This window comes from Dromiciops gliroides, chromosome 6, assembly GCF_019393635.1.
Source record: "Dromiciops gliroides isolate mDroGli1 chromosome 6, mDroGli1.pri, whole genome shotgun sequence".
Taxonomy (NCBI): domain Eukaryota; kingdom Metazoa; phylum Chordata; class Mammalia; order Microbiotheria; family Microbiotheriidae; genus Dromiciops; species Dromiciops gliroides.
In genome coordinates this window covers 278,267,077-278,410,896 of record NC_057866.1, presented here as the reverse complement: position 1 = coordinate 278,410,896, position 143,820 = coordinate 278,267,077, and the positions used below count along the sequence as shown (strand labels likewise).

Sequence of the window (143,820 nt, the reverse complement as noted above, 5' to 3'; positions counted from 1 at the left end):
CAGTAAGGAGGACAGGAAAGTTAGAAGCAGGGGGATTTACAAAGTGAAAGGGGCTCGGAGTTAGAATAAAGGACCTGAGTGCCCTCAGGCAAGCAGCAGCTAAGGCCCTTATTGTATTCAAGAAGTTCCAAAGAGACTCAGTGGAAAGAGAAGTGCCACAAAGCAATCAGGTTGTACATTTTATTTCCCTGTATTCTTAATTTTCAATAGTATCTCATAAATAAACTCTGCTTTGATTATTTGGTTAAGAGGCTTCTTAATATTTTGCTTATCAATTTGAGAGTGGAGCAGTGTGGTGGAACTTTATAAATGGCCCACATTAAATTAATAGCAGTCAGATACCAGTTAGTCAACAGTCCCAGATCAGTCCTCCAGTCAGCTTAGCCCCCAAATTAGCCCCAGTCATTTAAAATCTTTCTACAGATGGATGTTGTACCTAGAATTATGCTAGGGGCTTTAGAGGTACAACAGAAGAGACTGAGCCCCAGCTCTGATTTGGCGCTATGATTTCTATTTCTTTTACTAGCATTAATATAATACTTTCAGATTTACAATGTGCTTAACCAATATTATCTTATTTGATCCTCACAATCCTGAGAGGTAGGTACTATTATTATCCCCATTTTATAAATGATGAAACTAAGGCACGTGGAGGTCAAGTGGCTTGCCCAGAACCACATAGCTAGTAAGTGTCTGAGGCAAGATTCGAACTCAGGTTCTCCTGACCCCAGGTCTATCCATTGTACCATTTAGCTATTGGAGTTAATATAGAGCAGTATGAAAAATGTTAGACTGGGTGCCAGGAGACCAATCTAGCCCTGGCTCTGCCACCATGGATCTCAGTGACCTTGGCCAAGTCCTTTCCAATTAACTTAAGCATCCAACTCTATGTAGGGCCCTGTCCCAGAGGCTAAGGATACACTTTGATAAAGGCCTTTTGTTGCCTGATTCCTTGAAAAAACTCCCCCTCACAATGTTTTGGTTCCCTTTGAGGAAGCTCCAAGCTGCTCTCTCACCTGTCTCCCAAGCACTCAATGTGAGGGCTTTCCCATTCACCACCAGCTCTTCTTCCTAGGCAAGTTAGGATCAAAGTGTTTCCTCTTTCCACATGTTCTTGGTCTGATTCTCTCACTACTGAGGAATATATATAGAATATATATTATATTTTATTATATAGAATTATTTAGAATAGGCTTCTATAGAGGAAAGAAATGAAAGGATGAGAACAGTTCATTCAAAGATTCCTCTAAGAGTGTTGAGAAAAATAGAAAGAGAAGATCACTATTCATTTGGAATATTAGACTCAATATAGTCAAAGACTGAGTAGAACCAGGGAGATGTTGGAGCCTCTCAAGAGCTGTTCATCACATTTTCAGTGTGAGCAATAAATGCCTTGGAAATCAGCATACACTACAAATTGTGATTTAATTTTTGATTGATCATCTAAATATAAGTGATGGAGAAAATTCTAATAATGCAGATTAAATTTTTTTCATTTTTCATTTTTTTTTTTTTGGTGAGGCAATTGGGGTTAAGTGACTTGCCCAGGGTCACACAGCCAGTAAGTGTCAAGTGACTGAGGCCAAATTTGAACTCAGGTCCTCCTGACTCCAGGGCCAGTGCTCTAATCTACTGCGCCACCTAGCTGTCCCTAGAGATTAAATTTAAAAGTGTGTTATATGCACATTGTTTTTTTTTTAAAAAGAGCCAGATGCTAAACATTTCCCAGAACACTAATTGTAGGGCCCCAAAAGAAGATAAGGAGAGAAGACAGAATTAAGTCAAATGAGGTTGGGAGAGGAATTACAGCAGGATGGTGTAGACAAACTAGAGAAAACAGTTCCCATTACTTAATTGAATTCAGCATTTATAAAGCATCTTTAGGCATCTTCATAGCTTCAATGTCACATAGCCTTCTGTGCAGGGCATCTCCCATCCACAATAGTCTTCCCTGGTTCAAATGCTAAACTCATCATTAATTAGAGCTATTACGTATCTCTGGAAAACTGTGTAAATTAGCACCGTTCAGAATATGTCAGTAGTTTGTGTTACAGGATCACACTTGGAGCATTGATAAATAAACAATAGTCCTAACAACCCACCCCAGTGCAAGGACCTCCAGCTTTTGGATAGCATAGCTAGTCTCATTGTTGCTATTGGAAAATGCAATTGCTTTAATGTGATCATAATTATTTTAGCAAGGAATGACTGTAAAACCCCAAGGTAGGCCTCTCTACTCAGTCTGAAAGACTTTTTGAGAATGCATAGGCCAACACTAGTTCATGTGGGAGGAAGCAGTTGACCAGTCTTCAAAAGTTTCTTCTCATCTGTCTATCCATTTGGTCTCCCAAGGACTTTGCTGATTTTAAGAAAAAGTTCTGTTTCTTGTCTTTCTATGTCTCTCCAAATATAGGTAGGCTTCAGTGAGGTCATTTGGTGGCTTAATAATAGTATCAGCACATCTTAATACAAATTTACAGTAAGAACCACCAAATTCTGTAAAAGTTTATTGGGTCTTGGGGCAGCTGGATGGCACAGTGGATAGAGCACTGGCCCTGGAGTCAGAAGGACCTGAATTCAAATCCGGCCTCAGACACTTGGCACTTACTAACTGTGTGACACTAGGCAAGTCACTTAACCCCAATTGCCTCACAAAAGAAAAAAAAAAGAAAAATGTTTATTGGGGCCTGTGTGGATGAGGCCAAATTATGCGTATTTCTATCTTCTCTGGATCAGTGCTCAAAGATATATTTGTAATATACTATGACCCATATACTTTCCTAGGGATCTATAAGACTTGTCTATGGAAAGTTTTAGGCCATTGCCCCCCCCCAATCAATTCAATATTTTCATCAATCTTTCTTCATTTTCTTCCAAGGTCCTCACAAAGACAATGATGTCATCCAGATGTCCCAACATTTGTGAGAAATTCATATATCCAATGTGGGGACCAATTTTTAGTTGGGGAGTGTTAACTAAGCGGCTTGCCACAATATTGGGGCAAAGAAGGAGACTGGAAGCCTCCCTCAAAACAGAACAGGATTTATTTTAACAAGAACGAACTTAAAAAAAACCACACAAACAGGATCAGTAGTAGCAAGGGAAAGGAAATAAAATGGAGAAAGGGAAATTATACAACCTGAAAAATACTACTGCCCAGGAATCAGCTAAGAATACACAGCAGAGCTCCTGTCACTTTCCAGCATCCAGCTAGAATGCCAGAAAGAGAAAAAACTTCCCTCCTCCCCACACACTCCACACAGCCCCCAGCCAATTGGATGGCCGCTCTGACAGTCACATGACTGCCCTCACTAGGCTTCCAATCATTATAATTTTGCCAGACCCATGTAGGCATCAGTGAGTGGTGATGACGTGAGGTGCCAGCGCCATGGCAATGGCTACAACCAGTGGGTGGAGCACCGTGCGGTTTGCGGAGACCCAGGCCAGTGAGCGTCGAGGCATAAAAACCTCAAATAACAATTAATTCTTTACACCAACTACTTTTTCCTTCAGTTTTTGGAAATTGGAAGGTCTCTCTAAGGTCTTTAGTCATGAGTCCAAAATGGTAAAAATCCAACTAGACAAATGAAAGGAGTCTTCTTGTCTTCCTCTGCCCTCTAAGAGGCAGATAGGTGGTACAATCGTAGAGCACTGAACCTGAAATCAGGAAGGTCTCTAAGTTTCTGGTCTGACATACTTACTAGCTGTGTGATTTAATAGGTCATTTAATCTGTTTGCCTCCATTTCCTCAACTATAAAATGAATATAACAATAACACCCACCTTCCCAAGGTGGTTATGAGGACCAAAGAGATAGCATTCATATCCTTCCATTATTCTTCAATACCACCATTATGGGTGATGTATATGAATTATTAGACCCTGTGGTGATGCCACTCAACAACAGGTTCTGAAGATATTCTGTGAGGTCACTCAAGGCAAACAAAAGGAATTGTTCTAGTGCTTTCCAAGAGTCAGCAAGAAGTGGTAAGCTGGGTCTCATGTCCCACTCATGCCATGAGGGGTTGAGAGAATGGAAGGGAATAAGCATTCATTAGGTGTCTACTATATTTCAGGCTCTCTTGTGGGTTTCTGACTTGGGCTTTGTATCCCTTCTGTGATTGCTTTGCCCCATTTCCTTCACTTCTATTTTTATAGGATCATAAGATCACAGATTTAAGTCTATCTCTAAGAATCTCCATAACTGGTGTTCATATGAATCACAAAGTAAGCTTGACTTCTCTCTCTGCTAAAATGTAGATGCCTCAAATGAAGAATATGCTGTCTTGGTGTCTAAGCACCCCCAAAATGCTTTTCAGGTTTTTTAATCAGGTTCACCAAATAGATATAAGCTAACATTTATGAATTCCCCAAAAGTCTATAAGCATTTCTCCTGAAGTTTTCCATCAGACTGTCCATCTTCACTGAGTCAAAAGCCTTTTAATTCCATAATCCCATGATATTGGTGAAACCCAGACTTCCTGTGTCTGTTCCCAGTAAGGTGTGAGTCCCCTCTTAAGAAAGTTCCTTGGGGCCAGTGCTTTATTCACTGGCCCTGGATTCAGGAGGACCTGAGTTTAAATCCAGCCTCAAGAACTTGACACTAGCTGTGTGACCCTGGGCAAGTCATTTAACCCTCATTGCCCTGCCCCCCCCAAAAGTTCCTTTTCCAGAAAGGCTGGATCAATTCTCAGTTTTTCCTCAGTTTTCCTACAGTGAATCTGTTTGTGCCTGTTTCCTCACATCCACTCCAACATTATAATTTTATTTTTTGGTCAATTTTGCCAAACTAATGGGTATGAGGTGGAATCTTAAAATTCCTTTAATTTTCATTTCTTCAATTATTAATGAATCTGGAGTATTTTACATATGGCTATAGATGACTTGGGTTTTTCTCTTTTGTGAACTACCCATTCATATTCTTTGACCATTTATCAATTGGTACATGGCTCTTATAAAGTTGAATGATTTCTTTATGTATCATAGAAATGAGACCTTTATAAGATGAATTTAGAGTCCTTTTCAATAGGATCTGGGGTGAAGTAAAGATACCAGCTCTCACAGCATATTTTTTCAAATGGTGCTAAAAATGCTAGCTAGCAATGGCAAGAAAATTAAACTAAAACCAAAATTATTATTTTTGCAGATTATATGATAGTATACTTAGAAAATAGAGCAGAGAGGAAAAAACTATCACTATTTGATGACAATATCATTTGATCTTACAGAATCAACAAAGAAACTGAGATACTTATTAATTTCAGTAAAGCAGTGACAGATAAATGCACAATCAATAGCATTTCTAAATATCAATGACAAAATGCAGATAAAAAATAGAAATAACTACAAAGTGCATAAGCTATCTTGGAGTCAGTATACCAAGGAACACTCAAGATATATATAGATATAATTACAAAATGTTACCTAATACAATAAAGACAAATTTAAATAAAAAACACCAAAATTTTTAAAAATTTTTTTAAAAAAGTTCCTGGGGGTGGCTAAGTGGTTCAGTAGATAAAGCACTGGCCCTGGATTCAGGAGTACCTGAGTTCAAATCCAGCCTCAGACACTTGACACTTACTAGCTGTGTGACCCTGGGCAAGTCACTTAACTCCCATTGCCCCACAAAAAACAAAAACAAAAACAAAAAAAGTTCCTGGGGCAGCTAGGTGGCACAGTGAATAGAGCACCTGCCCTGGAGTCAGGAGTACCTGCGTTCAAATCCGGCCTCAGACACTTAACACTTACTGGCTGTGTGATCCTGGGCAAGTCACTTAACCCCAATTGCCTCACTAAAAAAAAAAAAGTTCCTAATTTTGACCAGTGGTATTTCTCTGCCATGATATGTATGTATAATACAGCCAGGCTTTTCTAGATGATCCAGTGAACGTCTACCCCTCAGGGAAGTTCTCTATCACTGAGGGAGTGGGGTGGCCCCACTTCCTGACCATCTCCTCTATGACGAACTGGTGACCTGTTCCCTGGTTATGGAAGGCATATGTTGTGACCACAGCATTTATGCTACCTGACTGATAGGGAAGATATCACTCCATAGATGTTCAGGCATAGGTAGAGGCAACTAGTCTAGCCAAGGATACATGATTTCAGTCACTCCTATTAGAACAGACTTTTTTTTTTAGAGGCAATTGGGGTTAAGTGACTTGCCCAGGGTCACACAGCTAGTAAGTGTTAAGTGCTGAAGGCCAGATTTGAACTCAGGTACTCCTAAATCCAGGGCTGGTGCTTTATCCACTGCACCATCTAGCTGCCCCTAGAATAGACTTTTTAAACTGACCATTGCCGTGGCTAACACTGTGTAGGTGACCATCTGCAGAGATTTTCAAAGTTAAACTGCACTTGCTAGTTTTATCCATTACCTCCCATCATGAATGTTGCAAGTTTCTTACATAACTTCTGCTCAGATTGAAAATTGGAGACCAATGTCTAGATGCTTTCCTCATTTGGATTTTTTCAAGGTATTTATTTGCAAATGGTCAAATGAGTTTAGTAGCTCACAGAGGAGATCCTTCATGGATTTCCCTCCTCCCTATATTTAAGGTCTATTCTACTTACCAGTAATTCCTTATCAATAGTAACCTGCATAAATTGACAGTATTTTCTTAGTACCACAATCATATTTTCACAGTTAATCTATAATTCTAGTATTTTCCCAGTCACTAAAGAGTAATATATCAATTAATCAGACAGTTTGGTTGATTCTCAATACTAATTAATAATATCAGCAACGTAACATATAGACAAACAGCTATAATAGAAGAGTAACCATAAACCAGTTGGTATTAGATATCATCAAATAGCCAGCATTCAAATTAGTATGTTACTAAATAGTCCAAAGGGTTTGGTTCAATGGAATAATCCACATGAAAACTTTGAAAAGAACTTAGATTACCCAAAGAGATCAAAGAAAAGGGAAAAGGACTTATTTGTACAAAAATATTTCTGGAAGCTCTTTTTGTGGTAACAAAGAATTGGAAATTGAGCAGATGCCCATCAATTGGGAAATGCCTTACCAAGTTATAGCATATGATTGTATTGGAATACTCATATGCTATAAGAAGTGATGATCAAGATGATTCTTTAAAAAAAAAAACTAGGAAGATGTAGGTGAACCGATAGAAAGTGAAGTGAACAGAACCAGAAGAATATTGTGCACAGTAACGGAAATGTTATAATGAAGATCAATTGTGAAAGACTTAGCTATTTTGATCAAGACAATGATCCAAGACAATTCCAAAGGACCCATGGTGAAAAACATTATCCACCTCCAGAGAGGTAACTGATGAACTCTGAGTGCAGATAGAAGCATACTCTTCACTTTATTTTTCTTGCTTGTGTGTGTGTATGTGTGTGTGTTGGGGTTTGTTGGGGTTTTTTAATAGTATGGCTAATATAGAACTTTGTTTTGCATGACTTCATGTGTATAATTGATAATGTATCACTTGTCTTCTCAATGGGTGGGGGAAGGGTGGGAGAGAATTTGGAACTCAAAATTTTACAAAATGAATGTTTAAAATGTTAAAGCAATTAGTAAATATTTAATGAAATAAATAAAAATACAATCAAATGGGAAAATAAATTATATCTAAAAATGTCAGAAACTAAACAATAGAGTGAGAACAAAAGAACAAAATAAGGTAGCATTAAAATTAAATACATTAAAATTAATATACAGGGTGGTGCAGTGGAAGAGCACCAGCCCTGGATTTAGGAGAACATGAATTCAAATCTGGCCTCAGACCCTTGACACTTACTAGCTGTGTGACCCTGAGCAAGTCACTTAACCCCCATTGCCTCACCCAAAAAAAAAATTAATATGCAACAGTCTTTCTCTAAAGCATCCAGTACTGGGCTAAATTTAATTTTAGGCTTAAGCAGTAAAAAAAGAAGAAGAAATAAAAATATTAAAAGGAAAATGCAAGATCATAATTAATCTTCTTATTACTAATATGATAAATGCTTGAGCAACACTGGAAAAAAAGTTTTGCCTACTAGATATTTAAAAAAAAAAAATTGAAAGAATTCCCAAGGGAAAAACTCTCAAGAAAAAAAAATGAAAGCCTCATAGAACAAGTTCCCACTTGTGTGTCCCACTAGGTGTCACTGTGGATCACCAAGAGTCTGTGCTCTCTTCACTCCTACCAACCAGTCAAAATGCTTAGACCAGTTCTATCTCTGCCTACTGAGTTGGATGCAAGGTGGGACCTTCTTTTGAGTTCCTTTGCTCTTCCCCTCCCTTGGTCTCACCTGATTCTCTTGGGTCAGAAGCAGAGCCTGAGTTAGTCATAGCCCCAAGTGTGAGCTGACATTCTCAGTCTTAAGACCGGTTATTCTTCTGGCAGCAATCAAAGTGAATGCCCGAATTCAAGTTTAGGGTTCTTCCAGCTTGTTTTTCCTTTCTTTGTTTCTTATTATTTAGAGGTAGCTAGGTGGCTCAATGGAGAGAACACTGGGCCTAGAGTCAGGAAGATGAGTTCAAATCCAGCTTCAGACTAACTGTGTAACCCTGGGCAAGTCACTTCACCTCTATCCTGTCTTGATTTTCTTCATCATAAAATGGAGAAGATAATAGCACTTACCCTTTTGGGGGGGGGGGGGCAATGAGGGTTAAGTGACTTGCTCAAGGTCACACAGCTGGTGTCAAGTGTCTGAGTCCAGATTTGAACTCAGGTCCTCCTGAATCTAGGGCCAGTTCTTTACCCACTGCGCCACCTAACTGCCCCCAAGATATTTTATAACACTTAACCCAGTGCTTAGCACATAATATGTGCCTAATAAATGCTTATTTTCTTCTCTTCCCTTCTATTCCTTTCCCTTCCCTTCCCACCAATAGGCAAAAGGAACTTCCAGCTGTGCCATTTAGTGAGTTACTCAACCAAGCAAGACCCTCTCAACTCCTCTGCCACATGCAAATGAACATCATGATTTTTTGTTTTATTTTTATTTTTTTTAGTGAGGCAATTGGGGTTAAGTGACTTGCCCAGGGTCACACAGCTAGTAAGTGTTAAGTGTCTGAGGCCGGATTTGAACTCAGGTACTCCTGACTCCAGGGCTGGTGCTCTATCCACTGCGCCACATAGCCGCCCCATGAACATCATGATTAACCAAACTCTTATAGAAAGAAAAGGTCAGGATAAAGGAGAAGCTTAGCTCACAACCAGAGAAGAAATCGTGAACTATTGATGCACTAGCAAGTGGAGAGAGAAGGAGAGCAGGGCAGCGACAGTTCACTGATGCCCCATTCTCTGTCAATCATCTTTCCATTAGTCTGCATGTGATAGCAATCTCTATACCTCTCTGATAACCATTTCTGTCTTCCTGTCTGCTTTCTTAGTGCAACACAGCCCCCCACCATGACTCCGAAGAACAAAACTCCCTCCACTGGTCACCAGTCCTTTCTACCATTATCTCCCCCATCCCAGTGTAAGCTCCTTAAGGAAAGGGACTACCTTACATTTGCATTTCTATTGCCAATGCTTAGCACAGTGCCCGGAATGTGGCAAATACTTAATAAAGGCTTATTCCTTCATCCCTTCCAAATCAAAACCTTTCTCCAGTCCTCTGATAACTTGCTGGCTTTTCACGACCTTTCCAAAATCTTTCCTAGGAATGTAATGATCACATCTTCCACTTCTTTCCAGGGATGGGGCCATGGTCTGTCTACTCTTTGTGGCTTGAATTCACTGGGGACAGCTACTCATTGTCTTGTTATCTCTTCTCTTTTCTTGGGTTTTAACTCCCCATTAAGTATTTTGTTCTAGTCTTCCCAATCAAAGTCTATTTATTGAACAAAAGGTTCTCTTTAATACATGCATTTCAGTCTTGAAATACCACAGTCTTAAGTTAATTTCCTCATTCAGTGACATGCTAAACTTCTAAAAAATTATTTTATAGAGCTAGAAAAAATAACAACAAAATTCATCTGGAGGAACAAAAGGTCAAGAATTTCATGGGAGATGGGCCCAGATGTAAAAAAGCAATTGTGGTTAAGTGACTTGCCCAGGGTCACACAGCTAGCAAGTGTCTGAGATGAGATTTTAACTTGGATCCTCCCAATTTCAGGGACAGTGCTTTATCCACTGTGCCACCTAGCTGCCCCTTGGTACTGGATAAGAAATAGAGTGGATGATGAATGGAATAGATTAGTTACACAATATAACAGAAGTAAAAAAAAAAAACACAGCAACCTAGTGTTTGATAAACTCAAAAATTCCAGTCATTGAGGTTAGAATTCATAGTCTGACAAAAACTGCTGGGAAAACTCGAAAGTAGTCTGGCAGAAACTAGGCACAGATCAATATCTCACAACATATACCAAAATGAATTCAAAATGGAAACGTGTTTTAGAAATAAAGTATGATATCATTAGCAAATTAGGGGGCAAAGGAAAAAAATTACCTGTCAGATCTATGATTTTAAAAAGAGTTCAAGAGAGAGATCAGATAATTAAAACTGATAATTTGATTACTTTAAATTAAACAAACAAAATGAATGCAGTCAAAATTAGAAGGAAAGCAAGAAACTTGGGGTGGGAGGATTTAAGGGTCTCAGTTCTCAAATATATGGGGAGGTGAGTCAAATTTACAAAAATAAGAGCCATTTCCCAATTGATAGCTATCAAAATTCATATGAAAAAATGTTACAAATCACTAATCATGAGAGAAATTCAAATTAAAACAGCTCTGAAGTATTACCTCATACCCATTATATTGGCTATGATAACAGAAAATGACAAATGCTAGAGGAGATGTGGAAAAAATACACTAATGCACTACTTACTAGTGGTGTTATGAATTGGTCCAACCATTCTGGAGCACAATTTTGAACTATGTTCAAAGGGCTATAAAATTGTGCATACCTTTTGACCCAGCTATACCACTACCAGGCCTATACTCCCAAAAAGGTCAAAGAAAGAGGAAACCCCCATATGTAAAACAATATTTATAGCAGCTATTTTTGTGGTAGCAAAAAATTGGAAACTGAGGAGATGCCTAGCAATTAGGGAATGCCTGGATAAGTATATGATTGTGATGTACTACTATTGTGCTGTAAGAAATCATAAGGGAGATGGTTTCAGAAAAACATAGGAAAACCTATATGAACCAATGCAAAGTGAGGTGAATAGACCTAAGAGAACAATGTATATAGTAGCAGCAATATTGTAAGAATGATCAACTGTGGAAGACTTAGCTACTCTAATTAATACAGTGAACCATGACAATTCTCAAGGACTCATGATGGACAATGCTATCTACCTCCAGAGAGAAAACTGAAGACCCTTGAATGCAGATTGAAACTTTTTGCTTTATTTTTCCTTCTTCTTCTTCTTCTTCTTCTTCTTCTTCTTCTTCTTCTTCTTCTTCTTCTTCTTCTTCTTCTTCTTCTTCTTCTTCTTCTTCTTCTTCTCCTTCTTCTTTTTTGTGAGGCAATTGGGATTAAGTGACTTGCCCAGGGTCACACAGTACGTGTCAAATGTCTGAGGCCGGATTTTAACTCAGGTCCTCCTGAATCCAGGGTCGGTGCTCTATCCACTGTGCCACCTAGCTGCCCTTCTTTCTTTTTGCAACGTGTCTAATGTGAAAATATGTTTTGCATGACTTCATTTGTATAATGGGTATTGTATTTCTTGCCTTCTCAATGGATGGGGAAGGGGTGGAGAGAGGGAGAGAATTTGGGACTGAAAATAAACATTTTTTTAAAACACCATGTATGTGTGTGCACATATAAAAATTCTATCAGGCACATACATTTATTTAAGTGCATTTTGTTTTATAAAGATTTGACATGGATTCCTACACATTTTCTGCCCCTTTCAATAGCCAAACTGTTTGAATAAGAAAGGGACAGACCTTATTTATACATGCTATAATGGAGAGAACACACCAGCTTTGAAGGGCAGGAGACTCAACTCTATCTTCTTGCCTGTGTGCACCTGGGCAGTCTGGACACGAGTTCTCTGCGAAAGGTCTTAGTGGGACTAACTGACCCCCAAGGTCCTTTGCAGTGCAACCCCAGGATCCTTCTCACAGCCACCCTAGAGGGAGGGCTACAATCCATTCAGACTGTCTCAATAAGATATGACTTGGACAATGGCAAATTAAATTAAATAAGCATTATCATCTGCTTTACTGCGGTAGCACCCCCAGACCCGGGGCTTCTCTCCATCAGCCCTGCTAAATGGGCCTCCTCTCATTAGAACGCAAGCTTCTTAACACAAGGACCCTATCGCTTTGCTGCTTATGTCACCAGAACGAAGCATGATACTTACACATGACCAGTGCTTACAAACGCCTTTTCATTCATTCATCCAGCTAATATCTGCACTGTGGCACTGAGCTGTGTGCTTTCCCCTGGTTTCATCCATGTTCATCAGCTGACCTTTGCTGAATGCTCAATGGGGAAAAACAGGGGAAAATGCTTCCCTTCAGATCTCAAATAGGAAATCCCCCTGGTATCCATAAATTCTCTATCTGTGGCAGGGAATTGGCAGGCTCCCTTTCTCGGGATGCATCCTGGCTGACAATCACACAAAAGGGAGACCACAAAGCATATCTTAAATGTTTCAGCACATGGATTTTCCTAACTACTTCTTTCAAGTCTCAGATGAGCACCTTGTGCCAAGATCAAACCTCACTAATTTCATGGTGGCTGGCCAGCATCCTCAGGGAGCCTTATGAAAGCATGGGGATGAATGCACTCACCCTTCTCCTCCAAAAACAGAATGCTTCATGGACAGCTGGAAATCTGTCAAACAGATCAAAGGGTCTCCCTACCTATGACAGGTGGGGGTTGGCCTAGGTGAGCTGAGAGTACCCTGCCTTTCAGTGCTAAACTAGCTTTGAGCAGAACAAAGTCTGACTGTGGAAACTGACTACTTTCTCTTCTCCCAGGATTCTGGTGGAAACTTCTTCTACTTAGCCTTTCACTCATATTTTCCATTAAAATTCAAAATATTTGCTGAAGCCAGAGGGACAAGCGTGTGCTGCCCTAACACGCCAGGAAACCCAGGGTCTGAACTCAGTCTTTCTTTCTCCAGGAAATGGAAATACCAGAGAGATAGCATTTGACTATTTCCTGTCTCAAAAAAAATCAACATCTGATATTGCTTCCTCATGTCTGCCACCTCTTAGGAACCAGGTTCTTTGGAAATAATGCCCGTTGTGGCATCAGACAGACCAGGATCAAATGCCAGTTTTGCTATTCCTAGCTTCATAGGTTGGTTGATTCTTCTCTCTGGGGCTCAGTTTCCCCTTCTATTTTGTTTTGCGGGAGTTGTTTTGTTTTTTGTTGTTACTGTTTTTTGGTTTTGGGGGGAGTGGGGTTTGTTTTTTGCAGGACAATGAGGGTTAAGTGATTTGCCCAGGGTCATACAGCTAGTAAGTGTCAAGTGTCTGAGGCTGAATTTGAACTCAGATCCTCCTGAATCCAGGGCCAGTGCTTTAACCACTGCTCCACCTAGCTGTCCTACCAGTTTCCCCTTCTGTAAAAGGAGACTCCAACTAGAAGATCTTTTGGGTACCTTCTACCATAAAATTCCATGATCCTAAGATCACTAGCTTTGTGACTTTGGGCTAATCCTTTGGCCTCTCTGGGCCTCAGTTTCTCCCATCTGTAAAATTAGAAATGTAGAATAAATCATTTCTTAGTCCTTTCCTACTTTGTGTGGCACAAGAAGAAGGATTTAGGAGTTGGAAAATCAGAGGACCTGGATTTTAATTCCATTTCTGTTGTTTCCCACTTATGTGACCTTAGGTCAATCACAGACTGCTTCTCTGGGCCTGTTACCTCATCTAAAAAGTTAGGGGAGGGAGCTGAGGTACCTTCCAGCTCTAATCCAAAATCCTATGATTCTATGCCCTTAGCCTGTCATGGCAGGTAACTGATCTGGTTGGACCCTTCCGTGTACACCTGAGGCAACACCCACTCCACAGAGCCTCAGAGAAGACCGGACCCTGATGCCCAAGTCTCTGCTGTCTGGAATCTAGACCTTCCCTCACTCTCACCCTTTTCTATGGTGTGGCATTGGCAGCAGAGAAGAGCAGAAACAAGAAGTCACAGCTGCTAGGTGAGAAAAAATGGCCAAGAATGCCCATGGCCATTCTGATGCTGATGGCCACCCCTCACTGAGCTTCCCTGATCCACTGGGCATGGGATGGGAAGGAAAATATGGGAAGTGTCTTGCCTGGTACCTAGAAAAAGGGGCCCCTTTATTCCCAGGAGAAATGAGTGGGGGAAGCTGAAATCACAGAGGCGAGCATTTTCACTCAGAGGTGAGGTGAGGCAGGATTCCACAACCACGACTGACCCCCTGATCCCTCCACACAGCACTGGAAAACCCAGTTCACAGCTTCCTCTTCAAAGGCCATTTATCCCCTAGTTCCAGCTTCCCTTTTCAAAATGGGCTTCATCTTTGTTTCCCAGCATTTCCCACAGTGGTTTCTATGCAGTAGGCATTTAATAGTTGCCTAAATTTAGATCTGGAAGGGGTCTCAGAAACTGGCCAGTCTGAGTAGGGAACTGAGGCCTAGAGAGGCAAGGGTTAAACGACTTGTCTAAGGCTGGCCGGGGAGTCAATATGACAACTGGGCCTAGAAGAAAAGAGAAGAGGTCCAAGGAGGAGAAAGGCCTATGAGCTAGGAGGAGAATCTGGTACAAATGACCAGGTTCCAGAAGCCTGGAAGGAGCCCAGCACCATTGCATATATTTGTGTCTTTCTTAGCAGTATGATTATTTGTCTGGTGCAATTGACTGCCACAGTAAAACTGGTGAATTTCAAAGAAAAATGTGATAAAAAAAATGTCCAGCAAACTATGCCCAAAGGGCTATAAAGCTGTTCATACCCTTTAACTCAGCAATACCACTATTAGGTCTTTTTTCCAAAGAGATCATAAAAAAGGGAAAAGAACCCTTATGTACAAAAATATTTATGGCTATTCTTTTTGTGATGGCAAGGAATTGGAAATTGAGGGGATGCCCATTAATTGGGGAATGGCTGAATAAGTTATGGTATATGAATGTAATGGAATACTATTATGCTGTAAGAAATGATGAGCAGGAGGAGTTCAGAGAAACCTGGAAGAAATTACATGAACTGATGCTGAGTGCAATGATAAGAAGCAGGAGAACATTGTACACAGTATCAACAACATTGGGTGTTGATCAACTGTGATAGACTTGACTCTTTTCAGCAATACAATGGTCCAAGAAAGTTCCAAAGGACTCATAATGGAAAATGCTCTCCAAATCCAGAAAAAAGAACTATTGAACCATACTATTTCTACTTTTTTTGTTTTTCTTTTGTGAGGTTCTTCCCTTTTCCTCTGATTCTTCTTTCACACCATGACTTAATGCAGAAATGTTTAATGTTGTTGTACATATATAACCTATATCAGATTGCTTGCTGTCTTGGGGAGGGCGGGAGAAAAATTTGAAACTAGAAATCTTATAAAAACAAATTTTGAAAACTATCTCTACATGTAACTAGAAAATAATAAAATACTTTTATGATAAAATTTCCTAGAGTTATCCAGTGTAGATGCTGATCAAGCAAAGAGCTGCTGATTACATAGCAAGAACAAAACATAGTTATGTTATAATGTAATTGGGAACCATGAATGTACACATATGTATGCATGTATATGTATATATGTACCCATACATATGTATATACATGATTCTGGCCTATGTACTGACTTACCTGACATGCTTTTTGATACCTAGAATTATTATGCTGGGGCCACATCCCTTTCCACTTCTTTACTGATTCTTTCCTGAAGGTTCTTTTCCACCCCACACCAAACACCCCCACCTAGGTAAGACATGGCAGCAAGAACTGCATCCCTTCTCATTTTTTTATCTCCACCAGTTCTCAGCAGCTTAGAAGAGTCAGTAAGGGCTTCAGAAATGAATGTCACTTGTTCCAGGCAAGAGTTTCTAACCTGGGTACCATGACCATGTTTAAAAATATTTAGATACCTGCATTTCAATATGTCTAATTCATTTCCCTTTTAATCCTCTGTGTCCCCAGAGGAGTCTAGGACACCAAAAAATTAAAGGACCCCTGCTCTAGAGAAGTCATGCTTTATTCCTCATGTTCATCCATTGACAGAGGTAGTGGGTGGTTAAGGAACACAGAATGGCTTTGGTAGAGATTGGCTTCAGAGAGCCAAGCCTAAGTGCTCCTTAGGATTATCAAATCAAAATGTCAAAAGTGCTAGCAAAGCATAAGTTGGATTTATAACATGAATAGAAGGATTGATCAACATAAGGAAATCAACATAATCATCTGAGATGGAGCATTTATTGCATGCTTGCTATGTGCCAGGCACTATATAAATACAAGCACATGAGTCTATTCCTACCCTCAGGAAGCTCATTTATGTTCTAATGGGTGAAGACAATATATAAAGGGGAGGTAGAAAGCAGAGGTGGGGGACAGAGGGAGGAGCCAATACCCAATGGGAAAAAACTGCTGGCAAGGAAGTGGAGAAGTCCAAAGACCTGAGTCAAGCTGAAAATGAAGGGAGCACATCTGGGGTTCTTTATTAAATGGCAATCTAGGCTAGGGACTTACCAATCCTGAGCATGGGTCTGACAGTGCAGGTATCTTTAGGATAAGAAGACTGAATGAATGAAATAACAAAATTGGAGATACTTTCGACCCATACTTCTCAAATTGTCAAGGATGACAGCAAAAGAAGACCCTTGAAATTAATGGGTAGACATGTAAGGCTGAATGAAACATACTTATGGAATGAAGCCAAGTGTGCAGGTTAAGAGAATTGTTCATTTGTTTCTCTGACTGAATGTGCTTTATCATTCAACCTAGCTCCCAACATGAAGAACCAATCTAACCAAGACTGTGCAGGAGAACACTTGGGGTAAGGAACAATGAGTAGCTCCCAGGCCAAACCCAAAGTCAAGTAAAGAAAGGAATACAAAGAATTAAGAAAAACATGGAAGATTTGTGTAAGAAGATACAGAGTGAAGAAAGAACAAAAGAACTATGATTATAATTACATAAATGAAAATAACACTAAAAGTACATGGAACATATCTAAAAGTAGAAAGAGGAGGAGGAGGAAAAAAGGAAGAGGAGAGGAGGAGAAAAAGGGGGGAGAAGGAGGAAGAAGTGAAAGAGGAAAAGGAGAGAAGGGGAGGAGGAGGAGGAGGAAGGAGAGGAGCACAAAAGAAGAGAAGAGGAAAGGAGAGGAGGCAGTTTGCACTTAATTATTATATAAATACATCAATATATAATTAATATAAATATAATATGTAATTTATAATAATTACAATCTTAATACATAAATATAATTAATCATAATTTAGCTATCATTCTCAACCTTAGAGAATTGGAGACCTCAGACATATACAGACCCTCAGCTGGCCTTTGACCTCTATGATGACAATCCTTATCATCTCAAACCCAACCCCCAGAAAGCTGACCTCCCAGACTTTGAGATGTGGATCAGGGGAAGTACAGACTTAAGACACTGTTTCCCCAGCCACCAGTCTGACAGTCAGCATGCCTGAAGGAGCTAGGAAGGGATGGCATCCAAGGAGTTGAAAGAATAGAGAAGGAAAATGGCAGGATGTGCCTGAGGGATAATAATGAGTAGTGCATTTGGCCTAGAGCATGGGGCACACAGAGGAGGGAGGGGAAGAGAAGAGGTCGAAGGACAGGATGGGTTCAAATTGTATAAAATGGAGTGTTGGAGGGTCTGAGTTTGAGTCTTGGAGTTGCCAATATGAGTCACCTCACTTCTTGGAGTTCACCTCTCTTTACCTATACAGTGGGGATGAAATTTGAACTTCCTTTAGCACTGAGCAGTTGTGAAGAAAGCTTTGTGCACCTTGAAGAACTCTGGGAATGTGAGTTTTCTTGGTCATTGTCACCTTTATTAGTTCCATGGGCAATGGGGAGCTATGCATGATTGTCAACAAGGTGTGTCCTAATCTAAGTGATACTTTAGAGAAATTAATCTGGCCAGAGGATGAACTCAGAAGAAGAAAGCCTGAAGAGAGAGACCAGCTAGAAGGAGGCCTCCATAGTCCATGGGACAGTGATAATAAGAATGGAAAGGAGGGGACACATGTGAGTAACACTGGGATTCAGGGATGGAAAAGTCCTTTTATCTGATCCTATGCTATCTCAAATAATCTTGCTAATGATTACAGATTACAGGAATGCAGAGAAGTGCAAAGAAGACTGAATTTGGAATTGAGAAACTGAGAGTCAAATCTTGCCTCTGATTATTACTAACTGTGTCACCTCACCTCTGTCTGCCTCCGTTTCTTCTTCTGTAAAATGGGGATAATAATAGCACCTCCCTCCCATGGTTATTGTGAAGATCAAATGAGATCATATTTGTAAAGCACTTAGCCCAGTACCTGGATCATAATAGGTACTCAATAAATGTTTGTTCCTTTCCTTCCTTCCTACTCAATACTCATGGCTATCTGGGATCTCATCAGGCTGGATGTTCCCTCCAGCTCACCTAAGCCTTCCCAGCTTGTGTTCTCTGCCCTCTTAGAATGTGAGTTTCCTGAGGGCAAGGACAGTCTTGTTTTTCTATTTGTATCTGCCAAGAGTGGTACATAGTAAATACTTAATAAATGCATTTTTCATTCATTCATTCTTGTCCATGTTGTCCCATAAATTCATCAAAGAGAGTCTCTCCAATGTGAGGAAGGGTTTTCTTTCTCCTGACATGCCAAGGATACCCACCATTAAGTGTTGTGGACATGCACCTCTCACAGAACACAACCCACTCAAATTCTCTCTCTGGACATTTCAATGGATATTCATTCTCAAGTGAAGTACTCCAGCCATGCAACCATAATACCTTGCCCTACCACATGGACAGGTCCAGTCTCTCTTCCTCACCTACAGTTCCTCAGTGACATCTTCACACCTGCCCTGCAGAGTGCATAAAGGGCTCTATGACTGCTGGTGATGAGGGTGACAGTGGTGACCTGGACATCACTACAGACCGGAGGAAGGTGAAAGCTATGTTTTCTACTGTGCTTGAAAATACTGAGCATGCACTCTGACCTAGAGCACTGGGGCAGCTAATTGGCACAGTGGACAGGGCACCAGGTCTGGAATCAGGAAGACCCAAGTTCAAATCTGGCCTTAGAAACTCACTAGCTGTGTGACTCCAGGCAAGTCACTTCACCTCCATTTGTTTCAGTTTCTTCATATGTAAAATGGAAATCAGAATAGCATCTACTTCCCAGGGTTGTTGTGTGGATTCGATGAGATAATGTAAATTCTTAGCATAGTGCCTAGTACATAGTAGGTACTATGTAAATGTTAGTCATTATTATTATATTATAAATCCCCCCTTAAGATCAGGGTACTTTCCTCACCCACAAAATGAAGACAGTAATGCCTATCTCCCAGGGCCATTGTGAGAATCAATCAACTTATGGTGTGGCTGGTACTATGCTGCTAGGTATTCAAAGTCAAAAATGAAATCCTTTCCTGCCCTCAAGGAGCTTACAATCTATCAAGGGAAATAGCACATATACATCAATCAACAGACATTATATACAAAGAAAATAAAATGTTCTATTGGAAAATTTTTTTAAATAATTTTTTTTAAAGTTCTATAGGGGTGGCACTAGGATGAGGACAGGAGAGAAGAAAAAGGGAGCATATGAGCCAAACTTTGAACAAAACAAGGTACACTTCACAAGTCAAGGAGAATCAATATTCCTTAGGCAACAGTTCATATAAATATAATCTGGGACTTTGGGTGAACCCCTCTTCGAGGGCAGGGGCTGTCTTTTGCCTCTTTTTGTAGTTCTAGTGCTTTGGAAATGCCTGGCACAAAGTAGATGCTCTAGTCAATGGACATCTGGTTTCTGCATTTTTTTTTGCATTGTCTTCATATCCCAGTAAAAAATAAATCTTTAATAAATAAATATATAAAATTAATATACGTAATTTGAAAATGTATAAATAGTCTATCCAAAACTAAAAAACAAAACCCTCTTCTGGGATGGTGGCTTGGCTGGAGATCCACTTCCATCCTCAACTCTCATGGGTCCAAGACTTCAAGAAGAAAAATTAGTCAACAGTGACATCGCAGCCACCCAAAGTTAGCTTTCTTAATTCATGTCTAAATGGCCCATTTGTAAATGCTTTGTCTAAAGGGGACAGGAGGAAACAACAGGGCATTCCACCAGCTCTAGAGACTGGGTTTCCTGAGCAAGCCACAGTACTATGAAGTAAGATCATAGATTTAGAAGGGACTCAGACTTGGAAGGGACTTGAGATCACCTAGTCCAACTCCCTCAGAGGGGGCAGTTACTTAAAGTCACACAGGTGTTCAGTGGCAAAACCTAGATCTTTCAACTCTGAAATGTATACTAAGTGTCATGGGGCCCAGAGTTCCCCAGAAGTTCTCTGGGGCACATCAAGGAATCTTCTCCTTGAGAAACTAAACCAGAGGACAGATATGCCTAGAGAGATAAGCTGAACCAGATTGGACTGAGCTAGCTTTGGGACTCCCACCCTCATTCTGATCTCCCTTACCCCTGGGGAGATAAATTTGGGTGTGGCTGTGGCCTTTGTGTCCTGAAGAGAGAGATGGCTTGAGAGATCGGTAGCCACCTCTCACCCAATTCCTCTGGTCACTACCAGTGGGGGATGGTCCTCCATTCCTCCCCCAATTCCTCTAGCCACCACCAGTGGGAGATGGTCCTCCCTCACTAAAGGAAGTTTCCACAGTCAAATAGTCACCCCTCCCCCCCCATCAGTCCTCTATAAAAGTACCTACCAGCCTCCTGCTCGAGGAGATTGGTACCTCAGAGCCACATGCTTTGTTCCATACCTCTCTCCCCATGTGAAGTCCAAGGATTTCTTTCATGGTTTCCCTTCCCACCCCCCTTCCCTTTCCTTGCCCCTAAATAAACTGCCATCTTATTCTAACTGCTTTTGTGTGCAAGAGGGTGTAATTCTTTAAAGAGGAATTCCTAAGAACCCCAACCCTTAACCAAACCATTACCCCCATTTTCCCCATAACACTAAGTATCTTAATTCCCTTGGTCCAGGCAGCCATGAAGAGACCTTAAAAGAAAGTAAGACAGTAGAAGATTGGAAGTGATGGCATCCACTTAGGGCATCTGGGGTCTAGCGCCACCTAGCTGCCCAGTAGGGAGAATACTAATTTTAGAATGCAAAGAATTCTGTTAACCCTCAGCTTACTAGTGAAGTAGGTGGTGGCAGTCAAGCCACCCCAGCTCTCTGGATCTACTTCTGCTCATGGAAAATAGGGATATTGCATTGTCCACCTCACAGCAATATTGGAGGGAAAGTGCATGTACTATATAAACATGGGAATGGCCACTATCATGAACTGCCTAAACTGAAATGTTTGACAACCTCAGAAGTTAATTGTTGCCCAGATTCATAGTGTTCCATACTCTTATGAACACACTCTATATGTAAAATAAAGCTTTGCTAATAAAAATAATGGAAAGAGAAAAAATAAAAATAAAAATAATGGAAAGAGGTAAGAGATAAAATGGAAAACCATTTTAATTCCCTTTCAAATGTGCACCAAGTTCAATACAAATTGGTAAGGCATTCTGGGCCCCAGGAAGCCAAAATTTTCAAAACAATACAGCAATAAGGCAACTGCATGTACATAAAATAGAACCTAATCTATATTTTTATTTTTTTAATGAAATTCAAGACATGATGCTATTTTTGATGGGTTGTACAGGGCACCAGCATGACAACCCAAGATTCTACAACATGGTGTCCCAGTCAATGGACATCTGATTTCTGCATTTTTTTTGCATTGTCTTCATATCCCAGTAAAAAATAAATCTTTAATAAATAAATATATAAAATAAATATACGCAATTTGAAAATGTATAAATAGTCCATCCAAAACTAAAAAACAAAACCCTCTTCTGGGATGGTGGCTTGGCTGGAGATCCAGTTCCATCCTCGACTCTCATGGGTCCAAGTCCCATGCCATACTTGGAGGTCAAAGAATAACATTTGTGGCAAATAATTTCCACCTATTTTCCAATGTTCTCTTCTGGCATATCTAAAGTCATGACTTCTCATCCCACTTTCAAGGTAAACATGATCCAGGGAGATTAGGCACCCACAGGAAGCAGAGTCAGTCAGGTTTCAACCTTGGTCAATAGTCAAATAACTAACATTTAACAGTCTAGAATGGAGCCTAAAACCACAGCTGCAGAGGAGGCTTCATCTGCCTGAGCCCAAATGTGGGCAAAGGAAAAATCAAAACAAACAAACAAAAAAAAAAAACAAGAGATCTTCCCTCGACCATTGTTCCCAATCCACACTCTCCAAGCCGGGGTTGCCAGGGGGCTTCTAGGCTATGAAGACAGCAGTGCTGAAGAGAAGAATGTCTCATGAGGCCATGGCCCTCATTCAGCTGTACAGAAGCACGTCCCTATAGAGCTCGGGTACCCTCTCTGGGTCCACTGGCCTGGGCAGGAAATGTGTGAACTTCTGGTGGCGCCTGGACCGTGACCCATCACGCGGGGTGCCATCTTTGTTAAGGGCCACAAAGAACCTGCGGCCTGAGTCCCCATGTTTGTGTATGTTGGATGAATATGTGTTGTACCAGTTCTCTTCAAACTGCTCCCTAAAGACACATTCAGAAGTCAGTTTCTCCTGGAAGAAGGAAATCAAGAGTCAGCTGGGAGAAGTTTTGGGAAGATTTATTACAATTTCTTGTTTATGGTTTTCTATTGCCTACCAAGGCCAAAAATCTTTTTGAGACCCTTGGTCCACAATCTGGCTTCCATTGACCTCTGGAAGAATGAGCATACCTTTAGTGTCTACTCTGAATTCCCTGGGCCCATGCCATGCATCTTCATCTCCAACAATGGTGCAGACATTTTCTACCCTGCTGCTCTTCCACCCTCCAAACTAGAGCACACCAGGAAAGAAAGAATCCACTCAGCTCTGCAATCCCTTCGACTGTTAAGTCCTCATTCCCCACCCCACCCCAGTCCTTGTCATCCTGCCTCCCTTATCCTTTCAGTCTCTTGCTATGAACACTGAAATCAGAAGCACCGTTGCTTCTGCAAAGGGTGTGTCACTGCTCTGCCCTGGTGGTCCACTCACCATCCTTTTGAGTCATCCCAAAAAAACTCCCTTCCATGGCTACCATTCCCCCCACACCTGCTACATTCTAATAGGGGGAGTCAAGGTCCTTGAGGGCAGAAACAGTCCCACTTCCTTAACACAGTACCAGGCATATAGTAAGAGCACATAAGTATTTTCTAGTTTTGGTTTTGTTTTTTGGGTTTTTTTTGGTTTGGGGTTTTGCAGGGGGGGGGGGTTGTGGGGCAATGAGGGTTAAGTGACTTGCCCAGGGTCACACAGCTAGTGTCAAGTATCTGAGGCCGGATTTGAACTCAGGTCCTCCTGAATATAGGGCTGGTGTTTTATCCACTGTGCCACCTACCTGCTCCCATGTAAGTATTTTCTCATTCATTTGTCCACCTTTCCTAGCTGTTCCCTAATCACATCTTGTGTCGAGGCTCCAGCCTCCAGCCTCCATGCCTTTGTTCATGCTGTGCCCTATGGCTGGACCATCTTCCCTCTTCATTTTTGCTTCTTGTGCTACTAAAAAGCCTTGATGGTAGATGTTCTTAACCTTTTTGTGTCATGGACCCCTTTTGGCCAGCTAGTGAAGCCAGCTGACTCTTCAAAATGTTTTTAATACAAAAAATTTAAAAACATAGAACATAGTTATCAAAACATACTTTTTAAAATGTACATGGGGCAGCTGGGTGGTGCAGTGGATAAAGCACCAGCCCTGGACTCAGAAGGACCTGAGTTCGAATAAAGCCTCAGACACTCTACACTTACTAGCTGTGTGACCCTGGGCAAGTCACTTAACCCTCACTGGCCCACAAAAAGAGAGAGAGACAGACAAGTCACACTTACAGATCCATAGAGTTCTCCTTTGTCATTCATTCCGAGGTAGAGGCCAGTGTCCACACCTCTGATGCTGACCAGTCCTACAGCCACACTGATGAACTCCAGGATACCTGAATTTACAGCAAAGCAGAGATGTCCATTTATTTATTGTGTCATTGCTAAGGTGCATTTTCTGGCATGAGTTAATAGGAAGAGCCCCACCACAACCACCCCCTCCTCCCGTGCCATCCCAGCCATGCTTTATCCCTGTCATCTCTTCTCTTCCCTCCTTCCACAAGCCAGGCACATTTTACTCATCTCAGTAGTCTAGTAAACATGTCTTAGCACTTTGCTGGTCAAGGAAGCATGGGTTTACATCAAGTCATTGCAAGAAGACTCCAGGGGTGAGCTTCTTTACCTGATTTCCATGAACTTTTCTTCTTCTTTGTATTTCATTGTATAATGGGTTTCTTTGTAATCCTATGTATTTTCTTTATGACTTTTAAAGTAGGGTTTTGAAGGAGGGGTCCAGGGCAGACAGCCAAGGTGGTTCATGTACAAAAGAAGATCAAGAACCTCTGATCTAGTCTAACCTCCTCATTTCACAGCTGAGGAAAGTGAGGTGAAGAGATGTTAAAAGACTTGCCCAAGGTTATGTAGGCAAGTAAGGAAAGCTGGAATTTTAACCCAGGTCCCTTGGCTCCAAATCCCTCGATTTTGCTCCACCTCTTACTATGCTTGGAAAAGTTGCTCCCCTTTTCAGGGCTTCAATTTACTCAACTTTAAAATGAAAAATGGACAAGATGACTTCGAAGGTACCTTAGTACTTCATCTCCTATGATCCATACGGGGGTACACGCAGTAATGGAAGTGGTCACTACAGTGAACAACAGCAGATTTTGTAAGATCCCCCTTGCCTTCACCCCCATATCCTTGGGCCACTACCTGTATTTCTATTGGGACCCAGCGAGCACTGCCATAGCCCATGTTTAAACTCTCAATGCCTGGGGCTGTCCCCTCCCCTCCAACCCTGCCCAGGACATAATGGGGGAAGGTTTGTGCTTCAGTCTAGTTCGTGTTCAAAACTCATTTCTTTGTTCACCATACAGACTTCCAATTCACAGAGGTGCAAACCATTTCTCAGCCACTGGCTTTCAGAGCCCAGAGACCCATACAGAGACAATTGGCATAGATGCTTAATGAGCTTTATCTTTTCCAGCATCCAGGGCACTCTCTGGTAAGGACTTTTGATGCTCCAGGTAGACACAGAAATCCTTTCAAGCCATCCAGGGGTCAGGCCATGAGATGCCCATAAACTAACTGACCTTCTAGCAGCTGGGAAGAATCAATGCTCTTGCCTGGAGGAGGCAAAGACAGACCAAAGTAATGCCTAATTAAGGAGGACAAGGGTGGGGGGGAAAGGGATGGACAAATAAAAAATTACTTGCATCAAACTCGTGTTAGAAATACACACACTTGGAATATTCCATCCCAGGCAGCTGTAAAACTGTAAAAAGTCCTGGGGTGAAATGAATGTCATCTCTAATACAATGGTGCCATACCAGATAGCTAACAATTCTCTGAATTGTCATCTTTAAAACTCTCCTGCCTTATAAAGTCCGGGAGCTGTCTGAAAGACATTTAGTATAATCAGTTTCCTAGGATTTTAAATCTATATTTCATAGGCAGCTAGATGACACAGTAAATAGAGGACTGGACCTGAAGCCAGGAAGACCAGAGTTCAAATACCATCTCAGACACTTAGTAGGTGCCAGACCCTAAGCAAGTCACTCAACAGTTGCCTGCCTTTGTTTCCTCATCTGTAAAATGGAATAATAACACCTCCCTCCCAGGGGAGTTGGAAGATTCAAATGTGATTCATAAACCACTTTGAAGTATCATATAAATGCTGGAAGAATGAGCATTATTTCCAAAGAAAGTGACTAAATAAACTCTTCCCAGAGTGGAAGGGGAAAGATACAAAAGCCTTCTGATCTCAAAGTGGGCCTGACAGGAGGCACTTACAAGTGTTAGATATGAAATGGGGATTGACCTTTTCTTCCCCCACCCTCTCAACCTTCCACTGTCCCAATGAACATAAATGCCTAGGGAATTCTGGGAAATTTAAATAACCCTGACTGATCAAAGAGATAGTTGTAAAGCAGTTAGCATAGTGCCTGGCACATAGTAGGCACTTAACAAATGGTTGTACTCTTCTTCCCTATTTCAACCAGGGAGAAATTACCCTTAATTACTTCCTAACACACATTTGATCTGGGGAAAGCTCTGAATGGTAAGAAACCAATCTCAGGTGTTGGGAGGAAGGGAGCCCCACCCACCTAGCCGGGAGGCCATCAGACTTTGGGATCTGACAGCTCAATCAGCAAGCATTTACTAAGCACCTACTGAGTGCCTTGGAGAGGTTCCTCCATCAAAGCAATCCTCCTGAATCCCAGGTGAATGTGGCAGAGGCCAGACCAAGCTTCACTGACAGAGAGCCGCCTTCACCTACCATTGTGTTTGGGCTGTAACTCACGGAGGACCTGTGCCTCCTTCCCAGGTACCAAAACTCTGAAGTATTCCCTAGTGCCTTCTAGAGTCTGGGCCCAGGTTTCTAGGACTTTTGTCTCACAAAAGGTTCCCTTCTAGAAGCTGCATAGGGTGAGAGAAGGAGCCATGGTAGGAGCCTAGAATGACAGCTACAGGAGAAGCCTCAGGCTCAAAAACAAGGACTCCAGGGGGTCCTTCTATTATGGGATTGGAAACAACTGAGGCTCTATGAGCTCCTAAGGAGGGATGCTCACTTGGCAGGTGTATTTTTTTTTTCAGGGCAATGAGGGTTAAGTGACTTCCCGAGGGTCACACACCTAGTAAGTGTCAAGTGTCTGAGGTTGGATTTGAACTCAGGTCCTCCTGAATTTAGGGCCAGTGCTCTATCCACTGAGACACCTAACTGCCCCCCTGTACTTTTTTTTTTTTAACATCAGCTCCGTTTGTCTTTGGGTTCCTGTAAATAAATCTGTTTTGCCAATTCAGTGGGTATAATGACTAAAGACCTGGGTTCAATCCCACACCGGAGACACAGAAGAGATGTGATTGTGGGCAGCTCATTCGCCCTCGGTGCCCCCAGGTAACTTTGAGGGTTGATGTGGCAAAGAAGGTTCCAAACTCTATGGGTGGAGTCCTCCCCTAGAAGATAGCCACACCAGCCAACTCCTCAGTCCCTGTCACAATCCCAGCTTTTGTGTTTTGTAAACTGGATGTTTGCAAGATCAATTGATAACTGAACTGCTGGGGCAGGGGTGGGAGACTCCAATTAACCTAGATCTTGCCAAACTGAAGAAGGTGAGCCATCCCCTAAAGCGTAGGGAAAGGGCCTTTCTGCACACGTGACAGCCTACGGTACCCCGACTAGGACTCACAAATCCAGGCAGTGAAAGAGAAGATGATCAAGTGTGTCCAGATTGAAGCTGGCGAATGCCAGTTCCTATCCCCTGCACTCCAGCAAAGCGCAGTAAAGACAAAACGTTGGACGGGATCAGGAGGAAGTCGGTTCCCCTTTGTTCTGGGGGGCGGGCAGCTGTGGATGGGTGCTTTATACGCCGGTACACTCCCTCTCAGGATTCAAGCTCCACTGTTTGCAAGCTGCTCCCTTTTCCTCCCCGAAGAAAGAGGACACCCCACAGAGATTTGTAATCATTTGATTTCTAAATGAGATTTGACAAGGCTTTTTAAAATTCATAATGTAAGGCGGCAACTCAGCTAAGTCCTTTACACAAAGAAGCGGTGAAAAACCTCCAAGAGGCAAGCACAGATTCCGCGTAGTGGGATGTTCTGATGCCCACTGTCCCATGAACCAAGGCGGCAGGATTTTGTCATTCTGGTATCATTTTCAAAGCTGGCCTTCTTTAAACTCATCAAAAAACAAATGAGTCAAGCCCTGGGGCACAAAGCAGCCCAAGTGAATGGGAACCCGGAAAAGGTAGAAGGAGCAGAAGAGGCCTCAGTTTGATCTCCGGCGCTGCTTTTCTCCAAAGAATGATTCCATGGTGACATCGTCTAGGAAATCCAACACTGCGCAGAGCAGATCTAGCTCAGGGTTGAAGCTTGAAAGAAAGCTAGCTACCTTTCTCAAGTCTGCAAACGGTTTACCTGCGGGGCATCCGAGGGACTTTGCTGCCTGTGTTTGGAGGGCTGTTTGGGAAATGAAGTCATACTCGACTCCAAAAGCATTTTTCCCTTAAAGTGGTGCCGAATTGCCACCAAAGGTAACAATGAACAATCCCCGTTAGTGCCTCCCAAACTGCACAAATTGTGATTTTACAAGCTCGGGAGCTCCTGGAACGTTTAGGAAATGTGTTCTGGATGACACGAGTGGCTAAAGCAAGTGAGGGTCTGGCTAATGGGACACGTCCGGCATGAAAGCCTCCCTCCCCGCCCCCACCAGCTCAGGCATGCCCTTATGTCCAGGTAGGATACAGTCACCAGGCCACTTATAAGCTCCCAGGGCAACGGGGGGGGGGGGGCGGGGGCGGGGAGGGAAGAAGAGAGAAGCACTCGACTTCTTCCAATAGCTAGAGTACATTCCCCTACTAGCCCAGTGTTGAGCTCTGGGCCTAGAAGTAACCAGGTCAAATCAGTTAAGCACCAATTAACACCTAAGCGTGAAGGTTTTCCAGCAGAGGCATAAAGAAGACTGATGTTGTAGAAAGCTTGCAATCCCACTTAGCAGCACCCATTCTCAAGGGAAATGATCATCAATCCTTGCTCAGGAATTTAAGCATTTACTGAGTGTTTACTATGAGTAAGGTACAAGGTGGATTGTACTCAAGTAAGTGACAGTCCCTGGAGCCTGCCAAACAGAATTAGAGCTAGCCCACATGCTTTTCTATCCCACCATATATGTGGCACCAGAATAAGACAATTGGGCTTTTTTTAAGACAATGGACTTTTACCAGACCCTGAAATAGGATGACTTCACTGGAACAGAAAGCTTGGGCCCATTAACCCCATTCACCTGGAACATTTGCCTTAACTGGAGTCAGTCAATGGTCCTCAATCTTCCTAGGCTCCCAACAGAGCCCAGAAGTCCTGGGGGCTCTGTTAGAGCCAGAGGTACCCAGATCATCCGCCCTCACTCAGCTCCTCTACCTCTATCGCAGAGGCATATTCCAAATGGGCACAAGCTGGCCAGGACCTCAGGCCCTGAAGGAATACAAGATGAAGGGACATAATGGGGGATCGTAGCCAAAATGGAGAGCACCGGTTTCTTCTCAGCCTCTGGGATTAGAGTGCCCAGCTCGACAGTTAGCAAAAGTGCAGTAATATGGGATACTTAGCATAGGAAAAGATCACACCAAATGTTAGCTCCATAGAGGACTCGAAAGGCCCCAGCCCAGTCAGCATTGATACCACAACCAGCCAAAGAGAAATCGAAGCCGGTTTGCCCGAGGCGCTGCCCATCAAACCCTCCTCATTCCTGGGCAGTTAGGAGAATGTTAGAGCCAGAACTCCGACTCATCCCTTGTTTGGTTGACGGGAAACTGGCAGGCGAGGAAATTAAGGGGTTAACCCAAAGTTACACGAGCAGTTTCTGGGGCGGGGGTGTGGGGTGGGGAGGTGATAACAGCTAGCATTTATATGGACGTCGCAAATATTACCGAGTTTAGGGCCAGTTTACACCCCCGGGAGGAAGGTGCTGCTATCATCCCAAAGGTCCAGATGAGGAAACAGGCAAACGGGTTAAGTGACTGGGGCAAGATTTGAACTCCGGACTTCCCAACTCCAGGTTCAGTGCTCTGTACCTTAGATTAGGGATCCAGAGCTTCGGTTTTGAATCCGGATTGAGACGCCCTCTAGGTGTGTGAGCCCCGGGCAGGAGGCTGCATCCCTGAACCTCAAGCTTCTGCACTTTACCGGAGGTCTGCACTTCCTACCTCATAGGAAGGTGCTTTGCTCTCTCTCCTTCCAATGGAGCACAAGGGTGGGATGCTTGTATTGGAACCTGGGTCAGCTCCCTACTTCCCCGCCCCCAGCAGGCTCCCCCTCCCGCGGAGCTTTTCTCCGCTAGGTTCTGCTCGCTCTCTGCTTGTCTTCCTCACAGCTCCTCCTATCTCCTGGCATCTCTCCAGCCAGCGTCAAGTCCCGTCCTGAACAAGGGAACCGAGCACTGGCCAAACCACCTACATCTCGTCCTCACGTTGCCCTGTAACTGCAAACTTCAGCCGGGAAGCCTACGAAGTCAGGAGGCTGGGGGTTTGAATCCCAGCTGTGGGGTCTAGTGGACAAGTCACTTAGTTTCTCCGCACTAGGGGTCTGGGAAGTGGCTTTTAGTATTTCGATTTCAACATAATTGGTTTACTTTTGTAATCTTGTGTATTTTATGCATTAAGAACATGAGTTGGAGAAGGGGTTTTATAGGCTTCGCCAGGCTGCCCAAGGAACGGAGAATGAGAACTCTTGCTTTAGGCTGGGGGGTGATTACTCCCTACTTACTACCCGTTCCCCAAAGCCGTTTATGTGGTAAGCAAAGACCTTGTAAAGTGGCATGAGGGGATGGAGACTGGGGAGGAGAGAAGGAAAGGGGGACGGGAGGAACGGGGTAGATGTAAGATAGAGGTCCACAGGTCCACACAAACACACACATTCTCCCTCTCTCCTCCCTGCCAATTCCCTCAAATGCCTATTTACAGATACCACGAGTACTAAAGGCATTGTGTCATTCTACTGGAGATGCTTGGGAGGAAAGCTCCAGAATGCTGCGACGTGGTTTCCAGCTACTTGCTCTCCGAGCCTCGGTTTCCCCACCTGTAAAGTCCTTCCAAGTCTGAAATCCTGGGAATCTCGCCTAGGTAGGCGCCCCTAGGGCTTGGCTTCCTACGAGAAAGTCCGGAAAGCGGCCGCTCCCCGCCCTCCCAAGCCTTCTGCTACTGGAAGCGGCTCCGACCTTCCAGAGCTTTCTTTCCCCTACCCCTGCTGGTCCCCGCCGCAGCCAGGAGAAAGGATTGGCGGTGGGAAAGCTAGAGTAGAAGACAGAGGGAAGGCGTCCTACGGCTGCCTGGCTAGTCAGAGATTCCCGACACCCATCACCGCCCCCGGGTCGTCCCAGCCGGTGGCCAGTTAGTGCCTGAATGGACGGCTGGGATAGACCCAGGGCTACACACTCTAGATCCCGGCTTTCCTCTCTCTTTTTACATTTTACAGCTGGAGAAAGTAGGGCCCAGAGAGGGCAAGTGGCTTGCCCGAGGTCACACAGCTGGTGAGCAGTTAGGCGGGACAGGCGCGCCTCGGGCCTGGACTGGCCTAGGCTTGGGGGCTGCGGTCACTCACCGAAGAGGCTGTGGTCCCGCCGGGTGCCCCGCACGCGGCCGTCTGGCAGTATCTGCAGGTGGAAGCCGGTCCGGCAGTACAGCTGCCTCCTCCGCAAGACGCCCTGCAGGTGAGCGAAGTCAGCGGGCGCTCCTGGGCCAAGGCCAGGTCCAGGGCCGCCCCGGGGGCCCAGCAGGGGCGCCCGCGGTCTGGGGCCCTGTCCGGCCGGGGGCAGCAAGAAAGGAGCGCCCAGCGGCGGCTGGGCCAAACCTTCCCAAGAGCCCAGGAAACCCCCGACGGCGGCGTGGACGCCGGCCACGGGAGCCATGAACCGACCGCGGCCGCCGACTGCAGCCCTGTAACAGCCCCCAAGGAGGATGCAGGGCGAGAAGGTGCGGAGTGGGAGAGCGGAGACGGCCCAGTCCACGGCACCTGGGCCAAGCCCCCAGGGAGCCGAGGGGGCCGGGTGTCCAGCAGCCGCTTAGGTGCCCAGCTCGGAGGCGGGAGACCAAGAAGGGCACTGGGGGCAGAGCAGGACCATCGGGGAGGGTCCTGCCCAGGCACCGCAGGTGCTTGCCCCAGCCCTCTGGCTCCGCCGCTGTCCTTGCTGGGGAGCACACCGACGGCACTCGTGCACTAGGTCCTTACAGCCGCGTCCCCCCACTGACTCTGGCAAGCTTGTCTTGCCGCCCGCCGAGGTATTTATGCCGGTTCTCTTGACATATGCTAATGAGGCCCTTTGGTGGGAGCGGTCCCGCCGCCCCGGCCGCCTCAGCTGGGGGGGGGGGGTGTTTGAAATTGTAAACCGGCCCTTCCCCCACCTTTTCCCTGTGCCAGGGGCCCCAGGGGAGCAAGCGCCTCCCTGCTCTTGGCCCTGCAGTTACGAAGTATCCCTCCTCATCGGTGCAGGGCCCCGTGGGCCAACCTCTCCCCTACAACCCCAACAAAGGGATGCTTTGCTCTCGCCCCCTCTCCCTCCGTGCCTCTGCTGCCCCCTTGGGGTTCAGCAACTCCTCCGTAGCGGGGACCCCCCCCCCCGGAAGGCGTAGGGACCCAACTGGGCGAGGAGCACAGAAAGGCAAAGTAGAGGCTTCGGGGAGAGGGAGAGGAGGAGGAGGTGGAACGTCGGACCCGGTCTGAGCATTTCGAGGACAGGTGCAGAGAGGTGGGAGGGGAAAGAAGGAGGGCGGGTCCTCAGGGTGGGACCTGCCCAGACACACTTGAGCGAAAAAATCAAAGCGGACCGACTTCCTTTCTAATTTAAAGCCCTAATTCAGTGTGCGTGCAGCGAGCCGCCTTCTCTTTTATCGTTTAGATACGGGGGAATTTTTCTTTTGCATAATCAAAAAGACGACTTCTGTCTGGCCACAAAGTACCCTTTAATGCGGATCTGGTCGTTCGGAGCCCCAGCTCTCACCTGGGTAGATGGAGGCCTTGCATGTCTCCAGGGCTTTTTGAATTTGGGGGCCGGGGTCAGGGCTTTCTAATTAACACCATGCTAGCACTGCAGTAAACACAGAGGCGACTGGGGGGGAAAGGAAGTCTTTCAATACTCATTCGTCCGATCTAAGATGAGAAAGCAGCCACGGGGCGCAGAGCCTTGAAAGTAGGCTCGGGAATGGGACGCTTCTTTACTGCGAGGGTTAAACTAGAGGCGATAGAATTGCTTATTTTAAGTCTTGATGCCTACTTCCTTTATAATCCTAAATATTCTATTTGTGCATTTCAAGTCTGACAAAGCACCTGCGATTTCACCAGGGGCGATGACACAAAAAAAGGCTTTAACACGGGACCTGTAATCAGGAACACCTGGGTTGGCTCCTCCCTCGGATGCTTTGAGCTGTGTGACCGTGGGCAAGTGACTCGGCCTCTCTGTGCCTTAGCTTCTTTATCTATAAAAGGACGTTAAACTTCATTTCTCTATGCTTTCCAATTTATCTTGTCTACAGCATGCTTGTACATAGTTGTTTGTATGTTGTATCACCTTAGATCTCCTCCTCCTCCCTTAGATTGTGGCCTCCTTGAGAGCAGGGTCTTTTTTTTTTATGGTGCTTACTTATCAGAGTGCCTGGCACATAGTAGGATCTTACCAAATATTTATTTACTGACTGAACCAGTTATAAATCTAGGCTCCTCTGTTAGGTTTAGCTAAGTCTCCTCCCTACCCTGCAGAAAGCCATCTAAGACACAAAAAAGGGACAATGGGCTACCCACCTTCATGGGAGTAAGGACTTCAGAGAAGTCCAGAGCAATCATTCAGACCCTCTTTACAAAACTACCTCTCATTTCTTTTCATCTTTCTATAACGGGACATAGTCCACGTTGGGGGCTCAGGCTTGGGTGCTTCTTCTCCAGCTCCGAGAATGTCTGGTGCAGAGAGGCAAACAGCTCCAGGGCCTGAACCCCACTGATTCCTCAGAGCAGGAGGAGACAGGAATGTGGGCCCCTGCTAAGTTAAGAGCAGTAGTTTGAGCCATCTCAGGAAAATCAGGTCGTTCACTGATTGAGATCTGTGAGAATCCCTGGCCCGGGAAAGGAGGGAAGATCCGCAGTTTCAATCTGGCCTCCCTTTCTTTTCAGTCCCTGCCTAACCCTGGAAGATCAAACGGGTTGGCTGGTCTGCTCAGTTTTCTTTGCAGGGAGGAGGGGGTACAGCCTTAATTAATTGGCAGGTGCTTGGCAGCCGGTAAGGCTACACCTTTTCATCAGGGCGGCCCTAAGCCCTGCCCCCTGTGCAGCCGAGTTGTAAAAAGAGCCCCTAAGGCAAGTGATTTACGGTGGAGAGATGGAAAACACCACACCAACCTGGCTAAACCCAGGACCCAGAGACATAACTCACCTTGGGAAAGGATTCTGGGAGCCTGTTTTGGGAGGTCAAAGCAGAGATGCTAGCAGGGCGTTGCTTGTGGTGGGACCCCCAAATCCACCAGAATCACCGTTTCAAAGCACATCTGTGTAAGCAGTATCACATCAGGGTAAAACATTGAGGGGGGCAGGGGGAGCTGGTCTTTGAACCAAATCTTCTTAATTGCAGTGTTAAATCAAAGAAAGTTAGATCAAAGTTGACTAATCCTTAAAGCAGGCTACCTGAAGTAGCCAGGGCTTGGATCCCTGAAGGGAGAGACCCTGAAAGCTGCAGAACTTGGAGGCCCCCCTGCAGAGGAGGAATCAGTCCAGGGTCAAACTAGGGCCTCAAGGTAACGGTCCCATGATCATCCTCCGGGTCACAGGTAGGGGAACTGGGCCAGGGCAAATGACTCATCTGCAACCCTAACTAAGTAGGAAACTTTGGGCCCAGGCCTGGGATGGTCTCCCTTCCAACCTTGAGACCTTGGGTTTCCTGGCTTCCTTCAAGACTCAGTTCTCCTTCCCTAGGAGGCCTTTCCAAGTCCCCCTGCTGCTCTCAGATGACCTTCCACCTCCTCTATATCTTTTTTTTTTTTTTGGTGAGGCAATTGGGGTTAAGTGACTTGCCCAGGGTCACACAGCTAGTAAGTGTTAAGTGTCTGAGGCCGGATATGAACTCAGGTACTCCTGAATCCAGGGCCGGTGCTTTGTCCACTGCACCACCTAGCTGCCCCCTGCCTCCTCTATATCTTAAATGTTCTGATTTCTATAGGTCCTCTCCCGCCTTAGACTGCAAACTCCCTGAGGGCAGGGACAAGTTTTGTATTGGGTACAGTGCCTGGCACTGCTTTTAATAAATGCTTCTTGATTGATTGCTGTCTTTCCAGCAAAGCCTCTGGGGGTGTCCCCAAACTCTGTGCAAATGCAGCTCCCTCCCCATATGCTCAGCTTTGTCATGGGCCCTGCTCTTTGTTTTAGCCATCCAAAACTATTTGTTCAGCTCTTCCTCTGTACTAGGCTCTGAGGATTGAAAGATACCAATGACAATGATCCTTACTCTAGAGTAGCTGGCAGTCGAAGGGAGAAGGGAGTCTGTGGGCAAGGATATTCATGAAACTGGGGAGGCACTAGTGTATGCACACATGCAGGCTCCCCAGAACCCCGGCTGAAATCATCATGAGCCAGGAGTTAGGAAACAACCCTACCCTAAGGGAGATTGCTCTGGGATCTAGCTGTGGACCCTTTGAAGCAAGAAAGATGGAGAGTCAGCTCTAAGACCATAGGAGAGGGGGCAGCTAGGTGGCCCAGTGGATAAAGCACCAGCCCTGGATTCAGGAGGACCTGAGTTCAAATCTGGCCTCAGACGCTTGACATTTAATAGCTGTGTGACCCTGGTCAAGTCACTTAACCCTCATTGACCCCCAAAAATAAACTAACTAAGACCATGGGACAGCTCCCAGGACACACATACCCCAACTTCCTTGCTTGGGGCTTCTCCCTTCCTCAACTACATCCCCAACTGCATCAGAATGTATGTATATATTCTTATAAAATGGATTGTCTATTTAAATCCTGAGGTTCTGAATGACCTACACCACCAAGTGCAGAACTGAGATGTGCTCAGGGGAAGATATATAGTGATGGGGATAAGGAGGGAGGAGGAGTGGTATAAATGGCCTCCTCTGGAAGGTGGTGCTCGAACTGAGCCTTAAAAGGTTGCTGAGAGGTGGAAGTGAAAAGGAAGGGCATCCTAGGAATGAGGCAATCCAATCCAAAGGCACAAAGACAAGACATGAATTTGGTGCATGTGAGGGATGAAAGGTGAGCAGTGTGAGTGTTTGGCAGTGTGTGATAAGGTTGGAAAGAGAGGAAGGGGACATATTGTGAAGGATTTTAAATGGCAGAGAATTTTTTTTATTTGATCCTAGAGGTAATAGGGAGCCACAGGGGTTTATTGAATGAGGGAGTGACCTGACCAAATTGGTGCTCTAGGAAAATCAGTTAGGCTGCTCTATGAAGGATAGATTGGAAAGGGGTGAAGCAGAGAGATCAGTGAAGAGGTGCCTGGGATAGTCCTGGTGAGAGCAGTTAAGGGCCTCCCTCAACCACAGAGGTGGTCGTGTGACTGGAGAAAAGAGGATGGATATGAGGTTTCATAGAAGTAAAAATGACAAAATTTGGTCACTGAGTAAATGTGCATGTGGAGGGAGCCTGAGGAGTCCAGGATGGTGGAAAGGTTGGAACTTGAAGGATTGTAGTGACCTTGACAGAAACAGAGAAGTTTGGAGAAGGAAGGAGTTTGGTAAGGGGGGGGGTGAATTCCTTATTCTATACAATGAATCTGAGCTGTCTAGGGGGTGTCCAGTGGCAGCTGGGGATGAATGTGAGGTTAGTCTTGAGGAGAGAGACCAGCCCTGGGTAGAAAGCTCTGAGAGCCGTTTGCATAGAGATGATCACTGAAGCCCAGTGACCAGAGGATGACACTTCAGGAGAGTCTAGGGAAAGAAGGCCCAGGGAAAAATCTGGGGGACATTCCCCCTCAGGGCTTGTGCTGCAGAGGAGGATTTAGCAAAGGGGACAGAGGAAGAGGGATCGGACAGGAAAGATGAGAGCAGAGAGATCGAGCATCCGGGAGGGGCTCGGGCCAAGCACCAGAACATCCAGGGAGGCAGGCAGAGGCGCTGTGGGCCATCTGGAACAGAGGCAGGAAGGTTGCTTCACAGCATTTTCAAGACCCAAAGGTGGACGGGTGATACAGTGTAACCATACACAAGACCATTGTAACTCCCCACAACCCTGACATGTGGCCAGAAGCATGATTATTCCCATCTTATAGAGGATGAAGAAAGATGCCTTACCCTAGTAGTAAGAGTGCCGGGTTTGAGTCACCTACTGGCTATGGTACCATGGGCCTTTCTACTAAATTATAGGTTCTTTGCTGTTGGTGTGGCTCCAGAGGGCCCATACCAGCCAGATCAGATAGAGTAATTGCCCAGGGTCACTTACAGAGGTGTGATAGTGTTTATAACCAGCTTTCCCAAAAAATGGGGGGGGGGAGGGGGTAGAACATACTTTTAAGTAAAATAAGCATTATTGACATTTTTCCCATCACTTCCTTAAAACCAAGTTAAGATAATCAAAAAAACAAAAAATCGAGCCCTGATTTATGAGGTGTAAATGCTCACATTTAAGAGCTGAACATTTAACAATCAGCTCCACCATTTGAGCTGGATCCAGAGCACCCCTAGCTACAGGCCAGAAAAGAGCAAGTGTTGGGGCCAGGTCTTCTGACCACTTTGGGGACAGCATTGGATTCAAAGCCAGAGGAGCCGGGTTCCTATTGTGGCTCCTAGAATTTCTGGCCATGAACTGTGTGGGTAAGTCTCTCTTCCCCTCTCCTCTGAGCCTATTTCCTACTCAGAGAAGGGGAATAGAAAAATGGAGGTTGAGGTCAGCCCAAAGGACAATGAAAACAATGGCATGTGGTGGCCAAGAGCAGGCTGCCACTCATCATAACCAAGGGGTTACCTGGTAGAGGCTGTATCTAGATTGTCAGTAGAGTGCAGGTTCAAAATGGCAGCCAGGCTAGGTCCATGGAGCAAGACTGAGGGGGTAGCCATTGGGCCATCCATGCCATGGAAGAGAATGGGAGGAAGGCCCCCAGCATCAACAGGGCTCCCAGTCTGCCACCTATCGAAGGTCATGAACAGGAGAGGCACGTCAACAGAAGCAGACCCTGATGGCTCACCACCACAGAGAAGGCCCAGATCAATGGTCAGAGTAAGCTGCTAGAAACACCCGGTGCCTGGCCCTCCTCTCACCTCTGATCCTGGGGTAAGCTTTGAACGCCAGCCCTGAAACAAGTGTTGTGAGGAGAGTTCTGCTTTCCCAATCGACCGGTAGACAGTAGTTCAAAATGTAAAATAACCTTTTTCCGGCCCCACTGGTGCTCCATCCCCTTTCAGGGAAGCCCAGAATAGAAACCCACAGATAAGGGTTCCCTTGTTTGCCCTAGTCATGTGACAGGAAAAGATAACACCAAAGCTTTAGGGTATATTTTTTTTTTTGCACATTCTGTGATGATATCATGGGAAGTTAAATAATTTTGAAGAGGGTTTTACAAAAGTGCATTATTCAGTTGTTGAGCACACACTGCAATCTAATCAACTTCAGCTGGACTTCCTAGAGACCAGGCCAGGCCGGGGTGTTGTACAAATACTGAGGACAATTTCCATTTCCACAAAAAGTCCTTCACAGCATTTGGAGACAACCTCTGGGCTCAGAGGTCTTTGGGGATCAGCCCATTGGGGAGGGGCCATTGAAAGAACTGACTGCACATGCTGTTGGGCACCAGGGCTTCCCTGGATGGATGCCCCAAAGGCAGGCACTGAGAGAGCCAGACCAAACACCTTAATTTCGTTCAAAATAAACACCAATAGAACACTCACAGCAAGTCAGTGAGGCAAAATAAATTCTCAAGGCCTGTCAACTTCAGGTGATGCTACTGTAAAGGTTTCTGAAGTCTTACAAACAGCTAGCTATACATACACACAGCACATGTGCAACATTTTCTATGGATGCCTGAGAAAAGAGATCTGATAGGAAGAAAAGGCTTCCACAGCCATAATAATGACTTCTTCTTCTTCTTTTTTTTTTAGTGAGGCAATTGGGGTTAAGTGACTCGCCCAGGGTCACACAGCTAGTAAGTGTTAAGTGTCTGAGGCCGGATTTGAACTCAGGTACTCCTGACTCCAGGTCCGGTGCTCTATCCACTTCGCCACCTAGCTGCCCTGCAATGACTTCTTAAGGTCAACAAAGTGCCTGACATCATTTCATCAGATATTCCTCACAACCCTAGGAGGTAGATGTTAAAGGTATCATTCTCCCCATTTCACAGATGGAAGAACTGAAGTTCAGGTGGCTTAAGTGACTTGGCAATGATCACACAGCTAAGTAAAGAACTGCCCCGCTTTGAACCCAGGTCTTCTTGACTGTGGGTTCAGCACTGCAGCCACTCTCCTCCCTGAACGGCTCTCAGTGCCCCTTATGTCACTGAATACAGGGGACAGATGCTGGCCATTACAGGTGGGAGAAGAGGAGCTAGTGGGATGTGTCGGGTCTGGGGTCGGGCAGTCAGCCCAGTCCTAATGTCTTCTTTGTCTTGCTCTCCAAGTCAGCACATTTGGACAGTGGAGTATGGAAAATGACTGCAGGTGGGGCTTATTAATTACACTCATTATTGTCTTGTCATATGACCTAAGACCACAGATAAGGCACTCGTGTATCCTTCTGTTCTCAATTTTGAGAGTGACAGCCTGTGGTCTGAGCCCTTTGGTGAGATGCTATTGAGGTGGCCCTATTTTTGCCACCATAACCAGAAGAGTCCATAATTAATCTTCAGAAACTAGGAATAGAGCGTCATCCTTAAAAGCCTGATCTCTTGAATTGTCCTCCACTATAAATGCTACTCTACTGAATGAGAAAGAGCTGGGCACCATGTTTAGGGGGAGTCAAGGAGGGCTATGGGGAGAGAAGGAACAAACAGTGAATTTGGCTTTCGGGGGCTTGGGTTCCATCCTGGCTCTGTTACTTTACAGGTATGAGCCAAAGCAGATCGCTTCCCCTCCATGGGCCCTAGTTTAAAGTAACTAACTAAATCAACTTTAAAATAATAGGGTTGGATAAATGTCAGTTCCCTTCCAACTGTGATCTTCCTAAGGAAATGTCCCCAAAAGTGGTAAAGCAATTGAGATCAGACCGTCATAGGAAAAGAGCTTTAAGCCCATTTTCCTTTTACAGGTAATTCAATGGAACAGAAGTCTTTCTTGGAAGCCAAAGTCAAGAGAGCATCTACAATCCAACTTGCCCATTTCTCTCCCATGGCTACTGGCCTGTGATTAATGTGCATTTTGATAAGGGGTGTAAGGGTGGCCCTCACATACAGTCCCCCAGAAGGAAGGTGGCCTAGAGACAAAGGGTGGCAAAGGACCATTTAACAAACTAGGAAACTGAGGCTCAGGGACATTCAATGGATTCCCATGGTCACACAGCTAGTTGTTAGCAGAGTTGGGAGAACTCAGCTCTCCAAGTCCCCAAGTCCATCATTCTTTCCCCTGTGTCACCCTGACATCCCTGTTCCCACAAGAAAGAAGAGCAGGGTGGCCCATGAGCCAGACTGACTGAGGCTCCTCTGTCATCTTGACTCTGACTTTCATGGGAGTAGAAAGGGAGACCTGCCTAAAAGGGGCCACCTTCCCTGTACCACATGATCCTCTAGGATTCAGGCCTTTTGTTTGTGAAGACTCAGTGGGGAAGGAAAGGGCTGCTGCCGGGGGGCTGGGCCCTTGAAGAATCCATCTTGGCTCTTTCCCTCCCCTCCCCAGATACCATGCTGTACCATCTTTTGTGCTGAGCCTGAACGCTGGGATGTGTCCAAGGACACAGAAGCAGTGAGATGGAGGAAGCAGGGAATTGACCAGATGGGATAGGTTTCCTGATGAATTTCTATTTATAGGCATTTTTTATATCACTTTCATTTCTAAATATATCTTTCCCCACCCCAGAGCCACTTTTTGTAATGAGTTAAAGAGGAAAGAGGAAGAAAAGGCAGTCCAGTAAGACCAGCCAATGCATCCAATGGGTCTCCAGAGCCAGGGTCCTCAACCTGTCCAGGGAAGGGAGAAGGGGAATCCATTTCCTCCTCCCTTCTTCAGGGCTACCCTTGGTCATGAGCATTATACAGCTTTCATTTCCTTTTTTTTCTTTTCATTTACATTGTGTTCATCTTGTACCATTTTATTTCACCCAATATCAGTTCCTAGGTCATGCCATCCATCTCAGAATACTTCCTATTTTTGGTTTCTTACAGCACAGTGACATTCTATATCATTTTCACAGATCATGTCTCTATTCACAGTCATTCTGTATTCCAAAAGGGCTGCTACCAATATTGGGGGGGGGTTGGAGGTGGAGGTATCTTTGTTGTGGACCTCCTTGGAGGGGTCAGGCTCTTGTGTTCTCTGCCTGCTTGTGCCCCTCCCAGTGACTTAAAGCCAGGTTTGGCTTGTCTAGGGTTTCCTTACAAGAGAGATTGTCAAGGTCTCTTCTCAAAATGGACCTAGTGTACAAAGCAGATCACATTTGGGATTAGTAGTCACTTACTGCACCTCAAAGGCATGCTTTAAACTTTACAGAGGCATCAGTGCAAAGACAAAGAATTGGTTTTCGCTTTCACTCTGCACTGAAAAAGCAAACAAAATAAAACAATAACCCCCCCCCCCAAAAAAAAACTCAGTGTCCCTATCCCATGGAAAATTGGGGCTTTCCTACTGCTGGTGGCCATCTGCTCCTTCCAGAAGCATTATCTGGCTACCAATTAGCACTGAGGTCCTTAAGAATTGAAGGAAGGAAGGAAGGAAGGAAGAAAGAAAGAAATAAGCATGACATTTACATTTAAAAACCCAGAAAGTACATGGAGAAACTCTACCTGGGGAACAAAGACCAGGTTGTGGTACAGGTACAGAGGTACAGAGCAGAGAGGTGTTCCCCAGCCTTCAAATAAGGGTAGGGCTTTGTATCCACTGGCCCAGGTGTCCACTAGCCTTGAGAAATCACCCTCTTAGAGTCTCAATTTGGCCACCTGTGTTCAGGGAAAGAGGCAGCTAAGATACCGGGCTCCAGTCTCAGGTTCACCTGGGTTGGCATAGGTACTGTAGGCAAGCAGTTGCCTTAGCTTCACCTTCCCCTCTTACCCCATGGAAAGTCCAAAAGAGAGCTTTCAAAGTTCCAATAAAGATGTTCAGAAGAAAAGAAGACAATGAGAATGGAAGTTTTCTCTCCCATTAAAGTCTTCTGAATGGGAGGCTCTGGCAGCTCACTGGTCAATTATCCTCAATGTAGGAGGCTATCATCACCACCCCATTGCAGGAGGGAGGGGGCATGCATATAAGGGCCTACCAGAAGCCTTTGGTTGATCTTGCTTTTTATTAACTCCACACTCCTCAAAAGGTCAGAGTAAAGTCCTATACCCAGGCATGTTTGAAGGGTACATTAGCATAACTGCCAAACATCTTCCAGAATGCTTGGATGAATTCACAGCTTTATCAATAGCTTCTTAGTTGCCTATCTTATCCCAGTCCCTCCAACACTGGCTACTCAGAGGAGATGATGCTTATCTCTGTGCCTGATGAAGGTTTACTGTCACCTGTCTAGATAGAAAGGACAAAAGAATACATGGGAACATCTTTGGTGAAATATTTTCATGGGCACACCAATGCACTCTGAGTAATTTTTTTTTTAAATCAAGTGAATCCCAGAAAAACCTGGAAAGACTCATGAACATCGATGTATGGTGAAGTGAGCCAAGCTGAGAGGACATTGTGCCTAGTGACAGCACCATTGTTCAATGAGTAATTGTGAATGACTTAGCTACTCTCAGCAGTGCAATGATCCAAGACAATCCCAAGGGACTAATGAGGAAGCTCACTATGCACCCCTATAGAAAGAACTGATAAAAAGAACACTTGTGGATTGTACATATATAACCTGGTTGTGATCTTGTGGAGGGGGGAGGAAGGGGGGGAGGGGGGGAGAAAAATTTGGAACTCTAAATCTTGTGAAAATGAATGTTGAAAACCACCCTTACATGTAAATGGAAAAAATAAAATAAATGTTTGTTGCTAAAAAAAATCAAGTGAAGATGCAACAAAAACAGAACGAAATCTTCCCTCCCAGCAAAGAATTAGATGACTACTAGGGCTGAATTGGGAGAGATTTCTATAACAAATTAGTTTTGCTTGTGTTTGTCTTGGTCCCAAGGGATAGCGCCATCTGGAGGAAGGCTGGGAAGTGACAAAGTAATGACCAAAGACATCAGGAAAATGCAGTTTAAAAAAATGTTATGTGAGATTTTATATTATCACCAGATCTAGAACTTGGTGGGAATTAGAGGCCATTGAGGCCAGCTGCTTTATTTTACAGATGAAAAGACTGAGGGTCAGAGAGTGAATGGAATTTGCTCAAAGTTTTACAGCTGGTAAGGGACAAAGCTGGGATTTGAACTCCAGTACTCTCCTCTAATTTTCAACTCGTTCTTTCCATGCCGCATTTTCATGTAGCATCAGCAAACTTCAGAGCTGAAAGGGGAATTGGAGTTCATCTAGTCTTCTGGTTCTCACTTTTTTTGTTGTTCACAGCACAGCATTACTTTTGTATGCTGACAATTCAGTTGGCAGCACTACCAGGAGAGTCCCTAGAATTATATATGCACAAAAGTAAGTTTTATAGAATGTGAAGAAACTTGAAATTGTAATTTTCATTTGACTTTCAGCTCATCTGGACAACTTGGGGCATCCTAGTGTACCAAAATATATCCTTTGGAGACCACTGGTAGAGCCCAATGCTCTCCCCTTGCAAAGGAGGGAAACTGAGAAAGGGAGATCTTATGTCCAAGATCTCACAGCTATTAAGAGTCAACCCCAGGGGGCAGCTAGGTGGCGCAGTGGATAAAGCACCGGCCCTGGATTCAGGAGTACCTGAGTTCAAATCCGGCCTCAGACACTTGACACTTAGTAGCTGTGTGACCCTGGGCAAGTCACTTAACCCCCATTGCCCCGCAAAAAAAAAAAAAAAGAGTCAACCCCAGATGTGATGCCAAATCCAGGGCTCTTGGCAATTTTTTCAGTTTCTAGTCTTTCATTTGTCATTTCTCAGTTTTCATCATAGCCTATTTCTCATTTTTCTATTTTGGGTCAGATTCATTCAGATTAAGATATTTTGAAGTCCTGGGGGGGGGGGCTCATTTTTTGAAGTTATAGAAGCATTTGTCCTTGTAGACAACAGAGGCTGCTACGCCCTTGCAGGAGTGAGCCAAGGTCCTTCCCTGGGTACCGGCAAGTGGATGGATGAATATTCTGCCTCCATAGTTCAGAACAGCAGTGGGGCTGATATTCTCTCATCCTGTCAACCACTAGAGGACACCATCATTCATCATATATGCTGTTCAGTGTAGAAAGAATAGAATGGAGAGGAGGGGGAGGGGGTATATTACTCAGCAGGGTGTATGCTTAGAAAGACTGCTTTTGCATGCAAACACACACATATCCACATGCACACACAAACATACACACACTCCACATGCAAAAAAAGGAAATCAGAAAGATAAGAATGTTCATGAGCTTAATGTTAAAATATGACTTAGAATCTGAGCTCCTTGAGGACAAAGACGATGTTTTTGCCTTTGTATCTTTGTATCTTCAACTCTTGGCACATAATGTAATTCATATACATATTATATATTATGTATCATAATTCAATTGCTTCAGTTGTGTTTTCTCTTCATGCTTCAGTTGTGTTTTCCCATTTGTAGTTTTCTTGGCAAAGATACTGCAGTGGTTTGCCGTTTCCTTCTCCAACTCATTTTACAGATTCGAAAACAGTCTTAGACTAGGTTTGAACTCAAGAAGATGAGTCTTCCTGACTCTAAACCCAATGTTCTGGCCACTGCACCACCTAGCTGCCCAAGTGGCAGATAACAAGTGCTCAATAAGTACTTGGGGATTGACTAATAAGCAGGTAGCAGAAGGCTGTGGAAATGTGGGTGCTGGTGTTCAGAGATATCATCCTTATCTCCCTGTCCACAACCTGTCCAGTCCTCTCTGGCAATGGAATGATGCATACATTTTCTTTTCTTTTTTCTCATTTAATGCTTTTTTTTTGGTCTTTGCAACTTCATTATCTACAATCTTATTAAGAACTCCAGCTGTATCTTCTTCCAAGGAAGAACTAAAGATGTATACATTTTCAAGGTAAGTTACTCTGTTTAAGCAGAGGAAGGCTGAGGAGCAGGGCTTTCCAGGAAACCGTGCATCATCAGTGGGGCACTCCACTGAATCTCCATCAGAGGGCCCTTCTTGGGAGAATCATATCATTTCTAGATCCTTGGCTTCAAAATATCTCCTCAGTGATTGGATCATGAGCAGCAACCAAGTTGGAGAGGCAGGACAAAGGGCCCTGAATCTGTAGTTGTAAAATCTGGGTTCAAATCCTACTTATGGTCACTACCTATGTCACCCTGGGCCTCAGTTTCCCTACCTGTAAAATGAGGAATTTAGAATACATGACCCTAGAGGGACAAGTGATTTGTCCAGGTTCACGATAGCTGTGTATAAGCATCTCAGGCAAGATTTGAACTCAGATCTTCCTAACTCTAAGACCATTGCCCTATATACCACACCACCTAGCTGCTTCTCATCTAGGTTTGCATCTCAGATCCACCACTTACTTATATGAGACCCTGAGCCAGTCAGTTCCTGATCTGAGCCTAAGCTGCCTCATCTGTAAAGTGAGCACAGGTACACTGGATCTTCCTAACTCAGTAGGCAATTGTGAGGATGACAAAGGAGGCAATGTACCTAACTTCCACAACAACCCTCTTTCAAGAAGGCACGCTGGCATGAGGAGGGTTGGACCCTTGGGTTTGGAAGTCTGTACTCATTGCACAAGTACCTGCAAAATTGGGAAAGTTTCCAATTCTGGCTGGCAACACGTTTTATTGTCTGGGGTCCAAGGACCAGCCTAGCTGTGTAGTGCATGAGGCTCAGCACCACCTAGTGGCTCTTCTGGGAAGGACCCATAAATCGATCTTTGGGCAAGGTGTGTGGAACTTCCTTTGTAGATGGAGAAATCAGACATCTGAAATAACAACTGAGGTGTGCCCAGCACTTGACAAGGCTTGCAAAGTGCTTTATCTGCATGACGTCATTTGAAATACAGCTCAACCCTCTGATGTAGTTGCCATTAGTATTCCCATCAATCAACTGAAAAGAATTTCATTTAAATTTGAAGGATCCCAGGATCATAGTTAGGGCAAGGAGGGACCTGAGACCAGCCTCCTTTCGCCTGGTTCTTAGAATGCCAGAGACTCTTCAGGAGTCTGAGCTCTGGGGCCAGCCTAGAAAAGCCCACGAAGTCTTCAAACAGCAGACCATGGATAGGGCCAGTTCAAGGAGAGACTGAGAGCCCAGAGTTCCTGTCACGGCAAGAAAACTTGTTTTAGTCCAATTCAGTACACAAGTCAGAAGGAGGAACCACTGGGGCTGGAGGGAAGGGGGGTCAGAAAAGGGGAAGGACTCATGATTGAGATATGAACAAACTACAGAGAGCCTTGATCACCAGCCTCATCATCAAGCATTTATTCCACACCTGCTGTGTACTGGCCACCATGCTAAGTAATGAGGATACTAAAAAGGGGCAGAAACACCATTCCTGTCCTCAAGGAGTACATAGTCTAATGGCAGAGACAGCACAAAAACAACTATATGGTATGGTTGGAGAATGGAGCATTTGGGGCAACATTTGCAACCTTGGATAATCTCATGCCCTCCCAGCATTTTACAGCTGATGGTGACTTATCCAATGAGCTCATGCAATGACAGAAGCACAGTAAACTAGAGTGCCATTAGCATCATCCCTGAAAACCCAGACTGAGGAACACCATGAAGGGGTCGGGCCATGCCACTGGACACACCATCTCAGAGCTCAAAGAATTCTCAGAGATCATCCAGTCAAACTGCATCTGAACAAACTTCCTCCACAGTCCACAGGTGGCATCTTAAATGTCCCATTTCCATTTTTGCTTGAAAACCCCCAAGGAGGATAAAGCACCGGCCCTGGATTCAGGAGGACCTGAGTTCAAATCTGCCCTCAGACACTTGACACTTACTAGCTGTGTAACCCTGGGAAAGTCACTTAACCCCCATTGCCCCACCAAAAAAAAAAAAAAAAGAAAAAGAAACTAAAGCCCACAGGGCAAAATGAATGACCCAAAGTCACACAGAGAATTAGTAGTATAGTTGGGATTAGACCCTATGTCGCCTTATTTGTAGTTTATTCATTTTCTTCACTGAATGGATGCTTCTCTACTTAAAAAAAGTAAAATATAGTAAATATGCATGCTTTTTCTTCAAATATTTGAGTACTCGCCATATTTAAATTCATTTCACCAATATCTAAAACCCCTATTATCAGGAAGAACATGGTAAGGACTTTAGCAAAAGCAAAAATGTAATCCCATTCTTTTTTTCTTTTCTTTTTTCTTTTCCTTTCTTTCTTCTTTTTTTTTTGGGGGGGGTTGGTTTTGTTTTCTTTTAATCCCATTCTTTCTATCAAGGAGTTTACAATCCAGGAGAAGAATTAACCCAAGATGTTCTCTTTACTCCCCCGGGGAGCTGTCCTTGGTCTTAAGGATTGACTTTTTTTTTTTTAATCAATCATTTTAGGGCCTGGAATCCAGTAGAAAGAGATTATACTGGACTGCTTTTGAGAAATTGGATAGTACTTCCATATGGCATATTTATAGCATCTCCAACAGAAAGGAAACCACTGATTATAACAATTTTCACCCAAAAAGTTTGATCAATGTAAATACAAAACAAAGGGACCAAAAGATCCCAGAAAGTGCCTTAGTCAGCAAATACCTGGTTTGCCAAATGGGGAGAGGTGACCGCTGAAAGCAACAGCAGGCTACAATATAAACTTATTTGAAAACTCTGAAGGCTGATAGATGGCTGTAAGCAATATAAGCACACAAAGCAAAGAGAAGCAGTGAAGGATAAAACTAGTTTAAAGAAAACATGGAAAAACATTCCACAGAACTATGGATGACAACCAACAGGAAAAAAATGGGAAGGACATGCAGAAGCCATTATTTATAACAAACTCTTTTCTTCATCGAGGACAGTGGAATCACAACACATTGACGCTAACATTACAGTCCCAGGTGTGCTTGTGGGGACAGTAGACAGGGCACTAAAGAGAAGAAAGATGAGAAAAGGAGCCAGATTGATTGGACCAAGTGACACGGAGGTGATCCATGCTGAAGGTGGCACAATAGAGAGGGCATTGAGAGACTGATAGACAAGGGATCTTAAGGGGAGGAAGACACTAAAGGCATGGGGTGAGGAGGGGGAATCTCAGACTCTGTTAATGATTTTTTAAAGGTCATCAAGAGAATATTGGCAACCACTAGCCCATATGTGTGTTCTATTTATACAAAACCTTGATGGGAGTAATGCATATACAAAATGAAGGCTTTCTCCCCAAGGAGGGAATCAGTAGGCTTTCCTAAGTAATATTCACCAATGGATCCCCCCTTTATTATTTCACAATTAGCCGAAAGGATGGAATATGAGTCCATTATGCTTATTGCCTGTAGATCACCAAAAAAGCTTTTGATTTTTTTTTGCGGGGGGAGAAAAAACAAACACTGATCAAGCACATGGTCTAGGAGAATCCACATGGGTCTCAAAACCCGGCTGCCTCCCTGTCTTTGTGCCTCTTTCCCTGAGCGCGGGCGGCCAAACAACCTTGAGAGAATTGTTTGGACAGTGCAGACTGGAGGTGACAGTGAGATAGGATGTTAGTACTTCTGGGAAAGTCTTTTATTTTTCATTTCGTATTTTAAGTATTGATCTTCTAGGAAAGAATAATCAGCGTTCCGGGCTATAGTGTCTTCGTGAATAGCACTGATGGTTCTTTGTTGTTCTCAGCATCTTTGCGTATAGGAAACAAAGAGCTGCCCTATCCCTGGTCTACACTGCATACAGCAGGCGGCTTTCTACTGCTCCCCTCCGGAGAGACCCTGGACCGAGCCGAATCTGAGTTTTAAGGAAAAGGGAAGGCGGCAGAGCCGGGGTCAAAGGCTTGGACAACGAATCCCAGGAGTTACTGCTCCATCCTGGGGGACTGGGGAGCCCCTGAAGCCTGTGGAGTGGAGGAGTCTCGGGCTGGGACCCACTCGTGACCACCTTCCTTCGGTTTCCCCGGCGCTCCCCCGCCAACTTCCCCAAGCCCACGCGCAGAATCTCAGGGCCCCTCCCACGAGCAGGGGCATCCAGGGAGAGGAGGGCTGGAGTGAGTGGCAGCCGGGTGCGTAGCCCAGCAGCAGCGAGAGGCCACTTCTCCCTCCCAGCCTTCTCCGGCTATCCAGAGCCACGCCTCTAGCACAGGGCCACGCCCCGATAACCACGCCGCTCTTAGCCCCGCCCCCGGCTAGCCTGGCCCCTCTCCTCCCTGTCCTTCCTATCCCCGCTCTCTCCTCCTTCGCCCCGCCTCTGGCCCGCCCCTTTGCTCCCGCTCCTCTCGCTCCCCCCGCCCCTGCGCCCGTTATCGCGAGATCCCGGCTTCTGCTCCGGGTCCGCGGGCGCTGACAGCTGCCGCGGTGACAGCGGCGCTGCCGGGCCGGGCGATGGCGGCCCTCCGGCGGCTGCTGTGGGCGGCGCCGCGGTGCCTGGGCCCCGCCTTGCCCGGGCCGGGGCCGGGGCGGTCGCTGCGGGGGCGGCCGGGCGCCGAGGCCGGAGCGACGGCGGAGCCGGAGGAGCGGGAGGAGGACGAGGAGGCCTGGCAGCGGCGGCGGCGGCGGCGCTGGGGGGAGCTGGGCGCGGCGGCCGCGGCCGGGGGCGGGCTGGTGGGCGCCGTGTGCCACCGGCTGTACGGTCCGCAGCAGCAGCCCCCGGCCGACGAGCCGAGCCCTGAGCCCGCCCCCCAGGCCCCCGCGCCCCTCGCGCCCCCCGCCGCGCGCCTGCCCCTCGCCGTGGCCGCCGCCGCCAGAGACAGCACGGTACGTGGCCAGCCCCTCCGCGGAGCCCCGCGTCCCGGGGAAACTGAGGCACTGCAGCCGGGGGGGGGCCGCCAGGGCCAGCCTGCAAAGGGCTTTCTTTGCACCCGGGGGCCTGAGAGCAGCCCGGCGATCTCCGGAGGGGAGGGCGAACAGAGGGAGGTTGGGGGCTCGCGAGGCCCGGGGCCCAAGGCTGGTGGTCGATCATGGGCATTGAGTGCACTGTCTCGGAGCCGGCCCTCAGCCTGAGCAGGGTCAGGCGTGGCCTCCTCCGGCCTGTAAAAAGTCAGGAAAGTGGCCTTGGAGAAAGGGGGGGGGGGGTGCGCAACCTCCTAAGTGCCCGGAGGCCGATGTCCCAGGCTCATCCAGCGGTCCCGACCGCCCCAAGGAGGCCAGAGGGCTCAGCCAGACGGGGCTGGCTGCTGAAGGCAGCACAGGGTTAGCCTCAAAGCCCCCGTGAGGTCTCACAAAGAAAGGGGGGGCTCCTCCCAAAACAGAATCAGTAGAGCGTAAAAAATGCTCGACAAGATAGCTGATTAGGCAATCATCCCGGCGGCTTGCGAGGATGAAAACAGACGTGGGCCTACAAACAAAGCCAAAAGAGTAAAGTTTTGCTAAAACTATTTTTAAATGGTTTTCTCCATTAAAACGTGTGGACTCACTGCACTTCAGCCATTAGTATCTTGGTGGCAATGGCAATAATAGAAAAGATGGAGAAAGCAACCGGATTGGATCGAGTACCCATAGGGGAGAGCATGCTGGTGGTGGTACATTTGAGAGCATTGTGAGATTAGACACAAAGTATCTGAAGATGGGAAGTTACCAAAGGGGTGGAAAAAGTCTTGGATTTTATTAACAAAAGTGGTTGAGAGAATATCATCCATTAAGAGCCCCTATGCCTACTTTCCCATCCCCATAGATTCTTTTTTACATGTCTGTATCAGGGTTACATTCATCCTCACTTGGACTAGTGGGGTGCAAGCAGGCATTCACAAGTGATGTGACCCTTACTTTTCCATGTCAGAATTAGCAAAAGTGTGGAGAATATGAAACGCTGTTGTGGAATGTTACTGTTTGGAGATGATGGAGATTAAGCATTTGATTGGAAAAAGAAAGAGAATGTTGTCTTTGAGGCTCTTCTCCATCAAGGTGTCTCCTATCCAGACCTCAGCATCATTTGGGATCCTACAACCTTATTCAGTGTCGCTTTGTTAATGAACTGGGCATGCGCCTCTCCGAGATCTTCATCTCTGGGATGATGGAGCTCCTCCTCTGAGTTGAAGCTGAGGAGGATTCCCTCCCAGGGGATGGGAGAGTCCTCCAGTGTGCCTGCTTCTCTGTGAGGTGCTACTGTTGTGGGCAGCCTCAAAGCATGGCAGAGCCATGGGCCTAGATATTGACAGGTCATCTCCCCCAGCAGATAGTGAAGATCCTTGAGGGCACCAACTTACTGGCTTTTGCCTTTCTTTGTATCCCTAGTGCTTAGCACAGTGCCTGCCATATAGTAAATGCTTGATAAATGATGAACTGAGCCTTCTGAGAAAGATCTGTAATTACTGAAAGGGGGTCAGCTTTCCCATCCACACGGGAAAGACCAAGTGCATGGAGAATGCCAATTGTCCAGGTTTCTTCTTGGATGGACAGTATAGATCCACAGTGAGGCCAGCCAAAGTTGGGAGGAAGTGAACACAGGCACATTGCTTTCAACAAATTGAAATCTCTTTTATTGACCCCAAGTATCCCATGAAGGCAAAGGCTCATCTTTTCAATAGTAGCATTGCTATCTGGCAGCAAGATATCACTTCCCAAAGAACTAAAGAACTCACAGAAGGGAATGGAAGTATGTAGTGGGTTTGAGCAGGCACAGAACACACAGTAGGAGTCATGGGTATCATAGAGTGCTTGTATGGCAACAAGAGAAGATAGTCTGGTCATATAGCAAGGGGGAGGGGTGGCTGAGGGCCAGCCAGGACACCCCACTGCTACCCTTATGACATCACAATAAAGCAAAAGGAACTTTGGGGAGAGCATTAACAGGGGGTCACACAGATCAGACAGGCAGGGATGGGTCATGATCTTCCTTGTTGGAAGAACTCCCAAATCTGTGAAATCATAGACCTATTGGAGTATTTTTGGTCTTCCAGATGGCAGACTTATGCCACTCAGCCAATGCTTGAACCTGTTCCTTTCTGGTAGGTAGGACCTGCTAGAACTGGTACTCATTACTGCTCAGACCAGAATGAGGGAGGACTCATTCTGCCATACAGTCATCTTTCTGAGGAATTAACTTGCAAGCAATGCCCATTTGTCCAGGTGCAAAGGTGAATGAAAAATGATGGATATATTAAGACATAGGACCAATATTCTAAACTTTTTAAGAAAGAGAAAGTTTAACACCAAATTTTGTGGATTCCCTCGTGATAGGAGATGATTCAGAAAATACCAAATAACAAAAAGCTCCTGTGAATTCAGTCACTCCTTTAATTACACTTATACTAAATAAAATAGCATCTTTGTAAATTCAAAAATGGTCATGTGTGTGTAATTTATGTGTGTATACACATTAAATAAACGAGGTATTTATTCAGTTTACAACGAGGAATGTTATTATAGAACTTATTTGTGAAAGTGTAACTGACATTTGACCTTATCAATCAACTGAAACTGCCCTTCCAAATTACCGGGGATCTGTCAATTCCTGAACCCAGTGATCTTTTCTCCTTCCCCTATCTTCTTAGCTGACTTCTCTGCAGCCCTTGGTGCTTCGGATCATACTTGACCCAGGGTACTGTCTCCTGTCTGGATGTTTGTGACACAGCCTTCATTTGGTTCTCCTATATGAATGACCACTCTTCAATCTCCTTTGCTGAATCATTAGCTCATGCCCCCTGAATGTGGGGTATCATCCAGGGATCTATCCTTGGCATCTCCTTTTTACTTTTGTATTCTTGCTTGGTAACCTCTTCAGCTGCCATGACTTTAATTATTATCTATGTAGATGTATCACCCATCTATATAGCCAGCCCTAGTCTCTCTCTTAATTTTCTTTCTTTCTTTCTTTCTTTCTTTCTTTCTTTCTTTCTTTCTTTCTTTCTTTCTTTCTTTCTTTCTTTCTTTCTTTCTTTCTTTCTTTCTTTCTTTCTTTCTTTCTTTCTTTCTTTCTTTCTTTCTTCCTTCCTTCCTTCCTTCCTTCCTTTCTTTTTTGGTGAGGCAATTGGGGTTAAGTGACTTGCCCAGGGTCACACAGCTAGTAAGTGTCAAGTGTCTGAGGCCAGATTTGAACTCAGGTACTCCTGAATCCAGGGCCGGTGCTCTATGCACTGTGCCACCTAGTTGCCCCCCCCCCCAGTCTCTCTCTTGAACTCTACTTACGCATCTCTCCAACTGATGTACATCTCCTAGGCATCTCAAACTCAATGTGGCTGAAACAGAACTCATTAACTTTTTTTTTTTGGCAAGGCAACAGGGTTAAGTGACTTGCCCAAGGTCACACAGCTAGTAAGAGTCAAGTGTCTGAGGCCGGATTTGAACTCAGGTACTCCTGAATCCAGGGCCGGTGCTTTATCCACTGAGCCACCTAGCTGCCCAGAACTTATTAACTTTTACCCAAGACCTGAACTTGTTGCAAAGTTTCCATCCTGCAGCTCACCTAGATCCACAGCTCACTCACTCCACTCCAACTCTGCCCTCAGGCTACTCACCCAGCCTAAGCCTGTTCAGTTTCTTTTTCTCACCCTTCACTTACTCAGTAAGTGCCTGTGGCTCCCTATTGCCTTTAAGGTCAATCAGACAATCCTCTGTTTTGCTTTTAAAGCCTCCCTCCAGCCTTTGCCATCCTCTGAGGTCCAGCCAGACTGGCCTTTGCATTCACTATCCTCCGTGCCTGCCATACTGTCCTTTCTTATTGCAGTCTCATAAAATCCCTGTTTCCCATAAAACTCATTTATTTTCCAAAATATATGTAAAAACAACATTTTAACATCAATTTTTAAAAAACTTTGTGTTCCAACTTCTCTTCCCCCCTCCATTCCCACCCCCCACCCACAAGAACTCAAGCAATTCAAAATAAGTTATACATGAGTAGTCATGGAAAAATTCTCATATTAGCTAGTTGTGAGAGAAAACAGTCAAAAAACCCAAAACTTCAGATTAAGGAATTGTCAAAAAGGAAAAGAAAAAAAAACATTTTAAAATGTGTTTCCATCTGTTTTCAGATACTATCAGTTCTTTCTCTGCAGGTGGGCTGCAATCTTCATAAGTCCTTCAGGGTTATATTGGATCATTGCCTTGCTGAAAATAACCACATGCTTCCCAGCAGATCATCCCCCACTATTGCTGTTATTTTATATACAGTACATTTCACTCTGTTTCAGTTCATGTAGGTCTTTCCAGGTTTTTCTGATAGTATCCTGTTCATCATAACCTGTATATAGTACCTTAAGCTTGACAGAGAATTTTCTTCATAAAAGCCCAGCAAAGTAGGTACCATATGTCAAAACTCATTTAAATGAGTACATTCGGCATGGACTTTTTTTTCCTTCTCCCACCTGCTTATCCTATCTCCTCCCCTCCCCTAATTCATATAGATCTGTGTATATGCATGGCTCTACTGGCTAAACTGTAAGTTCCCTGAGGGCAAGTATTATTTGATTTTTGTCTTTGTGTCCCCAAAGTCCAGAACAGTGCCTAATACATAGTTGATACTTAATAAATGCTTGTTGATTGGCTGGTCAAACACTAAAATCATTGATTCTGTAGTTGCAGTTACATTCTTTGTTCAGATCGCCAGGACATGAAGTTTTCAACTTCCCGGTCTGCCATTGTTGTTCATCCTTCTTTTTGAAGAGGGCCAGCGATATCAAGGGGTGATGTCTTGACTTTCTTTTTTGTTTTGTTTTGGTTTGGTTTTTTTGCGGGGCAATGGGGGTTAAGTGACTTGCCCAGGGTCACACAGCTAGCAAGTGTCAAGTGTCTGAGTCTGGATTTGAACTCAGGTACTCCTGAATCCAGGGCTGGTGCTTTATCCACTGCACCACCTAGCTGCCCTAGTGTCTTGACTTTCTTGTGAATTGTATTCAAGTGAGGCAGAGTTGGGCAGTGATCAGCTTCACTCTCTCTCTTCCAGAGTCATTTAAGTCCAGTAGCAAGACCGAAGTCAGGAGGACAGGTGGATGCACCCTTGATGTCTGACCAAGCTCTAAGCACTCCCTAGCACCTGCTTCAGCTGCCTCCATGCCTGGTGGAACGAGTTTTCTCTTCCACTCACTGCCAGGGGAAGTTTTCCCCTGCTCAAAGTAGACACCCCCCTGATTCACTGAAGGGTTTGAGACCCCTCCGTTACCCTCAACCTGGTTAGCCCTCTACTGAAATGGTTTACCTGGATGTGGCAGCGGTGAGAGTTGAGTGAGTCATAGACAACAAAGGTGGATAAGCAGCCCTCCCACCACAGGTGCTAGTCCTCCCTGAATACACCCTGGTCTGCCATTATGGCAATATGTTAGATCAGTCTTTCTATGGGCAAATATCAGAAAGCATCCCACACCAAAACTGATACAGAATCAATCGCAATCTTCTCAGTACCTTAAAGAATTATGTTCTTAATATGGTGAAGTTGTGAAATATATTTTTAAAATCTTACATGATGGGGGCAGCTAGGTGGCATAGTGGATAAAGCACTGGCCCTGGAGTCAGGAGTACTTGAGTTCAAATCCGGCCTCAGACACTTGACACTTACTAGCCGTGTCACCCTGGGCAAGTTACTTAACCCCAATTGCCCCACTTTAAAAAAAATCTTACATAATGTCCAATTTATTTTAGATCTAACCTGATTTCCTCCCAGCGCTGGCCCTTGAAGTCCTTACTAATGTGCATGAAACACCACACATCAGAAAATTTTGCATTTTGTGAGAATTGCAGTTTAGATTGTGTTCATCCAAGTTAGCTATTTTTAGTACTGTACTTAGGGAAATGTCACTCAAGTTCAAAATTCCAGTCTTTATTGCAGTACCAAATCATATGACACAGTATTTATTTTAGCTAAGCAAGTTTTGCCAAAATTTTTGTCAGCAAATAATGATGCTGAACTTTATTCTACAGAAAGACGTGTTGATAAGGTCTTATGGAGGTGCTTAATCTAGCCTTAGAAAGTCAGGGCATTTTTCATGGTAGATAAACTTTGAATGATGCTTTTTCATCCCTCAAACGTTTTTTAGTTTTAGAATTCAAAGAATTGTTTAATATGTTTCATCTAATATTTAACCTCCAATATCCAATTAATCAATAGGCATGTATATAATAATTATTAGGTTTTAAGGCTTGCAAAGTGATTTTTATATGGTAACTCATTTGCTTAAGGGCCTCCAATGTGCTGGGTACTTTGCTAGGCTTTGGGGATAGAAATGCAAAGAATAAAACAATCTTTAATTGGGGGGGGAACAAGCTACATATGTATAATTATGTATGTATCTGCACATGTAAATATACATGTGTCTAAATGTATTGTATATAGGGGTAGCTAGGTGGCACAGTGGATAGAATACTTGCCCTGGATTTAGAAGGACCTGAGTTCAAATCCAGCCTCAGACACTTGACACTTATTAGCTGTGTGACCCTGGGCAAGTCACTTAACCCCAATTGCCTCACAAAAAAACCCTAAGTGTATTGTATATAAAGAATAAATATAAAAAGAACAAATGCATGGTGGTCAGAGGGGACTCTAGAATGTGGGGAACTAAAGAAAGGTTTCATGTAAATGGAAGCCCTTGAGCTGTGCTTGGAAGGAAGAAAGGGATTCTATAAATTCTCTAAACTGGAGGTGAAGAGGGAACTCATTCCAGGCACGGCCAGAGTACAGAGGGCCAGAGATGAGAGGTGGTGTGCTGTGTGTTAGTTACAGAAAAGACTGGCTGGGCCTGACACATGTCAAGAGGGAGCAAGCACTGTACAGTGAGACTAGAAAAGTTGGTTGGGGCCAGATTGCAAAGGATGTAAAAACTAAACACGGGAATGTGTATTTTGTCCGAAAGGCTTTAAAGAGCCAAGATAGCCTGGTGAACAGTGGAGCCATAGTCAGATCTGCACTTGAGGAAAATCACTTTGACAGCTGTGACCAGAGACAGCAAAAACTTGAGGCAAGAAGGTGAATGAGAGGGCTGGGACAATGGTCTGGGTGAGAGGTGAGGAGGGCCTTGACTAGGATGGTCTGTGTGAGGAGAGAAAAAGCTTCCATAGTAGTGGAGGTGGAAAGAATTTGGGAACTAGATATACAGGAAGAGGGAGCATGAGTGCTGAAGTCATACACCCAGAAGACTGGAATAAAGAAGGGGGATTCCTTTGCTAGAAATGGGAAAGTTTGGAGGAAGGGAGTAGGTTTGGAGGGAAATAGAATCATTTCTACCTCGGGCAAGGTGAGACATCTCTGGCACATCAAGTTTGGAATGCCCAAAAGGCAGCAGGTGATGCAAGACTGAAGCTCAGGAGAATGACAGTTACCAGGTGTATATGGGAACTGACGAGATCACAGAGTGTCTGGAGAAAGAAGAGGAGGGAGCCCAGGACAGAGCCTTGGGGAACATTCATGTTGGGTAGCTTGATCTGGGTGAAGAACCAGCAAAGCAGACTGACAAGTCTTGTGGACAGCCAAGCAGGAGGAGGACTAGGAGGGAGAAATGCCCAGAGATGAGAGTGTGCCCAGGAGAGGGGGTCAGTGGTGCCAAATGAAGTAGACTAGGTAAAGAGGAAAAGTACTGAGAAAAGGTCATTGGACTGGACAATTGACAGCCCACAGTCTCTTTAGAAAGCATTTTTAATTGTGTAGAGGCCAAATTTAATTGAGTGTAGGTGTCCAAAGCCAGATTGAATATCATTTGAGGAGTGAGTGAAAGGAAGTAAAGGTGACAAGTAGAGAAAGCTTTTTCTAGGAATTTGCCTGAGAAAGAGTAGAAAGATAAAGGATTATAGTTTGATTTGATGGTAATGTCTGGTGGTTTTTCAAAGATGGGGATGGCAGTGGAGAAGACAAGAGTAGATAGATAGTCTAAAGATTAGCCAGACCCGGAGACTACCAGCCCAGCTTCCACCCAACCCCCAAAGATATTCAGGAGTGCAACCTTTGTGAACTAGGGGCCTGCCATCCCTGCCACCACCAGCAGCTCACCATCTGCTACTTCCATGGCAGGCAGGCTTGCCTAACTGGGTCAAACCACCCCACTCTGAGTCCCAGTGGAGATCGCCTAAGACCAGGGACCTCCCTACTCACCAGCCCTACTTCTTGCCCCCTCTCCCCTTGTTGAGCATCAACCCCAGTGGAAACTCAGCCTGGTGTCTGATTCTACAGATGCCAAAGCCCCCTACCTCCTTAGCAGCCACAGTTTCTGTAGATCTACAAGAGATAGTTGTGACCTCCAAAGTCTTTGGCATCCTCAAATGGCTCAGCGTCAGAAATTATACTAAAGAAGACCCATTTCTGTTGGCATTGCCTTCTTACCTAAGGAATCCTGGGAATTTCCACTGAACTTGTAGCTGAACCCTCCTATATGTACTTTCTCTCCCCACTAGAACATGACATTGAGAGGAGATACTGGATGGAGAGAGAGCAGACAGACAGAATAGACAGCACATGAGTGAGCACTTGTTAGGTGCTCACTATGTTCACTAGGCTGGGAATCCAAGTTTAAAATAGTTACTATCTGGAAGAGTTTACATTCTCCTGGGGAAAGAGAACTCATGAAGGAGGGTTATAAAAGCGGGGGGGGGGGGGCTTGGATGACTAGGGAGAAAATGGAAAAGACTGGAGAGTGAGCGCGGGAGATAGGAGGGAAGCGAGCCTTGAGGATCCAGGCCAGAGACTCAGGGAGAGCGCTAGGCATCTCTGCAGGACAGAGGCACCTCTAGGCTGAAAATACAGTTGTCCCTCCCACATCTTGGGGGTCAGAGGCGCAATGCCCCAGGATCTGGAAAATCTGATAAAACTTTTGGGCCCTCCCTTGATGCCAGAGAAGAAGCCTGAATCATGATGGTATTAAAAGATAAAAGGTGTTGGTATTTTACAATACTGTGCATATATTTTATGCATTTCTGACATTCTAAATTTTTTTCTATGTCATTTGCTGGCCTTCCCACATCATCTGTGGCTTCCTCAAAACTCCAAAATTCACATTTGACTTCCTATGCTAACCTGCAATATAAACAGCAACTGTTGCTTTTTTATGCCTGGTGTTTTTTAATGTGTAATACATGTTTTTTTCATTTCCTTAATACACTGAAATAACAATAAGTATTTTTCAGAAATCAAGCCTTGGGGGAGAGAGAGAGAGAGAGAGAGAGAGAGAGAGAAATTGTTCTGTAATTCAGTAATTGCATTCTGTGAAGAGGGTTGTATTTGTGTCTAGCATCATCCAGCTACACACTCTACTTACCTCAGCAGTGCACCCTTTTTGAGGTTTTCATGCAAATGACAACTAAAACTTGGGGATTCTCTCTGTATTCTCAAACTTAGCATCTTTGGCATTGGCAAGGACTCATGATGCAATTGGAGAGGAGGGGTTTTCCTTATAAGATAGCAATATACAATTGCTTGGATGAGATTGGAAGGCTGTTCTTTCTTTTAAGTGACTCTGGACTTCGAAGTCGAGATGAAAGCCTCTCATGGCCATTGGTAGAGACCTTTTGTTCTGTGCCCATTTGTCAAGGGACTTGGACTCTCATAACTCAGGCTCTAAACAAGAGAGTCTCATTTCTTTTCAGGTAGGCTTGATGATGGTGGCAGCCCTGCACAGTGACAGACTGTTGTTTAGCAAGTTGACCTACAAGTTAATATGAGAACATCAAGTTGGGGCCTGAAGGGAATGGTTGGGTTGTCAGTATAGGTGTGGGTCCCTGTGCCCTCCTTGTTGGCTTGTTTTATCTCTGCTGATCTTAAGTAAAACATGTTGCAGAGGGGGCAGCTAGGTGGTCCAGTGGATAGAGCACTGACCTGGGGTCAGGAGGACCTGAGTTCAAATATGACCTCAGACACTTGACACTTACTGTCCTTGTGACCCTGGGCAAGTCACTTAACCCTAATTGCCTCACCAAAAAAAAATGTTGCAGATTCAGTGTGTTAGAATGGATAGAAAGCCAGCCTAAGAACCAAGAAGACCTGAGTTAAGTCCTGCCTCACCTCTGGGGCCTGCTAGCTGTACAGCCATAGGAAAATCACCTCACTCTCAATACTCAGGGTAACTTGCTTGCTATAGAGCATAGTAGTGAAGTTACCCCCTGCATTGGGACAGGGAGTTTCCTCTTCTAGGGGTTCCCTGTGAAGTCACAGGTCCAGCCCTCATCACTACAGTCAGCTGATAAGTGGCAGATACCACAGTGAGAGGCCATCAGGAATGGAGTCACTCTTCCTCTCATCCAAAGATGAAATATTTGGGGTCATTAAAAAAATCTGGGGTCAGTAATATAGGTAAGTGATAGGATTCCTGGCCATCAATTCTGATTTTACCACAGAGAATACTCCCACCCTCCAAGGGGCAATGAGGGTTAAGTGACTTGTCCAGGGTCACACAGCTAGTACGTATCAAGTGTCTGAGGTTGAATTTGAACTCAGGTCCTCCTGAATCAGGGCTGGTGCTTTATCCACTGTGTCACCTAGCTGCCCCTGCAGAGAACACTTCTTGAGCAACCTTGCCTTTAGCATTACCTTAGTCATGGGACATTTGGTTTTGACTTTAGATGGCTATAAAACAGTTAGAATATCTACTCTGGGAATGCAAGGAGAGGATTCTTTGTCTCATTTACTGGTTCATCCATATTTCACTACCCCTAGAACTCTGTGTCTCTGTCCAGAGCAAGCCTTCAGTCCCTCTCTCTGTTTCTTTGTCTCCTCTATTTGTCACTCTCCTTCTCTCCCTCTCCTCCTCCCTCTCCTCCTCCCTCTCCCTCTTAGACATCTCCACCTGGATTTTTCATCAGCATATCAAAGTCAGCTGATCAAAAACAGAACTGTTGGGGCAGCTAGGTGGCGCAGTGGTTAAAGCACCGGACTTGGATTCAGGAATACCTGAGTTCAGATCCGGCCTCAGACACTTGACACTTACTAGCTGTGTGACCCTGGGCAAGTCACTTAACCCCCATTGCCCTGCAAAAAAAAAAAAAAAACCAACAACAACAAAACCAGAACTGTTTATTTTCCCCCCTAAATCTAGGAGTTCTTTTTCAAAATTAATATCTTTTGGTTTTTGCATCACCAGAATGTCTCCCAGTAATAGATAATAATAGCTAGCATTTCTATTGGATTTTAAGGTTTGCAAAGCACTTTATAAATATGATCTTATTTTGGTCCTCACAGTAACTCTGGAAGGCAGGTAATCTAATTAACCCCAGTTCATAGATGAGGAAACAGGATGACAGAGGTGAAATGACTTGTCCAGGGTCACACAGCTAAGAAATGCCTGAAATCAGGATTTGAATTCAGAACTTCCTGACTCCAAGTTGAACTCTATCTCCAGAGTTATCCTCAGAGAGAGTTGCAGTCTCCCTCCCTCTCCCCCATCCTATATATCAAATGATAATTTTAAAGGAAAAAATAAAAGGATGAGAAAAAATCAGCAAAACTGATGAATACATTGAGGAAATCTGAAAATCCGTGCAGTATAGCACCCCATGGCCCTCCCACTTCCTAGTGTCTTCTCAGATCCATCCACCTTCGGTTTCTTTGTGGTGGCTCTTCTTTCAATTTACTTTATTGTATTCCTTGTGTCCATTGTTTTCTGGGCGCTGGTGGTAACTGCTAGAGAGTACTCCAGTCAGGCACCCTTCTGAATTGTTTTACATAAGAGCTTAATAACCTTTCTTAGTGAAGTTGGTTTCTTCTGTGGTCCTAGATACTTTATGAATTTGAAAATGTGATTCTGAAAAGGGCCCCTTTGTGGCCTACCCCAACTGCTGCCCAAGAGGTCCATGATCCCAGTGAGGTCGGCACCCCCCCACCAGCCTTCTTTCTAACTTCCTTGGCCATCGAAGGCATCGCCTTCCCTCCTTTCTTCCTTTCTTCCTTCCCTCCTTCCTTCCTTCCTTCCTTCCTTCCTTCCTTCCCTCCTTTCTTCCTTCCCTTCTTCCCTCCTTCCTTTCTTTCTCCCTTTCTTCCTTCCCTCCTTCCTTCCTCCCTTTCTTCCTCTCTTCTTTCCTTTTCTTCCTCCCTCCTACTTCCTTCCTCCCATGTTTCCTTTCCTTCCTCCCTCCCGCTCTTCCTTCTTTTTTTCCTTCCCTTCTTCCCCTGGTTCACCTCCCTGACTTGAATCTCCTCCTCCCCACATGTCTAGTTAATGGGCAGGTCCTGCTGCTCTTGCCTCAGCAGCACCTCTCAGTTCTTTTCCCTTCCCCACTCTTGTAGCCACCACCTCATCCCACAGCCTTCTCAGTGGTTCCCCCAAATCAAAGACTGCCAAAGGCAGCCACACCACAAACTAGCCTTTACGTCAGGCTTTAAGATTTTCAGAGCACTGGACAAATATCTCCCCTCATGCTCCCAACAGCTCGGCCCATAAGGATTAAGAGACTTGAGCTAGAGTGTGAAGCAAGATTTGAACTCTGGTCCTCAAGACTCCGGGCTTAGCTCTCTATCCACTGAACCATCCAACTTCCCTAACAAAGGTTTCATATGAATTAGTAATTATACAAAGCAAACACATAAATAGCAGAAGCAGCAGAAAAAAAAATCTTGTGATTAAAGCTTTTAAAGAGTTTTTGCTTTTAATGGTGACAAGTGAATTTCTGATGTGGGGGGGGGAGGGGAATTATTTTATCATCTTTTCTAAAGGTGTATTATTTGACCTTACTAGAAATCTGACCTAAGCACTTCTTTAACCTATGATGTAATATTTAGCTTACATAGGAAGCACATCAAACATTCAATACAATACCAATTTTATTCTTTGTGTTTAAACGTGTTGGGCTGGTTTACATTTGAGAACATTAGCTCTCAGTGGTTTCCTGTAACTGTTGTGTCCCAATAAAGAATTAAGTCATTTTATTTCCTGAAATTTAAACTAACTTGTAATAAAGCAAGATATATACAAACTAACTTATAAAAACTGCATTTAGAGTATTTGCCCTATAAAATGAAAAACAAGACTAATTAAAGATGATTCATAGCTGGGCAAGTCACTTAACCCTCATTGCCCCACAAAAACCAAAACAAAGATGATTCATATACTACACAGGATTTCCAGACATAGTGTCTCTCCCTTTATACTTTTTTTCTAGCTTTTAAAAAAAACTCCATTGTATTATTGTATATTAGTTACTACTATGTAAATGATGCAAAATAAGCTTAGCACTTTAATGCTTTATATTTTGTGGGAAAAGTAAATGCCAAATACACCAAGCTCTCTCTACAACAGCTCTATTCTGATCCCTCATGGAGGTGTGGACAAGAATGACCTTTGGTTCTCAGGAGCTTTCCTAACTGAGGTCAAGCTCCCTTGGTCTCTATCCAGTGGAAAACACCCAATAAAAGCCTGCTGAAAGGAGGTGTGTCTCTCATCAAAGGACCAGCCTGGCTGCTGAATTGGCCATGGCAAGTCATAAAGATCATGTAATGCATGGAGACACTAATGTGTTCATAGGTGGACTAGGCACACTTATGAAATCAAGTCTTTTGAAGTAACAAGCTCTTGGGTTTTATCAGATATTGATTATCTATTTATTGCTCATTCAGGTGTTGATAGAGATCAATATGCATCACTTCTCCACTCTACTTGGCTTTTTTTTTTCTTTTTTTTAGGCAATGGGGGTTAAGTGACTTGCCCACGGTCACACAGCTAGTGTCAAGTGTCTGAGGCCGGATTTGAACTCAGGTACTCCTAAATCCAGGGCCGGTGCTTTAACCACTGCGCCAGCTAGCTGCCCTCTACTTGGCTTTTGAGAATTTCATTAGTCATTTGTATTTCCAAAAAACAACGGAGAAAGGAAATGAAATTCCAGTTAACCTGTTTTGCTTGCAGCCTTTACTTAAAAGACTTTCCAGAAATGGCAGACCAGGGCTGCTGACCACATGAAGCTATGTAATAAGTTTGAGGTGCTTCCTGTATAAGATAGACCTGAGCCCTCCTTCCTCTGAGGAGGAAAGAAGCACCTTCTCATGCTCTGTAAAATAATGATGAAGCTCAGTAGGTGCTAGTGAAAGAGAGAATACCCCAGCCTGGTCCCAAAATGATGAGAGGATGCCATGGTTTTAGCTTACCAGGAGCAGTCAGGTAGCATGCTTCCTTCTTGGAGCAGGTACCTGAGACATGATGGAGACCTTCCCAAGATCCATCAGACCTGACAATGGCTTTCTACTTCCCCTGGAGGGAACCAAGGATGTTTTTCTAGGAATTACAAAACTGGAGGCCTTGGTGTCATGGATGCTATTTTGTTCCCTCCTGACAAATGAAGGTTTCAAAAATAAGAAACTTATGGTGCAGGAAATGGTGTAAGAGAGTGACCCAGGCCAAGACTGGATCACATGTAATGAGAGTCAAGAAGAATCCCTTTGACTCGGTTCTGAGATCCAATCCAAAGAGAACCTTGGCCAAAGAGGGCAAATGCCTTACTCGAGGTCCCACAGGTACTAAGTGTGTCAGACTCAGTAGTCTGTACAGCCTGCTCGAGCTGCTTAGTGTGCTGGCTCCCCTATGGGACAGGTAGCTTCCAGCACTTACTCCAGGTAGAGGCACTTAATAAATGCTTCTTGACTGCTGTTGATATTGGCAACAATGGGAGGCACCTATGCTTTGAACTGAATCAAATTGTGATTCCTAAGTCATGAAGTCTTGTAGAGGAGAGCTGCTGCTGCTGTTCCAATGTCACACAGGTGCCAAGCTCAACCCTGAGCTTCTAAAGCAGCCATAGGTGGCCCAGAGAAGACAAAGTCCTGGCTCAAGGTCACCCACAGGGTGAAGTAGACTCACCTCTTCCGGCTTCTTTTCTGGCATTCTGCCCCTAGTTATTACAGTGCATCCATCAAGCCTAGGGAGTGGGAGGAGCTGCCAAAGGAAGCAAAAAGCAAAAACAAAAACCAAAAAAGCCAAAGACAGGGCTGCCCAACTCTCTGTGAACTCCTTGTGAGAAGTGTGGGACTTCAAAGATCTAAATGTGCTTTGAATGTAAAAAGAGCTAGACTTGCTGGAGAGAAGAAGCCATCTACCAGGATTGTTCTGGAAAACCTGCTCTTGCCAAGGGCTTCGGAGCCCAGTGCAAATTGGTTTTCAATGGGCAGTCTGATCTAAAACATTTTTGTAACTCTTATCTGATATCATCTCTCTCATTACTAAGGTTCCATCATGTTTGGGCAATCAGTTCAAATGTGTTTAAAGCATCTGTTCCCATAAATATTTAAATCGTTTTCATATTGTGCTTCACTCCTTTCTATTTTATTGCTACAACAACATGCAGTGTTGCTGGCAACATAAGGTGTTAGGGTGCTGAACTAGCAGTTAAAGATCATCTAGGCTCTAATGCTATCTCACTAGCTGTGTGACTATGGGCAAGGTATTTAAACTCTCTGGCCCTCACGTTCCTCATCTCTATAATGGGAATTATTTTATAATGGAGTGGTACTATATACATGGATTTCATTTGTATGAATTCACCTATCTTCCCTGGGGCAAGGGGAAAAGAGAAAGCATTTTAAAAACACCAGTGCGGGACGGCTAGGTGGCACAGTGGATGAAGCCCTGGCCCTGGATTCAGGAGGACCTGAGTTCAAATCCGGCCTCAGACACTTGACACTTACTAGCTGTGTGACCCTGGGCAAGTCACTTAACCCCCATTGCCCCACAAACCCCGCACCCCCAAAAAAAAACAAACAAAAAACACCAGTGCCTGTCATTCCATCCCATAACTTCACCTGGTCCCAGTTCCAAGTGCCTGAAGGTTAGAATCTCATCTCACCACATTTGTCTCACCATGTTCTGCTTCAGTTGATGGAGTGAACAAGAGGGACCAAAAGTTGCATTCCAGTCCAAGGCCCCTGATCAGCCTTCATATCATTGAATCTTCACTTACCTGCTATGGCTCTAGATGGATATACCTTATTCAAAAGTAACTGCCAAGATAAAAGGAATTGGGATGAAGGGAGCAGGGAGGGGCGGGGTATTGTATATTAAGAAGGGCTCTTCATGCTGGAGAAGGAGGAAGAGGAAGAGGAATGAGTTCCCACCCTTCCCCTGCCCCACCTCTCTCTTCTTTTACCCCCCCTTCCCTGATGGATCCCAAGTATTCTGCATGAGTGAGTAGGAATGTGTGAGGAAGGAAAAACTAAATTAGCATAACTTATTGATGCATTTCAGAAAATGTGTGTAATGTGTAACACCTGTGGACCTCTCATCTCCAGAGAGGGGGATGAGAAAAAAAGTCAGCACAAGTATATAACACTCAAGAGAAAGATCTTGTGGCAGGACTGAGTCCTCCCCGCCCCCTTCCCCCCCCCCACCTCTTTCTCTCTCTCAACATTCCCATTACCACAGCCTTGCTCTCTGTGGAAACCCATCTAGTCTCACAACACTGAGAGACACTTGTAACATAATCCACAGCATTGTATAACATTTCATTTGCTAATCTTGTTTAAGAAAACAGACCTCTCATGTTGGTCACTGTTCCATGAGAAATAAAGGTAGACTGAGGCACAGAAAAAGGTCTATTCATGTGTGGAAATCCATGAGCCAAATGGAGACTTGTGGTGAAGAGCATTTGGGGAAAGGTCAGTGGAGATAAAAATATTTACTTTGTCATTGGAGAACACTACAGACAAAGAGAAAATAATGAGGAATTCTGGCCTGGCATGGTGGTGGTTTGTCCTTCATACTGTGAGAATCAGAGTGCCACCCCCTGCTGAGAAAGACATTGTGAGAATCAGGGCAGCTCTGACCCGAGGAGAAAGCATGAGGTGACTTTTCTGAGATTTCGAAAGTCAGATTCTCTACTGCCTGTAAATCATGTCAATCTATGGACCAGCCAATTAGCTTGGAGCTGTGTGTGGGGACCGCCCCTCTTCTGGCCTGCGGAGGGCTTCTGCTCTAGGAGACTGAGGTTTTGCCTTTTTTGGTTCGGAAACCGGCTATGCAACCGGAGATGACCCCTGATGTTTTAGGCAATCGGGCTTAAGTGACTTGTTCAGTGATACAGCTAGTAAGTATCTGAGGTGAGATTTGAATTCAGTTCCTCCTGACTTCAGGGCCAGTGCTCTATCCACTGCGCTGCCTATTGTCCCAGCATAGCATAACAATGATAGAAGAACTTCAGTTACCCAAATATGTCAATAAACAAAGCAATGAATGCCTTTTTGCTTTGCCTTAATTAAAAATGTCATTCTTCAGAAGGCAGAGAAGTCATCACGGAGTATTCTGCATCTGATTCTTTCTAAAAGGGAGGCATTGATTGCTAGGAGCCCTAAGGAGGAAATGACCTCTCTCTTCTAAAGTTTGTGATAGAAGAGGGGACATCCTGGGAAACAGTCCGAAGTATAGGCAGCAAGGTGGTGCTGTGGGTCTATAGTCAGGAAGACCAGAGCTCAAATCCTGCCACCAATACTTACTAGCAGTGTGATCCTGGGCAAGTCACTTTACCTCTGCCTGTCTCAGTTTCCTCATCTGGAAGATTGAGATAATCTAGAATATTATCTCCTACCTCCTAGGGTTCTTGTGAAATTCCAAACACTTTACAAACCTTATTTAACATGTCAACATTAATTTTAGGTGGGATGTTGATAACTCACCACAGAGAAAAGGCAGAGCTACTTCATCCTCCATTCCCTTTTGGTTTTTTTTCTGCCAAAGAAAATTTTGTACTGAAAATGACAGAAGCAGAGTGGACAACCTAAGAAGGAGATAGCAAGCACTTACCTCTTTGCCCTTCAGCACCTTGCCCAACCTGAAGTGGGTTCAGAGAAAACCTGCTGATGTGATGGCAGAGTCAGTCACCCTCAGTGGGATTTGAAAGATCATGGAAAACAGGAGAGAGGCCACCAGAGTAGAAAAGGGAAGGATTTGTCCTGATTTTCAAAACGGAAAAGAAGAGAGTCAGCAGTGTCAGCCCATGAGCTTGCTTTAGACTTCTGAAAGCAAAAAGAATGGGCCGTTGAGAAGACAGTTCATGAGTACCTAGAAAGAGAAGCAGGGATTCTGAAGGATCAGCCTGATTTCATCAAGAGCCAGCTATTCTTTGGATCCTGGGCCCAGTTTTCTTTCTGAGTAAAGGAGGGGATGTCTGGGGAGACAAGGTTCAATACAGTATCTCTACCCTCCTTGTGAAGATGATGGAGAGAGGCAGCCTCAGTGATGCTAGGACCACATGGATTCAGAAGTGGGGCGATGGTTGGACTCAAAGAGAAGCCAAGGATGGTTCAATGTCCACTTGGCTGGAAGTCTGTAGGGGAATGAATGCCTCACATTTCTGTGCTCCATCAACCTTGTGCTGTTTAAGTGGCATGCTGGTAAATTATTAACAGTCAGCCCTCAGGGGGAAAAGTACAAGGAATACTGTCCTTAAACTTCTGAGTTTAATCTGTGGTTAACATTTTCTCTGTCACTTTCTTAAGTCTAGAAAATTGACAAAACCATAAATCTACCCCAATTTGTAGCATTTGCTGATTTCCAAGGTATAAATGCTCACAATGAAAACTTAACAGCCGGTTCTTGGGAGCCTGTTGGATGTAGCTTTCTCCCAGCCCTGGACAGCACGAGTGCCGATTATAGAGATCTCTTGGCTGAACAGGATAGGTGAGACACTAGGGAGAAGAACCGTGACCTAAAAGGAGCCCAACAGATTAATGTATTGGAGAGGATCTGAGAGAAGTTAACAGGCATACACGTCAGTCTTAGGTCAGGTCAAAAACCCCGTCCCCAAGGGCAGGACGGAGTGGGCATTCTTAGCGGCGTGTCTGAAAGCCCAGGGCACTGATGGAGGTCCATGGCAGCCAGGCCCATGGGATCTGCCTTAAAGCAGAGGCTGGATCATGACCAGTGGTCACTTGTAGGTTGGCCTCCAGGGCCCTAGGGGCCCTTCCACTCTCAGGTTCTGTGGTTCTATAATGATTGGTGCTGAAACAGGGAGAAGCGGTTATTTGGGAGGGCAATTATTCTGGTGATATGCAGTCATGGAAAGTAGTTGTCACAAAGAAGTGATGCCTAGGAGGGCAGCTGGGTGGTGCAGTGGATAAAGCACTGGCCCTGGATTCATGAGGACCTGAGTTCAAATCTGACCTCAGGCACTTGACACTAGCTCTGTGACCCTGGGCAAGTCACTTAACCCTCATTGTCCTGCCCATTAAAAAAAAAAAAAAACAACCAAACAAGAGTATCTTTGGCTCATAATCAGTTTTTCTACAGAAATAGAGAAGTTTGGAGGACAGGGATTTAGGGGGAAAGATAATGAATCTTATTTTGGACATATTGAGTTTAAGATTGGAAATGTCTCAGAGACAGTTGGTGAGTTGGCCCTGATGCTTAGGAGCCTGGCCCTAGATCTCTATGGATTTGGGAGTCCTCTGTGTGGCAATGAGAGTTACATGCATGGGAGCCGATCCATGAGCATGGAGGACGACCGGAGAACCAAATGACTACCAGCCCGTTTTGATGGCTTTGTGCTTATTGTTACTGGATGTATTAGATAGTGCCCGATAAAAATCTGCTACCAACCTTAGCTCTGACTGAATGGCCAAGAAAAGTGTTGCTGATGCACCCTTAGGTGAATGATTGGACTGGCTCTCATGCTGAAAAGTTGTTCCTCTGAAGAAGACTCAAGCTCCCACTTTGATCTGCTCACATGTAGTGAGTGTGGTGGAAAGAGCTTTGCATTTAGGGTTCAAGACCCCATCCAGCTTCCCACAATTCCTACTTAATAACAGTCACTTCACCTTTGGAGGACTCATTTTCCTCATCCAGATAAGAGAGTTGGGCTAGATCAGGGATTGATGGACTTCAAAAAAGAGTCTTGATAACTGTATTTCAGTAGAACTGGTTTCCTTTGAATAGTATGTATTTAATTTTATGCATTTAGAAATATGAATCTGAGAAGGGTCCCATGGACTTCACCAGATGCCTAAAAGGTCTGTGGCCCCAAAAGAGTTAAGAACCTTTGGCTAGAGGGCAGCTAGGTGGTGCAGTGGATAAAGCACTGGCCCTGGATTCATGAGGACCTGAGTTCAAATCTGACCTCAGGCACTTGACACTAGCTCTGTGACCCTGGGCAAGTCACTTAACCCTCATTGTCCTGCCCATTAAAAAAAAAAAAAACAACCAAACAAGAGTATCTTTGGCTCATAATCAGTTTTTCTACAGAAATAGAGAAGTTTGGAGGACAGGGATTTAGGGGGAAAGATAATGAATCTTATTTTGGACATATTGAGTTTAAGATTGGAAATGTCTCAGAGACAGTTGGTGAGTTGGCCCTGATGCTTAGGAGCCTGGCCCTAGATCTCTATGGATTTGGGAGTCCTCTGTGTGGCAATGAGAGTTACATGCATGGGAGCCGATCCATGAGCATGGAGGACGACCGGAGAACCAAATGACTACCAGCCCGTTTTGATGGCTTTGTGCTTATTGTTACTGGATGTATTAGATAGTGCCCGATAAAAATCTGCTACCAACCTTAGCTCTGACTGAATGGCCAAGAAAAGTGTTGCTGATGCACCCTTAGGTGAATGATTGGACTGGCTCTCATGCTGAAAAGTTGTTCCTCTGAAGAAGACTCAAGCTCCCACTTTGATCTGCTCACATGTAGTGAGTGTGGTGGAAAGAGCTTTGCATTTAGGGTTCAAGACCCCATCCAGCTTCCCACAATTCCTACTTAATAACAGTCACTTCACCTTTGGAGGACTCATTTTCCTCATCCAGATAAGAGAGTTGGGCTAGATCAGGGATTGATGGACTTCAAAAAAGAGTCTTGATAACTGTATTTCAGTAGAACTGGTTTCCTTTGAATAGTATGTATTTAATTTTATGCATTTAGAAATATGAATCTGAGAAGGGTCCCATGGACTTCACCAGATGCCTAAAAGGTCTGTGGCCCCAAAAGAGTTAAGAACCTTTGGCTAGAGGGCAGCTAGGTGGTGCAGTGGATAAAGCACCGGCCCTGGATTCAGGAGGACCTGAGTTCAAATCCAGCCTCAGACACTTGACACTTACTAGCTGTGTGACCCCAGGCAAGTGACTTAACCCCCACTGCCCCACAAAAAAAAAAAGAACCTTTGGCTAGATTCCTTTTCACTCTAAGCTTGAATTTGTGATTCCTTTCTCACTGGTAGCTATTGCCACTCAGACAGGCTTGTCCTATGTAGTCATATATTTTCCCCACATCTGATGAAATGTTTAAAACCCAATTAGGCATAGGTAGTGGCAGCCTTGTATAGCAGTTCTCCCTGGCATTCTTCTTGCAAACCTGTGTCAATCACATTAAGTCAGTCTCCCTTGACCCTGTTCTCTTTCTCTCCTGCTTAGTCAGCCTCCTGCAGCTCATTCACATTGTGGTCTCCTAGTCTACACTGGCGGTCCTTTCAAAGTTTCCAGCCTTACATCCCTTACTTGCCACGATGAACTCTGACACCTTTCCATCTGAACACAAACATAATCCAGGCTGCATTTTGTGGTCACTACATGATGGCCATCATCAAAGTCCTCAGCTGGTGCCTGGCTGCAGATCTTAGTGGCAGCAGGCCCTCCAGGTCTCTGCTGGCTGACTACAAACTGCCAACAGGTACGGCCAACCTAGAAAGACTTGGAGATGTGGAGTCAGGTGACTGTTGTCCTAGAAACAGCCTGGCCCAAAGGCTTGTGGGATCTCCAGCCACAGTAAGTCCCAAATGCCATCTGCTAGGTAGTGTTGTGTGTGTGTGTGTGTGTGTGTGTGTGTGTGTGTGTGTGTGTGTGTCTCAGCTGAGGGAGTCACTGCCCTGGAAAAAGCAGAGGTTCTTTTCAAAATATCAAACTATTTGTACATGCTGCATTTATTTAAGCAGTTCATAGGCTTTTCACCATTACATTGACCTTCTGTAAATAGCTGTAGGTTGGTGAATTTATATCGTGTACCAACCCAGCAAATCAAAATATTTGACTGGACAATCGATTTTACTTGAAAATTTATTTTTGAAAAAGTGACAGAGTTTAGGGTAAGAAGGAGGGATGTACCTGAAATTAACTTTTGAAACATATATTGGATTTGGGTAAGAAAATGATAGGGCTTTGAGTGCAACCAGCTTTATTTGAGATATCATATTATGCAAAGTAGGTCAGCCAGTGAATACAGGTGTGCTCGTATTAGTTTGACATTTGTAATATAAGGCTAATACCACTAATCGGAGATTCGTGACACTTTGCCTGAGGGAAATGGGGATGCTTAGTTTGTCAAAGGCATAGAGTGTTAACATGATATAAGATCATTGCAATTTGCAGCCAAGAAAGACATCCAAGAGGATTAGTGAGCTGAAGTTTGGCTGGCCTCCACCTCCACCCCGCTTTATTTCACTGGTTTGGGTTTTTTCCCCCTGAACATTCATAATGGTGATGTTGAAACTTCAAAAGATTTAAATTTAGAGAAACTCTCAAAGTTCAAAAGTGAAGTCTACCATTTCTTGTGACACTGTGGCCTTCTCCTTCCTTACCCTTGGTGTTCTGCTATATCTGGTATCCTTTATTGAATTCATAGGTTCAGTTTCTTGTACATTGAAGGGTTTAACAAGGTCAGATTTAGCAATTACCCAAGAGGATAAGACACCTGACTGACTTCAAGTTGTTTTGAAGAGAAGGTTGGTATTGATGGAAAGGGGGAGCTAGGGGGCGCCATAGTGTACAAAGTGCAAGGCCTGGAGTCAGGAAGACGCATCTCCCTGAGTTCAAATCTGCCCTCAGACAACACTTCCTAGCTGTGTGAGCCTGGGTAAGTCACTTCACCCTGTTTGCTTCAGGTTCCTCAGCTGTAAAATGAGCTGGAAAAGGAAATGGCCAACCCCTCCGGGATCTGCCAAGGAAACTCCAAATAGGGTCATGGGGTCAGACACAACTGAAAAATGACTAGAGCCCTTCACCATCCTGGATGTCCTTCCCTATGTCCTCTCCAGTTTAGGAATAGTGGGTGGAGGCAAAGCCCTGTGCTACTGTTGCATACATAAGGGAGGTCTGACTCTTGACTGGCTGAGAGAATGCTGAGCACAATGATGCTCGCTTGAGTGTAGGGCCACAGGTTTGTACAGCAGCTGCCCCCATCATGTTCCTGGACTCCCATCACTTGTGATCAGAAGTGCCTAGAGTGGACTTCCCCTCAATAAGAGTGGTCCCTTCTCCCTGTCTGAGGTCTTACCTTGCTCCTGGCTGATTTCAATGGGCAGTTTTGCTTGGATAAATGGGACGGTCACTATTTGTAAGGATCCTTTGTGTAACTGATGCTGTTGGGAAGGGGCTAAGCTGGAAAGCTAAAGGCTCCCTTCCTCCTGGGGTGTAGGTGTTCAAGGAGGACTGGCACCTCTCGTGTGAGGGCTGCTCCTCCACCTTTGCTGTCTGCCTGGTTCCCCCAGCTCTCACCTGTGGTTCCAAGAAGCTATAGCACCCACTGCAGCCATTCCCTGGTAAAACCGTCTCAGCAGACAAGCTAAACCAGGCTGAGGAGAGTCAGGGGGTCTCAGACTCCTCAGCGAGTTAGGGAGGTGTCCACCCCACGCATGTGAAGACCCCTCCCAGTGGGATGGGCAGATGAGAACTATTTGTTCCGAGTCCTGGAGGCAGTCAAAGCAGGCCAGTGGAACTGCATCTGTGAAGGAATGGAGGAAAAGAATGAGTGAGTGCCCAAGTCCAGCAGCAACAGCAGCTGTCTCTTCCTCCTGCTCTGTCCTGAGCACGAATAACAAAGCCACTTCCCTAAAGCACTACTGATGTCCTATCGTCCTCCTGCTTCGGCCCTGGTGACTCCAACTGTTGCCTCTCAGGGAAGACCTCCTTTGTAGCAGGGTGTTGCCCGCTCCTTGCCACCACGCACCTCTCCCATTGGCCTGCCGGTGACTCCCCACTTCTCTACTTGGACACCCTAGTGGTCCGTGGCTCCTGCCAGACACCATCACCAGACCAGCACTGCTGGGAAGATCAAAAGATGGGCCTTTGTTCCAGCAAGAAATTGAGAGTCATTATAAGGACCGTGCATTTTCCAAGAGGGAGCCCAGCTGGCTGTCTTTGTCCTGTTGCTGTATCTCATCACAAATCTACAAGTATACCCTAGTGATGCCCACACTACCTAGCCGTTCAAGCTGATTCATGCCACCACCACCCCGGCCCCCACTGCTCCCCAGTGCTTTCTCCCCAACCTTCTTGTGACCCAGCTGAATTCATTTCCTCCAGGAAGCCTTCAGGTCACTTTGCTGTCCCTCTGAACATTGGCTACATGTATCTCCTTCAATTGTTGCCTTTTTGCTGTTCTCCTGAACTGGCTTCTAAGGTCCTGGAGATAGGACTGTGTCTTCTCCTTCATCCATAGACTCTGTTGCCCTTAAAACAGTGCCTGGTACAGTTGGTGTTTAGTAAATGCTCACTACATAAGAGGTGCTACTATAGGTAAATTAGGAGAGGAAGGAATAGTCTATCTTTCAGATCTTTGAACAGGAAAACAGTTTATGACCAAACAAGAGATAGAGAATATTATGAAATGCAAAATGGATGATTTTGATTACATGAAATTAAAAAGGTTTTGTACAAACAGAAGCAAGGCATCCAAAATTAGAAGGGATGCAGAAAGCTGGGAAACAATTTTTATGGGCAGTACTTCTGATAAATGCCTCATTTCTAAAACATATCAGGAACTAAATCAAATTTTTAAGAACCCAAGTCATTCCCCAATTGAGAAATGGTCAAAGGATATGAACAGGCAGTTTTCTGATGAAGAAATCAAAGCTATCTATTGCCCTATGAAAAAATGCTCTAAATCACTACTGATTAGAGAAATGCAAATTAAAACACCTCTGAGGTACCACCTGACACCTATCAGATTGGCTAAAATGACAAAAAAAAAAAAGGAAAATAATAAATGTTGGAGAAGCTCTGGGAAAATTGGAACACTAATGCATTGTTGGTGGAGCTGTGAACTGATCTAACCATTCTGGAGAGCAATTTGGAATTATGCCCAAAGGGCTATAAAGCTGTGCATACCCTTTGACCCAGAAATACCACTTTCGGGTCTTTTCCCCAAAGAGATCATAGAAAAGGGGAAAGGACCCATATGTACAAAAATATAGCTGCTCTTTATGTGGTGGTAAGGAATTGGAAATTGAGGAGCTGCCCAACCACTGGGGAATGGCTGGACAAGTTGTGGTATATGAATGTAATGGAATACTATTGTGCTGTAAGAAACAATGAGCAGGAGGAGTTCAGAGAAACCTAGAGGGTCTTGTGTGGGCTAATGATGAGGGAGATGAGCAGAACCAGGAGAACATTGTACATAGTATCATCAACATTGTGGGTTGATCTACTGTGATGGACTAGATTCTTCTCACCAATGCAATGATACAGAAGAGTTCCAGGGGACTCGTGATGGAAGAGGATCTCCAAATCCAGAAAAAAAAAAAAAAAGAACTGTGGCATATGGATACTGATTGGACCATACGATTTCTTTTGGTTTGGGTGCTGATGTTTTTCTTTTTTGAGGTTTTTCCTTTTTGCTCTGATTCTTCTCTTATAACATGACTAATGCAGAAATATATTTAATGTTTATATATATAAATAACCTATATCAGATTGCCTGCCGTCTAGGAGAGGGGGAGAGGGAGGGGAGGGACGGAGAAAAATTTGGAATTGGAAATCTTATAAAAACAAATGTTGAAGACTATCTCTACATATAACTGGAAAATAATAAAATACTTTTATTTAAAAAAAAAAGTAAGTGCTCACTGACTGACTAATGGACCTACTGACAAATGATTAGGGCACAGACTATGGAAATAAGCACAAAAGTAACCCAGAACCTTTGGTATTACCCTCTCCTCCTGTTTACCTGCTTGAAACTAAAAAGAACTACTCAACTATCCTGCATTCTAGTGGCTGAGGCATTTGTCTACATATTAGCATGCCAAGTGACGTGCTGGGAGTGCCCATCAGTGATAACATCGGTCGGCCCCTTGTGCCAGGCACTCTGGCGCATAAGCTCAGATGGGCCAGTGTGTGGTGGGGTCATCCTACTTGTCATCTCAGTAATGTGCGTCACCTCCGTGAGGCTCCTGAGGTCAGCTGAGGACCATGCTTAGTTCCAAGATTCCTCTAACACCAGGTCTTGCCAGCAGTGTCCAGAGTGAGTGGGCCAGTGTGGAGTTAGCAGGGACACAGCCAAGCAGCCTCAGGGCCTTCAGCAGCTGCAGCACTAAATGTGAGCCGGGGCTAGAATTACAAAAGGCCAGCACCCTAAATGCCAAAGCTGGTCCTCATCTTGTAACTAGTGCACTTTGAGTAGCCCATGAGGTTCCAGAGACCTCTTTCCCCAAAACTCAGGAATAGGGCTTGGGTGCCCTTAAAGGAAGGCATCTCTACCTGTCTCCCATCAGCCTCCCACTTCAGCTCTCACCACAGAGAGTAAATGTCACTATTTCCTTAGGTACAAAAGAATCTCTCCCTCTTGAGCCTCACCACTGCTCCCATGAGCCATGCAGCATTACTAGCCACCGAGATCTGATAGAGAGCAGATGGGAGAGCAAAGGAGTTACAAGGGTCTCACAACGATGAACAGAGGTGCCTTCTGCCCGGCAGCTGGAAGGACGGATTCTGTCTGTCCGCCTACGTTCCTGTCTCTGTGTGTCTCTGTGTGTCTCTGTCTGTCTTTCTGCCCATCTCTGGTCTCACACACACACGCCCACTGAGCAGGAAGGAGGCCTAGAAGAGAACACCCCAGGGCTCACCTGGGGATGCAGGGCTGGCAGGAAAGTTCCTTTAGGGGGCAGAGAGAAGTAGCCGAGTGCCCCCCAGGCAGCCCTGGCAAAGGGTGCAGACTGCACCGTCTCTGGCTGCCATCCCTTAAGCCTCTGCTTTCCATTCACCAACAACCTTCCAGCCCAGTTCTAGGGTCCTGGGGGCATGCCCAGAAGAGAGGGCATCTCTCTGGAGGATGGATTCTCCCGCTCTTCCTCTTTCCCATCCTCACCCCATGGGTCACTTTCTGTGGCCTTGGGCCACAGTCTGTTTGGTTGCCACATGTAACCAAGGTCCTCTGTGCCTCTGGCAACACTCAGTGACTAGCGAGCCAAGAGGGAAAGAGTGAGAATGTTTGGGAGTATTTGAAATCCGCTCTTTTGAGTGAAAACACGCTGGCAGTTGTGATCATTGCTTTTCAAGAACACAGAATGCTTTCAAATCCCCTGGGTACTGCTCTATGATTTATTATGCCTGCTCCATAAGAAAAGTGGTGTGATTAGCTGTGCTGAGCCCTACTGCCATCCCTTCCATGGCACTGAGATGACCCTGGCTTCTGGGAAGCTAGGTCAGACTGAGACAAGCTCTAGTAAACTTGAGAAGATCTTGTGTTCAGCCCAGTGAGAGACATGGCCAGGCTTCCCTGGAGAGGCCTGCCTGCCCCCAAGCCAGGCCACCAAGGCAGGGAGGGGCCTAGGCTGATGGAATCCTGGCATTTACAAGTGTGGAAGTGAGCCCGTCAGCATCAGTGTCCACAAGAGGCACATGTGGGTAGTACCTCCCGGGGCCGTTGTGTAGTCTTCAGAAAAAGACATGTTGATGAAAAAAGAAGTGGTGCCTTTTGCAGTTTTCCTTTAGTTGAGAATGGATTCAAGTTATGATAAGTTCACTTTTCCAGAAGGATGATTTTTTTTTCTGGTTGTAACAAGAAGACAGCTCACATTTATGTGGAAGGGTGTAGTTTTCAGGTGTCCTTCATAAACTTTATGTCCTTTGAATCTCACAACCCCCTCCTGATGTGGGCATAGTGACCTTATATTAGAGATGAGCAAACGAAGACTATTGACTCCCGTTTTCCTATGATCTCTTTACTGCTTTTTTTCCTAATGTTTTGGAGAAATAAATTAATTTCTCTAGCATTGGGACAGAGGTTATAGACTCTCTTCCTCTAGTTTTCTGTTTATGGAAATCATTTTTAAAGTTTCCTCTAGTTAATTGAAGGAAATAATAGTAAAATGATGGTAGTGGCAAAGAATTAGAAATCGAGGGAATGCCTATCAACTGGGGAATGGCTGAACAAGTTGTGGTATATGACTATAATGGAGTCCTATTGTGCTATAAGAAATGATGAGCAGAATGCAGAAATATGTTTAATGTGATCATACACATATAACCTATATCAGATTGTTTTCTGTCTTGGGGAGGGGGGAAGGAAGGGAGGGAGGGAGAAAAATTTGGAACTAAAAATCTTAAGAAAACAAATGTTAAACTCTCTTTATGTGTAACTGGAAAATAATAAAATACTTTTATGATTTTAAAAAAGGGTGGTAGAAAAATTTTGACATGGGCACTCATAAAATTTAGGAAATCAGGCTTTTGGCCTTGATCTTATTGCAAAAAGAGGACCATGCACTAACTCTGTCAAAAACTGTCAGTGAAATCTCCAATTGTGTGTGCTAACTAGAGCACCTTTCACAAGCAACAGAATTAAAGCCTCCTTTCCACTGTCTCCGCCAGCACCAGACTGTGTGACCAGGGACGCGCCCGTTGCTTCATATCCGCGGTCCTCTCAGGTCCCCGTTTTGTTTGCTCCTGCACTCTGGAAAACAACTCTCAAAAACAACCAAAGCCCCTCTCCCTCTTGCAGGTCGCCGCCAGTAGAGCAGATTTGGAAGACCTAGACGTTTTTGCCACTTCTCGAGAGAGACGGTTCCGCTTATTTGCTTCTTTAGAATGTGAGGGGCAGCTGTTCATGACTCCACACGATTTCATTCTGGCTGTCACAACTGACGAGCCCAAACGTAAGTACAATTTTTCAAATCAGCTTATCTCCTTGGTTTGCTTTTGTCCTCTGTGGTATCTTTTGCCAGGCCAGGAAACCACAGGCTTCAGTGGCCAAAGGCCTAGAGTCCAGCAGCTCGGGCTCCAGACCTGGCTCTGCCACTTCCAGCCAAGGCACCTGCGGCTCAGAGAGGGGGATTCACTTTCCCACGGTCACACAGCTCCTTGTAGAGGCAGGATTCCAACCTAGGCCTTTGCTGATTTCAAGTCCACTAGGGTCTTCCCATTACAATCTACCCACTGCCCACCTTCCTCCCCTGGAAGATGAGAAGAATGACCCCTATTTCCTTACTTGCCTGGACGGAGCCATTTAAGAAAGCATCTTACCAGCCTTTAAGTGGTCTGCAAATGTCAGTCATGGGTATTTTTCATCTTCCTTCTGCAGACCAACCACCTCCCTCCCTCTTTCAGCAGGTCTCAGGTCTCCAGGCTTTGGTTTTCCTGCCAGTGCCTACGGCAGCAGGGCATCCTCTTCATACCTGCACACAGAAGGTTGGCACCTCTTGGGCTTGTTTCATTCCAAGAGGCCCCTTGGGGGCTTCCAAAGGAAGCTCTCAGCTTGCGCGTCCACCTCCCCAAGTCTTGGGCAGAGGTTGTTATTGGAAATGAGCTGGCACCATGTGACTCCCCATGACCCGCTTTGTCACCCACAATTCTGATTCCTTGGGGACAGCAAGCAAGGAACAAAGCCAGGAGAAGCTAGGTGTCCAGAATCAGGAAGAGCACTAGGCGGGGTCCCAGCTGCCACCCAGCGGACTCCCTTAAAGTCTAGGCCTTCCTCACTGTCCATCCACAGTACTCATCCCAAGAGTGTGTGTCCAGATCCTTCCTCCCCGGGCTGGGCATCCCCATCAGGGAACACTGCCCTGGAAACCTCAGCCTTCTGTTGTTCATCCCTGCAGCCTCTCCCCTGTGGATTGCTAGGCCAGTCTCTCTTGAATAAGAATCGGGGATGTCCTCGTGGGGATCCTTCAGTGTCCTTAGGAACATCAAGTCATTGAGCTAGAATAGAAGAGGACCTCCAAGGCCGTCCAGCCAAATCCCTGATTTAGATGAAGAACGTGGGGCCCAGAGAGGTCCAGAGACTTACCGTGGTTACCCAGATAGTACGTGTCTGAGCCAGGATTGAGCCCAGCTCCTGCCCACCACAGCACCCTCAGTATAATGTGGTCTATACACAGCAAGGTCAGGAAGGCCTCCCCAGAGATGAAGAAACCTATTCCTGGTAGCTCTGCACAAGGAAGGCAGCTTTCCTGACCGTGGCTCCCCTCCTGGCCCATGCCTCACCTTACCTCATGTCTGAGCCATGCAGCTTACCTCTGTGTGGAAAACTCTCGTGGGATCTGCCCATGCATGCAGGGCAGCCCCCGACGTTCTGTTTGCTCTGTTGACCCAAGGGGACTTTTAAAGTGAACAACCCATAAGCACGAGTGGGATTTTGGGTTAGTTATTGGATTGTCCACTTGTAATCTACAGTACGGAATTCTCAAAAATCTACTTGTTCCTTCTCATATTTTCACCAAAGATACTCTCAATATACATTATTCTTTTTAAAGATTCTTTTAAAAGGTGTCATGGAAAGAAGGCAGAGAGGAAAGTTCTGGGTAAATCCAGCGACCTCCCCCATGCCCTGAGAAAGAGTCAGAAATATAGCAAGCAATACAGATCAGCAATTAAGAAAGAAGATTGAAAAGAAAACCCTACACCCTAATCCTCATGGGAAAAAAAAAAAAAGGCAGCAAAGGACCAAGAGATTGGCTTCTCTTTCTGCCTATTGCCCCTCCCACCCACAGGGCCGGCTCCCAGCTCCCAGCATGCTGACTGCCCCAGGGCTGGTATGCAGGACTGAGAGTTCTGTCCCCAGAGCTCACTGCACACCCTGAGGAAGAAGGAAAGAAAAAAGCACTTATTAAGTACCTACTATATGCCAGGCACTGTCCAAAGTTCTTTACAATTGTTGTTGTTTGTCCTTCATTCTGGAAGAGGACCATAACATTGGGGTGATGTCATAGCCCACTGTGAATTGGATTTAAGTGAGGAAAGGCTGTGCAAGGTCACCAGCCTCACTCTACTCCAGAGCCATCTGGGTCCAGTGACAAGCCATGTATCAGGATGACTGGAGATGGCCCCAGATGCTCAAGACAATTGGGTTAAATGACTTTCCCAGGGTCACACAGCTAGAAAGTGTCTGAAGTGAGATTTGAGTTCAAGTCCTCTTGACTCCAGGGCCAGTGCTCTGTCAACTGCACCACTTAGCTGCCCCTGGGGCAGAGCTAGGAGCAATAATAAAAATAATAACAAAAGCTTGCATTTCTATAGAACTAGAGATTTGCAAAGCCTTTAGAGTCTCACAACAACCAGGAGAAGTATTATCTCCATTTTACAATTGAAGAAACTGAGGCAGGTAGAGGTTAAGTGACTTGCCTGAGGTCTCGTAGCTAGTAAGTGTTTGAGGCCTGATTTGAATTCAGGTCTCCCAGACTCCAGGCTCAGCAGTTATCCATTGCTTTGCCCCCTAGGAAGTTGCCAAGAGGAGAAAATAGGATTGATATAAACAAACACTTCTGAGAATGACAGCATTCCCATTTTCTGATCTCTCTGTTCAAGAGCACAATGGGCTTCCCCGATCTACTAGCCCTTATCCTTACTGTTCAATAAAGAGTTAAGATCAATATAGAAGATATAAAAGCCTGAGAAGAATGGTGAGGGGCAGGGAGGGGACTGTGGTATTTTCAAGTTTAGTACATAATGCTTTCATTTAGAGCTTTATGGATCGTTTACTACACACATAAGGTTTTCTTTTGGATGCACAGTGATTAAATGGTCATTTTATATTTTCTTTAAATTTAGGGAGCATTTTTATGGTGAAAGTCATTGAAAAATATAACTCGATGAGATGGAAATATGTCCAACAGGACCCTAAGCACTGAATTCTGAAACGAGCTATATTCCTCTTGCCCATCTATACCTTAAAAACTACTCTTAGAACCTTTCCTTTGTCTGCCTTTATTAGACACGGAGTGAATTTCCCTTTAAATTGCAAAAGCTCTTCATTGCATTGTCATTTCGAGGCTTACTTGGAACTGGATGGGAAAGGAGAGCACGTTTTGCTGCATTCTGAAATCATCATAAGAAAAACACATAAGAAGAATTTCCAAAGCAATGAGGAAATGAGACTTTCCTTTGAAGAGCGTTCATAATGGCTCTTTATTCTTGATAGAAAAAGTTCATAATATTGGGCATGGTGACCTGTTTGGCAGAACGAATGTCTCTGTGAATAATTCACCTGCAGAGCTCATTAACCCTACAAAACTCAAGAGGGCACTCACTTCCAAATCTAATAGAGAGCCACCAAGCACTGCATCAGAGCCTGCTTGAAATGCTGTCGATTTCATCATTTCATTTTTCCACTTTCCATACAAAACTAGTGTTTCATTATTGCACAATTAGAAAGTACTATTCAAATTGCCTCTTGCTCATTTCGGGGAGAGTGTCTTTGTTAAGTGGCCTTACAGCACTCTCTTGCCAGGTGGATAAGGAAGTCGTTCATGAACCTGCTCTTTTCATCAGCTGAGGGTGTTTGCAGAGGCTCACCACACCGCTTAGAACAAGGAAGAAGTTTGAAGCCATGTAGCAATACAAAAAAGAAGCTGTCGTTCATTGTAACATGAAAATCTACAAATAGCTGACCTTTCTGACATAGAGACATTCAAACATTACAGAAATATCCCTTCTTTTTTGTCCTTCCACATAAATGTTAATTTGGGTGTGTGTTTCTTTTATGTCTAGAGTGAACAGGGAAGCAACAAGGGATATACATCTTTTGAATTGTAAACTACATACATATGTATATAAACATGAAGTGTATAAAGTATATGGCAATAGCCAGGAGACCAATTAAAAGACTATTGGGCAAGGGGGCATCTAGGTGGCACAGTGGATAAAACACCAGCCCTGAAGTCAGGAGGACCTGAGTTCAAAGCTGGCCTCAGACACTTAATACTTACTAGCTGTGTGTTCCTGGGCAAGTCACTTAACCCCCATTGCCTTTCCAAAAAAAAAAAAAAAAAGGCCATTGGGCAGCTAGGTGGCGCAGTGGATAGAGCCCCGGCCCTGGACTCAGGAGGACCTGAGTGGAAGGAGAATCGGTGCTCCACTTTTTGTTTGCAGATGACTGTGCACTTAGTGAAGCCTCTGAGGCTGAGATGTAATAAAGTATTGATTAATTTTTTGTTGCTTGTGCTAATTTTGGCTTAACAATTACCACCAAGGAAACAGAGATTCCCCACTAGCCAGTGCCACACCATCCATACATAGAACCATCAGTTCTATGGAGAACTGACCTTGACAGTATGCTTTCCAGAGATGTATGTACATGAGATTGACACCTTGTCAAAGCTAGCTCAGTGTTTGGGAGACTCTAAAGGAAAGTGTGGGAGAGAAGAGGTATTAGACTGACTACCAAACTGAAGGTCTACAGAGCCATTGTGCTGACCTCATTGTTGTATGTACCCATGAAACCTGAGCAGTATAACAGCACCATGCCAGAAAATGGAATTGCTTCCATTTCAGTTGTCTTAGTAAGGTTCTGAAGATCACCTAGCAAGATGAGATACCAGACACTGAAGTCCTTTCTCAGCTGAACTGCCAAGCATTCAATCTCTAATGCAGAGAGCACAACTCGGATGGGTGGGCCATGTTGTTAGAATACCAAATGTATACTTACCTAAAAGACTATTTTATGGCGAACTCACACAAGGTAGTGCTGACATGGAGGTCAAAGGAAGTGACACAAGGACACTTTCAAGGTCTCTCTGAAGAACTTTGGAATTGATTGTGTGACATGGGGAACACTGGCCCAGGATTGCCCATCAAGGTGTGCCCTCATCAGAGAAGGTGCCATGCTCTATGAGCAAATCAGAAGCACAGCAGCTCAAAAGAATCTGTGATGTGGACATTTAGAGGCTTCTCAGCTCCAAATGTTCATGTGGACTATTTGTGCCTGACATGTGGTAGAGCCTTCTGAGCTCCTTTTGGTCTGATCAGCCACAGTCAGAGGTCAACACAGGTCATGTTGGTCCTCTTTGAGAAGAAAGGACAACAAGGAGTGACAGGAGATGAAATAAAGAAGATGTGCGGGACAGCTAGGTGGTGCAGTGGATAGGGCACAGGCCTTGGATTCAGCAGGACCTGAGTTCAAATTCGGCCTCAGACATTTGACACTTATTAGCTGTGTGACCTTGGGCAAGTCACTTAACCCCAATTGCCTCACCAAAAAAAAAAAAGGAAGAATATGTGCATGCACATAGTGGTTGGATTTAAGTGAGAGATGGATGGCAAAGACTGCAATGATATCATTTGCCCTACTGGCTCTGCAGAGGTCCTCAGCTCCTAGAAGACAGGCCAACATTTCCATTGGGTTTGTGACACCGAGTTTCCCTTTGTGGTTCCTTGCATCATATCTGTGGAGTTGAAGTCTATATTGTGAAGCTTGGGAAGGACCTTTATGGGCACAGAAGACATCACATATGTCCCCAATCTGGGGCACCATGATGCCATCTTGCATGTTGCCCACATCCACTCATCCAAGGGACTAAGTCAGTGCTAACATTGATTTAGAACCTGACAAGATGTTATCAGCTTTGATAATGGTGAGCTGTGTCTGGAGATCTGTGCAATTAATGTGGTCTAATCAGGGTGATCCCCAAAATTGAGAGACTCCCTGACTTTTGTAAAGTCACCCATGGGCAGGGGCTAGTGGTGTGGTCTCACTACTAAGCTTTCAGGTGTTTTTGTTATTGGAAAAGGGATCAAGTTGGATTTCTCAGTTCTGAGGAAAGGATATCCATCTGACTTCTGCTAAAAAAAAGAAACAAGAGATTGGGAGCCAATCAGAACAATAGAGAAAAGATCAAATCTAACAGGGCTTCCATGATCAATAAAAAGATTACAATGAGAGAGGGATGGAGGAAGGGAAAGAAGGTGGGAGGGAAGGAAGGAAAGAGGAGAGGAAGGGAGGGAGGGAAGGAGGAAGACCGTAAGATCTGTTTGTATCATCTGGAATTCTTCTTGGATCATCTGGTTTCTCATACAAAACTTTATAGGCTTTGTTTTCCTTTTCACTTGTTTTTTTTGCTGTTTGGTGAGAAACCACAATATCTTGTTTTATCTAACCCCTTACTGTTGTACCAGGGTCTTTGTTCTCACTCTGCCCCATTTGGCAGAGAGCAGATGTTGACTTATTCAGGAAGTTTCTTATTTGTTTCCATCTCCTCTTTGTGACATCCATTTTGCATAATTAAAACTTCTCTAAGAAATTATGAGAGAATCAATCTCTTCAATTCATTTCTCATTTTCTAAAGTTGACACTTGGTTAAGACAGGTCAGCTTAGAGCTGCTAGCATGGAAAGTTGCATCTTCTCATCTTAACCTTCTAGTTTTCTCTTTACTTTTGTAACGATTGGAATGACACCCCCTGCTGGAGACTTACTGGAGGAAAGCTCCACCATGAGGAGAAGGCCTCTGAGGGTAAGGCCGTGCGGCTTTTCTTTGGCATCAGGAAGTGATGTTTGCTCGTGGGTGTCAAGGCTGCCAGCCAATCAACTCGAGGAGCCTCCCATTTCTGGGAGGAACACACAAAGTAGGAAGCGGACGCTGGGGGAGGGGCTCTCGTTTGTTTTGGTTCCTGAGCTCGCCATGGTGGGTTGGATGATAGGGTCTCTTAGAAATAGTTAGATTTTTACCTTTCTCTCTGATCCTAATGCTCTTTAAGAAATACTTAAACACTTAAACACTCTTGCTAAAGCTTATAATTTATTAGCAACCACTCATTAGATTTTAGATAGCAGAGCTAGAATTTTAGCCCTTACACCTTTTTTATCCAGTTGGATTTTTTTAGTTTGATCAATGGGTTCTATTTTTACATTACAAACATTTACAGATTACTCACACTCTTATAAGGAAATAAAGCAGTGCAGTAGAACTAATGATACAGTGACCTCATCTGAAGGGATGTGCCACACTCCCCACGCTGTATGTCTGATGCACATAGGAAAAATCTCATTTGTGATTTCCTGGGCTTAGAAACTTCTGGCAAGAAGGTCCCCTCTACTCACACAGATCTCTGAGATTGTCTCCTGGGGCCCTGAGAGGCGTCCTTGTAGCCTGTCTGTGTTAGAGTCAGGGCAGGCTTTAGCCCAATAATGCTGACTCTCTGTCCCCACTGTCTCTCCAAAAGCAAAAACACAATTGAGGATAAGATTGTTTCTTGTTTGTCCTTCATTCTCATGATATCAGGAGGTGATGTCATGACTTGCAGTGAATTGGATTTAAGTGAGGGAGGGCTGTGCAGGATCGCCATCTTCAAGCCATCTGGGTCCAATGGCAAGATATCTATCAGGACAACAGGAGATGGCACCAGATGTTTTAAGGCAATTGGGGTTAAGTGACTTGCCCAGGGTCACAGAGCTAGTGTCAAGTGGTTGAGGTTGGATTTAAACTCAGATCTTCCCAACTCCAAGGTCAATGCTCTATCCATTGTGCCACCTAACTGCCCCAGTCAAAGATAACACTTTAATGCAAACACATCAATTATCATGTGTTCATGTTTTTTCTCATAATGCTGTTTGGATTTGCTTCTTTCTCTTTGTAAAGTAGAGTGGAATATCCAAATTAGATCCTTTTATTTCAATTGTTAGCATGACATCATAGAACTTCAAATCTCTGTTGTGGTGGCCCTTGTCACGAACAAGTTCAGAGCACCCTCCTGCCCTCCCTAACACACACACACACACACACACACACACACACACACACACACACACACACGCTCCTCCCCATGTGGCCTTGCAGACTTGTTGTAAGGATAAAGTATGATGTTCTATAGGAAAAGTATGTGTATGGTTAAAAACTCTTCCAATGTAAGGTAGACTACATATTATTCTTATTATTTGCAATAAAACTAAATCTACTGGTTTCTAAGAAAAGTTAGTTTGACCTAGCACTGAGCCAGAATCCTTAGGCGTTTAAGGACATAATATTCTCGACTTAGTACTGGCCAAAGGCTTGTGACCTTGGGTAGAGGGTCTCTGCTTTGCCAAAATCAAGCAGAGGACTTGTGCTGCCAGCTGGCCTTCTGCCAAAAAGGAGCCCCTTGAGATGGGGCTACATTCAAAGTCATTGCCGCTATGGAAATGAGGGAGGCTCCTTGTCTTGTCTGCAGGGCCTGGGAGCTGAGCTTCCCCAGGCCATACAGAGCTGGAAGAGTTGGGGCTAGGGCCCACTGGTGTGCACCCATGTGTTTGTAATGCAGATGAGGCAGAGCTACACAAAATCATCAGCCTCGCTCTCTCCTCCAGTCATCGGAGTCCAGTGGCAGGACAAAGGTCAAGACGACTAACAATGGCCCAGGATGCAGTGGCCAGCTAAGGGACAGCAGAGTGGTTGGAACACTGGGCCCAGAGTCAGGAAAACCTGAGTTCAAAACTCACATCAGACACTTACTAGCTTATGACCCTGGGCAAGTTATTTGACCTCTGATTACCTCAATTTCCTTACCTGTCAAATGGGGATAATAACAGCATCTACCTCACAGGTCTGTTGGGAGGATCAAATGAGCTAATAATCATAAGGCACAGTGCCTGGCAAGTAGGAGGCACTATGTAAATGCTAGCTATTAGCCACTGTTGTTGTAGCCTGAGAGTGAACCTCACTAAAAGCAGAGGATTCTTCCCCAGTGCTCGGGCCACCAGGGGATGAATGTTTTTGCCATAGGAACTAAACCCCATGAAGTCTTGGCATATCCTGGCATGGATATTTTAACGAATTCTGGGCTTGTTTATTTACTGACATCCCTGTGGTGTGCATGTGTGCAAGAGCTAACCCCAAGATAAAACTAAGGAAGAATACAATTGTGTAAAATGTGGTTTCTCTTCTGTTGCCGTGCACTGTGGAGTCTTTATACTAGAGATAGTAGAGGGTTTTTTAAGGGCAACTCCAGGTCCTAAACTTGTGATAAAAAAGTGTTGTACATTGGGCAATTATTGAGTTGTGAATGGATTATAAAAGCAGAAAAAAGCACTTTATTAAATCACAAGGTGGCTATGGAAATGTAAGCTGTTATTACTGCACAGTTTGAATACGCACTGCTTTATAAACCCTTGGCATTCATGTCCTAATTTTCTGTTTGCTCCTTTTAGGTGTTAAACAGTGGAGATCACTTTCCAAACAGGTGAGATGCATTTGGGGCATCACTCATAGACTTAGCCTGCCTGCTTGGGGGGGGGGGGTTCAGAGTGAGCAAAAACAGTCTTGTCAGTCAGACAGACATAAATACTCTGAAAATGCCACACCCCCAGGTTCCCCTCCCACCCACATTCCCCAGCCCTTCCTCCTGAGGGCTAGAACCTCTCTTCAGCGGCAGATGTCAGGTTTTCCTGATGTTCTAGAGAAGGGGACGGCAGCAGCATTTGTATCCAATACATGCCCATGAGATCGGTGCTTCTTTTATTGGCATCTGCTTCCATTCGAGGCAGAGCTGAATGTTCTCTTGGCCTTAGCCACAGTCTCAGTCATGTGGAGCTGTTTGAACCCTGGCATGGCATGCAGCACAAAGCATCCTGGGAAAAAGCTTTCCCCTCAAGGATAGCCAGGCCTCAGATGCACTTATCCATTCAGCGCTCTAGTGTGGCTATGATCCTTTGGCTCCATAGATGTGGGAATTCCCTCCAGTGAGTCAGACCAAAGATCATCTGTATTTGTCTGTCCTGCCTCTGGGCCCCAGGTGTGTCAGAGGGACTCCTGACACCCATTTACAAAGCTTCTGGACTCGGCTTAATTTAAGTTGTCAAAAGATCCTTTCCCCTGGAAAAAGGAGTCCTGAGTAAGGAACTCAGGGAAAGATTAAGCTAAGTTACATGCATTCTCTTTAAAAAGCTCATGCCAAACTTGGAGGGGGCAGGCATGCAAAGAGACAGAGACAGAGACAGAGACAAAGAGAGAGGAAAGAGAGAGGGAGACAGAGAGAGAAAGGGAGAGAGACAGAGAGAAAGATAGAGAGAGGAGAGAGGAGACAGAGATGAAAGAGAGGATGGAGAGAGAAAGAGAGGAGAAGGGGAGAGGGAGGGAGGGAGAGAGAGAAAGGGAGAGAGAAAGAGGGAGGGAGAGAAAGAGGGGGAAGAGAAAGGGAGGAAGAGGGGGAAAAGAAAGAGGAGGAGAGGAAACAGAAAGGAGGGAGAGAGGTGCAAGAAAGAGAGGGAGAAAGAGAGAGAAAAAGAGACAGACAGACAGACAATCACAGTGAAGCTGTGGGCCCAGATTTCTGGCCTTTAGCAGCATCTACTGAGCCCTGCATAAATGCAAGCCCCTTCCTTTTGAACCCTGGCACCTCACAGACTTTTGAGTGGTTAAAAAAAACAACTCACAGCAATATAAACCTTTAGTCAAGTGCTGTTGGCAAATCAGGCATTCCCTGCATTAGAAATAAGGAAAATTTTCATCTAGGCTCCCAAAGTACTCTTGGCCCCTTGGGACCTCAGGTTGAGTGAGATCTGCAGGTAAGTAGAGCCACACAACAGGGTCTTCTTCAGTTCTACAATCAAAGTAAGCCCAGGACCCCACCCCACCTTCAGGAGGGAATAAAGCCCTCCCCTATCTACCTTCAACTAAATAGACCCCAGGAGCAGAATATAAAACCCCCCACCCTTATACCTCAGGAATCAGGCAAACCCTGAAGTCTCTGATGTCACACTTAGATTCCAAAGCACTTACTTACCTAGTCATACCTCCCGGATAACTAATATCTCTAAGAGATTGTATAAAATTTATAAGTTTTTTTTATAAACAAATCTAATGTTAGAAATATCTAAAATTAGAAGGGAAAAATCTTTGCTAGAAATTTCTCCAATAAAGATCTCATATCCAAAATATAAATACATACATAAATATGTATACACACATATATGTGAGAAACTGATTCAGATTCATAAGAATAACAATTGATAAATAGTCAACGGATGTAAACAGGCAGTTTTCAAAGTAAGAAACCCAAGCTATCAACAATCGTACCAAAAAAATGCTCTGAATCAGTAATAATTAGAAAAATAAAAATCAAAGCAACTTTGAAGTTTCATCTCACACCAGATGACAAAAGAGGAAAATGACAAATGTTGAAGGTCTTGGGGGAAAGTAAGTATGCCAGTACCTGTAGGCAACCCCATAAACTGACCCAGCCATTTTAGAGGTATGCCCAGAGAGTTACCAAACTCTGCTTGCATACTCTTTGACTCAGTGATAACAGTACCAAAGAAATCAAAGAAAAAGGAAAAGGATGCATTGGTACAAACATTTGTAGCAGCTCTTCATGGGGTAGCCAAGCATTGGAAACTAAAGGCGAGTTGTATTGGGGAATGGCTAAATAAATTGTGGCAGCATCTAGACATAATGAGATAAAAATGGATGAAGAGCAAAGTGAGCTGGGCTACAAGAACAATTTATCTCATGATGGCATTTCAGAGAAAAACCACTTGGAAAGATTAGACTCTCATCAACGCGATGGTAAATCCCAAATCCAAAAGGAATGCGTAGGAAACATTCACTTCCTGATGGAAAGAGATGAGATAGAACTTCACATGCAGAAAGAGACAGACATTTCTGGGCAGGGATAATGTGGGAATTTGTTCTGCAGAACTATGTAGATATGTATTGAGAGCTTTCTTTGGGATTAAATTTGTAATTTGTTGGGGAGGTAAAGAACAGGTTAATTTTGAAATTCTTACTACTTTAAAATTTTAATCAATTTTTTAAAAAAACATGGCGGCAATGAGTGGCCAATCACCCATTTATAAAATTGTTCCCATGAAACTAATTGTCCTGTAAGGTCCTGTTTCCTCAGAATTCAGTAACCAGCTAGAAGGGGTGTCCCTGCATTTACTTACTATTATTAGGATGTTACAGTTTCTTTAGATGACAGCCCTGTTTCACTCTTCCTGAACTCACAGAATCTCATCATAGGAAAGGGACTTCAGAAGCCTCTAGTCCACCCCACACCTGGATTGTCTTCTCCCCAGCAGTGCGCCCCCTCAGCTGTGGTCCCTAGCTCCCTCCACCCCACCCCTCCAAGGCACAGCTAGTCTGTGCTTCCCTCAGCTGTGGTGCCCCCTCTGGCAGTGAGAGCGGCTTGGGGCCATCGAAGTTGGTACACAATTTCCCAAATACAATCAGCTCACTCTGATTATTTCTCATCATACATCTGAAGCATGACAGCTTTTTAAAGAATTTGCTGATCAGTGTTTTGGGGGTTCTTAGCTCACTGATGTCCAAGCCAAAATGGATCTACAAAGATTTCAAGGTTCAGGTTTCTTGCAGCCCTTTTGGTAGCCACAAAAGCTGTCTGTGCAATATAATATATTAAATATATTTTATTGGGCCTGCAATAATTATGTGACTTGAATTCTTTTTAATCTTCTGGGCTAAATCTGAACTGAAGTAATCAGGAAAGATTTTAACAGAAAAGGGAGATGAAAGCATATATTGGAAAGCTAAATTAATATGATTAATAGGATAAGGTGGCCCCTTATATCTGACTAAAGCCAGAGGAATAAAATGGGAGTTTTTGAGAAGAACATTAATTCATGTTGAAGCTCAGTTGGCAGGAATCAGTTCCTGCTTCCTTGTGTTCTCTCCGTCATCACTGGTTTGAGATCTACAGATATTTGTGAACATGTTATTGCAGTTATAAACAGGAAGATAACATGTAGTCAGTACTGACTTGTTAGTGGCCAGAGGAGAGTAATTTTTTTAAAATAGGGGAAAACTTTCTAAGAAAAGGCGTACGGGGGCAGCTAGGTGGCGCAGTGGATAAAGCATCAGCCCTGGATTCAGGAGGACCTGAGTTCAAATGTGGCCTCAGACACTTGACACTTACTAGCTGTGTGACCCCCATTGCCCCACAAAAAAAAAAAAGAAAGAAAAAAGAAAAGGCGTATGTGTGTGATTCCATCTTTTTAAGTCAGAACCTTTGTATGTAGTTATTTATTTATCCATTTATTTGTTTGTTTTGGTTTTTTTGTGGGGTAATGAGGGTTAAGTGACTTGCCCAGGGTCACACAGCTAGTAAGTATCCTCCTGAATCTAGGGCCGGTGCTTTATCCACTGCACCCCCTGGCTGCCCCCTGTACAAAGTTATTTAAATCGCCAGTCCTATCTGGTAAGGTAACTTTTTCTTTTTGCCTCATGCTCAATAATTAAAATATTTTTATAGGAATTAAATGAGATGCTTAAAGAAACACCACCAGCTTGGAAAGGATCATCCAAACTTTTTCGAAACCTCAAGGAAAAAGGTAAATCATGAGTAACCCTCTCACTTTTTCGTTTTACAACACTTTTGCTTTGACATACTTTGGGAATATGTCTCTAGAGGCACTCGGCTTAATTTACCGAATAATAACGGTCTGCTCACACCGAAGCGCGCCAAGCCTCCGTCCCTCCTTCCAAGCTGGTTCTCAGAGAACGTGGGAATGTGCCTGGGCGAGACCGCTTGGCCGCTCGTCCGAAGGCTCTCCCACCTCTTTGTCGTCTCTGCAGCAGAACACAATGAACTCGCGGCTCATTTTGCAGCTCCTTTGCCGCTTTAAGTTATTTCACTGCCGGCCTCGGGTGTCAATTGGCTCTCTGTTGCCACCTTCCCTTGTAACAAGGGAATGCAGTGAAGCCAGACCCCGGGCCTCGCCACCAGGAGCTGTGTCCCGTCTCTGCCTGTCCGGCCTCCTCCTCCGGACCTGGCCGAGCTCAGACAGATCTTCCCGTGGGAAATGACTTTTTAGAGGGAATGTTTGTTAAGCAGGGTCCGTTTCCATATTATCCCTGTTCAGGTGGGTTCTGTTTCTTTGTGATCCACATGGGTTCTTGTGGCGCAGGTGGAGTGTTTAGGCTCTCAAAGCCAACCGAGTCAGAATCTCCGCTGCACATTCCTAGCCCACAAAATGGGCATAATAACACTCCCTCTTCCCAACTCCCAAACGTTAAAGGACTGTGGCTGATCGCAGTTCGTTTTCTCCAGCCGTAGAAGCTGGGAAGGCATCCTTGAAGAGCTGCTGTTTTTCCTTTCTGTCTGTCCCTGAATATCCCATGGCAAACTTGTTTTCTTGGAGTAACATTGTGACTGCCCTCCTAGGCCCCAAACAGATAGAGTGTCTGCCTCCTCCGCAGCCTCCTTGTCTACGAACCCTGGCCCAGTTTGCCCAAGGGCCTGCCCTCTTGGGTCTTTCATCATTTACAAGGGCTATTTAGGTAACAGATGAAAACGTAGTCTTGAGCCTCTTTGCTCTAAAAGGCCCTGAGGCAAAGAGGTGGGTGGTCCGGGAGCCCTCTGGGGAGTTTCTTTCCTACTTCTGGTCTATTTTTGCCTGTCTTCTCTGAATGATCCTTATGGCCTCTAAGTGCCCAGTGGCGATCCCAGAATCCTGCTCCCAGATCACAATGGTTTCTTCCAAACACAAGAAGAGCAGGCCTTCAGGGCGTCCTGTGAGCTCCCTCCCTGGGCCCGACACCCCTTTGTCAAGCCTCTGAGCCCTAGATAAGAGAGACAGAGGGTTGGTCAGGTTTTGTTTCTCAGTCTTCGCCGGGCCCACTAGCGTTGTTTGGAGCAGCCCCGAAACACAAATCCAGCTATAGGCTATGCTGCTGGGGTGCTTGGAAAGCTTCTCCGTGTGAGGTCACAGGGAACCCAGGAGCCTTTGCTCACATCTCCATTTGACGACCCCCAAAGAACTTTGGAGGACCACACTTAAGAGCCATTTGTCCTTCCTAAGGCTTGAATTCATGAAGGAACCCCGTGAGGAGGAGCTGCAGGCCAAGGCCTGTCCTCTTTCTGAAGCCAAACAGCAACCACGCACTCCTAAGCATCATAGGTAGTACACCGGTAGTGTCAGTGACGCAAAACATGGGAAAACCAGCTTTATTGCAAGAGAAATGAACAGAGGCAGGAAACCGGTGAGGAGACAGGAAGGGGTGTGGCATGGGAGGGGAAAGGTGCAGGGACCCCTCCCAAAGGGGAGGGGCCAGGCAATGGCAAAAGGCACATTCTTTTCTCTTGGAAACTGCCAGCCTGTGAAGATAGGCCGGTCTGCTTATCTGCAAAGGACCCAGCCTGGCACAGACGGACAGGTGCCTGTCTCGTCTCTCTAGGACACGCATGGGATCCAGCTTGGGGGGCACACAACAAATGATGTCAGCCGTGTGGGGAGAGGCAGGACTTTGTCCTTGACACATGCAGGGCCTTCTGCATGCTCTGGGTCCAGTGTTTCTGAAAAATATGGCAATTCAAAAGGATGAGTTCAGGGGACCCCTTAACAATAGTCTATCCCTGCCTTATGGGCGACTGAGCACCGTTAAGCAGTGTCTCAGAAACTTGGGTCCTCCATCATCTGTGCTGATTTTATGTTCATCTTCTACATCGATGTCCATTTATAAAAGTGATGTTAATAAGAGGCTGAGGGAAATGAGATAATTCTTCCCTTTTCTGATCTTGGGGAGAGCATGAATAATTTAATAAATAATAATTTTAAATGAACAGTGCCCATAATTCGCCTTAATAAGCATTAAGAAGAATCTAACATGGCTTTACCTAAGAATCTATAAAAATAAGAGATTGGAATCCATTTGGCTCTCTGGTTATGATTTCACAAAGTAACATATTCTAACCCAAAAATTGACATTGTGTTCCTTTATCTGAAGTTTTGTTTTTGTCTGTTTTCTTTCACAACCTGGCTAATTTGGCAATGTTTTGCATGACTCTTCATGTATAGCTTATATTGAATTGCTTGAGTTCTTGGAGGAGCGGGGGAGGGAGGAAGAGAATTTGGAACACAATTTTTTTTTTTAAAAATTGATGCCTAAATTTGTATTTGCATGTAATTTGGGAAAATAAAATTCTAAATGAAATAACTGTAGACAATAAAAACATTAGCATCACCATAGAACTGTCCTCCCTCTCTTTGCTTATTCATTCTTTCCAGAGGTATGACATTTTCATCTAAGGATATATTTATATGGATGCATAAAAGATAAAGTAACATTGTGCCTGCTTTCTAGGAATCAAAGCTGATGATTATTTTTCTTTCTAGGTGTGATTTCTTACACAGAATACCTGTTTCTTTTATGTATTTTAACAAGTAAGTATATAAGATACAATCTATTCTTTTGCTAGTGTAAACATTTCCTTTTCATGACAGCCAGGCTCTGAGGGTCAGGAGGGTAGGATGCTGTAGATGCAGAGTTCTGAGCAGCCTTAGGCAGCTGCCTTGGGCTGGGTGGTAGAATTCAAATCCCAAAGCCCAGGAAAGTGTCCCAGCTCCCCAAGACAAGACCACGAGTTAATGGACCACATCTCGGGCATTTATATGAGTATTTCTCCAGAGGGTAGGAACTCTCCTGTCTTGGCAGCTCAGAATGATATATTCTAGGGGGCAGATTAAACAACAGCTATGTATTCTAGACCTTGTATTCATGGGATCTGCCTTGTAACTCAGTCAATCAGGAAGCATTTCTTAAGTGCCTGCTATGTACTGGGCACTGTACTTAGTGCTAAGGATACAAAGAGACGTAGAAATCAGTCCCTGCCCTCACAACTATGGAGAAACAAGCCAAGAAACAGGGTAAAGTGGAAATGACAGGCAGAGAGGGAAGGTGCTAGGAGGGATCTCGGGCATGGTAAGACCGCCTCGACCTCTGGCATCTGTGCCAACCAAAGCCTGGATGGGCCCTGCACATGCCATTTGCCATGAGTGGCCTGACACAGGGGTGCCAGAGACTTAGGGTTGGCTTGGCTTTAAACACTGATGGGGAAAGAGAATGAGAAGCCATAGTGGAATGATAAGAAGGTGGAAAAAATCGTGAAGGATAGAAAGCTGGGGCACTTCCCATTGTTCTAGGATGGACAATGGCAGCCCAGTGGGCTCCATTAAGAGGATGAGAGAAGAGGGTGCTAAGGGAGAGGGGACTCGGAGCCTTGACATCGGACCCTGCTTAGAGGGTCTATGATTTTGAGGAATGGCTCTTCCCTTCATCTGTGCAGGTCACAGACCCACTAGCACGTAGTAGATGGCCTGCTCAAGTCATTGTGACCTGTCAGGCCCTTTGAGCAACCTGAAACGAGCTTAGCCTGAAGCCAGGGCCACATCAAGATGGGGCCCCAGAGGGAGGCATGCGTGAAGGGTTTGCTTTAGGAAATACAGAGAAAGCAGTGGAATAGGATGCCTCCAGTTGGATTAACAGGACCTATGAGAACTGGACCTGTAAGGTAAGGACCAGATAGATAGGGGTGGGCAGGTGGCAATCAAACAGACACGGGGGATAAGCTGTGGAAGGGCAGCATGGTGTACCGGAGGGAAAGCTGGACGTGGCACCAAAGGAGGTGGCTTCAAGTCCCTGGGGCACTTGGAACAAGTGACTTAGCCTTCATTTCTTCCTCTGTAAAATGAAAGGGTTTGACCAGCACTAAGCCCAAGGTCAATTTTGGACCAGTCGTGTAGCAGCGACGGCCAAATGAGAAAGAATGGGAAGGAATAGACACGGACCATCCTAAGACCCTCCTGAGATTGGTCCTCCAGACAGGAGGGGGCAGGCATTACCGGACCTGTGCTGTCTGTCTAGCGGTAACCCTACCTGCTTTGTGAACCTTCTGGTGCTCTCGAAATGTGAGTCTTTAATATGGATTAACACCGTGCTCCTCCAGCTACCATCTGTGGTTCTGGTTTACTTCCATTGTCTCCACTGCCAAATAATACTGATGACCCTGACTTTCTTTCCATTTCTATTTGCAAATCGACTTTACCAGATTTAGCTCTGGATCTAGGAGGCAGGGACAGATACACCTACAATGGGACCGACTTCCTTCTTTCTTGACTACTCTTCTAAACAATCACCTAATGAACTCTAATGAGCTTGTCCTTATGAAGAGTCTGGTCTTAAGCAAGTTTTCATGATTTGTAAGAGTTGCCAATGCAGATTTAGACAGTTGAGGGTGTGGGAGGGGAGCCTAGGACCTTTCCCATAGTCAGGTTCAAGAATTTATGACAGGTAATGACTGGAGGTCCCCTTTTAAAAGTAATTGTCTTAGAAAAAAAAGGCCAAATGTTTCCTCAAAAAAAGGCATTTGAGGGGCTGCTAGGTGGCACAGTGAATAGACCACTGGCCCTGAAGTCAGGAGGACCTGAGTTCAAATCCAGCTTCAGACACTTGACACTTACTAGCTGTGTGACCTTGGGCAAGTCACTTAACCCCAATTGCCTCACCAAAGGGGAAAAAAAACATTTGGGCTGAGTCCTTTGAAGGATGACTTCACATTTTCTTTTATAAAGGCTAAGATGCATAATTCATCCCCTTTCCACTTCTTGGTTGACCATGGATGGGGTGAGGGGGGTCTCAGGGAAATTTTAAGGACTCTAACCCAGGCAGTTGTTTTTAATTCCTGACTGTGGGAATTCCTAGACCTTTAGGTGCATGATGAGGTGGTTGCCTGGGCACAAGATCACTGTGTGGCCATCTTCCTTTGTGCTGGGCTCCATAAGTGGAATCACAATCTTAAGAATTCACTGTCACATCTGACCTCAGCCATTGCTTCCATGGCTGTTTTGGTTGATATTGCATTAGCTTTTTACAAATAACTGGGAGCATAACAAATCGTTTAAAAAACTGTCATCCTTTCATAGAACATATTTATAGCAAAATTTTTCAAGATTCTTTTGATGACTATGTGATCACTAGTGCATTCTTTTCCCTTACACTGGTTTTATCTGTTAAGTCTCTCTCTCTCTCTCTCTCTCTCTCTCTCTCTCTCTCTCTGCAGGGCAGTGAGGGTTAAGTGACTTGCCCAGGGTCACACAGCTAGTAAGTGTCAAGTGTCTGAGTTTGGATTTGAACTCAGGTCCTCCTGAATCTAGGGCCGGTGCTTCATCCACTGTGCCACCTAGCTGCCCCCCTGTTAAGTCTCTTTTAACAAAGATAAGCAACTAGAATTGTGGAATTTAGACAATAAAAAAAATGCTTACTTTTGCTGCTGACACCTCAAGATTGCATTGAACTTGTATTACTATATTTTCCTGAACAGTGAGAATTTTAGTATCTGAATTGGCAAGCCTTTGGGGGATTTTATTTCTTTTATCGAGAATTTTTGTTTAGAAAGAAGGATGATTGTCAATGAGCTCTGGGAAACATCTTCACCATCTCTCTTTTGAGTCATGGAATTTGGACTAAGGATTTAAATTCAGGTGTCCAGACAATTAGTTGCATTTTTAAATGAGCATTAGACTATTTAATTATACCCAAAATGCCAATTGAAAAGCATAAAAGTTCATTCAGCCTTTTGGTTTTTCTCTCCATAAGATCAAACAAGTGTAATTATGCACCTTTTTAAAAGCCATTGAATTCCCTGTGTTGTAAGTGAGGCAGTGTGGTCTGATGGGTAGAGTAAAGGACTTTGAGGCTGGCAGGAAGACCTGATTTCTGCTAGCTGTGTGATCAGTCAGTGCAGGGTGAGCCATTATCTTCTCCCCTCAGACTCCCCTTTTTCATATTCCCTCCACCATGGAGGGATCATATAAAGCTCTGGGTGACCCCAAAGCACAATATACAGGTAGCAGCAGTATGGAGACATAGCTAAAGCTTCTCTGATGGAAAGGGGGACATTTTCGTCCTTTGAATGAAGGACTTTTTTAGAGCCTCCTCATCCCTCTGCAGACTCTCAGAGCTGGGAGGAACCTCCGAGATAAACCCTTGCCCTGTCAAGAGCCCCATCTCCGGAATCTCTAACAAGTGCTTATCCAGCCTCTGCCTGAAGACCTCCAGAGATGGAGACCCTGCTATCTTCCTAGGGTGCTTGACCCACTTAGAGCAGCCCCCTCTCCTTCCAGCAAGACAAAAGCTGCTTCCCTGCAGCCTAGGATCACATGGTCATCAGATTAGAGTGGAAAGGTCCCTCAGAGGACAAGGGACACAAACCCTCCCTATTCTAGAGGAGAACCCTGGGGGCTGGAGTAATGAAGGACTGCCCTGGATCAGACAGGAAGCAAAGGCACAATTGAAATTGGAGGCCTTGGGCCCTGCATGCCAAACTCATTCCACAGCCTGGGCCCACTGGGTCCAATTCTTCTGGTACTCTGAACATCACGGCTATCACTTGTAGTGTCGACCTCTGAGCTACTCCTTAATTGCACCCTCTGGCGGGATCTCCAGGGTGGTGACTCCGTGACTCCTGGTGGCGCTACTGTAGATGGTTACTCCCAAACTGTACCTTAGGAGCCCCTGCCAGTATGCTCCCCAAGAACAATTAGCCAACAGGCGAAATTATCCTCCAAACAAAAGCATTTACTGAAATGCTACAAAACATCGCTCTCTCTCCATAGACTTGGCGTGTACTCTCCCAATCATATATGTAGCCTGATGACGGTGAGCACACATTTTAAGAGTACAGTGGTCCTAAGGCTTACATATAGGGAGCATGCAGCTAAGGATACTCACTGTTCTGATACTACAGGCCCTATAAGTCCTTTTGCTCCCTATAGAGACTTCATAAAGCTACCCGTGGGCATAGTGTCTGCAGTACAGGTTTCTCAAGTGGGTTCCTGGGGGCTGCTACTCTCAGTGAGCTCTCTATAGAGTCCATAGCTGATTCTCTTTGGACTGCTGGAGGTCTTGCCCTTTGATGCTGCTTTTTCTTTCTATTGACTTCCTCTCTGTATCCACGTCTGTCTGGAGTCTCTGTCTCTTCCCCTTTAACCATGCCTCAGATTAACGCTCCAAGTTCTTAGACAAGGTATCTTTTTAACTCCCCTGGTAGATGCCATAGCAGACAAGAGAAGGAGGGAGAAATCCCTTCTTCTCCCCGTCCTCATAGCAGCATTGGAATACTCTTGTGGAGTTAGAGTGTGTGTGGTAAGACCTGTACAGACACAGAATCCTTCTGGATCTTCCACAAGCAGCTCCTGGCTAGAGCCCCCAGGGGCATGGCCCATGCTCAGCCTAGTCAAGTATGTTTCTCCTTTGGATACACTTAGAAAGATGTTCCTGCTTCCCCCAGTTATCAATACCTCAGTAGCTTGTTGCCTCTGGGATTTCTTTCCTATGACTACATAAACTGCCTCCCTTACACTTTCTTCCCATTATCCATTTTTTTCCAAGGCTAAACTTTTGGTCTTCCTAGAGTGTAGGTGTGACCTCATCATCCTCAGTTCAAGAAGCTTCATCAGCTCCCTGTCACCTTTCAAATAAAGTCGCTGTGGCATTTAAAACTCTCACAGTCATTTAAGGTAGAATTAGCTCCAATCTGGCTGGCCCACTCACTATTTCCTGTACATGATAGTACATCTCTTAGGCAGTCAGACAGGCAGAGTGATCTGGGAATGTCATAGACATATTATGCCTATCTGTGCATTTAAAATATCTATTATATACATTTATGGTATTCCCCACATAAAATGTTATTTTTGTATTTAATGATTTTAAACTATAATCACCATTACCTGATATCCAGGAAAACATCCCTATTCCTTCTATACTATTTCATTGTGTAATTATAAAATTTCTGACAAAAAAAAACTATGTCACTGTATTGCATCCTATTTATTAGTAGAGGTATCACTGTCGTGTGTGTGAGTGTGTGTGTGTGTGTGTGTGTGTGTGTGTGTGTGTGTGTGTGTCTAGGCCTATAAAATAGCAACTGGGGAAGATGATCTGTAAGACTCCTAATTTCACCATCTTGTTTTCCTAGCTTTCTCAGTCACTTTTCCCTTGGGAAAATATTTGCCAGTATCCTAAATAGAAAGGTTTCATCCCTCCTCAGTTATTCTTTCAACTCACACTCAGATTTGTAGGCTGAAGACCCAAAGGGTGGCTACCACTTCAGGTTCAAAGGTACATGGCCACTCCTACTCTTGTAGCTCATGAGCCCCTATCAGTGTGCTTCTCATTAATCATCAGCCAATAGACTACAATTAGTTCTTACTCAAATGTCATAGCAAGAACAGTAATTAGAAAACATTCCCTCAGGCAGCTGGGTGGCGCAGTGGATAGAGTACCGGCCCTGGAGTCAGGAGTACCTGAGTTCAAATCCGGCCTCAGACACTTAACACTTACTAGCTGTGTGACCCTGGGCAAGTCACTTAACCCCAATTGCCTAAAAAAAAAATTAATTCCCTCTTTAAAACTTGGGTACGCTTTCCAACAAATGTAGACAAACACAAACCTAAATGGCAGTGAGGCAGATATGTAGTACATATACACAAAGGAACTCACAACTCTTGGTATCGCAAGACCCAAAAGGCCTTTCTCTCTTGCTAGAGTCTTCATGTAACTCCCCTTGACTGCTATGTTTTGCTCAGGATCTGCTCCTCTCCATGGTCTCACTCTCAGTTGCTAGAGTGCATAGCCCTCAAAGCTGCTGATTCTCTCAAGAGACCATCTCTCTTTAGCCATACCTGCTTGGACTATGTGTCTCAGTTCTCTGATAGATATACTACTTCCTCCCTTCAAGGCGGACTTCGGTGGAGTGGCAAGAAGAGCGGCAAATTCCATTCTTTTCCCCCACAGGAGTCTCTCCACAGGCTTTCAGGATCTCTAAGTCTCAATTTAACACTTTATTAACCCCATGTGATTCATTCTAGGCCTTCTGTGACTGGGGGGGGGGGCTGGGAACCCCATCCCTTAGAGAAACATGCATAAAATGCATTTGGGATGATGGCTGTGAGAATGAACTGGTGGCTGAGTGTCTGTGTATGTGGAAAATGAGGGATTGCTCTTAACTGACATGCATGTTATAGCTTACAATACATTGTGCTGATCTCACGGATCCCTTTTCTACTCTTTTGGCAGAGCCTCATGCAGGTTTTAAAATAGCTTTCAATATGTTTGATACTGATGGCAATGAGATGGTGGATAAAAAGGAGTTTTTGGTGGTATGTAAATTAGTATTGCCTTTGATCGCTGTTAAAGTAGTTCATGATTTCATTTTTGTGTTTGAATGCTGTATGGTCCAATAGAGCAGGAAGGAAATGTATAGAAATGTGTCCTGTGATTTGGAAGGTCTCAACTGTCTACAAAGTATGAAATGGTTACCCTCATGTTTACAATGTACCCCAATACTCTCCATGTGTGTGTTTAATCCCTGCACACCTGCATGTGCAAGCACACATGTAATAATTCTTTAAACCTTAGAGATAATCTTGCTATCTCTATGTATGGACTATGGTTGAGAAAATTGAAATACACTATCTGCTCCACACAGTGTGCATGAAGAGGCTGTCATCTGGTTTGCTGCCATGGTCCCCCAGGAAAGCTGGTGGGTTTTAGCAGTCTCGCTTCATGCATGGTGCATGACTGTAAAGTGGTTGACCTACCCTCTGATCAGTGCATGCTGTATTTGTCTGTCATGTTCCCCTCCATCCCAGACCGCTGTCCTTGGGGCACCTTTGTGCCTGCTGGGCCGCTCCGGACTGCTCTCACTCACGGCAGTCAGAGTATATATGCACAGGATATTTAGAGCTGGAAAGGGCCTTAATCCAACCCCTCATTTTACAGAAGAAAAAACCAAAGCCCAGAGAAGGGAGGCGACGCTGGTCATCTTGGCTGGTCGCTCTTGACAGCCCTTCCCGGCTACTTGTCCTGACCTTAGTTTGGGGGATTCTCTCTAGGGCTTGTACTTGGTCCCCTTCCCTGGCACTGGTCTTCCCCACCAGGCTACTGACCTCAAGCACCCTCTAAACTTGAGTTACCATTTGTCTGTGCCCATATGCATGTGTCTCCCAAGTTAATAGAAGCCCCAGTCTTGAACTGACTCCCCTCTGACTTACCCTGAGGAAAGGGCAGCTCTCTGTCCTATTATAACCCAAAGTAGGCTGGGCCAAGCCAAGCCCTTTACCTCAGCTCTGTGCTGCCCGCCACTCAGGCCAGAGGGCTTCACCCTCCTCCAGACGGCTCCGAGGGGCAGTCTGAGGAGGGCTTTCTCCTCTGTCCTACACCAGGTGCTAGCTGGTATTCCTCAGCAGTATCTTCTCATCCCTAATGACCTAAAATCCTAGTCTGATAAGCCTTACACCTGTGTCCTCATCCGTGCACCCAAAGGTTTCAAAAACTAATTGCACGCTGAAGTGCCCCACAGCCTGTCAGAGCTCACTTCACTGGCCCATAGCTTCCAGCCCCACTGCTGACTTTGCCACATGGCCATGTGTCTTAGGGGGCTGCCCGTGGGCTCACTGCCCTCCAGAGGCACAAAAGCACCCTCCTGGGGTGTGGAATCCCGCCCCATGTCTGCCAAAGGAGAGGTGTGATGGGTACGCCCCAGACAAGCTGCAGCATTGGCGCAGCAGCCCCTTCCTCATCCATGATGGGCCAGAGCTGGTGCCTCGGAGCCCTCCAAAGGGGAGGGAGGGCCTATTTCAGTGGCAGCCGCTCTTGAGCCCAGGGCAGCTGATAAAGGCAGGCTGACTACGCCTGGCGCTTGGCTGCAGGCATCCTGCTTCCTGCCATTAGGGCCCTGGCTCTTTCAGGCAAATGACACTGCTTTTGTACATTTCACATTATGTCAGTGCTCATGAGCCGAATCCTAGTCTATAAAGTGGTAAGTTATAAGGTTTGGGTTTTTTTTTTCAACAAAAGAGAAATAAATCTCTTTAGAGGGACCTTGGAGTAAAGGAGAAGAGGGGTAAGCACTTTCTCAGCAATTAGTGGGCAGCAGGGGGCGCCACAGTACAGAGCACTGGGCCTGGAATCAGGAGGAGCTGAGTTACTTATTAGCGGGGTGACCCTGGGCAAGTCATTTCTCTTCTGCCTGCCTCAGTTTCCTTATCTGTAAAGTGGGGATCATAGGAGCCCCTCCATCCCAGGGTTGTTGTGAGGACCCAATGAGATCATATTTGTAAAGCACTTAGTGTTGTGCCTGGCACTTAGTGGGTCCGATGCCAGTGCTAACAGCTGTGATGATGATGGTGGTGGTCATTACTGGTGATACTGAGGAGATGCCTAGAACACTGAGAAGTTAAGGGATTTTATCAGGTGTTTCACAGAAATCTCCCTTTCCTCAGTAAGAAGCATTCCCTTGGCATACAAGCCCAGTGACCTCGCCAGCTTAGTTTGTCATGACCTTCTTGTGGCACTTCTCATGGGACCTTGGGCCAAGAGTATATCACACAGAACTCTGACCCAAACACTGAGTTCCGACGTCCATACTCATGGGCCATGTCACCCTGAGGGAGTCATGAGCTCGGAGGCCCCCCCACCTTTGGTAACAAAGATGAGGAAACTGAGACGCAGAGGAATGGTGCCCAGGTCCTCTGAACCCACAACCAACACAATTTCTAGTCTACTGGTGAACTGAACTACGAGGCTAACAACTGTCACACTATGTGACTCAAGGATTATTCGGGGAAATGCTGTGTCCAGTTCAAAGTACTCTAGTATTATTCCTCCTAAATGTCGCTTATTCCTCTGTAAAATGGCAGGAAAACAGCTAGCCCTGTCCCTTCCCAGTGTTGTTAAGAGGAGAGTGAATGTCTGTGCAAGCAGAGCAAGTAGGGGAAGATGGTTAACACAAAAAGTGAGGCCTCAGGAGGTGTAATGTCTGATTATTATCATTTTCAGCTTCAAGAAATATTCCGGAAAAAGAATGAAAGGCGAGAGGCAAAAGGAGATGAGGAAAAGCGGGCACTGTTGGTAAGGACATTTCTACCATTTTGTCTTGGGCCTTTGTCCAGCCCCAGTTCCTGGTGTCAGAGAAGTCTGGCATTTCTGAGCCCCTGAGTATTCCCACCCCGCCCCGCTCCCTACCAACGGCTCCAGTGGGTCCATCCATTGGACCTAAGTGTCAGCCTTGTGATCAGGCACAGTGAGGGGCTCTCCCTGTCACAAGAGGGCTCAGTGGCCCAATAATGCATTTTTGGTAGCAGCAGATCCAGAAGGGCCATCAATGGAAGCAGGTGAATTAATTTTATTATATTCAGGAATCTTCAATGTAAGTCTCCTCTGCCAAAGTCTCTTGGTCCCCCCAGGCTAAGCCAGACTGAGGAGCTTACTCACAGGTTCCATGTCCCCCAAGCTCAGGGAGAGTCATGAGCAGGAAGGGGGATTCTCAGCTCCAGGATCTCAAGAAGAGCACCTGCCAATGCCTAGAAAGGCTGCGAGCTGTGGCCAGCCCAGCCCAGCCCAGGAGGAGCATCCGTCTCTTGCCTCCAGGGCCCTTTCTGAGGTTCTTGGGCTGGCCTCATACTGTGCCGCCAGGTTAGATGGCACACCAAGTTTGCCTGACTAGCACCCAATCACAGTGCCCTAGAGCAGTGGTCTCCAACCTTTTGAGCCCTCTACTTCTTTTTCATCAAGACTTCTTTTTCCCTTGGTGGGCATACAGGGAGTTGAGAGGAATAATCTTCCCTCTCAGAGTAAAGTCACAGCTATCATGAGGGATCACTGTCCATCTCCAAAGGGGAGAAGGGTTTAGAGGCTTGCAGAAGGACTACAAGAGGTAGCTGAGTGGAGGAGGCTGGGGATGTCATGGGGGATGGGGAGGTGTGGTGGTGTTGGAGATGTGCTTCACGGTTGGCTCTTGTGGGGAGGCTGGCGTGGGATACAGCCCATCTTGTCACCCCTTGGCTGGTTCATGACACACCCCTTAGGGTCAGGCCCTCACACCACTTGAAAGACCCCAGAGAAGGGCCCCAGTGTGATTTGAGAATTGTTGATGGAGGGTCCGCTGGAGCCCGGCAGGCGCCAGATGCTGGGGACACAGCTGAAAACTCCAGCCGTCACCCTCCTTTCCCCAGAGCAGGCTGAACACCGAGCATTTTGCTGGGTGGGAAGGAAAGAGAGTGTTGATGGTTCTTCTTGGGATTCTCCCAGAAGGAGCTGAAGAGGGAGAGGACCAGAGGCCTGCCAGCCATGGGCACACACCTCAGGCTGGAGATGGGAAGCAATCTGCAGGGCCCGGCACCCGGGCCAACACTTGGCCCCTCCATCAGGATGCCTTAAAAATGGTTCTGATCGGAGGCAGCTAGGTGGTGAAGTGGCCCTGGATTCAGGAAGACCAGAGTTCAAATCTGGCCTTAGACGCTTAACACTTACTAGCTGTGTGACCCTAGGCAAGTCACTTAATCCTCATTGCCGCCCCCCCCACCCCCGCAAAAATGGTTCTGCTTACTCTGACTTTGGAAGAAGGTAGGATTTCATCTCCGTTACTAATGCAGATCCGAGGCCTTGCCAGCCATTCAGTGTGAGGGATGGTTCCTGTGGACTTGGGCCCTCCCCTTACTCTTTTTAGGTCTGGTGCATGTGCACATCCCTAAAGGACCCTAGGTAGCCCATGGCACCAGGGCAGAGAGCCCCCAAAGACCACTGTGCTGTTACTCAGTGTAATAGAGGATAATTCAGACTAGCCAGGGAAGGTCTCTCTTAATTAGTGAAAAGTCTAAATTTGGGGGGTTTGTATAAGTGATTTTACTATCCCCTATACCTAGACACAAGAACTAGACTAATGATATGTTCCCTAGCATAGGTAACTTGGGGACTTGCTTTAATGCAGAGATAAGAAATGCATTCTGGAATTCGGGATCAAATGGTGGGCTTAGAGTCAGCAAGATTTGAATTCACATCCTGCCTCTGACATTTATTTGTACGTCCACAGGTGGGTCACCTAACTTCCTTAAGCCTGCTGTAGCTCTTTTCTCCAAGGTTAGAGGTGGGTCGCCGTCTGGATCTGCATTGCTGAAGAGGCTTCCCACCCCAGTAACCAGGCTGTCACTTGCTTCTGCTTGTTTCCTCGACAATTCATGTTATTCCCCTTCAGGTCCTCTACGTTGCAAGGAAGTGGTCCTGCCTGCTGGCTCCTGAACTGGATATTCTGCCTCCCACAGACTGCCCCCCATTCCTGGCATGCTCCCCCTCCTCAGCGCCACATCTGAGAATCCCTAGCTGCCTTCACTGCCCCCCCCATTGTTTGTGCTCCTTCCCTTATCAATGATCCTAGACTGACTTGTGTATCCTGTGGTAGCCAGGGCCTCTTTTGTTTCTGCCCAAAGTGCCCTAGCCCAAAGCTTTGCACTTATACCAAGTGTTTCCAGTGTAGTCTCCAAAGTCTACCCAGAGTTATCAATCTTCATCATGTCCTAGGGGTAGAGCTGGAGGGACATCTGACGGTCTTATAATGTACCCCTCATTTTATAAATGCCACCCAGAGCGGGAAGTGTCAGAACCGGCATTAACACCAAGGAGGCTTCCTGCCTCAAGTAGCTACATATCCCCACTCCCCATCTTGGATATATCATTGGGTGAGTTATGTAACGATTGGAATGACGCCACCTGCTGGAGACTTGCTGTAGAGGAGTTCTGCCCATGAAGCGAAGGTCTTTGAGGGCAAGACCAGGCTTCAGGAAGTGACGCGGACTAGTGGGAGGAGGAAGGAAGAGACTGGCGCTCAGTCTCGCTCTCTTTCCTGAGGACGCTGGCGGAGAAGGGAGCTAGAAATGTGCTCTCCCTTTAATAGATAGGAATCTAGGCCTTTCTCTCTCTCTTTACCAAATTCTTATTCTCCTTAATAAATGCTTAAAAGCCTAACTCTTGCTAAAGCTTATAATTTATTGGCGACCACTCGTTAGATATTTTAAACAGTTTAGATAGAATTTTAACCCTTAACAGTTAGCAAGCCCTTCTTCAGAGGGGATACAAAGGTAAACTGTTACCCCACAGGACCCAAACCTGTCCAGTCCGCAGAGTCTGAGGTTTTCTCCCAACTCCTCAAGTGTTGTTGGCCAAGCTGAGAAATAGACATTGGCGAAGGCTTTACAGACCGACCCACATCAAGCCCTCGTTCTCATGGCCTGAAGTTCCCCCTTGGACTGCTGTTAATGCCACAACTTCTTCATCAAATGGCCCCTCAGTTCCCAGATCCCCTGAGGTGTCCCCACATGCCTAACAGCATCCCATGGTGCCCAAAGGTGCAGCCCTATTTTATAAGGAGTTTGCCCACAGTGGAGATGTTCCCCCCACTAAATGATTCCACAGCAGCCAAAGATGAACAGAAAGCCCTCTGTCCCGCAGGGCTAAGGGGTGTCCCACGCCAGACTGTGTCGGGGTATATGGAGCGGAGCTGAGTGATCTCCCTCATTCCTAATGGACTCTTTTGTCATCTCTCCTTTTCCTGTTGCTGTTCTGAAATGTGAACCCTTCCTTTGGCCCTTTGTGCTGTGTGTCAGCGTGTTCAACTTTATGGACTCCATGCCTCTCCTAATAATGTATGTACCAACCCCTGGATGTTCTTTATGTCTCTGGAGCTCAGAGGGCCGTTGGGGGAGGGTCAGGGAGGGGGACTAGCTTGTTTCCTTATGGAAAGGGAGCTGCTCCTAACCATTGTGCTGCCCTTTAAGCACTGGGTAGTTATGGAGCCTAAGATTCAGGACGGAGAGGGTCGGCTCCACCTGATTTTAGCCTGAACGAAGAGAAACGTCACCTCCCAGAAGGGACTGTGGGGTGGGGAGAATAGAAAGTGGGTCCTTCACAGCATGAATTTTACAGTTCATTCTAAATTCCTATAAATGAGCTCGTTCATTCCCTGTTCCCCTTCTGCTGAACTTGGTTCCATCTTCTCGTCTTCTCCCAACAAGCTGGCCTTTGTCGCCTTATCAAAGTACCAAATGCCCTCTGCCAGACCCCACGGTGCCTGGCTGACTGAGGGATTGAAAGGCAAGGTGTGGCCCCTGAGCCCAGGGCCCACGGCTACTCACCAGGGTGGTAAACCTCTTGTTAGTGACCCGGCTGTATGTCAGGTGAAGAGCTTGTCTGGCCTTTGGGCCTTCTGGGCATAGCCAGGTACCCATGGGCCAGGCAGGCAACAGAAGCATTTGCATTCAAGTGCATGTTCAAGCAAGTGCTGAGATGCATGGGCTCTTTTTCCTGTCTCAGGTGCCATAGTTGAAAACAAAAAACAAACCTGCAGTCTTTGAGGAGTCCCTGGCTGTTCTGCACAGGTGACAGAGCCACTGCCACTTGGGCCCTTGGTGTTAGACCAAAGGTCCTTGAACTTCCCCAAGGAAGCACCTCAGCACCAGGACCCAGAGCTTGAGGAAGCAGCTGCACCAGCAGCATCTGGCTCTTCCTCCCCATCACAAAACCTCATGTCCTTATAGAGCAGACATCTCCATCTCATTTTAGACTGAACCCAGGCAAAGGTCTTCATAAAGAGATTTCTCTCTCGCATGATCTCCACCAGGATGATACTGAAATGGAAAACAGGGTCTCTCCTCCTTTTGGGCTTCCTACCCAGCTCACCTCACCTGTTGTCTATGGGGGTGGGGAGCTCTGCTGAGAAAGAGTGAGGAGCCTCATAAAAGTGTGGGCACACAGGGGAGTCTCCCGTAGGTCCAGAGAAGAAATGCAAAGGCCTTTCGAGGGACCTCACCATCCTACTGTTCTGATGATCGCCACAGTCAGAGCTCTGGCTGGAGGGAAGGGCAGAGGGGCAGGACTGGGCAAGGGGTAGACAGAGAGACAACACAGAGACATGGGCAGGGGTTGCTTCCTCCCCAGGTAGACACCTTTGTTTCTTCAGAACTGGCTGCGCTGTCCTTGCCATGTTGACCCCTTGCTGAATCCATCGGGTCATCTCTGCCCTGTCCTCCTCCCCTTAGCCTCTTGCCTGCCATGCTTTGCCAGCCCCACCCTTGGATCACCCCCACCATCCCCCTCCTCCACAGGGCTGGAGGCGGGCACAAAGCCATGCTGACTGGAGGGCCCTCCTGGGATGTTCCTCCCTAATTGGTTCATTATCCCCAATACCAAGAGTGCCTCTTCTTTCATCCTTCTTCAGACATCCCATGGCTCCCCCCTTCCCACTGTCAGGTATGTTTATCCTTGTCATTGTACCACAGTCATAGTAAGGGCTGGTAGGGCCTTAAATGTTGGCGAATCATAGACTGGCAGGCTCTCACCCTAAACAGGACCAGGCCAAGCTGGGCCTAAAGAAAAACTTCCCTCTATGGAGAGGTGCCCAGCCTGGGTCAGAAGACTTCGGGTGTGGGGCCCCCTCCCTACCAAGGCAGCCGAGGCTGGAGAGTGTTCCTGACATCCAGCCAAACATTTGTCCTGGAAATGCTGATTTGGAGCCAAATTAGAGTCCAGGCAGTGTCTCTGATGGCTAGCAGGCTGTCAGCTCTTTGAAAGCCTGGGCCCCTGCGCTCCTTCAGCAGTCTTCAGGTCAGTTTCAAGTCCTCTCACCTTCCTGAGCTGGGCACTCAGGGCATGCCCACCTTGTCAATGGGATGCCCAGAACTGAGCCCAGTGCTCCATGGGCCCCGACCAGGGCAGGGCAGAGCAGAACCCTGATTACCCTGATTCTGGACACCACATCCCTGTTAACTTACAAGCTTTGGTGGAAGGGAGCAGAACCCAGCTACTTCAGCACTGCAAAGATGCTCTCCCTCCACTAGCACAGATAGCAGCTCCCTCCACCCTGTATCAGAAGTTCTCAGGCATTTCTGTGGCTAAAAGAATCCACCAGCCTGTCACTTACTGGGGGATGACCCTCTCTGAGCCAAGCTGGGATGGTTCCTCAGTTGCCTGCACTTTAATGAAGCCTCTCTCCCAGGACTGCAGGCTTCTGGCCCAGCCTTACAGCTCCCCTGTGACAGGGCTTTGAAGGGTCCACTTCTAGTAAGCAAACAAACACCAGCCCCAGAGATCTGGAGAAGTCTTCCCAGTTAAACTCCAACATAAAGGACATGTCATTGTTGTCATCGTCTCTGTGTATCTGTATGTGTATATTACATGCATGTGCATGTATGTGTCTGTATTCTCACCTGCATCCCATGAACCAGCCCCTGGTGTACGTATCTATAGCCCAAGAGAGCCCTTTGGAGGCAGTCCGGGGAGGCTCTGTGACCTGCCCAGCCGTCACCCCTGAGCCAGCCTGAGTCAGAGGCAGGACTGGACCCCAGTCTGTTCTGACTGACTGAGGCCCACTCTCTATCACTGGGGCCTCTCGGTGCCTCTGATGTGCCCAAGCCACCCTGTATCTGCAGCAAGGGAGATAACGGGGGACTTTGGCCAAGAAGGCAGCCTCCCATCCCCTTGAAGGTGTAGCATTTCTTCTTCAGAGGCTGTGACTTACAGAATGGGTTCTCTGAGGATCAGCTGGGATCCCTAACCTGGGGGGATCCCTTTGATAATCACTCCTGGTAAGGGAGCATTTTCCACAAGCAAACAACCTCAGAGTCATTCCGCTCTGCAGTCATCATGTCACACCTGACGAGTAGTGACGTTTCTTGTCCAACTCATGTTCAAAGGCTGATTCTTTTTTATAAAGCCACCCTGTGTGAGCCAGAAAGAACACCATTGCCCCATTGAAAGTCCTGAGGGGGTTCATCAGTGGGGTAACAGAACATCAGGGTAATAGGTTTTGTGCAGCCCCCAACCAAAGGCTGAGAGAGTGTGCTTTTCTTCCCTTTGAGAGTTGGTTAGAAGATCTTTGAAGAGGGGGAGCTATTGTTCTTGGGGATCCCACTTCAGACTTCAATGGTGCCTCTTGAAACTTCTACAGGTGCTTAAAACGGGAGAACTCATCTCCAGAAGCTATTGGGATACACTGAGACGGAACACAAGCCAGGCCCTCTTCTCGGACCTCACTGAGGTATCAGAAAACCTGGACCTGCCAGTCCAGGCATCATTTAGTCCTCATTTCATTTTGAAATCAGTGGTGGTGTGTGTGTGTGTGTGTGTGTGTGTGTGTGTGTGTGTGTGTGTGAGTGAACCAGGGGTTCTCAAAATGTGATCCAGAGTGACCCCTTTCACAGGGGTCTGTGGGGTAAAACTATGTTCATAATGATATGAAGATTTTTCACTTAACATGATGATTTTCAATAGATAGAACACACAGACAAAGGCTGTGGGGTCTTAAATCATTAGTAAGGGCATCCTAGGGGTCCTGGACTCCAGGATTTGAGAATCACTTGTTAGCCAATTCTATATCATTTTGTAGGAATTAAGATGATAACATGATGTCCTATGCATGTAGTCCTTAGGTGAGAGTCAATTATTTCAGTGTTTCATGACTTTCCTTAGCTTAGGCAACAGAAAATAGCACCTTTGCCAATGACCTTTGGCTCCTTTTGGGATACCTGTAACATTTCCTTTTTTAAAAAACTTCAGCCTTTCTTTTTCAAACTTTCATTTGATTCCATTATACAAACTACGGACATTCTTTTATTTAGTTTGTCAGAAAGATGACTGAATCAATGATAAGCAACTTCCCTGACTAAAATCCACACAGACTCTTCCCTTAAAGAATAAGGTCATCCATCTCTGCGGAAGAGAGGTTTAGACTTTTTCTGAAAGACTTAGCTCTGCAACCAACACCAAGACCATTATTCAGACTCTAAATCCTTCGGTGTTGGACAGCACCCCTCTCCTGTTGGTAATGTGAAAGAAACCCTGTGCCCCAGCCCTCCGCCAGTGTCTCCTCCAAAGATCACTCTCTTGGTGGTGTCAGCAAGCATATTCTGGGCAGCTGGTCTCGGCCCCTGGCAAAGCAGAGGTGCTTGGGTGACCCCTCCAAGGAGCATTGGGAGTCTCCTTTGGTCTCTGAGGAGGCCCTCTCGTTGGGGTTCTTATCCATCCCAGGGCAGCTTGGGTCAGTGGTCACTGCCTGGAGGCAGCCATCCAGCATGGCTCCCTCCTCCCTCCCTCCCTCCCTCTCCCCTCTCCACTTTTTCCTTTCCCTGCCTACATGCAGCTCACCACCTTAGCCTCATCACTTAGAGCTAGACAAATGGCAGAGGGTAGGGGGAGGAGCGTCTTTCTTTTGGAGACAGATGAGAGGCTCTTTCCTTTGTACTGGGTTGAAGAAATATCTGTGGCAACATTATACCACACATTTGGGGGGATGCGGAGAACACCAGGAACAGTGATAGAGGACATTAGTCCAGCCCTTTATGGTGTGCTTCCTGTTGCTGGTTTTTCATTGTATCTTCACCAGAGCTGCAACCAGCAGGCAATGCACCTAGTATGAAACCCATCTTACAGATGAGGGAGGTGTGGTACAAAGGGAAGAGCACCGGGTTTGGGCTCAGAGTTGGGGGGGGGTGGAACCCTAGCTAGGCAGTCTGTGGATGAGACCTTGGGCGGGTCACTGATTTCTCTGTCCACTGGTATGGGAGGAAGGAACAGGGGGCTTTGGAATGCCTCTGATTCTGGGGGTCCTACAACATGCAGACGAAATAAAGGGAAGAGAAAGATATTCACGAAAGAAAATGAGTCTGTCCTTTCCGGAGAATGATTTTTGTCCCCAGTGATACCACTGCTGGGTCTGTTTCCCAAAGAGATCAGAGAAAAAGGGGAAGGACCCGTGTGTACAAAAGTACTTCTAGCAGCTCCTTTTGTGGTGGCAAAGAAGTGAAAATCAAAGGGATGCCCGTCAATTGGGGAGTGACTAAACAAGCTGTGGTGTATGAATGCTGTAAGAAATGATGAAGGGGATAATTTCAGAGAGACCTGGGAGGACTTATATGAACTGATGCAAAATGAAGTGAACATAGTACAGCAATATTGTAATGAAGACCAACTGTAAAAGACTTAGCAACCCTGATCAATCCAACAACCCACCTCAGCTCCAAAGGACGTGATATAAAACGCTCTCTCCCCACCTCCAACTAGAGAACTGACGGACTCAAAACGCGCACTGATGCGCTGCTGCTGCTGTTGCTTCCTTTATTCTTCTTGATTTTTTAGGACATAGATAATGTGGAAATATGTTTTGCATGATGTCATATGTATAATGAGTGGCATGTTTCTTCCCTTCTCGATGAGTGGGGGAGGGATGGTGGGAGGGAGAGAATTTGGAACTGAAAATAAAAATCAAATCTCAATAAAAGAAAATAGATAGCATTTACTCTGGACTGAAGAATAAAAGGCAAGACCCAATAATTTCACACACTGTGAGAGATAGATGAGCCACATTTTAGGGCTGCCTTGAAGTGCCCTCCTCCCTCCAGTATAACTTGAAATTTCCCTAGAAGAGAGTCATACTGTGGGTTAACAATCACTCTTAAAAATGCAAGGAGCGGGGGCAGCTAGGTGACACAGTGGATAAAGCACCGGCCCTAGATTCAGGAGGACCTGAGTTCAAATTTGACCTCAGACACTTGACACTTACTAGCTATGTGACCCAAGGCAAGTCACTTAACCCTCATTGACCCACTTTAAGAAAAAAATGCAAAGAGCCATGGGAAGATTAGCATAGACTGTTCCTCCTTCATACCCCAGTGTAAAGGAGCAGCTCAGTGTAGTCAGTTGTTCTCTTGGGGGGAAGAGGTTAGAACTGACCAGGCTGCATGCGGGGCGGGGGGGGGGGGCAGGTTAAAGAGGGCCAAGGTCTGAGACGGGGCACAAAAGAGAGGAGGAAAGGAAATGGGGGGGGGGGAGGTTCCTGAAGACAACCTTGACTCACTTTGGCCTTCCGAGGGTGGTGGAATCTAAGCATTTTAAGCCAAAGCCTGGGTAAAAGAAAGTGTTAGCTTCAGGGGAGAGTGTGACTCCCTAGGGTGTGCTGTGGAGAGCAGCAAGCCGGGTAGATGAAGGCCTGGCTTCCAGCCCTCCCTGACTCCGATGGCTGCATGACTGCCATTGAGTTTGCCCAACCCAGGAGTTCCTTGCACTAATCCCTATCCCTCTGCCATTGTTTATCCTTTTCATGGTGGAGCAGTGCACTGGCAACATAGGTCAGGAAAAAAAGCCCTGTTTCCTTACACTAAGAGGCTTTGTGTATGCCCCTTTAAGGGACAAAGTCTTAGAAATAGCAGTGCGCTGTCCAGCCTCTGACCCCAACATCCATCTGTCTCTGATCCTGGCCTTACCACCCAAGTGGTGAGGAAGGAATGAGTTCCCCACCCACACAGCTCTCTGATCCAGCTCCAGTCTGGTGCTTGTCCCCATTCCCTGGCCAAGGGCCTCACCTTCCCGTGCCAATAGCAAACCTCTCTTCAGCTCTTCCCAGCAGTTTTTATGAAATCCATTTGGAGGTAAACATGGATTTTAATGTGGAAAAGTCTAATGTCAAAGAAGGCCCTTGTGAAGTGAGCCCAGTCACCCCTTCTTGCCCACTCTGCAGGACAGATAGACGTACCTGGTAGACCTGCCATCCACCATGAGCCTGGCACCCAGCGCCAACGACCATCTGGTCTGGGCTAAGGAAAAGCAAACCCATGAGCCAAAGTTTGTGGACTTTATGGAGAGGCCAAGCTCCTGAGGGCAGGAAAGAGAAAGCTTACTATCCAAAGCTGTATCACATTGAGTTTGAGATGGTCAGAACCCTTGAAAGGCCGCATAGCTGACTTGTTCATGTCCTGTGCCTTCAGGCTGCCGCTAAGCTACTGTGTACTGGTGAATTGCATTTTCAGGGTCTCCGTTTGTTCCGCAACGTCTTGAAAACCTGCTCCTAAGCACATTTTTGTTCATTACAAACCCCAAACTGATTAAGATTTTCCAGGTAATTATTTTTCAATATTGGTGACTAATTTGAGTAGGGATCTAGCCAGGGCTCTAGGCCCAGAGCTAGATGTAACCCTAGGGGTTTGGAGAACCCCAGAAGAGCCCTGTTTTAATGTCTAGATTTAGCTGTCCCACAGATTAAAGCACATCCCCTTAAGCACAGCTACCTACTGTAATTTCCCAAAGGCCTGTATTTAATTTGGAACAGAACAGGACCTCATCCACCGTCTTCCAATATTACTTTACCATGGGCTTTGCAGCTTCCCAAGTACAGAGCCGATCTGAAATGCCAGGTTCTGCTCAGAGGTCCAGTTCTCATTGTCATTCCTTAGACAAATTTTAGCGATGAAGCCAGTTCATCTGAATGGATAAGAGCCTGTAAAGTCACCATTTCTGTCCAAAGGCCTCTCGATTACTTTCATTTCTGTACTCAAATTTGAATCAGCAATAGAGCGTCCATATGCCTTTGGAGGTTGGGACCTGCTTGTATTTTATTTTTGCAATTATTTTAAGGAAATTAGATCAAAGCCAAGTGAGATAATCCCCTTCTGTGAAAATAGCATCTGGGGTTCTTTTGTGGTTTAGGTGTCTTTTTGTCAGGAAAACACCTGAATTCATTTGCTTCTAACAACAAGCAGCAGAATCAAAGGGCTCAAGTCTCTGGTTTTGTCTCACCCTTTATGGGACTGAAGTTATATAATGCCGTGAGGGTACAGAGACCGTGGGGATGGTTTTCGGTGACTTGGGTCTGTGCTCTGTTTCACCGAATGAAAAAGTGTTTTCACCATTTCCATTTGCTCATTTTTTTCTGATGTCAAACTGGAGATCATGGTTCTGTGGATCTGGATTAGCTGGATCAATGCAACCTAAATCTAATAAGATTGTGATGATGAAAGCCTGTAAGGAAAGATCTGATATGCTCAGGAGCCATGAGAAAAGCTGCTTCAATGAGGTCATTGTTGAAAAGTTGTTGAAAATAAAGCCATCTACATTTCAGTGGATTATGGCCTGAAGCAGAGGGCTCTGCCACACTGGGAGAGCATCAGGCAGCCCCTGCTGTTTCTGAGTTCACTGAGTTTCAGTGTTCTTGTAATCTCTGATTTCAAGGAAACACCACAGGTTCTCAGACCCAGGTTACTCTTCATTGGTGCTAAAATGAAAAACACATGAAGGAGAATTACCACATAAGAAATCAATATTATCATTAAGCCAAAGAACTATTTTGTCCTTCTTCTCCAGCCGTTTGCTAGCTTAACAAAAGTCTTGGACCATCAGAAACGGGAAGTGATGGAAGTTTGCCTTCAGGATCTTCTGCTTCCTTTCCTGCCCCAGGCTTCCAAATCCCTCTAAATGATTACGTATCCCACCCACTCCAATACTTCTGCCAAGATGGGGTCACAAAGAGTTGGGCACAACTGAAATGACTAAGCAACAACAATAACAAAAATATTAATAGTTAATATGCTATATTAGCTCTCCCATGGCTCATTGCATTTTTCAAGACTACATTGTTAACCCAAGGTATGAATCTCTGCTTGTGAAATCTCATCAGATATTTTTGAGGGAGGAAGGCACTCCCTGATAGCTCTAAAATATAGCTGGTTCATCCCTAGCAGGCATACTGAGTGGATATTATTGGAATTGTGGGAATTTTCTTAAGTTCAAAGAAAAAGCTATTCATTTTCATTCTTTGATTTCTTTTACATCTCTTCAGGATAATGGATTACACTATAATAACTATAATGCAGTTATTCCCCTCATTTAATATATTCTTCTTAAGATCTCCTATTTGCCACAGATTTTTTAAATGTGCTATGCATGTATTATACATGTATATGCTGAACAGAGGCAGAGTCAGATCCAACAGCAGCTCGGCCCTCTGCAAACATTCTCTTGACTAATGGTCCTAATAAGGCACAACCTTAGTCCAGGAACCAAGACACTGGCAGAAATTGGAAAAAAACTGGACAAAATAAACCCCATCTCTATCGAAGACCTTGTTATCAATGCAGCTGTGAGCTCTAGAGAAGATTAAAGGCTCTCAGAAGGGTGAGGAGAAGAGTCAGCTAAATCGGTTCCATGGGGAACCCAAGACAAGAAATGGTTCTTTTTAAATAGTATTTTCTTTTTTCCAATCACATAGAAAGACAATTTTGAACATTCATTTAAAAAAAAAATTAGTTCCAAATTTTTCTTCCTCCCCCCTTCCTAAAATAGCAAACAATTTGACATAGATTATATATGCGCAATCATGTAAAACCTATTTCCATATTACCTATGTTGTAAAAGAAGAAACAGATCAAAAAGAAAGCACACACGCAAAATAAAGTGAAAATAGTATACTTCTGTCTGCATTCAGGCTTTGTCAGTTCCCTCTCTGGAGGTGAAGAGCATTTTCCATCAGGAGTCCTTTGGAAGGGACGAGCCAAGTCATTCACAACCGATCACCTGTGTACAATGTTGTCCTGGTTCTGCTCGCTCTACTTTGCATCAGTTCCCATAAGGCTTTCAGGTTTTTCTGAAATCCTCCTGACCATCATTCCTTGTAGCATGACAGTGTTCCATTACGTTCATGTGCCACAACAAGGAGAAACATTTCAAGAGCAATTTGCCCTGACCTTGCAGTGCTCACAATGAGCACACTGACCCCCATGACAATAATTACATGTTAAACACCCAAATCCTTTTCAGATGACGGACAAACTTCTCCAAACTACACAAGATGCTCCAACCTGAGTTTTTATTGGTGCCCGCTGTGTCCTAGATACTTGGTCACTTCCATGCAAAAGTGATCACAGGAGGACATTGACAACATGGATCATATTTCCCAGTGTGGCCAGTGCTGCAGATTAGCTTTGCTTCACTGGACTTCTTTGTCACATGGGCAACCCCTTCTACTACAAGTGAGAGTCACTAAGAAGTGGCATCAGTGTCATGGAAGGGCAGGCATGAATGAATGAAAGGGTTTTGGTCTTGTTTTAAAGAAAACATGGGGGGCAGCTAGGTGGCACAGTGGATAGAGCACCGGCCCTGGAGTCAGGAGGACCTGAGTTCAAATTCGGTCTCAGACACTTAACACTTACTAGCTGTGTGACCCTGGGCAAGTCACTTAACCCCAATTGCCTCACTAAAAAAAAAAAAAGAAAGAAAACATGGGCTAGAACCAAGAAATAACTAGACCAGAGACTCCAAGGTTAGCTAGATGTGTCATGTCCGTTATAACCACTTGCTCAAAGAAGAGAATTGAATACATGGATGAATAAAGCATTTATGAAGCACATACTTTGTGCCAAGCACTGTGTTAGAAAACTGGGTATAATGAGCAGTGAACAACAAGGTGAACCAAGATCTTGATGCAAAGGGGCTTGTTAAGGGTTAAAATTCTAGCTAAACTGTCTAAAATATCTAATGAGTGGTCGCCAATAAATTATAAGCTTTAGCAAGAGTTAGACTTTTAAGCGTTTATTAAGGAGAATAAGAATTTGGTAAAGAGAGAGAGAAAGGCCTAGATTCCTATCTATTAAAGGGAGAGCACATTTCTAGCTCCCTTCTCCGCCAGCGTCCTCAGGAAAGAGCCCGAGACTGAGCGCCAGTCTCTTCCTTCCTCCTCCCACTAGCCCGCGTCACTTCCTGACTCCTGGTCTTGCCCTCAAAGACCTTCCCTTCATGGGCAGAACTCTTCTACAGTAAGTATCCAGCAGGTGGCGTTATTCCAATCGTTACAGTCCCCCCTGTTGTTCCTCAAGAAACAAAATGTTTCCTTGACGGAACAGTAAAAAGAATATAATAACTATTGCTAACTAATAATATGTGAACAACAATATAGAAAAGGAAGAGAGGAAAGTTTTGTCCAGAGGGGCGATTTTTTTTTTGTCCTCATGAACCGACGCTTTGACATTAGTCTTGCAAAGGGAGGGCCTCTGCAGAGAATACATGTTACAGATGGTGTATATTATAACAGAAAGAGAAAAAAAACAACAAATCAAAACTGTTCATTTAAAGTCTCTGAAAGTCTTTTCTCAGATGTCCTCTAGGTGTAGTCGTGGAATAGAAGTCTTTTCAGGGGTTGATGTGTGGATGCTGGTAATCAGCCAGGAAAATTTCCTACAAAATTGAGCTTAACACAACTTTAAAATAGCTTTGTCAATAATCAAATCAAACAATGAAAGTTCTCAAAAACATGTCTAAGGGAATTCAGAATCTTAGTTGTTACACATGAAACATATAATAAAACAAAAATTGAAACATTCTTTAAAATTATAATATTACTATAGTCCCCCCCTTATGGAGGGTAATTGAGAAGATAATTGCTGTGATATTAATTTTTAAAAATAATTTTTATCTTTGTTTCATCATTTTTTGCATCATCTGCCTAATTATCCTCATGCCATTATGAGAAATTAAAAAATCTAATATAATTGGTAACAGGTGTCAAGGCCAAATTCAACACTGTATTTATCATGACACCTGAGATAATTATGGGGGTTACCATAAAAGAACAGAGAAATGATGGGATATGAGCATTCCCACACTTGAGCAATATATACTGCCCATGCAGTATGCCAGGCTTAAAATAGGTGGATGGAATATATGTCCATGCCACCGAACATATTGGAGGAAACTGAGTCAGACTTAATCAGATGCATGGGATTGAGATGGTCCATGGCATCAGGCATATAGGAGGGAGCATAGAAGCCAGGTGTAGAAGTGAGATGGGTGGGATCAATACTTCCAGCCATCTGTACAATATTGTGGGGAAAAATAAAATAAAATATTAAACCAAGAGAATCCAACCTCAACATTTGTCAAAAGCCGTTCCCTCGGCCATACCTTGACTTCATGCATGTCTCCCCTCATGTGACAGTTCAGTGTCTGCTCTTGCATGTATTCCTCTTGTGATTGGATGGCATCTTGGCCAACTGGCATCTGATAACTCAGAATAAAGGCAATTAATGTCTTAAATGATAAGTTCCCATAATCCAAGTCTCATATGGATTTAAAAATTGAGGATAATAAATGATTGCAAAAAATGTGAATACATCTTGACTCAGAACACAATATATAATTATGCAACAATTTCAAATAATACCCCTTTTTTAAAACTTAGTATACAATTACTTTTTGAAAAATCTGAACATATTTAAATACAAGTTAAAGCACAACACAATTCTAAAGAAAACTTTTTTTGAAAAAAGAAAACTTTTAAAAACATTCCCCTCTTTTTTTTTAAAAATATGCTTATCAAAAATAATACTTCTAGAATCAATTTACACTTGCCATGGCAACCAATTTGCCAAGGAAATGCTTTAAAGAGTTTGATCAAATAATCAGTTGAGAAAAAATAACAAACACAAACAACTCAGAATATGGGAGCACAATACTCCTAGAATTAACATTGTATTATGAAATCAAAACCATCTTGCAATGTTTCAAAATTAGAGATGAATAAATAGAAAAAAATACACATGGAACAATAAAAGACAATGAAATTCAAACTAGGGAAATCTAAATGAATATGAACTTAATATTAATAAGAGTATTATAAAATATAAACTTGATCATATGACTATAAAAAGCTTTACAAATATTCTCCTTGTTTTAGAAACTAAGTATAAGACACAATCTCAAAAGCATGAAAATCTCTATGAAAATAAACCCATACCATTAATTTCAAAATGTATATATAATAGCATAGAAATCCTATGTAACCTCTGAACTGATACTATTACTCTGAGTGAATTCAGAACACTTTTGATTCTGATATCTAAAATCCCCAATACTCATATCAATACCTTGCCCCTTACTTCTACATTTCTGTACAATATATACCCTTCCATGGCAAAAGAAGCAGAGTCTTGAACTATGTTGATGATTGTCATTCTTATACAGCTTAAATTTTTCTTCTTTAACCCCTCTATATTGTCTGTCAGTCTTTTCACCATACAAATGCTTTATGATATTACTAATTAAAGACAAAAGCAGGTTAGCAAAATTATGAACAAAACGAGCATATCTGGAATTTAAAGGGCTTTCTAAGGTTGTCTCAGAAGCACAGCCAGGCCGGGGAAGGGCTGAGCCTGAAGCTGCAAATGTAGTTAGAGAAAGTTGCGCATGAGCATTAGATCTCTGGACTTCTCAGGCCTGGGAAGCAATGGGCTTGGCCATGGGAGGAGTAGAGGGTGGGGTCTGGAGAGGAGGGGAGGGACCAGAGCAATTTGAATCAGACTTGATTTTGAACTCAGGCCTGGATTCCTCTTCCCCCACTTTGCCTCCAGGTGCTAGGGGATTAAAAGCTTCTAGAGGGTGGGTCATTGCCTCCAGGCATGCAAAATTAGAGCAACAATTACTGTTAGAACTGGGAAAAGCTGCGGGAATCTCTTCAGGTTTCTCTGAAAAAGCATGGTTGGGAGAGGGGGAGATATTTCTTTGTGGGAGTACATTGCTGGCTCTTCTAACAAAAATAAAAAGAAAAATAGAAAATCCACAAAAACAAAGCATTAACATGATCTTATCTCCCATTTGTCTGGTTAAACAGACTAAAATCAAAAATAGGATAATTAGGGAGTTTAAAAGGTCCATTTGAAAAAATTTAAAGGGAAAACACCAGGCAATTCAGCAGTACTTAAGATTTAAAGGGTTAGGGTAGGGAAAATTTCTTACCCAACCGGAAGATCAGAAGTGAGGTTCAGCTTTCCTCTTCGTGGTCAGCCATCTGTTAAGGGTTAAAATTCTAGCTAAACTGTCTAAAATATCTAATGAGTGGTCGCCAATAAATTATAAGCTTTAGCAAGAGTTAGACTTTTAAGCATTTATTAAGGAGAATAAGAATTTGGTAAAGAGAGAGAGAAAGGCCTAGATTCCTATCTATTAAAGGGAGAGCACATTTCTAGCTCCCTTCTCCGCCAGCGTCCTCAGGAAAGAGCCCGAGACTGAGCGCCAGTCTCTTCCTTCCTCCTCCCACTAGCCCGCGTCACTTCCTGACTCCTGGTCTTGCCCTCAAAGACCTTCCCTTCATGGGCAGAACTCTTCTACAGTAAGTATCCAGCAGGTGGCGTCATTCCAATCGTTACAGTCTGATTCACCTTTGAGTATCAGGGATATTTTGTGGGGAAAGATCCATGACTGGGAAAGGATGTACATGTTCCAAGAACTCAGGAGTCAAAAGGAATCGTGTGGTGATTCTGAGGGTGACAGGGGAGGGAAGAAAGTAGAACAATCCATGAAGAAGATATAGCCCTGTGAGGGAAGAAGCATGGGAAGAGTGTTTAGTTGATCAGGTCAGTAGAGCCAAAAACAAAAGTAGTACCACCATCAGAGTATACTAGAGACCATTTGGACAGAAAGAAGAGATGAATGGCAACTAGAAACAGCTGACAGCCTGGCATCCAGCAGTCAGTCAATAAGCATTTATTAAGTGCCTGCTGTGTGCAGGCACAGCGCTAATCCTGGTCCTGAAGGAGCTCACAGTCTGATAAGGGAGACAAATAAACTATATACATGATAAATGGAGGGCACTAGACTTAAGAGGGATTGAGAAAGCTTTGTTGCAGAAGGCAGGATTTCATCCGGACATAGAAGAAGCCGGTAGTTAGGACAGAGGAGGGAGAGTGTTCCAGGAATGGGGGACAGGCAGATAAAATATCAGGGCTGAGAGATGGAGTGTGTTGTTCATAGAGCAGCCAGGAGCCTGTGCAAACAGAAGAGAATATGTCAGGGAGTAAGGTATAAGAAAACTGGGAAGCGAGGAGGGGGCTGGGTCTGGAGGGCTTTAAACTCCAAACAGAGCATTGTCTAATTTGATTCTGGAGGCAATGGGGAGCCACTGGAGTTTAGGGAGTAGGGAGGGGACATGGCCAGATTACCCACCCACAGCCATTGCCAGGGGTGGGGTGATTGGGGCTAGAAGGATGACAAAATGGGATGAGGAAATGTAATTTTCTAGAATCTGCTGCAGGATTTTTTACTAAAAGAGCAGCTCACCATTTTTTTTACCTTCATAAATGATAATTTCCTCATCTCAAAAGTTTAGCAAACAATACCGAAAATTTCTATTCTAGATATTTATTTTTCATCCACATGAAGGAATTACTCACCACAGTGAAAATGCTGGGAAGCTTGGGGAGTAGTAAGAACTCCATCTTACCATTGGTGATAGAAGGAAGCCAGGAATCACCTGGTGTGTACCCTACATGTACAGAGTGCATTTCTTAAAGGGAAGATAGGACTCCATATACTTAAAATTCCATAGCAGAAATTGTCCCAGCTTTGGAGAATGACATTCAGAAGATACAAAGAAGCAATTCTAAGGAGGAAAAAGAAAGAAGGATGTTATCTAAAGAGACTAATGCATATATAGTGGGAATAAGTCAACCAGACATGAGACAGATACAGAGAACACAAGGGGAGCAGGGGCAGGCAGAGCAAGATGTCTACAATGAATACAAGGCATGGCCAGCCTCTTTAAGAGGAATGCTGAATCCTAAAGTGCAGAACAAGCTAAGGTAGGTGATGAAAGCTAAAGACAGCCAAGGGGGGGAGGGTGGGGGGGTTCCCAGGAAGAGTTTATTTTTAGCTATGCTGGGAGAAAGAGGACAGTTAGAAAGTAATAGAGCCACTACTGATAAGAGAAGGTGGAGCTGATTCATTCTTAGTATAACCAAGATTAGTAAGGACATGATAAGAAAACACCTGTTTGTCTTGGTGCAGCCAAATAGCCTGACCCCAATGAGCCGTGGCCACAGGGACTGAAAAACTAGGAGTTGTGATTGCAGAACCACTGTTGGGAAAAGACAACATAATATTGCCCTGATTTTTATTTCAAAAGAAAAGAGACTGTAGGGTGCAAGGTACAGTCCAGTGAACTTGACTTGGAATCTTGGCAAAAGTAAAGGAATAGAAAAAGTATAAGAAGCTGCGATGAAGGGAGAAACAAAATTAACCATCATAACCATAACGGTGAATTGAATAAACTTATCCATGAAATGGAGGAGGGTAGCTTAGAAAGCAAAATCAATCCATAACCTACAAGAAATCACGAACTCAGATAAGACAACAGTAAAAATATAGTCATGGTTAAAAGAGAGAAACAGGGAATGTATATTATGCTTAAAGGTTTTTGTTGTTGTTTTCAGTCATTTCGGTCATGTCCAACTCTTCATGACCCCAATTTGGATTTGGGGCAGGGTAAAAATATAGGAGTAGTTTGCCATGACCTCCAGCTCATTTTACAGATGAGGAAACAGAGGCAAACAGGGTTTTGGTGACTTGCCTAAGGTCACATATTGTCTGAGGCCAGATTTTAACTCAGGTCTTCCTTACTCCAGGTCTGGCATTCTATACACAGCCCATTTTGAAAAGTACTATACACAATAATGAAGTAGTATCAATACTTAATATCTATGTACTAAATGGCATAGCATCCAAGTACTTAAAGGAAAAATTAATCTCATTACAAAGGGAAATGGACAACAAAATTATGATATTTGAGGACCTCAATGTGCCCCTTTCATGGCTAGACATTTAACAAAAAAGATAAACAAGAATAAATTTAGGGACCTGAATAGAATTTCAGAAATGCTAGATTTGATAAATATCCAGTGGTTACTGAGTGGGAATAGAAAGAAATGTACATAGTATCACATATAGAGCACTTTTACAAAAATTGATCCTATGCTAGGACTTGAAAACCTCATAAACAAAAGCAGAAATACTCAATAATCCTTTATTAGGTCACAATAATAATAAATTGTATTACATCATTTCTATTTAGTTAACAAATTAAAATCAATAAGAAGCATTTGAAGAAAAGACTCAAATTTAGGAGGATATTAAGTAATTTCATTCTACAGAATTGTAACAACTGTATGTCTGCCATGCCTGTAGTGTAGCCCCTCATCACTTCTGCCTCTTGGACTCCCAGGCTGCCTTCAAGGTTCTTGCCAAGAGCCGTCTCCTGGGGGAATCCTTTCCTGAGCTTCCTGCTTATTGATGATATCTCCCTCTTCTCTGAATTATTGCATTACATTGATTTAGGTACATCCTGAATCTCACCACCAACAACTCCTCCCCACCCCAGAATACTATCAGCTCCATGAAGGTGGGATCTTCCTTTACACAGAGCTTTTGTTGTTGTTCACTCGTTTCCATCTCTTTGTGACCCCATTCGGGGTTTCCTTGGCAAAGATGTTGGAGTGGCTTAGCATCTCCTTTTCCAGCTCATATTACAGATGGGGAAACTGAGGCAAACAGGATGAAGTGACTTGCCCAGAGTTAGTGTCTGAGGCTGGATTTGAACTCAGGAAGATGAATTTTCCTGACTCCAAGCCTGGCACCCTGTCCACTGCAGCACTCCTTAACTGCCCTGCACAGAGTTTTTTACAAGCCTAATAAATGCTTGTTGAACATACAGGCATGACAGATGGAGAACGTATTTGACCCAGAAATGATTACGAGAAGGTGCTGAGGCTACATCAATTGGAGAAATGTGTGTTAAGTGGCCAAAAACTGCTTACTGACCCTGGAGCCCTTCTTGAATATCAGTATTTTCCAAGGTTAACTCTTAGGCTCTGAGGCATAGGAAACCACAATTTAGGATCTTAGAATCTTTGATGAAGGCCTGGGAGGGACCTCAGAATCCCACTAGTCCAGGCCCCTGACATTACAGTCCAGGAAACTGAGGCCCAGAGAGGGAAGGTATCTCACCATTGTCTTTATGGGTAGTAATCATCAGAGATGGGATTTGAACCCAGGTCCTCTGATTCAGAAGCAAAGCTCTTTTACTGCACTGACTACCAGGAGGAGTAACCCAATCATCAGGGAAAGAAGCCCATTTGAAATATGCAATCCCAGCTGTTTTCCACAGAGTCAGAATTTACTAGAGAACTGTCAGTGTTTCCATGCTTTTTAACATATCCCAGAAGAGCAGAGGAGGTGTCACAATCACTTCTACCTTAGGAACTTGCTAGTTCACACCTTCAGTTATGCCGCAGAACATTTGGTCAGAGGCCACATGAAACAACATGGGAATCTGACAGACTTGTTTTCTTCTCATGCGAGTCAAACTCAGTGACAAGTAACTATATGCAGATCTTCACATTTGCCTGAATTCATAGTCTCCATGGAGCTGGTACAGGGCCAGTCTTCCACAAATGTGCTTTTCCTCCATAAACTAGACTATACAAACTTACTTTACATTAAGGTTGAAATTGCTTCTCCAAACAAGGTACAAGGCAACATTAGCATCACTGGGTCTTTCTATTGAACATCTGACAACCAGACAAAATTTGTATCAGTGCCAAGGCAGAGTTCAGGCATGGCATGCATAACCTGCTCTCCTGAAATGAGGGCAGCCCTTCGGAGACTCTTTTCTTGCCTGAGGAGTTCTTGGGATCTTCTCTTTGTTGGGAAAGTTGGCTCTGTAGAAAGCTCCTGAACTGGGGACAAAAGTCTCTACTCAAAGAGAAAAAGTTCAAGCAAATGATGGAGAGAAGTGTCAGCCCCTCCAGCTAATGTTTGAACACAGATACAGCCAAATGTATCCTTTGGAAATGATCATTTTAAAAGGTTAGAGTCATTAAAGATTGTGCCAAAGAGCTTGATTTTTTTTAACTAGACCCATGATTTCGTTAGATGCAGGTTGGTGCCTGTTTGCAATTTACAGTCTTAGAGAATTCCCCTGGGGGCCCTGGGAGATTGTATTGTCCAGGGCCACACATCGAGTATGTGTTGGAGGTGGGATCAGACAGACAGAGGCCTTCCTGCTGAAGAGGCCAGCTCTCTCTTGTTTCTGGCTCTGTCTCTCCTCTCTCTGTCTCTCCCTATCTCTCTCCCATGTTCTTTTTCATTACCATGTATCCCAGATAATGTCTTTCTTTGATAAAGACCATTACTGTTAATATGCTTTAAAGTTATTGGAGATAAGATGCTCACTGAACTAGTCATTTGTTTTCCTGCTATTTTAAAATGTTTGGGCTTCCTTTTCCTTTCCATTTAGAGAATCACATTTTTACTCCACTGTTTTTCATGGTTTATATGGCCCCCATTAAAGTGTGGCTTGTTTTTAATGCTCTATGTGACCCTTATTAAAATAACCTAAGAAATAAAGAAGAATCTGTTGTTGATTTTTTTTACTAAATCTAACTTTTTTATTGTGCTGTTTGAAGCGAGCTGATGACATCACAAATTTAGTGTCAGATACTACGCTGCTTGTACACTTCTTTGGAAAGAAAGGCAAAGCCGAGCTCAACTTCGAAGACTTTTACAGGTACGATTTAATTTTTACCCTTGGAATGACAAGTGTAGATATTAAATGTTTAATAAGTGGGGAGTATCACATCATAAAGAGATATTTTATATATCTATATTCCCAGGGTCATGTAAAAATTTCTTGAGTGAAAAGGGGTCATGAGTGGAAAAAGCTTAAGAATCTGGGCCATGCCCACTCACCAGAGCACTATGCTTCTGAGTTGTGTTTTTTAAAATAAAAATCACAGACATCACGATGTCTGCTAATGGAAAGGGAAAGCACTGGCATAGTTGGCACATTTAAGACTAAAGCTTTTTAAGCTCTTTCATGAAAATGGTTTATTTTATTTTCAAAATCTAATGTGGGGCAGCTAGGTGGCACAGTGGATAGAGCACCGGCCCTGGAATCAGAAAGACCTGAGTTCAAATCCGGCCTCAGACACTTTACACTTACTGGCTGTGTGACCCTGGGCAAGTCACTTAACCCCAATTGCCTCACAAAAAAAATCTAATGTAAGGAACTTGGGGGTTGATCGTTTTAGGGCTGGTTCTGCCACTAGCTTGCTGCCTAACTTTTGACACCCATGTTCCTTACCTGCAAAATGAGGAAACGGTGCTGCCATCACTAAGGTCCCTGTAGGTACCTTCCTTTAGTTCTCTTCTGTACATTTTTTTAAATGCTATAATGCAGGGGCAGCTAGGTGGCGCAGGGGATAAAGCACCAGCCCTGGATTCAGGAGGACCTGAGTTCAAATCCAGCCAAAGACACTTGACACTAGCTGTGTGACCCTGGGCAAGTCACTTAATCCTCATTGCCCCGCAAAAATAAAATCAATAAAATAAAATGCTATAATGATCCTCTTTTCTTCCTTTTTGGCAACTCTATCATTAGTTTCCTCCTCCCCTGAATAAAGAAAAAGAAGCTAATTATAACAAATAAGCAGAGCCAAGCAAAACAAAGCACACATTTGGCACAGCCAGAATGGATGGCTAATTCTGAGCCTTTTGCCTGTCGCTCCTGATACAGTGCTCTTACCTTCCCCCTGAACCTTCCCTTGTTCCTCACTTCCCCATATGCTAGCATCACCATGATCTTTCAGGTGGCCCAAGTCTGCCGCCTCTGGGTCATATTTCCCTCCCTGTCCCCTCTCAGTCCATTGCTAGTCTTTGGCCCAGTAACTATTGGGCGTTTCATAATGGGTGCTCCTTAGAAGTCTTGGACCCACATGGCCAAAATAGAATTCACTGCCTCCTTGCCTGCCCCCCATCACCACCAAGCCCCCCTTCCCAGAAAACGTCCCCATTTCTGTTGGCACCGTCATCCTTCCAAGCTGCCAGGTCCAGCACCTCAGGATGATCCTTGAGCCCTTGCTCTCCTCATGCCAACCTAGGTCGCCCTGCTGCCTGACCTGTCTGCCCTGTGCCCACCCTGCCTCAGGCCCTCGTCACTTCACACTGGCTAGGACAAAAGCTGCCCCCACCTCAGCCCATCCCCCAGACTGCAGCCTAGGCGTAGACCTGACCCCATAAACGCCAGAGCCTCCCTCTGGCTTTTATGGTACAAAGCTGCTTCCTCTCTCTGACTTTTGAAGCCCTTTACAACGTGGCCTCTCCCTCTTTCCAGCCTCCCACCTCAGGGGTGCAGGCAAACTGACCGGCCTCTATTCATCCCGTACTTCCTTTGCCTGCCTGAAGTTCCTCCCCCCACCTCCAGAGACCCCCCCCCCACCGTAACCACCACAGACCCCTCGTGTGTATCTGTGTTTGTTCTTTCATTTTATTCCCACTCACCCAAATGTGGGCAAGCGATTTCTCCTACCAAAGGGAAGCTCCGGCAGGGCCTCTCCAAGCCTCCGAGTGGATGAGGAGGGCAGCCGCCCCAAGCTCGGACCATATCTAATCCATTCGTGTCTCACAGTCTTCAGGATCCATGGGAGGTTGCAGGCCCTCCAGTGGTATAGCCTGTAACTCTCCAGGCCTTTCCATCCCAGGCAATGCCTCAACCTTAGTGCGCTTCACTACTTCTTCAAATAGCTAAAATCATCTTCCTTTAGACTCCTATACAGAGACCCTCCCGCTCTCCTCCCCCGCCATTCCCCGCATCACTCTTAAGACTGCACAGAGGCTTATTTCACTGATGTTATTCTATACTTCGTAACTTTGGCCACAGTGAGGTCTTCCAAAGACCCATTAAAAGAGTTTCATTGCTAGTCCAATCTTTCAGGGCCTTCTTGTGGCCTCACCAATTCGAGGCCCTGACCAGAAGAAACACTTGCCAAATTAAACCATTTTTAGAATGTATATTCTTAGTTATTCAGTAAATATAATATGCTGCAAATTTATTTAAAAGGCAATAACTAGGGGGCAGCTAAGTGGCGCAGTGGATAGAGCACCGGCCCTGGAGTCAGGAGTACCTGAGTTCAAATCTGACCTCAGACACTTAACACTTACCAGCTGTGTGACCCTGGGCAAGTCACTTAACCCCAATTGCCTCACTAAAAAAATTTTAAAAATTAAAATTAAAATTAAAAAAAAGGCAATAACTAGGTTTTGTTGTTTCCTAGGTATTCAGAAACCACGCACTTGTCAGTGCCTTGATATAATTAATAAGCTGTTATTCTTGCCTAATGTTATAATAGGTGAGATTTCCTTGAACTTAATTTGTGCTTTTAGAAAATCCAGAAAAAAAAATACATTTTACTAGGCTTTGTTAAAAAAAAAAAAGTTTCTTTTCTATTAGTGTGTCTTCATGGGACTTTTCAGAAGAGAGTGACAATGGTTTGTCATTTATTATCAGGGCTTCTTTCTCAGTCTCCTTACTCATTTCTTCCATTCTGTTTGTTTGCTAGATTCATGGACAACCTGCAAACGGAGGTTCTAGAGATAGAGTTTCTTTCCTATTCCAACGGCATGAACACCATCAGCGAAGAAGACTTTGCCCGCATTCTGCTGCGATACACAAATGTGGAAAACACAGCTGTGTTTTTGGATAATGTGCGCTACAGTATGATGGAAGAAAAGGTATTTTTATTATCTTTTAGTCTCCGATTAGAAATAACCCATGGGCAGCTAGATGGCGCAGTGGATAAAGCACCAGCCCTGGATTCAGGAGGACCTGAGTTCAAATCAGGGCTCAGACACTTGACACTTACTAGCTGTGTGACCCTGGGCAAGTCATTTAACCCTCATTGCCCCACAAAAACACTGACACAGAAAGAAAGAAAGAAAGAAAGAAAGAAAGAAAGAAAGAAAGAAGAAAGAAAGAAAGAAGGAAGGAAGGAAGGAAGGAAGGAAGGAAGGAAGGAAGGAAGGAAGGAAGGAAGGAAGGAAGGAAGGAAGGAAGGAAGGAAGGAAGGAAGGAAGGAAGGAAGGAAGGAAGGAAGGAAGGAAGGAAGGAAGGAAGGAAGGAAGGAAGGAAGAAAAAGAAATAACCCACACCATAGTCTGCCTGATTCTGTAAATTTTCAGCCAGGCTCACACCAGCACAGGGAAAGCATGCACACACATAGACATTCACATATGTGCACACTCACACACTTGCACACACTCGCACACTTGCACACACATGCGCACACATACTTAAGGTTCTCCTATATTTCTTGTTTAAGCTTTGTTTTCAAATACCTGTGGGGGCGGGATGTTGTGGAATCCCCTAATGCAAACATGTGTGAGCTCTTAATGCAATGCATGGAAAACCAGCCTCTTCAGGCACCGGGGTTGTTGGCATCTGGCAAGATCTCTTTCTCCAAAGAGCCCTGCAGAGCCTGGCTGAGCCCGGCAGAGCCCGGCTGAGCCCGGCTGAGCCCTGGGCTGACACAAACGGTGCTTCTCCCAGACCAGCATCTGTTGGCATCTCTCTCTTCAGGCCCAGTTTCTTCACTTCCAGAAGAGCCACCATTACAGAGTCAGTGATGAGTGACGCATCTTATCCCCGTTAAAAAGAGAAGCCAGCCCCTGGTTTGTCCCTTTGTTGAGGAACAAACCAAACAGGCCCAGAAGTTTAGGAGCAAGGGAACCTGGAGGGACCAGGAGGAGCAGGTGACCAGCACCACTGGGGAAGGGGCAATGCATGAGGTCTGCCCCTACTGTTTTGTTTCATCAGGGATCCCGTGAAGCGGCCTTGGGGCCTTCCTCTGTCCAGTCCCAGAGGCCACATAAGCCACTCATCAGAGATCAGGAAGCAGCGGGGGCCCCTTTCTCCTCATGAAAACCAGGCAGTGTGGGAGGTGCAGGGGGAGCCTGGGGTGACCTGCTCTGGTTCACCAGGTATTCCCTAAGATTCACTTGAACACATTGGGGAGTCGGCTTAACCTGCCCAGGCACCCTGCATCCTGCTGCACTGGGGGTTCACATGGGTCTATCTTTGTTTTTAATGGTGCCCAACTCCAAGGAAGCTCAACTTGAGGGAACAGTCAGTTTACCTCCTGAGACCTCATCACTTTCTTATAAAGAGTCTTCCTGATAAGCTTAGTATTAGAAAATAAATATTCTACTAACCAAAGGACTTGTGTGATTGAGTTTTAAATCCCTGGCTTCTGATCATTCAAAATCCTGTTAGTGGGGCAGCTAGGTGGCACAGTGGATAGAGCACCCGCCCTGGAGTCAGGAGGACCTGAGTTCAAATCCGGCCTCAGACACTTGACACTAGTTGTATGACCCTGGGCAAGTCACTTAACCTCAATTGCCTCACCAAAAAAAAAAAAAATTATGTTAGTAACAATGGTGACATTGCTATGTGACAGACAGGAAGGGCATAGTCACAGCACTACAGAAGCCTGCTGGGGAACTCTTTAGAGATAGTATTTTATTATTATTTTTTGGTTGTTTTTTTTTTTTTTTTTGCGTGTATGTGTGTGAGGCAATTGGGGTTAAGTGACTTGCCCAGGGTCACACAGCTAGTAAGTGTCAAGTGTCTGAGGCTAGATTTGAACTCAGAGACTCTGAATCCAGGGCCAGTGTTCTATCCACTGTGCCACCTAGCTGCCCCTAGAGATAGTATTTTAAGGGAGGGTCCTTCTTTTGTTTCCATGGGAGCTTTGCCTTAGGTTTTTTGTTTTTGTTTTTTTCAGGGCAATGAGGGTTAAGTGACTTGCCCAGGGTCACACAGCTAGCACTGGCCCTGGGGCCAGTGCTTTATCCACTGGGCCACCCTAGCTGCCACCTGCCTTAGGTTTTCGATCATTGTTTATGGTCTGCAGCAGTGTGTTGATCAATATTTAACAACCAGCTCTGTGAAAGAAAACAAGATTGTATGCAGGGCACACTTTTAAATTTAATGGGCATTATTAGCTTTTTCTCTGGCTGGGAGCCCCCTCTGGGTCTCTGGCAGTGATGGGGGTGATGACAAAGGCTTAGAGCAGCTTTTAGTGGGTCTTCTCATCATCAAATACTAACCGCCTGCTCTTCTTGGTGCCCCAGTGCTTCTGACTGGGACTGCCCCCTTAGCAAAGAGACAGCGTTCCCTCCTTCCCGCGGTCCCTCAGGGGAAGGCACTATCGGCTCATCGTGGCAGGGTCTTGAAGCCTCTGTGACTGTGGACCCTCCCAGCTCACCTGGAGGCACACCTGAGCTCCTGGCATACGAGGCACACGCCTGTCCTTAAGCCTCCTGGATCACCAGAGCGCCCTTCCCACGCGGGGAGATCTTGCCCGGCTCTGGTGGTCCTCCTTGAGCTTGGGGCATGTTTAGAGCCCAGTCCTGATGGAGTCTCCATGTCCTCATCAGGCTTTCTGCTACAGCCTGGGCTTTCTTATTCCCCAGAGCAGCTTGCCTTTCTGACAGTGACAACACCGTTTACATCACTTCTGTCTGATGCCTCACCTTCCCAACTCCTCCATTCCCTCAGCCTTCCATATTTCAGCATTCCACATAAACCAAAAAATGGACAGGAAAGCAGCGGCATCTTGGGAAGTGACAGGGAGGGAGCCTGGAGGGCGAGCATCCCGGGCACCATGGCACCCAAGGTGCTGAGCCCTGGGCTGCCACGCCTTTTTTCTTTGCTGGTGCGAACTTTCCCCAAAGGTTCGTCTGTTCCAAGTCCCATGACTGGAGATGCAGCATCGGGATCACACATTTCGATTCAGTCACTTGGCCCATTCCTCTCAATTTCTCCTACTTCGGAGGGATGAGGTGTTCAGGACTGGAGGAGTATGGTGGGAGTTTGAGATTCCTGTAAGACACCTTTTGGGTATTTTAGACGGTCCATGGATTAGACAAATGGCAAAGACCTTTGAGGTGGGAGAGGGATTTCAATCTTGCTTTATCATCAACCTGTGGCATAACGTTAAGTCTACACAGGCAGAGTTTCCAAAGGAATCCAAAATCATCTTACTTGATGCCATCTTAATGGGTAACACATTCTCTGTCAAAGTTAATCATTGATGCTGATGGCACATGTAATGTTATTAATCATCAAATTAATCATTGAATCTTTATTCAATCACCTTGGTTGAACCATTTGGGGGGGTTTTGTTTTGGGGGGGTTGGTGAGGCAATTGGGGTTAATTGACTTGCCTAGGGTCACACAGCTAGCAAGTGTCAAGTGTCTGAGGCCAGATTTGAACTCAGGTCCTCCTGAATCCAGGGCCGGTGCTCTATCCACTGTGCCACCTAGCTGCCTGGAACCATTTTATTTTAAAAACAGCTTTGCTGGTTTCAGTCAAGTGTTCTGAAAACATTTCCATCCACTATGGGTTAATGGAAATGTGTGGAAAGAGCTTCCTATTCCGTTTTGAATAAGACAGCGCAGATGTTTCCAAGGGTCTGTCTTGAAAAGTCTGCTTTGAACATCCATGATGCAGGAAGGTTGGCAGGAGACCTGTCCCCGCTGCTGGGCGGTGGGGGCCAGAAAGGAGACTGCCCGGGGTGCCGGACACCACCCTCGCGGCACCGCAGTCAGTGACAGGCTTTCATTTTCGCAGGGCATCACATTCGATGAATTCCGGTCCTTTTTCCAGTTCCTGAACAACTTGGAGGACTTTGCGATTGCACTGAACATGTACAACTTTGCCAGTCGTTCCATAGGGCAAGGTAGGTGCTCGTCTTTTCAGGTAAAACCGCTGCAGGAAAGCTTTGAAACCTTCCAGAAAGAGCGCCCATTCTTACCTCGAAAAGCCAAATCACGGCCTCACTTTCACGCTTGGGTTAAGTGGGAGCAACCAGAGCCTTGGAGCAGACAAAGACCAAGGATTGGGAGGAGGGGTGCAGATGGGTGAGCACTGAGGGAGGGAGGGCGAGGGGGCTCAGGAAAGCCCCTCCTCCTAGCAGAGCTCCCCAGGGGTCGGCCTTCATCCAGTCTTCAAGCCGCTGCCTCTTCTTAAACTGAACGTTTCCGGAACCTCATGTGCTTTTCAAGTGAAAGCATTTATTATTAATTAAGAACAGTAAAGAACTGACCGTGTGTAACCCTAACTTCCTCGTAGTCTAAGGCCTTCGGGCCTAAAAACCTAAGAGCTTGCACCAAGTGACAGTTTTCTGAGCCAAGGGAGCGGTCCAGGAAGCCAAGAGCGAGATGAGAGAGAGCTAGCCTCTTGTGGTCAAGGATTTTATCCTCTTTTGGGAGAGGCGGGTCATGATGCCATCATTCACTTCCATTGACGTAACTTGAGGATGGTCTAAAGAGGCTAAAATTCCTCCATCTAGGTGCACTTCTTCCCCTAACTAAACAAAAGAATCTGCATTTCCTTCGCTCCCCTGGGCTCATCCCAGGCAGGAGCTGAACTTTCCGGGGCGAGGGGGAGAGAGCAACTAAACTGATGTCTGAATCTCTCCTAGAAATCCATCATTAATAATCGTTTTCTCACACTCACACACAATGGGTGTGGGCATCTTCCTTGCTCCTTAAGATAACACATTGCATGGTCCAAGATAATTCCAAAGGATGGAAAATGCTCTCCAAATCCAGAAGAAAGAACCTGTGGGATCTGGATGCAGATTGAACCATACTGTTTTTCTTTTCTTTTCTTTTCTTTTGAGGTTTTCCCCTTTTGTTCTAATTCTTCTTTCACAACATGACTAATGCAGAAATATGTTTCATGTGATTATACATATATAACCTGTTTCATCAGGGAAACACCCCGTGTTTCTTCTCCATGGCAGAGCATCCTGCAGTAAATCTCCAGCAGGTGGCATCATTCCAATCGTTACAAACCTATATCAGATTGCTTTCTGTCTTGGGGAGGTGGGAGGGAGGGGAGAGAAGGAGAAAAATTTGGAACTAGAAATCTTAGAAAAACAAATGTTGAGGGGGCAGCTAGGTGGTGCAGCGGATAGATCATTGGCCCTGGATTCAGGAGGATCTGAGTTCAAATCCAGGCCTTGGGCAAGTCATTTAACCCTCATTGCCCTGCCCCCCCCCAAAAAAAACCACAAATGTTGAAAATTATACATGTAACTAGAAAATAATAAGATACTTTTATGATTTTAAAAAAAGATAATACATTGCAGGGAACTTCACCGTCCTCCTTCATTGTTTTTAAAAAGGCATTGATCCTGTTGGTTTTATCACTACATTTATTTCCAAATCTACCCCATCCTGGGGGGGGGGGGGAGAACGCAGTAAGCCTTCTCATAGAACTGAGTTGTTTTTGAAACGACTCAGCAGAAGCATCTGCCAGATACATTGGCTGCCCCACATGCAGCACTCCACCCCAGTAGGTCCCCACCTCTCAGCAAAAGAAGGGCAGTACTTTCTCATGATCCCCTCTCTAGAGCCCAGCACAGTCATCGTTCAATGTCGTAATATTTGAGGTCTCTGTGAGGGTCTTCAGTTTCCACACACGCCACGGAGGCCTGAGGGGACCGGGAGAGGTGTTGGCAGTTAGCTGTGCCCCTCATGGAAAGGGGTAGAGTTCAACTGAGGAGCAGAGGGTGGGCAGGGCAACTCTTCCCCATCTCAGACAAGACAGCCCTGCTTTTGCTCCTGCCCTTTGCCTAGATGAATTCAAGCGTGCTGTCTACGTGGCGACGGGCCTGAAGCTCTCGCCCCATCTGGTGAGCACCATCTTCAAGATTTTTGACGTGGACAAAGACGATCAGCTGAGTTACAAAGAATTTATCGGCATCATGAAAGACCGGCTGCAAAGAGGATTCCGGGTAAGAAGAGGAAGCCCCCTCGGGGAGGAGCCCCCCCGAGGATACATAGATTGAGTGAATTTAGTTGTGGGCCAGCGAAGGCCTTCTGGGAAAGGCAAGGAGAGTGCAGGGCCAGCCAGTCAGGGGTCAATGAAGAGCGGCTTAGGCAGCCCCAGAAACAAGCTCTGGCCAGGTCTCCAGCCGGGCGTGATGCTGCTGTTGGAGAAGGTCACGCCCCTTCTCTGGGTCCTTGTCTGTAATTCCTATCCCATGGCCTGAAACAGGTGCAGTCTGCCCGGTTATTGGCCTGCAGACAAGAAGGAATGTCCCTTTCCCCCCACCTCCCTCTGTCTGTCTACCTCCATCTCTTCCTCTTCCCTTTTCTCCCTCTCAGTCTCTGTCTCTCTCTTTCTCTCCATTTTTCCCTCTCCCCCTTCTCCCGGTCTCTGTCTGTATCTCTCTCCCCCTTTTACTCTCCCTCTATCTCTCTGTCTCTCTGTCCCTCTCCTTCCTCTCTCTTGCTTTTTTCTCCTCCTCTATCTCTGTTTCTCTCCCCCCGCTTTATCTCTCTCCCTCTTTCCTCCTCTCTCCCCATTTTTCTCTCCCTCTCCATCTCTGTCTCTCCCTCTCCCCCCATCTTTTTCTCTCCCTTCCTCTGTCTCTGTCTCTGTCTCTGTCTCTGTCTCTGTCTCTGTCTCTCTCTCTCTCTCTCTCTCTCTCTCTCTCTCTCTCTCCTCCCCCTTCCTGAGAAGTGGGTCTCAGAGGTGGTTTTGGAGCAGGACTCAGGGAACAGACACAGGCAGATACCTTTCTGGGGGTGCCAACGATACAAGAAGGAAAGAAAGTGCTTTGTGAAGTAACCAAGAAACAGCTCTTCATGGCCATCTAGACTCATCCATTGACAGAAGTGGGAATTAGAAGTGGACCCGTGATGGTGACGGTGACAGTGGTGGTGACAGTGATGGTGACGGTGACAGTGATGGTGATGGTGACAGTGATGGTGATGGTGACAGTGATGGTGGCCCCATCCCTTCTCAGGCCAGGCACTCAACATACCCACTCAGTGTTAGGGGAAGAGTGTGGACTGTGAAGACAGTTGGGGGGGGGGGCGGCCCTTGGCTTCTCAGCCAGAGCCTCTGACCCTTCACCACTGACCCTCTTTGCTTTGCCTTTTCATGCCCTGGTCCTCGGGCCTCTCGCCCTGGTGGTCTGCTCTGGCTGCTTTTTCTGTTGCCTCTTCCCAGGGCTACAAAACGCTTCAGAGGTACACCACTTTCAAATCCTGCCTGAAGAAGGAACTCCACAGCAGATAGGTATGTTCACTTGTTGGTGTGCATGGATGGGCCGGCCCACAACTTGATGGTGCCAGATGCTGCCTACCCATACCTGATGCCCATTTATTGTTCTGCCCTTCAGTATAGAGCTGATTCATCCCGCTATCTCCCTGTAGTAGGGCCATGGTCCCAGCAGGGGTCACAGGCAGGCACTGGACCCAGCAGTGCCTCGGGTCCCTGGTGTCTGAGATTACCTCTGACCATGCAGGGGACAGCCCTGGCCTTTGAAGTCTTGGCACCAGTGGGACTTAAGGCAGTATCCGGAGGAAATGGGATGGTTTCCTCACCTTTGGGTTTAAAAAGCTGAGATTCCATTGCAGGGTGTCTCTATAACTAAGAGATGTTGCCATTCATACCTAGACCTCATCTGTCAGAGCCCCGACCTATTATTAAAATCACCATTGGCTAAGACCAAGCTAACCACAGTGCTTTGGGAAAGGCTGGTCTGGTGGCAGACAAGAAAACCGTGTTTATCTCAACTCTTGCTAAAAATCTTTCCAAAGTCTGAGCCCTGTTTCCTGAAGGAGTAGGGATAGTCCATTTAAGGAATAACACTGATTTTTTTTCCTTGAATGCCTGCCCCAGTATGTGCAATCATAAGATCGTGGCCTGGGAGCTGGAGGGAATCTTAGAGCCCACCATGGCCACACCCCTCACTTTACAGAAGGGGAAACTGAGGTGCAGGGAGGGCTGGTGATGTGCCCAAGGCCATCCATACTTAAGGTATAACAAATACTGACTGACCCAGTTTGGGGGCATCGTTTTGAAGATTTTTGCTGGAGGTGGAAGCTCTTTAGGAGGTAGAGGGGCTGAGCCAAGACTTAGCGCAGGCTTTGTGGCATCCAGGGTGACCTGAAGGGCCTCTTAACTTTGGGTGGGCTCTCCACGTGTAAATGGACACAAGTCCAGTTCAGCCCAGTTTGCTTGTCTTTGTCTCGTGTTGTCCAGGAAGATTTATGAGCCAATAATCCCAGACATTTCTACAGTGTGTGTGAGTTGACAAAGGACTCCACCCACATTGCCAGGCTGGGCAGGTATTGTTGTCCCCATGTTACAGGGAGAAAACTAAGGCTAAGCATAGCTAGCTACCAAGTGCATCAAGCTAATGCTGGCATGGCCAGGATTTGAACCCAGGACTAACTCTGTGCTCTTTCCACGGCCTCATACAACCATCCTACGCTCAGCAATTTGCCCAGAATTGTTATTATGGTGATGGATCTGGCAGAAGAAATAGGAGCCCCCCCCCATCCTTTACTTGAGGGGCTCTCTCTTGGTCCTCAGGAACCCCTTCAGTGGGAAGAGGGCTGCAACAGGGTCTCCTGTCTCAGCACCCAGTGCCCAGCCAAGGGTCTGCCTGAATGAAGGAGGGAGCAGCCCCAGCTCCCGATATTGCCCAGGTCTGTTAGTGAGTGGCCTCTCGCATTTCTCTTAATCTAACAATTAATTGTGTCTTCTGGTCACAAGCTGTTGGGGGCTTTCTTCCTTATTCCTGGTGAGTAGTTCTTGAAGCCAAAGGGGTGAAAGAACTGGTCGTAGTTAAGCCTGAAAACCCCGTGTCTCCAGAGTGCTCCCTTGTGAGGAAGAGAACCAGGAGAAGCCTGTGGCCTTGGTAGCCAAGGAAGCCCTTGAGCAGCCCCAGCTCATCCTGAACTGTGGCCCTTGGTGATCAGTAGCAGTAATGGCCACACCTGCCCCAAGGCCCTGTGGACACAAGTGAGCCTGACAGCTGCCCAGTGTCCCAGGCTGCCATCAGGAGATAGACTCAGGAGCCAAACAGGCTTAGGTAAAAAGCCCAGCCAGGGCCTGTGCCCAGTGGTAAAGAAGGAGCCTGGCAAGGAAAGGGTCTGGGAAGACTCGGGGGTTGTCAGCACACTGCCCTGGCCCTCAGAAAATCGTCAGGGCTAAAGGAGTGGGCATGGTGCGCCATCCCCCAGGGACGCCAGGCAGCTCCAACCAAGGGAAACGAGGGCTGTTGGCCTTTCTGTCCCATGCTCTGGCATTTACTCTCCTGGCTGTGCCAACTTTCAGTGTCCTTTTGCACCTCAGAAGTGATTGGCCCCTCTCCCAAGCCTGCTGTATGGATTCTGAGATGTTTCGCCTTAGAAAAGAGGAGAGAAGTAGGGGAGCAGAGGTGGGCAGCGGACCTGGGGAGGAGGGGCTGGCCCCCAGGACGTGGCCAAGAGGACAATTCAAACTGGGCCAAGAAGACCAGGCTGAGAGAACTCCCCAAAAGGGCATGGTAGGAGCGACTTGCCCATCATTGGAGGAGGAATGGCCACTTGTTGGAGATGCTGAGGGTCATTAGGGGATAGGGCACCTGGGGGTTTGAATCCTGCCCTATTGGCTCTGGGACCCTAGACAGGTTATGTGATCTCCCTCAGCCTCCGGGTCTTCATCTGTGAAATGGGGCTAATCACAGCCCCTCCCGGTGAGGATCAAATGAGATGAGGTACGTCAGGTAGACCATGAGGTGTCATCTCAGCACACTGTCAAGGAAGACCCCCCTGGGTGCCCATTGGGCCGAGGGCCCGGGAGGGGCTTCCCGATTCAATGCTGGGTCCCCCCACCCCGCTCTTCCTCTTGTCTAAGAAACCAGCGACGAAGCCAACCTTAATGGGGCCCTTGTTCTTTTGCTCAGGTGCCCACCAAGGGGCGGAAAGGATGGCTGAGTGACTGGGCAGCCCCTTGGAAGCCTTCACAAACCGACTCGCAGCCAGCAGCTGCCGCGATAAGAGAAGACATGAAAAGCCGGGAGAGAACACATTCTGTCTGTCCTCAGTCCGTGTCCGTGGGAGCCCCCACCTGCCTGCCGTGACTCACCTCCTCGCTCCGTGGGCACATCTTCCCATTCCCTTCTCGAGGCACAGAAAGTCCAAGGAGGATCGACCGCCCTCGAGTCTTCTGTGTTCACTTATTTATTGACTTACTTACTCGCGGGCGATCCGCCCACCCGTGACACCAACGGGGCCCGTGGAATAGGGCACAGTGAGGAAGGCACCTGGTGTGGCTCTTGGGGAAGCGCACGCTTCCCTAGGCACAAGGGTCCAGGTCCACCCTGGTCGAGTCTCATTCTAATACAGCCTCATGTCACGGGCTGTGACGCACTTTGGACTTTCGAAGGCCCACGAACGGGTACCATTGTGGAAATCACAGGAGACCCTTGTGCCACCCCCACACACACTTAGGAGAGGAAGCGCCCTCTGCCCGTCCCTCAGGTATCCCTGCCCTCCAATGAATATGACTCTCCCCAGCATGCCCTGCACCTGGCCGCAGCTTGTCCTTCTGTCGAGTACTGCATGAGAATAGCTCTTTTCTGTTTAGGTGACAGCCTAGAATGAATACAATCTGGTCGGAAAGAATGTCTGTATCATAATATTTATTGGTAATAATTTATTCTTTCTTGAAAAAGGACCACATGCAATGCACAGCCTCCAGCTAGGTTGTTTTTAAGTAACCACTAAAAATCTAGACGTAGAACTTCTTATTCTTAAAACAATCTGTCTTTACGGGCAGACCAGTAACTTAAAACAATGAAAATGAGCTTTGCAAAAAGAAAAGAATTTGATGCCTCTTGACTGATTATTGCAAGTCTGTTCATTAATGAGATCCTCAGACTTGATCACGATATAAAATACTCCACTAAAGGCTTTGCATGCTGAGTAAGAGGTTTCTGTGAGATACTGTCTTAGCTCTGGGGTGCCTAGCTCCGTGGAGTTGGTGGTGTTTTTGTAAATGAACATCTGAAATGCCAGTTTTATTTTTTAGCCATTAATTTCACTTCAGTTGTAAGGGTTTCATTAGGGTGGGCCCTTCTTCCATTAGTCCAGATGACAGCAACCTCCTTGAGTTGTCCTAAATTCACCATCATCACCTCATGGCCAGCCCTCTGGGGATGTACACCTTTAGAGAAGCTGGGCCTTGAATGCCAGGCCTGGTCAGTCCTGAGGCTTGTCCTGGCCACCTTTCCAGCAATGTTTAAGAGGAAGGAACACAAGAGATGCCAGGCCACCTTCTCCTGCGATGGGGCAGCTGAGAATGAGGTCAGCAGAGGAGAGATGATCAGAGCCCATAACTGTGCTGGAATTTTCAAGATGGTGGCACCGATAGCTGGTGTTCTGACTTGGCCCAGCTCCTTGGCCAGAGCTCCCTGCTCCCTGTGCTGGCCTAGGAAGAGGGAAATCTGAAATTAAAGTATCACCTTGCACGTTTAAATTCAATCTGGGCATTCGGTCCCTTTGCTATTCCATATGAGGTAAGTACCTCTAGATCCAGCTTGACTTAGAGTAAATTGTTCCCCATGTTCCCTCTTGGTGGGAAATGATGCTGTGTAAGTACCTGCTTGGCTGCTCTGCCCCAGTCTGGGAGAAAGCCTGGTCTTCCAGCAACATTGCCCATAGCAGTAGCACTGAGCCAGCCCAAAAGGCATAGGCAGCTCCATGCCAGTCCTTACCTCGAGGAAGCGGATAGACTCCTGCCCGTCTGTGTAAGACTGCCATACTCCTACTAGTTTGCTGCTGATCACAGCGCTTCTCTGTGTGCTTCTGTAAATAATCTATGGAAAGATTGAAAGCAGATCCCTGTGTCAGCCCCAGCATCATGTCGGCCAGAACCCCTGCATTCTAAACGTGGCATCATGAAATAAAAGTTTGTGGTGATGGCTCAGACTTGCCTCCTTGAACACGCCTTCAAAATTTCTTCCCTGTCTCAGTGTGTTCCTTCTTATGCCTCTTTAAAGATAGAAGTGAGACAACGCTATGTAAGTACCGAAACCTTCCTGCTGCATCCTGAGGTCAGTGTCCAAGGATCTCTCTGTGTCCCTGTCCCCATCTCTGGAGCCTCCCAGACCTTTTGACCCGAAAGGTCCCTTATCATGGGAAGAGATGAATTGGGTGGCTGGTTCCATTGGTTAGTGAGTGAGCACCTAACCTATTGAGAGGGCCACAAAGTTACCACCTGAGAGACACAGGGACAACCCGTCGCACCTCATCTCAGCCATTGCTGGTTGTGGCTGATATGTAGTTTTCCTCTGATGATCAACCAGCCAGTCACATTCTTGGCCACACAGAATGACCCTACACAAGCCCTCCCTGGTCTCCTGCAAGGAGGGATTATGTCATTCTTTGGGCTTGGCACATAGTAGCCCCTTAATAAATGACTGTTGATTGATTCCATTCAACAGCTCTTAAGTTTCTTCTTTGTGTAGAACACTCAAATTCACACTGAAGAAGACACACAAAAGATTGACCATTGGGTCGAGGGGAGTGAGCACAAAGGGTCTTAATGGACACCCTGGCACGATGGGGACATGAGGAAGGCACAACGTGGTGAGGGGGTCCATCATGGTAGCCCCAACACCTGGCAATTTGTGGGCGTGGAGTGGGTCAGCACTGTAATTCCTACAATAATATAAGACTAACCACCATTTTAGTCTCTTTTCAAAAAAAAGAAATTACGACTCAGTATTTAGGGGCTTATTTCCATGGAAACACATATGTGATATAGCAAAGGGAGTAAAGGGAAAAGTGGAATTCTCTTTATAGCCACAGAAGCGGGTCAGTCCCACTAAATTCCACGTCCCAGAACTTGGTTTCCCTCTGATCACAGGAACAAGTCACCTTCCCTTCCTGGGCCTCAGTTTCCTTATCTGTAAACTGGGGGTGTTGGGTTAGATGACCTCTGCAATCTCTTCCAGCTCCAAGCTCTATAATTAGCATCAGCGTAGGGCCCCCAGCAGAGCTGTGAAGGAAGGGGAAGATGATCTGGCAGGAATGAGGAGACAGCATTCCAGGCAGGGAAATAATGAGCACTGGAGAAGGTTCTCTGGCCCTCTGAGGTTCAGAAAGTGTTTTTACACGAGTTACCTGGTGACCCTCCAGTCAGGTACGAGCTATTGTTAATCTGCATTTTGCAAAAATAACCAACGCAGGGGGCAGCTAGGTGGTGCAGTGGATAGAGCACCGGACCTGGATTCAGGAGGACCTGAGTTCAAATTCTACCT

The 143,820-nt window shown here is 45.4% G+C and overlaps 2 protein-coding genes across 3 annotated transcripts; one reads left to right on the top strand and one right to left on the bottom strand.

Moving 5' to 3' along the window:
• Positions 1–22,440: 22,440 nt before the first annotated feature.
• FGF20 (fibroblast growth factor 20) lies at positions 22,441–31,579 on the bottom strand. Its single transcript, XM_043972961.1, has 3 exons — positions 31,273–31,579; positions 23,971–24,074; positions 22,441–22,686 (listed from the first exon to the last, which is right to left on the bottom strand). The coding sequence occupies exons 1-3, from the start codon at positions 31,577–31,579 to the stop codon at positions 22,441–22,443; spliced, it is 657 nt and encodes a 218-aa protein (XP_043828896.1).
• Positions 31,580–49,327: 17,748 nt separating this feature from the next.
• On the top strand, positions 49,328–142,516 carry MICU3 (mitochondrial calcium uptake family member 3). Of its 2 annotated transcripts, XM_043970939.1 has the most exons (15): positions 49,328–49,714; positions 78,473–78,626; positions 87,864–87,895; positions 91,925–92,003; positions 94,788–94,835; positions 101,530–101,612; positions 104,293–104,364; positions 107,892–107,930; positions 111,230–111,319; positions 127,335–127,435; positions 130,266–130,437; positions 134,337–134,445; positions 136,352–136,509; positions 137,733–137,801; positions 140,461–142,516. In XM_043970939.1, exons 1-14 carry the CDS (start codon positions 49,343–49,345, stop codon positions 137,799–137,801), a joined length of 1,578 nt encoding a protein of 525 aa, XP_043826874.1. In that variant the 5' UTR covers positions 49,328–49,342; the 3' UTR covers positions 140,461–142,516. The 2 variants fall into 2 exon arrangements, with proteins under 2 accessions (XP_043826874.1, XP_043826875.1); XM_043970940.1 differs by lacking the exon at positions 107,892–107,930.
• The last annotated feature ends 1,304 nt before the right edge of the window (positions 142,517–143,820 follow it).

Bases quoted from the DNA above. Each gene is read 5' to 3' on its own strand.
- FGF20 (XM_043972961.1), bottom strand. From the start codon at position 31,579: ATGGCTCCCGTGGCCGGCGTCCACGCCGCCGTCGGGGGTTTCCTGGGC. The intron at 24,075-31,272 runs GTGAGTGACCGC...CTGTAAATTCAG, and splicing joins GCGGGACCACAGCCTCTTCG to GTATCCTGGAGTTCATCAGT. The intron at 22,687-23,970 runs GTAAGTGTGACT...TCCTTCTTCCAG, and splicing joins AAGGAGAACTCTATGGATCT to GAGAAACTGACTTCTGAATG.
- MICU3 (XM_043970939.1), top strand. From the start codon at position 49,343: ATGGCGGCCCTCCGGCGGCTGCTGTGGGCGGCGCCGCGGTGCCTGGGC. The intron at 49,715-78,472 runs GTACGTGGCCAG...TCCCTCTTGCAG, and splicing joins CCGCCGCCAGAGACAGCACG to GTCGCCGCCAGTAGAGCAGA. The intron at 78,627-87,863 runs GTAAGTACAATT...TGCTCCTTTTAG, and splicing joins CACAACTGACGAGCCCAAAC to GTGTTAAACAGTGGAGATCA.